At 35.7% G+C, this 129888-nt stretch overlaps 3 protein-coding genes, 1 non-coding gene and 1 pseudogene across 8 annotated transcripts; 2 read left to right on the top strand and 3 right to left on the bottom strand.

The window, feature by feature from the left end:
* Positions 1 to 19527: 19527 nt before the first annotated feature.
* On the bottom strand, positions 19528 to 88530 carry LOC146133013 (WD repeat-containing protein 48-like). Of its 4 annotated transcripts, none has more exons than XM_083397347.1 (17): positions 88388 to 88530; positions 82019 to 82081; positions 68081 to 68246; positions 63698 to 63910; positions 60884 to 61074; positions 58482 to 58721; positions 53956 to 54154; positions 52612 to 52709; positions 49174 to 49281; positions 48774 to 48870; positions 46723 to 46809; positions 39256 to 39400; positions 31076 to 31163; positions 24527 to 24606; positions 24274 to 24411; positions 23570 to 23666; positions 19528 to 20622 (listed from the first exon to the last, which is right to left on the bottom strand). In XM_083397347.1, exons 1-17 carry the CDS (start codon positions 88430 to 88432, stop codon positions 20530 to 20532), a joined length of 2148 nt encoding a protein of 715 aa, XP_083253473.1. In that variant the 5' UTR covers positions 88433 to 88530; the 3' UTR covers positions 19528 to 20529. The 4 variants fall into 4 exon arrangements, with proteins under 4 accessions (XP_083253473.1, XP_083253474.1, XP_083253475.1 ...); XM_083397348.1 differs by having other exon boundaries at positions 39256 to 39397; XM_083397349.1 differs by having other exon boundaries at positions 68081 to 68242; positions 88388 to 88453.
* Trnaq-uug (transfer RNA glutamine (anticodon UUG)) lies at positions 52947 to 53021 on the bottom strand. The gene has a single exon. It is a non-coding gene; the product is annotated as a tRNA-Gln (tRNA).
* Positions 88531 to 90714: 2184 nt separating the features above from the next.
* On the top strand, positions 90715 to 107230 carry LOC146133012 (peptidyl-prolyl cis-trans isomerase FKBP14-like). 2 transcript variants are annotated; one of them, XM_083397964.1, is made up of 5 exons: positions 90716 to 92590; positions 93969 to 94005; positions 100915 to 101057; positions 103514 to 103644; positions 105649 to 107230. In XM_083397964.1, the coding sequence occupies exons 2-5, from the start codon at positions 93977 to 93979 to the stop codon at positions 105811 to 105813; spliced, it is 468 nt and encodes a 155-aa protein (XP_083254090.1). In that variant the 5' UTR covers positions 90716 to 92590; positions 93969 to 93976; the 3' UTR covers positions 105814 to 107230. The 2 variants fall into 2 exon arrangements, with proteins under 2 accessions (XP_083254089.1, XP_083254090.1); XM_083397963.1 differs by having other exon boundaries at positions 90715 to 94005.
* Positions 107231 to 115697: 8467 nt separating this feature from the next.
* Positions 115698 to 116535, bottom strand: LOC146133011 (uncharacterized). The gene is made up of 4 exons (XM_083397628.1): positions 116464 to 116535; positions 116119 to 116313; positions 115858 to 115946; positions 115698 to 115800 (listed from the first exon to the last, which is right to left on the bottom strand). Exons 1-4 carry the CDS (start codon positions 116533 to 116535, stop codon positions 115698 to 115700), a joined length of 459 nt encoding a protein of 152 aa, XP_083253754.1.
* A 4924-nt stretch (positions 116536 to 121459) lies between these two features.
* LOC146133010 (uncharacterized) lies at positions 121460 to 123635 on the top strand (annotated as a pseudogene).
* Positions 123636 to 129888: the final 6253 nt, after the last annotated feature.

Raw genomic sequence — 129888 nt, 5'->3', positions numbered from 1 at the left:
CTTCCTGCTAGTTCGTCGCTTTCTGACATGTGTTTTATCTCGCCTCTTTTTTTTCTTTCGCACTCGCTTTATTGTGTCGCTATATAATAATAAAACTTGTCAAGGCAAAAAAATATCTTTTACAATGGTTATCCGTGGTTTTCAATTACGTGTTTTCGCGCTTTGTTTTTGTAGAATCTATCGTGAAGCTAATTATTCGTTTTAAATTAACTTTAATTAATATCTATAATCACTTTTTATTCGCAATTTCTCCAAATACTGGTAGCGAGAAGTTGTTAAACATGTATTGTTACAACTTTAATTTTGTACTTAAAATAGGGTTTCGGTTAATACCAGGAAGCATTTGCGTCAACTTTAAATTATAAATAAAATGTAATTAGAATACTTAAGGTCAGCTAGTTCCAAACAAAGCTGAAATAAGCATTTTTATGAGGGAATATTGTAGTTTTTTGTGGTACTGCTATTTTTTAACCTATAACTTTGCATTTTGCAAGTTGTTCCATTCACACTTTTTAACAGACATTTTTAATTCAAAAATATATCTTCTGTATAGTATTCTAAAGGACATTGTATTGCTTGTGCATTAACTTAAAATTTTCACCAGATATTTCTTTTGTACTCAACATTAATTTATCACCTTTTAATACAAGATATCTCATATCTTAGGAAAATATTCGAGCGATCCACATCCTTATAAAACACAACTAACTATTTATACTGTTATACTGTTTTGAAATAGGTGTAATTTTGTAAATGTTATCTTACTATAACCTTTCTTACAAGTGACCCCATGTGGTTTTACAAAAGTTGAATAAATATAGCCTGGAGCCCTAGAGCAGACACTATCATGCAAGCTTGTGCATTTGGCTGAAAAATCCTACTTGCTGAATTCCAAAGAATATTTTGGCTACAGAACTGAAATCTTACATCTTGACAAAGAAACCGTATATTTGTGGAAGAACGCCAGGACAATGAAATAAGTTTGTCAGTTTCCAATGCTACAAACAAGTCACAACTACAATGAATCTTATCATTCTTCAAATAGTAGTCAAATCTCTAGAATAATATTGTACTGATTTTAATATGAAATTTAGTAGAATGATTTTTACTTGTGGTTTTGCAAGCATCAATTTAATTTGCAGCGTTTAGATCAACTGTAAAATTTTGTTTCATTTCGTATCATACAAAAAATAAATGCATATTATGAAGTTTAATAAAACAAGCAAAACTGTTGACTTTTTGTTAGTAAACCCTTTCACTTGGTAAATGCATGGTAGTTTAATGCACTTTCTGGATCAATAACTAGAAGCTTACCCCAAAACATACCACAGCCACCTTGCCAAACAAATTTCTTGTGAAAGATTTTTTGAGTGTGACAACAAGCTAAAATCGTGAACTAACTTAAATAACAATCCAGTCTTTGATTTGGGGAATGGAAAAGGCGTAGATTACAACAACTTATTGCCAGGACAGTTTAATGACTGGAAAAATCAATACTCACATACTTGTCTTTGCGATAAAAATAAAAAGATGGCCTGACAGTGACTGCAGGGATAAACTTATCAGTTAAACCGGTCAAAATGTCACAAACGGCCCTAATAACTGAATTATCGACCAAATAGTGCCAGTCTCAGACCTATCGCCATTGTCGATTGTTGAATTGTAGAGGTTGCGGTAAATTTTCTCCCATGGCAGACGTGCACTCCCGCAATTTAAGGTCCAGTGCCATTTTAATTGAGCTTTTGGAGGAAAGAGAATTGTAGTTTGTATTTTTTCGTAAACCGATTTGGTGGAGTTATACTGCTGGATAAATAATTTTAATGTTGGGCTTCTATACGAATGGAACGTTGCTGCGCTACCCGAATCCCATTCTTCTGGGAGACTCGATATTAATTTTATGAATTGGACAAAATCTGTGTTGTTAGGTGTAAAGTTAAATTTATTTACTAATGTGTCATATTGTAAATACTCGCCGTTTCTATTCAATAAATCCTGGTGAAAAATTATATTGGAATCTATAAGTGATGGCATAAAAAAAACATTTGAGCGGAATTTTACTTTTTTGTTTAGCCAAAGCGAACGGCTGTTTGACTTTGGATCTATAATTTCCAAGAGTTGTTTGCACGCCGTTATTGCGCAACATAACGTTCGCATAGGAAGTATACGCCTTGTGATTGCATTGTTTGTTCCTATGTTCTCATTAAGAAGCGCTTCTAATCTGTTACCTTGGATATGTTTCCAATCAGCTTCCGCGTTTTCGTCAAGTAGTTTAATGATCCATTTCGTATGTAAGGCTAACAAGTAATTATCTATATTTATCATTCCTGCCCCCCCATTTGCAATACTCACACTCAAAGTCTCTCTTTTCACCCTCTCCCATTTTGACCCCCATAAGAATGTAAAGAGGATTCGTTTAACTTTTGAGATAAAGCATTTGGGTATATTAACCGGGACAACACTCATTTTAAAGGTTAAGATTGGAATCATGAGGGTCTTGATAACTGTTATTTTTCCGAGAAGAGAGAGACCCCTCGCGGACCAAATATTTGATACTATTTTAATTTTTGGTGTGAAGTTTTTTTCAATTAGATCGGCGTCGTTACTAGAGCTAGTGGGAATTTCAACGCCTGTATTTGATAGTACCTGATGGCCATAGAAGTCCACTTTGTTCCATGGGTTTGTAACAGTTTTCACGATTTGTTCCGATAAAAAAGGCGTTTGATTTGGACATGTTGACCTTGCAGCCTGACATTTCGCCGAAGTCGTCGATAATCCGAAAGACTTCTGTAAAATCCTAATCACTACCCTATACGAATATTGTAGTGTCGTCAGCAAATAGGGACACTTTAAATTCTTTGCCATTTATTGTGATGCCGTTTTGGCGGCCCTGTTTTAACGCAGCGACAAGGCATTCAATGCACAGGACAAATAAAGTTGGAGAGAGAGGGTCTCCCTGGCGTACGCCACGTTCAACGTTATACGATTTTGATAAAAAGTTGTTGTTAACAATTACGCACGAAGGATTTTGGTAAAAACATTCGATCAATTTAATAATCTTGTCCCCGAAAGTAGCTAAGGCTGTATATATGAAGTCCCAGTTTACCGTGTCAAAGGCCTTGAACATGTCTAAAGACAGTATTGCGCCAGGTATATCGTAATAGTCGGCGCAGTCAATGATATCGAACAAAAGACGAATATTAGTGACTATGTATCGTTTTGGAATAAAACCATTTTGCGCAGGCGAGATAATGTCGTTTAGCGTTGTTGACGCCTACGCTAGATTGGGGGGCAACTGCGTTATCGTTTGTCTCTCCGTGTGCTTTGGCCTGCTTGTGCTCTTCTTGTCTTTTTACTAGCCGAGGAAAATCTTTTTGACGTTTGGGACAGTTTGCTTGTTTGTGACCTTTCTCGTCACAATACTTGCAAGTGAACACTTGCCCATGATATGTTACGTAAAATTCACAGTCCGCCATCCTAATATAACTTGGTAAAGGGTTTTCTTCCACGCCCGTTGAATTCATTGTCAAGATTCTCATTCCGGTTAGCAACCCAATCTTGTCCTTTCTGTGTGTCACCTTTTCAACTTTTCCATATTTTGCCGATATTTCCTCTGCTATGAGTTCACTGGGGAAAGGGATAGGCACCCAGCCAACTGCGATGTTAATCTTGTCATTTTCGTATAGTTTAACAAATTTCACTGATTCTGCTGCGCATAGCTTTCTAATTTCCCAACTAATTTCTTCAGCGGATAGTCCATACTTTTTATAAGATTCAGAATTTTGTCTCTTTTCAATAAATTAACTGTCCTCATACTTAAGCAATTCGGCCTCTTAAAGCTGGTCGTATTTTTATTCACTGCCTGAGCGTAACTTGCTCTGCTTGCCATTTTTCGCTCCGCACTCCACGAGCGCCAGACTTGGAAAAAGACCTATCGCCATTGTAAAAAATGCGACTTCATCTGAGTCGGTCCGCGCGACCCCTAGTGGTGGAAACCATCCCATTAGAAAGCTCAGACGCCATCTTGAAAGGTTCCTAAAGTGCGCAAATTTTGCATTACAGCTTATGGGAAAGGTATCTTAAAATACTAATAAAACAGAATAACTAGATTTTAGCTCCTGCTGATAGAAATATACTTGGTTTTTACTGGCACCAAAAAATATTATTTTATATATATTATACACTCTTCGTCGTCGAAAGCACTGAACAACCTCCTGTTAAAATGGCTGCAAGCGAAATTTTTCTCAAGAGAAACAGAAGTCCTCGCAAGACTCCCGGAGAAGAAGTCCAGAGAGTACATTTACGCAGTGCTCGAATTTATTGCATTCGAAACAAGCAACCTCGAGGGAATTGTTGAAAGAAAAAACGGTTACGTCGACTTCACATGCCATACTGGAGCTCAAGCTCAAGAGCTAGTGTGCAAACTGAAGAAAATCCCCGAAGTTGAGTTCGCCAGAAGATACGAAGCCGAGTTCACCAGCGTGGAACTCGCCCACGTGCCTCCGCGCTTCAACATTGCCAGGATCATCGAAGTTATCCAAAGCAAGCATGGGTTTATAAAAGAAACCAAAAGAAACACAGATCGCCATGCAGGACTCCCCGACGGGAGAGTCACACTAGAAATACGAACAAAAGATCTTAAAGAGAATCCGATCCCGGGCACAATGTGGTGCCAGGGCCTCACCTTCCCGGTGAGACACCTGGGGCAACCACCACAGTGCTACAGATGTAAAGAATTCGGCCACATAAAGGAGAACTGCAAAACCTTCAACCAATCGGTAACACCCCAGTGAAGCTTCTACATCCTCCTACAGCAAACTCAACACCGCTTCATCAACTTACCACAAGAAAGGCACCACCAGCACAAAAAGCAGTCCAACACCATCAAAAACCGATCAACCAATCACAAGCAACTCTTCAACCAACCAATAGCAACAACCCAACGGATCTGATACACTTCGGCCCAGAGGAAACCATTGAACAACACGACGCTGCCTCCAAACCCAGCACCAAGAAACCAAAGTCTGAAAAAAGGAAAAGTAAGAAAACACCTCCCACAAGCAAATACCCCAAAGAAGACGAGCTAACAAGCACCTCAACCTTCTCAACCCAAGCTTCAACCCCAACGACCCCTCCCACAGTAGACCCTACATTGAATTGCATGTATTGCAGCCGACCCACCAAACACCGAGAAGGTGAAAGAACATACCACTGTCAAAAATACTACGCCTTGTTTGAAAGATGTATGGAGTGCGGTGATCTTTTTGAGCGCAACTCCATTTGTCGTTGCGACGGTTAATACCCCGCAACTCATTTAACCCCGATACCAAGAAAGCAACCCAAGTGTTCCAACAAAAGAATTTACATAATCCCACATTTTTTCCCTCTTTGGTATTTTTCCTTTTCATCATGTTTACAACTTTTCGCGTCCCCAAATAAACTGCCCCCCCCTCAGCATCCAAGGATGCTGCATAAAAAAGTCAAGTTAGGTTAAATCAACTTACAAATCTTTGGAATAGCCTTTTCGATCAGTCTAGTTAATGTATTTATTATGTACATTCAGTGACGTAGCCAGCCGAAAATTTTTGGGGGGGGCAAAAAGTTGGAATTTTTTGTTTAGCTATTGTCATTGTGTTAACTGCCGTAACGAACACAAATAACATTGTGAGCAAACCGTTTCGGGCAGCAACTGACTGAGTGTTAACGCAATACTCAAAAAACAGTCAAAGAGCAAAAACTGTCTAAAAGTAGTAAAACTTCATTATTGTAACGGTGATTGGCAGCTGAGAACACTCGTTCAACCCCAACATATGGTTTACAGCAATTAGCTGAGCGTTGTTCAACAGGCGTGCGCTGGATGACGTTCTTTTCGTCCCTGGAGGACAGCAGCGCGTTGCGACCAACTTCATCCGGGCTAAGCCACTGCTTAATGAGCTAGCAGTTCGTTGTTCGAATTTACAGACGCTGATCTCTTCCATGAGAATGCGACAGGAATACTTGAAAAAACTTAAAGTTCCCAACTTTTCCGGATGGAGCAACGACTGTCATTGTTTTTGTCCTGGAGCTGCTAAGAATGGTGACGAGCTGCTAAGAATGGTGACACTTTCGTTTCACTGCAATTTCGCATATTACTGCGGCATGCCTATTATACATCAATGCGTTGGGGAAAGTCGGTTTTATGAATTAACCAGTTATCGGTCATTTGCCATTAAATCAACTCTCAGAGTTCTGTAAATTATAAATAATCACGAACATTTAATTAGGGCCTAGGGGTGCGCGAACAACGCTTTGGTGTCTCAAGAGTCAATTTCAATTTTCCTTTACGTATTGCATGATGTTTATTTTGCATCAACTTCGAACCCGGTTACTTGATATTATTGCTCCAAACAATCAATTTCTCAGCGCGGAAAATTAATACTTAAAAAGTATCTTTTTGGGTGGACGAATGTTGAGTCATTGTTACGTCACTGTTACGTCATGTACGCAACATGTAATTAACTTACATGTGGTTCTATCAATCAAATTAATATCTCGCCTCACCTGCGTCTAGCTAAATCTTGCGAAACAATTCCTTTGGGATTGCCAGGCATGTAATGGTCTCCACGCCAGTCAGACAGACGCAAACTGAAAGTCTCGAATATGGCTGCTCTAATCAGCAGCGGCGCTTTGTACTTTGTGTGAGTTTACTTTAGACATATGTAGCGACACGTCATAACATTGTTATTTATCACAGGGAATTCTTTGTTTTATCGCTGTTATCGCCGTTTATGTTTCGTCATGGAAAATAACTGTTAAAAAGCCATTGCAGCAAAAATTTGCAGCGAAAGCCGTTTGACACCAATTTTATGCGTCAGAGCTGTATCTGATGTCACGCTCATCCGTTTTATATAAATAACATATGTTTTTCAAGCGCCGTCCAGCGTCGTCGTGTAAACAAAACTTATATTTTCGCAGTTATGTGATATATACATTGTTGTTATTTGTGCGAAGCCAGAAATGATGTTGCAATCGCATTTCGACGTAGAAATTGTATTTTTAGCGTCAGAAATAAGTTTTTAGGTAATGCCCTTTGTCACGTGATGCCTACGTATTATATTGTAACAAACAACTATTTTATTGCGTATGTACGTCTTGCCTTCTTTATGCAGATCTCTTCTAAACCTCTTTATAAGCTGAGCGTTATATGATTTGAGAGCTTTTATGATTACCATATTATGAAGATCATGTTTGAATAAAGTCTTGTCTGTTAACCAGGAACCAAAGGAGTGGTCGTTTGTGAGAAAAGAGATAATGAACAATTCCATTTGAAGAAGTCTCTGCCTTGCAGGAGTATGGTCGATTCATCGGGCAAAATACAATTAATGATTCTCATAATTAACCTACTTCTACAAATAAGCGCCACCCGAGATGAGGAAGAAATTTCTTATGGACAAGAGAACTCGTCGAACGAACTCTGAAAACTATGTTTGAAACCTGCAAGAAGCCAGCTTTTGGAAGAATTGAAAGATACGTCAAGAGACGGTCAATAGCGTCATCAAAGCATTTGCTTGTGATACGCAACACTAAATATAAACAAGCTTTGCCGATGAACGACATCACCGCTCGGAATTATGGAAACCGCAATTGCACATGGATTTCACAATAACCGATTCTGCCTAGTTTATCAGGTGAAAAATCTATTATACTTTTAAAATATTAAAAAAATATTTTATATATATAATAAGTAAAACACCGGCCGAAAGGTCTGTAAATTGTTTATGAGACTTTTTTTAAGTCATTTAAATGTGTCGAATTTTTGCAAATCTTGCAGAATGTCCAAATTGTTTTAAACATTTGGCGCATTTGAGTTTCAGCTCAGGAAACTCTGAGTCATATACGCAGCACGCGTTAAGGCACGCGAGTCGGAAATACTTCGTAAAAGCCATAGTGATTTATTCACGCGAAAACTATATGCTTCTATTCGTGTAAGTTTTTAAACACGACTTTAGGGATAAACCCCACTCACGTTTTTAACGTGGTAAATAAATATTTTATGTAAATAACTTAAATGCATCGCTTACCTCAGTTCTTCCCGAATGCAACCCCAATTAAAAAAAAAAAAGCGATTTTGTTAACGGCGCTCTACGATTGTGTTCTAACCGCGTTTTCGCTCCCTTAAACACACAGCGTTTCTAGAAACGGATTCGCAGATACTTTTAAAACGCAAGCCAGTCAAATTGACTAATCGAGTGTACACTTATACTTTTAATATATTAGATCTCATGAACCATTCTGTGAAAATCACTCGCAGAAACTTTCTAAATCCCAGGATTGCAAAGTACTGTAAGGACTCTATCTAAAAAATACCTTGTTCATCTGTAATCTTACGCCGAAGGCGTGCCTGGCTTACAAGGCTTAGTCGCCACTCGATCGCTTTTGAAAAAGTCTGAAAGTCGACATCCGGCCAACCCCATTAGCGGTGTTTCACTGTAAACCAGCGCTTTTCGATGCTAGTACTAAATCTGACCCCTCGAAACGTAAAGCAGAATTCTACGTTTCAAGATAAATTTTCCTTATCTTTTCAAACGATACATAACACACGCATTAGCTTTCACCGAGTGCCCAAAAATGCATTCCGCACGTTACTAATGATTCTCGGTAACGTCAAATATCCTATTGCTTGCTTGTCACGAGTTTCATCGCTAACGTGATGTTGCTACGTTGACCCTAATCTATTATGGTGGTTAATTCTACCATTTCCATGATAAGAAATTCCTCTTATCCGCCTAGAGTCCTAGACCTATATGCGGTCGCAATTACAAAATAGTTGGATAAAATTTTCCAACAACGCTTGCCTCTACTTAACAGAAACCACAAACCGTAGAGTTTCCACACCCAAATCAAGTTATGATAAACCTCGACGAGCCAGTCGAATAAAAATGTACGTTGCTCGAGCACTGTCCCACAAATGTTCACTTGTTGTAAATTGTAATAACCTTAAATCATTGTATGTATCGTCAATACAGTAAAAAGTGTAACCGCTATAAATATGTCGTTATATATGTAATGGCTATAAAATATATATGTCATTTTATTGAATCGCAAAAGATGTGTAACGTGAGTAATTATATATTGCTGTTGTTAATTGTCTCAAAATTTGAATATAAACTAATGCGCTTATATATATAAATATATGTATCTATACACAGATTTCCTGATAAACAAAAGCCACAGCAATGCTCTGGCGTGTCGAGGACACAACAGTTTAAACTTTAAAGTAATCAGCGAACGCTGACATCAAAATCCTCATTGCCAGTTCAGGCATCAAAGAGAAAACTTTCTCGAGGTATCAGGAATCGAATAAAAAACAATAGCGCAAATGCGTTAAGTGATCGAACAATTTCGCGTCCAACGTTCGACAAACATTTCACAAACAGCTAAACATAACTCACAGAAACAATTTGGCAAAGAAAAGTTGTTCCTTTTCATTCGGAACGACGAAAAAAAGATTTGCAAAGGGAGTAATTTGTAGCGACACGTCATAACATTGGTATTTATCACAGAGAATTCTTTGTTTTATCGCTGTTATCGCCGTTTATGTTTCGTCATGGAAAATAACTGTTAAAAAGCCATTGCAGCGAAAGCCGTTTGACACAATTTTATGCGTCAGAGCTGAGCTGTATCTGATGTCACGCTCATCCGTTTGATATAAATAACATATGTTTTTTAAGCGCCATCCAGCGCCGTCGCGTAAACAAAACTTATATTTTCGCAGTTACGTGATATATACATTGTTGTTATTTGTGCGAAGCCAGAAATGATGTTGCAATCGCATTTCGACGTAGAAATTGTATTTTTCGCGTCAGAAATAAGTGTAGAAGAAGGTTTTAGGTAACGCCCTTTGTCACGTGATGCCTACGTATTATATTGTAACAAACAACTATTTTATTGCGTATGTACGTCTTGCCTTCTTTATGCAGATCTTTTCTAAACCTCTTCATAAGCTTGAGCGTTATATGATTTGAGAGCTTTTATGATTATCATAATATGAAGATCATGTTTGACTAAATCTTGTCTGTTAACCAGGAACCAAAGGAGTGGTCGTTTGTAAAAAACAGAGACAATGAACAATTCTATTTGAAGAAGTCTCTGCGTTGTAGGAGTATGGTCGATTCATCGGACAAAAGACAATTAATGATTCTCATAATTAACCTACTTCTACAAAAAAAATTCAAGTATTATCAATTGCCAGTTAATGTTTGTCAATCGTAATATGTGAGAATAATCGGAAATATCAGACCATGGTGTTTTGTGTAGATTAATCGATTCGTTTGGCAATAATTATAACTACTAACTTTAATGCATTTAATATATCTTATCAATTGGAATCGAGTGGTGTGTGTTTTGTTACAAGCTTCAAACAAGATTAATCTAGGAAAACAGCACGAACTCACGGCGGTCGTTGTCCTTAAATAAATAGGCAGAATTAGCTAGTAAAGCTTATTAATAAAACTAATATAGGACATAAGGCCGCTACAACTGGTATAGACGGAAATGTGCACACATTTTAAGACGGGTAATGTGGCCATGTTCCCAACTAATTCTTCATCTGTAACTCATCTCATTTAACTATTTCTCCACGAATATCGAATCCTAGTAGATTTTAGTTACTGTATTTACGGTACATTTTATAGGGGGTTGAATCATTCACGTCATAGGGGAAGGTTGCCCGATCCGTTAGAAATCAGTGCATATCTAAGCAAAAAGGTCTACGACAATCAGGGCATCCAATGGCAGAAAAGTCTAGACTTTTAGACCTTGAGGTCCTGGCAATGCACTGATTTGGACCTTTAGGTAAACTGCCGGCGTAGATAAATTAAAAATATTCATTAAAAGTTCAGAAAAGATAACAAAAAATATGAGATAGGATTAATAACACTTGACCCACTTAAACCCTAACGCTAACCCGAATCCTAACCCAAATAATGTGCGTTATTTTAATAATTCTTTAAATGCTGGGGAAAAAAGCCCAAACTCGGATGGGCATAAGATGGTTTCTCGTCCATTGTATTTAGGATTATTACGTCACAAATTGAGGTATTGCGGCCTGAAGCGTTATAATTGTTAAATTATCGCACATTATTTGGGTTAGGGCGCTGGTTAGCGTTTGGGTTTGGTTGGGTCAAGTATTGTTAAACTTAATCTTCTTATGCACATTTGTTAATGCAAATTAGTGCATTGTCCAAGACCTCAACGTCTAAAAGTCGGACTTTTTGATCCTTTGAAGGCTCTGATTGTCGTAGACCTTTTTGCTTAGAACTGCACTGATTTCTGACGGATGGGGTGGACGTTGCCTGGTCGGGACTCGGCGATTACATCGACGTGCCATTAGGTAGCGCCAGTTCTTATAATTATTTTTTGAAGCACACAATGGTAGCCATCATTTTAACACAAGAACATTCAAGTAGGCGGAGGGCGTTTTTACAACATATCAATCTAAATTATTTTTATATCTATGTTATTTTATATTTGTTGAAGTTATAAAAATTATATAAAATTCATTTTTAACTGATATATGGGTAACTTACGAGGCTTACTTATGCAAGTAAGTTTTTTTTATATTATCTTGTACCTATGTTGCAGCCAGTATATCTTCTTTATATGATGATGTAGGCTGCGTAAGATGGGACAACAGGCCGTCCCATCAGTGGAACTATTTGTTGTAACCTTCATTTTGGGTTATTGTGACAAAAAATGAACTAGTCTAGTCATTACCTCTTTTTAAGACGCTACCATTTTGTTTAAAGTTAGTTTTAAATTTTTGATGTATGACGTAAAACCTTTTATACGGTTTTCCTGTCCATAAAATACGTTAAGAAATGCACCTGGTTAAAATGGATCAACGTATCACCATGTTTGTAAAAAATATTGCAAATGCAGGTTCACTAAACAAAAACCATACCTATTCGAATTTAAACAAAATTGTTAAAAAGTTCACTATTGTATATTTCAACAGGTGTTACATGACCACCGTGCTATCTTAACTCCACTATATCGAAACTAAAACGAACTGTCATTGCATTTCAAAGAGCATACTGTCAGGTCGCTGATAGATTTATTGTAAATTCACATAATTTAGCATATTTCGCTTTCAATAAAAGAGCTTACAGCACAGTAAAAACACGTGTTGCCGGTAAGGCGTGCATTGTTGACTGTAGTGTTTAATCCAGTAGAAGCGTGACACTATATAGCACAAGAGCGACTGCGATGGGGATTAATTGAGTCGAAATGCCGGCTGGATTTGCCAGAACGGCCACGAAAGGAAATGAGTATCGAGGTGAAATATTTAACACTTTACCAGGCGAACACGCTATAATTACAAGCACAAACAGACATGCGTCGTTCCTCTACACTATAATGCAAAAGAGCAAACAGACAAGATTTGGCCTGTCCTGTGTTTTGAGAGCTATTAACACAGGCAGAATATTTGTTTAATGTATTCAATGTAAAAATATAGACACAACACAACTAATATTCCAAGACAGTCACTATTTACCACGCACTTGTCCTGTTAATTTAAAAATACTAATTTTCGCTTATCACAACAAATTCGTTGTGAGATTCTGTAAAATTGTTCTAAACAGGTTAGTTTTAAACTTAAAGTTTAGCAGGTGGAGTTAAAGTTGTTTTTAATGTTTGTGGTACAAATTGATCAATTTAAAACAACGGATTCTTTCTGTACCATCATATGAAACTCTGGTTTCTAAAGATGGGACACAACAACGTTTTTCTATGATGATTTAATAAAAAAAGTTATGAAGCTCGAGGCAAAGTTCTAAGTGATAAAAATACCTCATTGTTTTATCTTTGCCCTACTTTCGCCTTGCGGGTGTACTTTTTCCGTTACAGTTCTTGTCACTAATACTTCGCGACTTCCTTTTTTCTGTTTATATAGCGTTCTAAAACGTCGGAGCGTCTATATAGTGACTCGTTTTTATTTTAGCCTCACTTACCGCACTGATGATGGCAAAAGCACTTGCCAAAACGTTTGCTAATAAAAGAATGAATCTTTTATCTATTATTTGGGCCACTCTCTTTCTACTGAAGATTATGAACAGAACCGTGTTTAGTGTTCCTTAGAACTACAATCATTTGAAAAAACGTGTCTCGATCACGGGCAACCTTTCCCTGCCCTTTCACGAAACAGCAATTAATCGCAAAATTAAAAGCAATTGATTAACATTCTTAACTGATATTTAATGTAGGCCTACGTGCATAAATTTACAAATCACAAAACATACCATGATAGAAAGACCAGGGTGTTAAAGACTTAAGTCAATGACTTTGCGTAAGTGCACTTCGGTCCCCGAGAAAAATGACTTGACTTGGACTGAAGTAAGTAAGTTTTTGCCACGCGCAAGGATAAGAATAAACAAGCAACTGTCGAACGAAAAAACTAATGTTCACCCTAAACATGGCCGGCAAAAATTGAGGCGCACAAGAAGACGTGCAAGTCAGCTGTGCCGTTAGGGTTTTATTAATAATTATGGCAGAAATAAAACGAAGTCATTTTGGCAAATGATTTATTTTAATCATAGCCTAATTGTTTTAATTGAAAATATTTGCTTGTAAAAATGGTAGGCTACCGTACTTCAAACCTTATTGTTTAAACGCAAAACGTTTCTTGCTATTTGTTTAGTTTTTTTATGTTTGCTATACGGCATATTACTGGGACTGAAACAATTTGTTTTCCTTTCACATAAAACCTGTCTTTTTGACGTAATGGAATGCTGCTTGCAAGAATTGCAAGAAACCGTTTCAAACCAACATCCTCCGTCCAGCGAAATTCTTCGTTATGTGATGACACATCACCAGTTTCCGTCATTCGAGATTTACTGTAAATATTTTTCAATGAAGTGGCGCTTCTAGGCTATATAGGCGGGAGTTTCTTATCAATAAACAGAACAATTTTCGGCTTAATAGCCCAGAAACAAACTCGAGTGAACAATTGTCAGAAATAGGGTGAGGCTATTCTCCTGTCAGAACTACTGTTACGCCCTGCCGCGCCCTAGTATATTAGAATCTAATGCCTAACCTATACTTGTCCGACAGGACGCAACCGCAGTGAGCTCTTTAAGAATAATCGGGTGTTAATTTACCTCAATACTTAAGTTCATTCTACAGATCACACGACTAACCCAAGCAACCAAAATGTATTAGATGAGCAAAATGTCAGACACCACATCAACGCTTATAACACTTGAGCAAAAGTTACTTACAAGACAAAACACTACACAACCGTGCTGACCGCTAAACGCAATGGCCCATTTCCCAACTTCTGGACGAAAAGACGTTTAAACGCCGATTAATATAGACACCTTCTAAACAGCAGTTAGGTAACACCCGGAATGCCGAAAAGGGCGTCGACGACAGAAACCCAGTTATTGGAAATTACGCGGTTTGAAAAGAATAGTAAAAAATAGCGATAGCACGCGATGCGGAAAAACAAATTAACTCTTCGGTCCGAGGACGACTGGCACCAGCCAACAGATTAGATCAGAACGAGGCGGCCATTATTTGCGAGATTGGCGGTCATTATTGCGAGATTGACCGAAAGTTTACAAGTCCAGTGGAGAATCGTCAGAGGTCAGATTAAGAAAATAACTTCACGAAAAATAAGCCTCATTAAATGTCCCGTGTGCAGAGAATGATAAAAGCTGGCTTAAAAGTGCCGTGTGCACATACAGGTAACTCTTAAAAACACATACCAACCGAAATTCAAAAATAAAGCGTTATGCAATAAAATACATTTCGAAATGCAAAACCCAAAATCCCTAAACCCTAATCTAAAGTAAGGCGCAAATTAATAATTAAAGTTAGAATTCGCAGTCGACAAAATGACAACAAAAATACGCTACAACTACCCAACTACAGCGAAGTAATAGGAAAGGGAAACAGCAAGCGATCGGAACGGCCAGTTCACGATCTTCACTATTTTATTCACCAACTTATTCTTCAAGCTCTTATTCATTCCCGGATTCTTGAGCCGAAGAAATACCGAAACCTTTTGTCATCCGTACTAGTGAGAATTTACCTTCGACATCATCTGTTCCTATGAGTACAGCTTTCAGACAAGCAAGACAGCTGACACCTGGACCGCGAACACCACCAATTGTAGGCGATCTACCAGATCAAGATCTGATACTAGAAGACGACCATTAGAAAGAAGAAGCCGTCACGAAAGAGACAGTTGTGAACATTATCCGGAAAGTCTAGAATCTTACCGTCTAGATTACTCTTTAGGTCCAAGACCTCCGTTGGGAAGGAGCGTGCTTCTTGGTGTAGGATTTTCAAGAGAGCATCAGTTTACGACAGACCAACTGACAACAGAGACTTGTACCCGGTAATTGATGCATAGCCTATAATATAATTCGTGCACCCACCACTTAACATATCAGATTGCGAAACGGATCCACGGAAACTACAGTAATAAGAACCACTTTTGACCATTTCTCCACGCCATCATTAAGTGAATTTCGCCACGTCAGTGAGATAGATGGCCTGGGAATTGCCACAGTACACACTCTACAGCTCAACAACACAATTGGAGACGTCTTTGTTCACCGAACAACAGCCATTCCTATAGGCTACTTGTTGGAGGCAAGAACTACATCGAGACATATCTAGCGCTGTGCGTCTTTGTCAACGTACCATTGGGACCTATTAGAACTCTTGTTATAAACAAAACTATAACAGTTCTGCCAATGAGCCAGTGGTTGTCGAAACATTATTTTTGGCGAAAGCCTTTTCATCCTAGCAAAGCACAAAAATCCATATTTGCCCGAAACATTATGGAAACGAGTTATTAAATGAATGCCTCTTCTATTTTTCTCCGTTTAAGCTTAACATATGAATATTTAAACAAATTAAAATTAGCGTTGCCTCGAGTTTAAAGTGACTACAGAATTTACCTATCCGAGTGTTTATAACTGCAATTCATAAAAAAAAAAACGAGTTGAAGACCTTTCTTTATCACTTAGGCAGGGCATAAACATAACGATGATGACCTTTCTAATACTCAATTTACAGTATCATACCACTCAATGAGGATTCCTTTTTACTGATATCACAGGGAACCTTTGGAGTTAAGACATTTTTTAAGTGTTGATCGTTCCTCATATGAATTGTTGTTAAACTTACTTTGATTTAATTTAACGGTATGATTGTAGTAACTGCTTTTACATATTTTTGCATAGCTTCAGTAAAAGTCGTCTACATTTTTTCAAAAGTTATAGTGTTAAATGTTTCCTTTTAAACCCCGGTTAGATGTTTTTATTTGATACTGTGGTAAAAAATGTCATTAAAACTGGTACGCTACATATATGTTTCTATTTGGTAAACCAAGCTTAGTAATAAAAACATCTCAGCCAATTAATCTGTTAATCTTTACCGGTATTTTCAACACAAAAGCATATGTTTTTCAAAGTCGTGTAATTTGCGTGATGAAACTTACTTTTCTGACATGTTTATTTTTGTTTTTGCTTTTTTTTTAGCCAAACAATAAGTTATTTGAACTTTTGATATAAAGAGTCTAAGTTTAACCCTGATTAAAATAGTGTTGCCGTCATGTTAACTAGTTCTTTATTGTTGCGTTTTTTTGTATATTTACCGTGTTGGTCAATGCTGTAAAAAGTGGATATTGATTTTGGTATTACATGTGTGTTTATACAATTGGTGGATTGGTAAATCATTCTTAAATCTATATCAGCCACTTCGTTAATTGTTGTTTTGCTACAGAGAATTTTTGTTTTTATCGCTGTGTCGTAACGGAAAGTTTTCGGTAAAATTCCGTTGCCTAGATTTATTGCAACCGCATTTCAATGTTTGCGAAATCCTTGCAGCGAATGTGCAAGATTCATTTTTTTGACACCAATTTTTATGCGTCAATGCTTTTTCTATAACGTACATCCGTTTTAGCATATGTTTTCAAAACGCCGATCCACGCCGCGGTGTAAACATAGATTAGTTTCCCCGGTCGTGTGATATTCAGTTGTTGTCATTTGACTGAAGTCAGAGGACGTTTCGCAATCGCATTTTTGACGTAAAAATTGTATGTTTCGTGGCAGAAATAAGTGTAAAAAAGGTCTGAGGGAGCCGCCCTTGTCACGTGACCTTTTGTTAGATGTTGCAAGAATTAATGACGTAAATCCTTTTTTGTTCACAGAAATTTTGTGAACTGATTCTCGTCTATAAATAGCATGTTCAATCAATATACAATGGCTTTTACTCAGACAGCAAACTCGAGTGCTTTTGTGACTGAAGCAGATAGGGAATATTCAACTCGTTATTATGAAGATCAGTATCGAATAAAATGTTGTCTGTTAATCAAGGAACCAATTGTAGTGCTCGTATGTTAGAAGCAGTCGACAATGAACAATTCAATTTGAATGCAGTATCTACATTGCAGTTGTGAGTTTGGTACATCGGGGAAAAGACTATTAAATGAGTACTCATTATCAACCAAATCTATAAATCTGTAGCGACTGGGGTCATTTAAGATGTTTTATTGAGTATTTAAGACGTTTATTTGAGTTGTGTTCTTTTCAAAATGTAATGTACGATTTTGTAAATCGTGCATCCCTTTACCAAAACATCCCGTCGCTTGCGAACCAACCGCTTGGCATTTTCACACATGACAAATGCGAAGCTTGACACATACTCCGCTACAGATAAAAGTATTTCACCTGTGCGAACACGTTACTGTCACAGTTACCGGCTGCCAGAAAGGCTCCGGGTTTTGAATCATTTCCGCTTTTCCATATCGCCTTTTTGTTGTTCATGCAAAATTCTTACTTGTGTAAGCCGAAGCGTTATGTGAATATACACCAGTCTTGTCTAGTTAATACAGTGAACCGTTGCTGCTGCCGGCTAGCCCAGTAGGTCTGTTATTGTTTCTGAGCTAAGGCTGTTATGCCAACTAATCAGTTCGGAAGCATATCACAAGTATGAAGCAAAAGATGAACAATTCTATATGAATAAGTTTCTACCTTGAACAAGTGAAGTTAATTCATAAGGCAAAGACACTTATGATTCTCATAATTAACCCGCTTGCTTGAAATCCATCCGGGTAGAATGCCAAAAATCTACCATACTCGGTGGACGATGGTGTTTTACGATGGGATATTATCAAACTAGGTTTCACTGCAGGAATTTTTCCTCATATAACGTTTACAACGCCGGGAGTATAGAACGATATTTTTTTAGAAAAAATATAACTATGAGGTAAGAATGCTATTTGTCAAGCGGGAACACTTATCTTAATATTAAACTTTGTCTATAATTCTAAAGGCTTTTTTGTATCTCGACCAGCGCCCAGGAATTTTTTTAGGCGCACCAACTTCGGGTGGAGGGCTCCCAAGGCTAGCAGTCTTTAGCCGTATCGATTGCTCTACTAAACTACTGTAAATGTGAAAAAAAACTAGAAAACAGAAGATTCGTGCATAGCCCGTTAAACTTTGCAGTTTTAATGTTAAAGTTGGCAAAAAACAAAGTTTGCACAGGCGTAGAAATGGTGCCCAACCCAATTGCACCACTAAGATCGCATGTGAACAACTTACAAATCTACCATCTTGTTTTGAGTATAAATAGCTCAATCGGTCGAAAAAAGTAGAAATTACAGTAAAACAACAAGAAACCATTATAAATTAGTAGCGAAGCTCGCAAATCGCAAATTTTTTTAGTTACTAATTAACTACACATAGGTAATTTTAATGTAAAGCATATACCCCTATATGACTTGACTTGGATTTTAAAAGGACTGGTTTATAACACTAGATCGTAAGTCGAAACATTACTTTTTTGTTACAAATTAAATTGTCACAATCATTTTTTTGAAATTATTCCCTATAACGGTGATTATCAAACTCTTTCAGCTTGTGGTACTTTCTAAACAATTCGCGGCACACTTTCTACAAAACAATAAATTTGCAAGTTGCCCAAATGGGGGCATTAGATTTTTACAAATGTGACGTTAAAAAGAAGTAACGAACAAAGTTTGTTTACTTTATTAAGGTTTAAGAGGTGTTACTTAGACATTTGGGCTTGAATCTAAATCTATTTTACAAAGTAGGCTTAGACATAATAGTAGCATAATACACAGATTGCCTAGGTAAATTAGGCAAAAAAATAGTTAGGGGGGAGGGGAGCAGGGGCGCCCGCAGAAAATTTCCACGAAAATCAAACAGGGGGTCCTGAATTTTCAACTTAGGGAATTCCCCTATGTTTCGTCTGACGTTAATGAATAATGACGTCATAAAACAGTGACAGTATGAAATCATAGAATGGTGATTGCAAGACGTGATAAAAAAACTAATCAGAAACAGCCAAATACGTCCAGCAAAAGCGAGCACGTGCGTCGTCGACAATCCTGTCAGGCGCCAGCTGCGAAATCACGGTGTGCAATCGTTAACTTCAGGCAAAAAAAAACAAACCAAGACTGTAAAATATGTGTGTTTAATTGTGATAGAATCACACATAATTCGACTATCAGCAGCGCAGTTTTCAAGTTCCATGAACGGAACGAGCGCTAAATTACAAGCAGATCGTTTTTTTCCGGGTGTTATTATGCCACGATTAGCGCAACATCTGCGCCGAGCTGTGTGCCAAGTCAGCTAAATTACAAGCTGCGGTTGAGGGGAAATAAGTTGTGTCCATTGCACACTCAGCACATGGTCTTAGACTTAGAGCATGCTTAAAGAGCATAATTTTGCGTTAATTATCATTATTTAAAAATGGAGACTTTGAAACGCGCACAACAGTCACCATTATAACTCCTTTTAAGAAACTGCTTCAGTTAAACAAATGTCGATGTTACACCAACATTGGATATTAGCGCAGAGACCGAACAATTGTCGAATACACACTTGCTAATCAGTCAACCTAAACAAATAACAAAAGAGAAAAACTTTCAGCGTTTACTGTCCACCAAATAAAAGACGAAAAACGGCGTTTTGCACTCGAATTTGGTTTCGCATTAGATTAATACGCGTGACCCAATTACTTATAAAGGACGCCGCTTCGAACAGTTTGTTAAACCATGACAAAAACGATAAAAAAACGATAATATCACTTACAAAAAGGGGGTAAGAACTCCCGCCCCCTGGATACGCCACTCGGGGCAATGGATAATGTATAATATTTTTAACAAATTACACTTATAAATAATACTAATAATCGCATTTTGAAATTCCGGGGGGGGGGGGGGACAAGTGCCCCCCTTTTCCCCCCGTGCGGTCGCTCATGGAGGTGGGCATTGCAACTTTGCAATCCCCGTTGATTACTATAATCTAGAGACCTAGTCTAACTAAAACCTCTAACCATTATTCTTGGAAATTTGTTTTGTCATTATTAATTATGTTTTACTTTGAATCCTTTATTTCCTTTTATGGGTAACAAATGAGAAAAAACGTTCATAAAAGACAATGACTGAAGTATACTAAATTTACTTTAATGAAATGATAAAAAATATGTATCACTAAAAACATCGAATCGACTTTAAGTTTTCAGGCGATAGTGTAACACCATGTCGTTTCCATTTTTCCAAATTAGGTGCTTCACTGTTCGAAGATTCCACTGTGGTTCCAGGATCTAAAAAACAACAGTTTTAAGCAGACTTATAGCTAAACAATTGTTCAATTTAAAATGCCACATTTTATTTACGCATTGACGACCTTTAAAATTAACCAGCCAGCGGCATGTTATACGTTCCTTACTAACTTTTACAACAAACAGTTTCGTTAAAACATGCTGCGAAAGCGTCGCAGATGTGTCATCACAAGGTAAAAGAAAAAATTTATGTAGTAAATTAGCCGCATATTGCCTAAGTCTGATATAGAGTGTAAACTGTAAACAATTTAGGAAACGAGAAAAAAAATTATAGTCGACTTAATTTTAGCGGACCAAAATTATACAAATATTATAATTATGTCTTTATCCATTTTGACTAGAATAAATTAGCAGACATGTACCAACGTAAACCGCCTAATAGTTTATGACGAATCGTGCGAATATGTTCGGTCTTTCCTGAAGTCATTGGGTACGCATAACACCTAAACTCTTATCAGATTGGTGAGGTAATATTTTTTTTAAATAAACGTAACTGGAAAATCTGCAGAATAAATGTTTAATGAGTACAGCACTGAACGATTGTTTTATCATAAAATGTATTTAGAAATGTTAATGGACATTCATTGTACAAGAGATAGAGAATAACTACTCCTTTAATGAAAAATCAGTTGTTCAACATTCCGTTTTAAATATTTGATGATAACTAATATGGATTCAAATCGTAAATCATACTAGGTGACACTCATAATGTCACTCGGTGATACCTAGGCTTAGACAGGGTAGAGTTACAGTGAGTAGTGGCATCAAGTTGCAACCAACAACTATTTCCGTTCTATACTTTCACAATTGAATTTGAAAATCATCCCAAACCTATAAAATTCTCCCTGCAGGCCAAATTTGGTAAGCGGGCAATGTTACTGTTGGCCTCTAAATCAGCGTTTTTCAACCGGTGCGCCGCGGACGGTTCACCAGGTGCGCCACGAGAAAATGGGAAAAAATGTTACAAAAATTCTGTATTTTTTTTTAATTTGCGACTAAAAGTGGATTCCAGCAATAAGACCAAAATTAGAATAACATTAACATCGGAATAAAACACAGTTCGAAATAAGATAAAAAAAGGACCAATAGATAACATACCCAAACCCCTAGCGGACGAACAGTCGAGTTTCAAAACAGCGTCTATAAACACCGCCGTTTAAAAAAACATGGCCCTTATAAGGCTGTGGCGGTGCTGTTACGACTTTACTAGTAATTCTAGAAAATTACCTAGGCCTCCTGTAAAGTCGCTGTGAGTTCTTAATTTTCGGGCAATAAATAACCTACCAAAGAGAACTTATATTAAAGACCACAACAAGAAAACCCAATGTACAGATGTATTGGTTGCAAGAGTAGAATATTACCACACCACAAACAATAATGACACTTAGACACACACAATTACTTACAAAGGCGACAGACAGAGCATAACGAAACTTAAAGTTTTACTCGCTAATTTCACAAGGCTACACCCAGACGTCTCTCTTCACTGTAGGCGGTGAGCCGCTAGTAATATACGCTAAAACAAAACTCCTTTTCACGGGAACCGACGCGCTCCCGGAAACCCCAGGCCTGCCTTACAGGGCGGCCGTTTCGTGGAAAGATAACATTGGGCGGACCTTTTAGTGAGAAGTTAAACCGCGCCGGAAAACAAGCGATAAATAATCGTGAGATTTGCAGAAATGTTTGGAGACAGGAAAAAACATGTCTAAAGTCCAATTAACGGCGAACACCACAGCGCGCAAGAATATTACGTTAATATACAATTATACATGTCTCGAAATGTGAAAACCTAATTCCTAGCCCTACATTTAAAAACAAAGGCGCAAAATTAATAATGAATGTTAGAATTTACAGTCGGCGTAATCAGCAACCGGTGATAATTTTGTAGTGCTAATTAAGCACGTAACAGGTGCCTAATCGTTTTATATCTATTTCCTGCGGATGAGGATGTTATTTAGGCTACTTGGATCTTATACCAAAAATGTATTGGGTTTTATTATGGCGTTGGTCAATTCTGGAATTTATAGTTAAAAATTTAAATGACATATTCCAACATTTGAATAGTTTAAAATTGTCAATGCAGAATCAAATTGAAAACACTCATCCACAGATAAAATTAAAGCTTTTCTTAAAAAAATAGGGATTTGGAGAGGGAAAGTTAAATTAGGCTATTTGGAGATGATTCTTTAATTAAAGATGACCATTCAGATTTATCTTTTTTAATAAAGGACTATGTTTGTAAATAAACTCTAGTCACTATTTTATGTGAATAAACACTGAGCAATATGACTGGATTCGTAGCCCCTATTGAGGTTCCAATGGTTGAAGTTGGCTTTTCGCTAACAAAGAAAGAGGAACTATTGCAACATGTATCTAGCGGGCCTTTCGCCATAAGACCGCAATTAAAAGAACATCAACTTCGGCATACAAAATAGTTCGGAATAAGACCAAAATAGGACTAATACCTAATACTCGTAATAACCTTAAATCAAAATAAGACCTAAATTCGTCCGAATAAGGCCTTTATAACCTTTTACTTAACCCCAAACTCCACCCATAACTTCAACACTAACTCCCTTAATAATTTGAACCATAAACCAAATTCTTATTCTACCCATTACTCGCGCCTAACCCCAAACAGAGGCAACCAATGCAGTACCAAAACAGCGGCGCCCTAACGGCATTTTAACTGGATTCGGGTTATTTTTAACCGACTTCTTTATATATAATAAAATTACAGGCTTCTTTATACATAATAAAATTAGGAGCCTGATGTAATAAAAACTGCCAGCATAAAACAAAATATCCAAACAAAGTTAGCAGTCGACTCGCTCGTCAGGTGCGCCGCAGCGTTTTGAAAGGTGTACGAGTGCGCCCTAGGGTGAAAAAGGTTGAGAAACACTGCTCTAGATTATAGATGATTGCATACCTGGTCACAGCACAACAGTTCGACCTTGTTTTCGGGGTTTGTGTTGTTGTCCTTGTTGAAATCTGAATAGTCTGAAACTGAAGGTTGGTATTCCGGCCTAAAGTTAAAAATATGTTTGTATGTACGTACCATATAGATGTATCTGTGGTTTATAAGTTTACATATTAACGCATATAGCTTTGTGTATTTTTAAGAAATTAAATCAAAGCTAATATGAGTAAAAAAAAACATTTGAAAAAATGATTAGAAAAAATGCAACAAAACCAAAAATTAAAAACTTCAAATCTATAAAAATTTATCAAACCGCAAAATCAACGCGACAAGAAGGGTCATTTTTGACTTCATAGTTTTTTTAAACAAAGATACTAACTGTATTTGATTAGTAGGAATTACTATTATTCAAACGCTCCAAATCACAATTATAAAACTGGCCACATTTAAACGTGTATTTCGGGTTTGGTGTAATTTTGTTTTCATGATGAATCAAATTTGAAAGCTATCAACATTCAGATTAAGTTCCATTTATATTTTTTAATTCAGATATTATTAACTCTTTTTTTTGTTTATTTTGCTTCAATTTTTTTTAATGATGAAGGTGAAATATGCGATAATTAATATCTTATAAAATTACTGACTTCATACCAGAACATTCATAAGATTAACAGGGCCAATGATATATTATCTACTAACTATTTACTACTAACTTGTCAGTTGTGTTTCCGCTACTTGTGTTGACAGATACTGTTGAAATATCATCATCTATACTAATAATTTTTTCATGAACATGTTCCATAACCTTTGCGATTGTCAGCATATCATTTGCAAGTAGCTTGTTGTTTGAACTACATTGGTTTAAAATTCTCATTATTAACGACCAAAAAAATACATTTTTAGACTGAAAATGTCATATTGAAATAAACAATAAATAAATTCAGGCAAAAATATTAAATCCCTTACTTTTTAGCTGGCTTTACTAATGAAGATGGATGGGGTTGAAGAAAAAAAGAAAGTTTTATGAAAGGAGCCGGAATGCGGTTCTAAACATAGGGGTAATTTTTAATTTCTTATTTAACTCTGGTAAAATTCACTTCTCTCTATAGCAGTGGTTCTCAACATTTTCTGGCCTTCCAAACGACAACATTAATTTGTAAATTTTCGTTGAGCCCCAATTTTTTGCTACATCACATAAACATTAAGCAACAACATTTAACTGTATTACCTCAGTTAAATCAAAATTTTTGTACCTAGCAATCTTTCCATGCGACCTGGTGAGGCCCACAACGTAATATTTTTTTAATAGTTAATATTTAAAATAAGTGTGCACGTGATAAAACAGAATTGTTGTGATGTTTAGCTCGCATTATTTAGGTATGTATATAATAGTTGAAGTGACTGTAAGGCGTATAATAATTTAGTGAAAGACCTATCCCTGGTTGGCAATTTTTCAGCTCGCGAGTCACACTTTAAACTCAGTAGGCCACACTGTAAAAAAAGTGTAAATTTTAAAAGCGTTTTACTCTAAAATATTGTAAAAATGTCTAATAAGTTGTGCGGGAACTTTAGGCTGACCAATCAAAACGCTTGTCTTAAACAATAGAAAAAAGTCAGGAGACGCAATAGTGAAATGAAAATATTTCTTTTAGCATCAAAAACGTGGTTGGTAGAACCGGGAAAGGTAAAACAGTTTGTTGAGAGTTCATATCTGGAGAAACGCGAAAAAATAATTAAATTAGTTAATACCTGTCATTAAAGGATAGAAAAAGAGGTTTAGTTTAAATTTAATGAGTTAATATAATAAATACAAAAGGAGTTAAGTTAATTAAATAGTCCTAGAGGCATTTTTATTAAAAGAATACATATATCGAACTAAAATATAAGTTTTGTATTTAAAAGTAAAGTTTGTGTATAGTCCAGGGTTAGTGCAACAGTTTTTAAGAATAGTCAGTGTAAAAGAAGATATTTAATTTTATTGGCAATGCTTTTTAGGTTGTGGTTTCCTGAGAAATCAGAGAGATTTTTCAAATTTAAAAGATGAAATGGTTTTTAAAAACATTAAACTTTTTAAAAAGTGTGGTCATCATGCTCAATTGTTCTTTACCAAGATAAATTTTAAGTATGCAATTCATTAAGTTCAGCTAAAACCAAACACAAAATTCTGGCCGTTTACTTTACTCTAGGAAATTAAAATCCAGCTTTTCGATCTAAAGTTAAAACATTGCAACTTGTACTGTTATGTAAACCCTAACAAATGTACCATGCATATGCTGTTCCACCCTCTTTTGTGTAATCGTAAAATTCTAGAAAGTTATGGGTTTGGTATTAGACATCTCTGATCAGTGCATTTTGTGTTTTTTTTTGTTTTGTAGGTAACACTGGTCCAGGATGCCTTCAATTATGTTCATTGTCTGATGTTGGAGTAGTGGCAATGTATAGCCACATTAGTCGATTAATAGTTTGGAGTGAACTTTTTCTACTGACAGAGATGGTGGCTGGTTATATAAATTTAAGATACCCTCGGATGCTTTTCCAACAAACCTAATACTTGCATACAGAGAGGAGTCCATTCCAGATGCCTTCTTATGATTAAAAATGGTTAGAATTGCGACTAAGGAAATATTCGACTCAGAAAAAAAAATGTGGACAATGTAGCTTTTAGCATGGTGTTAAAATACCCGAAATCATTTTTGGACTGTATAAATGGTATCAACATTGGAAGTGTTTTTTCAGTTCTTTTTAATTAAATAATGGATAGGGTAAGTTACTGTCAAAAAGGGGATTTCTTTCAACAAAACGTAATTGTGCCGAAAAAATTGCGTGGGGAGGAAAGCAGTATCTGGCTGCTTGATGAGTTCAAAAAGACAGACTTGCCCAAAACAAGAAGGAAGCAAGAAAACTGGAGAAAATTACAAAAAAACATCTACCATAAACTAGATTGATGTATTTGTTGAATTTTCCTGACGTGTGTTTAGACTTACATTTTGCAAATTGTATTAGTATGTTACCACTTTCTTTTAAATGTAATTAGACCGAATTTCAATCCTAGTTTTTGCTAGTATTTATGGAAGCTGTGACTCTTGCAAGATCCAATAACAATTTTTTTTTATAGAGTGGTTGTTGAATGAAGATGTATTTTACCAGAAAATATTTAGTAAGTTAAGTTATGCTATTGTTATGTTGATTAGGTATGACTCCTGTTGATGCCACAGAATTTGTTGTCTTTGGTGAAAAAAATGGACTTTTTTAAGCATTCGTTTACCAATTTTGCTCCTTCTATGTGTTTAACATGGTCTATCCAAAAAAACTGTGAAATATTGCTGGAGTTTCTATTTTTAACCATTTAAAACAGTGTTTCCACTAGATCATAATACTGATTTAACACATAATATCACTTTAGGAAGTTTAACAGAAATAGCTGGACTAGCTCAGACTTTTGAGCCTGTAACTTTTTCACTTTTATAGCCTGCTGTTTAACTTGCAATAATGTTCAAGATACAAAAGCGGACGCGGAAATACGTTTACCCAAGGGTTTTACGTCTTTGAAATTTGATTTCAAAAGGATATTAATCCCAAAAAAAAGAAAAAAAGAAAAATGTCAAACAAAGTTTTCAGTATCGTGTTTGTTTGCATGTGTAAAACTAAAATACCAAAAATAAAAGTGGGGTACTAAATGAAACATTAGTGGTTACAGTAAAAATACAATTACAGAAAAAATCCTTAAAAACTTCAACTATAAATTCTGTGAAAATTACAAGATTTTCCTGTGGAGCAGTTTTAGCTGAAAATCCAATAATGGTTACCCGTAGAAATATTGTGAAAATTACACTAAAACACTTTAAATATTACAGACAGAAAACAAGATTTACAAAACATAATTAGTAATTTTCAACAGTCATTCAACAGTAAAACTTTTACAGTGTTTCCATGTAAAACTGCTGCACAGGAATATCCTGTAATTTTACCTTACATAATAAAGCCAATTACTACGAAACAATGGTGGGGAATCTACTAGTTTGCACTACAGAAGTTGCCATTTAAGCTTAAATGTTACATATTACACTACTGTTTTTATGTGAAAGTTGTGAACTGTTGATATAATTTTGCAAAAAGTACTTTTACGAGACCTAGATAAACAAAACCACACTTCAGTATGAAATGTAAGCAAGTGTGTTGCGGTTCCATATTTTAACAGATTTTCTCAAAAATACAAGCTTTTACTGGCCTAGTCTCAATGCAATTCATAATTTTCACAATTTGATAAAAAACTGTCTTTACCTCCGTCCTAAGCGGTTTTGCCATAAGTATGTCCCTATGCAAGAAACGAGTCACAATGCCTTGGAACGATGCAAGGACTTTGATAGAACCCACCATTGCTGACAGGCCATTAGTACTAATCCCTCCACATGATTCCCACTTCATAAAGTACTTATTTGAAATATCTTCACCTTCTACACTGTAAGACGGAGTTTAAGAGTACCGCTGTAAGCCAAGTAAAGTTAGTTCAAAACTTTATATACCGCCACCAAAGTTAGCAAATTTGGAAACAAAAAACAGTAGTGCTTTTAAGTCTCGCTAATTGAAGTTTTTGTCTGCCCTTCCGCAATGCTTACCGGTAAACAGGTTATTTTAGATGTTGTCAGTTTCTGAATGGCCTGCATCTTGCCTTTAGGCCAACAGATATTTCTAAAGCATGTCAAAGTTTTAACATTGCATGCATAACCCGTTTGGTGACTATGTAAAAACAGCTATACAAACATTTTCATGAGATGCTATCATTTCATAAAAGTTTGTGGTTACTTACAATTACCTAATCCAACTATAAGAGTCCAAAATAAAGTAATGTTTTGGTACAGTTATGTGGCTTTAAAGCATGTTGCATATGCAACAACATTCAAACAAACAGTAGATAAATCAAAAATATGACATCGCGAAGGCCATTTAGTTTAAATAGCCAGATCAGACAACATACCTACATGAATGATTTTTCCTTGTTATAAAGTGTTAAACCATTATAAGATGCTATTTTTACACCATGATGTTAGCAAAACAAAAAGTAGGATTTGATTTGGTTTGATTTTGTGTTTTGCTTTGAGCGAATGTCAAGATAAAGCAAAATGGTATGGAAAAGAAGTGGTTTCATTGACAGAAAAAAACATTCTGTATCATTTTTAATTGTCAGGACTAGGGATGTTAATGGTAGAATATTGATTCGTTAGATTCAAATCCAATTCTGCCATTTATATCAAGCAATTGAAATTGCTATAACCACGGTGAAAGCCAGACAGAGACCAAAAGCCCATTTTTTTATATTTTTAATGTTGTTATGCATCACAGTGTATACAATGGCTTCAAATAGCAGTTTTTTAGAATGTTAACCATTTGGAAGATTTTTTATAACATAAGTATGGTAGCAAAGGGTTTTTCAATTAATTGGTGTCACTGTGCGGTATAATATGATTAATACACCATACCCCAAAATAGAGTTTAAATATTAGTTAATAAAAAATTAACTAGGGTTTGGTATTTTGGATTTATTATTCTAGATTCAAAACCTAATATTCTAAAATCCCCTGGGATTCTCCTTTAAACATCCCTATTCAGGATCTGTTACAGACCCCTGACAAACTACCTTCCTTATGAAGCAGCACCATGCCTTCTAATGGCACGCAACTTAGCGCTAGATGACCTTTTGACTGCTAAAGCACCGAAATGTAAAATCACATTGGGAGTATATGGATAGAAATAAAAAACATGTTTTTATGGGTGATGAAAATAAAATTTGAATGTCGCCCAAAAAGTATTTACTTGGGGTGTCAAAATGTTCAAAACTGTCATTAAGTTCAATAATACAGAAAACGTAGAATGTATAACAAAAAAAAAAAGGAAAAAAAAGCCAAAAATCCACATCTGCGTTTGCCTGGTAAAGCACCGGAACAGAAAAAAACATTAAGGAATAATGGACACTGACAAATAGTCGAAAAAAATAAAGTATAACTATCTTATACTACTCTGGTAAAATATAGCAGTAAATGTTGTAGAGTCACGTTATACCCACCTGGTAATATACATCAACCGAACACCCAGTTTAGTTTTTTTCTCTAGTCAATTTTTTGTAGCACATTTTTGACAGGGAAGAAAACGGAGTTACATCATGAACTTTTCTAAGCCGCCAAGAGACCCTTTAGAGGTCTGGTGTATAACTAATGTTGTTTACTTGTTATAAACTGTTCTCCTGTTTCTAGTTCACAAAAAACTTTTACAATATTGTTTGCCATCACTTTATTATAGTAGAGCCAAATTAGCAAGTTTTTATATTGAGTCAATTCTTGAGTTAAAATTTTTGCAAAACTTTTGAGTGTGTTCAGCATAGCAAAGTCATTAATCAATACAAATATTTGTCTTACCCTATATTTAATGAGCAAACCATGAAAAAATTCAAAAGTTGACCAACCTAAAGTAATATATTGCTATAACCAGGGATTTTAGTGACAAGCATATATTGTGTTCAAGAATGACACTAGCTGCCATGTGGTTGAAATGCGAACATATAAACACACGATAAATACATTTTCAAACATGCACATCAAAATGAAGAAGAGATTCTCCTTCTTCATTAAAAAAAGTATAACATTCCATCTCTAAAATTAAAACCTAATATGTCATGGTGCTTAAAGGCCACAGCTTGATGATTCTTACATTCGTTTATAAATGCAAAACTTGGGTAAAGTTTGCCAATTATCATGGTTAATACTCTCAAATATTCTAAAATAAAATTGGGTGATTATCATTTGGGCTATGTATACTATATGGTATGGTTGTTGCAGTGAACACAGTATATTTTATTAACAAAAGGAGCATTTTGGTTGCCAACCCTGGTCTAGTAGATATGCAAATTTATGAATGATGTTTAATGTGCGATTTACAATTAAATTATTGTTTAAAATTTAAAGTGTATATGATCACCAGATCCATTAGAAGTTGATTGCCTGATCTGTTAGAAGTGCATTTCTAAGCAAAAAGGTCTGCAACAATTAGGGCATCAAAGGGCAGAAAAGTCTTGATTTTAGACCCTGAGGTCATGGCAATGCAATAATTTAGACCTTTAGGCAAACTCCCGGCGTAGATAAATTGCAAATATTCGCTAAAAATTCAAGAAAGATAACAAAAATTGTGGGATGGAATTAATAACACTTGACCCAACTGAACCCAAGCACTAATCCGAATACTAGTGGGCATAAGAACAGATTGAGGTATTGGGACCTAAAGCGTTTATGTAATTATTAAATCAATGCACATTATTTGGGTTAGGGTGCTGGTTAGCATTTGGGTTTGGGTGGGACAAGAAAAATTATCACAATTGTTAAGTCAACTTAGTGCATTGTCAAAGACCTTAAAGTCTAAAAGTCAGACTTTTTGATCCTTTGGATGCACTAATTGTCATAGACCTTTTTGCTTTAAACTGCACTAATTTCTGAAGGATCGGGTGATATGATTCTTATGAAACCATACCTCAACAGCAGTTTGAAGGACCCATTGTGGAACGGTCTCCCTCAGTGAAACACACTCAGCTTTTCCTGCTGCATCCTCACAAAGCAACCTATTTATTGCAAAAAGCTAATGAATGTAATGTAACAAGTCACTTCCCTGAATTAAAGCAAGAGTACCATGTTCAATATTATCGGATTGGAGCTGATCATACCAGATGACAAGAGGTAGTATGAGTACCAAAGCAATACTGCGGGGAAATCAGTAATGATCCAACACCAAACAGATATGGCAATTTCCGCCATAATTTGTGTGTGCAACACCAATTTCTACCCAGTACTATCAATTGATATCAGATTAAACCACGTATAGGAAAAAAAGTCTTTAGACAACCCTATTACCAACAGTATAAAAAGTTCTTTCGTTAAAATTTTAACCAAATTTTTAACTTGCTAAAGATTTCGTTACAATCACAAGAGCACAATGTGAATAATTTCAACAAATAGAAACTGTTTGAGTTAGCACACCACAAAACTGAATATAACTTATGAATTTGAAGTACAGCATCTGTCAACTAAACCGGCTTTATATAGTTTGTAGAGTTGTTTATATGTAGTAGTGTATTGTATAGGATTGTTTTTTGCAATCTGTTGCGGTGCATTAACACTTTAAACACCTAAATCGATCAACTACCAACAGCCAAATCTCAGAGTTTGTATTATCATTAGTTTATTTTACGAATAGATAAATATTGTTAGATTAACACGTTCCAGCCTCCGTTTGCCTAATTTTATTTGTTGTGTCCGCTCGCTCTGTTGTGTGTGTAAATACTTGGTTGTCCTTTTAAGTTACAGACGCTTAAAATTACCGTTAGTTATAGACGTTTCAAATAACTGTTAGTTACAGACGTTTGAAGTGACCATTGTTAACTGATGCTTGAAGTGACCGTTATGTATGGACGCTATTAGAGACCGTTTTTGTTTCTAAAATTACTATGGAGAAGCCGTTTGATTCTGTGTATATATGCATGAAATTTTTGTACGTAACTCAGTTGATTTTGGTAGAGTTCTCGGTTCGATGCTATGATTATCACTTAGATCGACTGTAGTTAACTTTGTTTAATAATTCGTAACCATTGTCCAAGGTCTGGTAATACCTAATAAAATGTAGACTACATTTAGCAGAGTCCAGGTGTTTCTCTTTAAAACCCGAATTAAAAACTCAAATACGGCTTTAGTTAAGTAATTTGTGTGACAAACTAAATTAGATACGAGAAGGCGGTAACAAACCTTTATGAAGCATTCCTGTCTCATGTAAGCACTAGTCTCACAGAAGTGGGTGTTTGCTCAGTGCCAGTGCAGAGAACAAATACAGAATATGTGTACCTTGCACTAATTATTCATTACATGCGGAAGGTGCAGGCACTGGCATGTAATGGTTCGCAAGTGAACACTCTGTGAAGTGCACCAGAAGCCTTCAACAAACTAACTGAATCAATCATTATTATGACGCAAGAAAGAAATGCTAGAAAAACCTAGTCTGCTGTGAGGTTCAAATTCACAATATCCTTGCTCTACCAACTGAGATACACAGGCTCAGAGGGGGGCACATCACAAAACAACTAAGACACCATTGCTTGCTGCATCCTGTTAGTACAAACTGGGCTGTGGTGTTGGAGACCCTCGGGAGTCAGGTAAGACCACATAAAACTACCAGAGGCCTGCGCCCGATGTGCTAAGTACCAAAGTTCCAAACTTATAACGCTGCACACTGTAAATTTACTGGTGGAATAACAAATGGTAGATATTTTCCAACCATGGATTGTGAGTGGATAAATTATACATGATACTTTTATGATAAAAAAACTCAGACTCGACAAAACCGTACATTTAGCTGGAGTCGGCCTCCGGACTGGGGAGTTGGACTCCGGTTATTTTTAACTGACTCTGCAGCCCTGGTACAAACAACTTCATATTGAAAGGGATCTACATTATCACATCTGTTAATGAAAAAACATACACCCCGTATATAACAGATGTAATCTAGCTCATCTGATTGCGCTTTTTGACCATTTACAATGGCTTACGTATCATAGAACGCTGGAAGTCTTCGGCAGTTAAGTGGTGTGAAAAATATGGATTCTTTATTTGCCTATTGTCGAGGAGAACTGGGAAAGTCCCATAGCTTTGATTTTGTGTAATGTGGTATGATTATATTGGCATTGGCGCCTACGGGCGACCTATGTCAAACAATAGACAAACGATAGCATTTTGCTGTTAATTTTGTTTTCGCATTAGCTTTGGACGCCTGTCCCAAATACATTAAAAAATAGTGCAGTTTCTAACAGGACGTTGAAACCTTTTAAAAAAAAAACAATATAAGCACCTACAAAAAGGGGTCCCGACCAATGTTTTTCAATGAGTTTCGGACAGTCGTCTATACCAAAATTAAACACACAATTCTGTCTTTTGTTTGCCCCGAGTTAACTGTGTATTTAACACATAAGCAAATAGAATAGTTTATTTCATACAGAGAAAAAAATTTGCAATGAAACAGGAGTTCATGTACACACCAAAAAAATAGACAAAACACAAGTTTGATGCAGTTAATGTTCTTGGCTGTGCACTGCTAATATCTGGTTTTGGTGTAACAACGGCCTTTTTATTTGTAGATAATGCTCTTAAAAAGTGGTCTAACTTTGACTGTTGTGTGCGTTTGAAGTCTCAATTTAATGAAATAATACTTACCACAAATTTTATAAAGCATATTCTAATAACATGTGATTAGTAAGCAATTGACACAATTATTTTTCCCTCAACCATAGCTTGAATTTTAGATGATAGGGTGTATATCGAGACATAATAACCCTCATGAAAAAAATATCTTCTTTTTAGCTAAATTGTGTTTCGGATAGAGGGTTTTGTTCAGGAGATATAAAAGTTTTAGACATTACATCAAAAAGTTTATGTTTTAATTATAACTGAAGCCATAAGCAAAAATCAAAAGAAACGTCCTGTTCTTAAGCAAACTTACTCAAAATTATTCTACTGAAGTACAGTCTAAAACTGTGTTTATTTGGTTTAAATTGGCCAAAATTTAAATTTAGAAGGAGACTGTTGCGATTTTTCAGCATGTTTTAGCGCTACATTGTAAAATAGGAAATCAGTTAAAATACAGGCCATTTCTCAGCCATTTTAAAACATCATAAAGTGCTGTGCGCGTTGACACATTCTAATCTCCCCAGCCACTTTTCGCGATTTCTGCGATTCCAATGAAGTGCCACAAAAAAAAGCCTGGTAATTGTACTGTGCCATACATACTATCATAGCATTACTTCGAAACGATAGTCTCTACTCTACTGTACTGCACTAAATGGTACGTCCTAAGCTTTGTCTTAGTGTTGTTGCTTTATGCAAATGTAATTATGATTGAAGTCTTGTTTCAATCTACATAGGCTATGTTGTCTGCAAGATTATCCACTTACTCGTTTGGTTGGCGGTAAAATATATAGATTTACTAGACGAAATACCCGGCGCTGCCCAGTTGCCCAGGTTAAATAGAATATTTACCATCATAATGTACGAAGTCTACCTGAATTTTATCTGGTTAAACAAAATGAAACAATCCATCATACTGTGGCTCTTTATTACTATTACACATTACGTTGTAACATGTTAAACTAATAGCCTCATGTTATAGCCCATAATTATGGAAGCTAAGTTAGGTAATCAGCATTCAACCCGAAAGTAATGTTACGGATAGCGTAAGACAGGGGTCGGCAACCTTTCGTACGCAGTATGCCAGTTTATGAATAATGTCAAAATATAACAACTCACGTGCCAAACATTTTTCTATGTTTGGTTTCGCACTGGCAATCAGGGCTGCGGACTTGGTTAAAAACAAACCCGACTTTGGCCGAATATGAGAGTTCATCGCGTCCGAGTCCGACTTCGACTCTACAGCCTGTATTTCATCAATTTACAAAACTAAATTAAGGTGGATATTCCGCAATCCACTCATAGGGTCATGGAAAATATGCCACGAGCATATGCTATTTTACCTTAACAATTTACAGTTTGCTGCCTTATCAGTTTCGAAATTTGGTACTGCGCATGCCGCACTCGTCGGACTTGGGTAGTTTTACCTGGTCTTACTCGAGTTCCGAGTCCGACTCAGCAGCCCTGCTGTGATCTGGCATCTAATTTAGGTATCTTTTTTAAAATACACTTCGATGCGTTTAAGCCGATACCTAGGTGTTAAACCTAAGTGTTAACTATCAGTTTCGCTTTTTGTTGGTTTCTCAGTCGTACAAAAGCACACGTGCTTACTTTCATTGTAAAACAGTGGTTCTCAACCTTTTTAACTTATGGACCGGTAGAATTTTAAAACATTTTTTGCGGACCGGTGGACCTTAAAAAATTAAAATCAACCCAAAATGTAATTATGACAAGTATGCAACTTAAAAGCAAATAACGAAAACTTTAATGTAATGAGAAATTTGCTGCTGTCTTTTTGATATCATACGTGTTTCCCTTTTTTCACGTGTAACTTGTCTTAAAGTTTAAGACTTCAACAAGTTGTAGCCTACTTTTAAACAGTTGGGCACAACACTTGCAGCATTGTGACGTACGATAAAGTCCGAAATAGATTAACTCTATGTTACGTCACAATGATGCAAATTACGGAACTGGCTAAGCTCTAATTTGATGGACAAGCCTTCAACATCTTGCTTTTTACAATTGAGATATAAATTTGTAATATATTTGGCGGACCGGCAGGAAAGTTGACGCAGACCGGCGGTTGAGAACCACTAAGCCTGTTTATATGCACCTTTCTCAGGCAGATTAGATTAAGGTTCAAGCCGGCTTGAAAAGTAATCCGTTCCAGCGTCGTAATTACATGGCGCGAAACTCAAGCCAGCTTGAGTGTACAAACTGCACTGATATGCATTATTACGTAATATTCCAGTAAACCTCTAACGCACAATCAATTTTTCGGCTTAGGCTACTCCTTGCGGTAGCAATTTATTGCTGCTTGTTCGTTTTTATTAACCTAACATTGAAAAAAACCCAAGAATTACTTGAGTTAGGTTTGCCAATTAAGTACGTTTTTGACTGTCTGTATTGTGCTTCAGTTTACCTGGCACACAGAATGCAAGTGCAGGAAAGTTAAGCTTGTTTGTGCTGGCCAACGCTAAATACAAGGCAAAGTGGACAAAAGAAGGTGATAAGATGTACCAAACATTAATGAAAACTGTATTTGGCGCTGGCCTAGAATCCTACCACAGCGTTGAGACAATTATTAAAGCAAAGTACAATATTTGGGTGAGGGTGGGCCAACTATTACTATTTAAACCTACCCAAACCCGCATCCTAACCCAAATAATGTTATATGTTGTGGATTCTAGCCCAGCGCCTATGTCACAAATTAGTATCTGATTCTAACGAGTGTATGTAATGTGTTCTTTCCTTATGCGCTAAACTTGGTTTGTTTACGACTAGCCGTTCGTGTTACGTCATAATGCCCCAAAAGTGGCGTGATGTTTACTGCGTTAAAGCAGATCATTCAACATCAAACAATTCCGGCCGTCAGCGAAACGAACAGATTAAGCGGAGAACGGATTGAAAACCACTCCTTTTGTCAGATTAGGAAACGAGAGAACTTAATTCATTCCAGCGCCAAAACGAGAGAGAATGAATTAACGAATCAGATTCGAATCCGGCTTAAACATGCATATAAACGGGCTTACTGATGTATGCCCTGCTTTAACGTAGTAAACGTTATGCCAAATTTGGGGCATTGTGGCGTAATACGAACGGTTAATAGTAAACAACAAGTATAACGCCCACAAAAAAATAATATTAAATACAACACAGTTAAGACACTTATTTGTGACACGAACTGGCAATGTGTGCAACCATTTAGTTAGCCCTAGTGTTAGTAATGTAATGGTTGCACTTTCTTAAGGTGATTTAACGTGCGCGTTAAATCAATTGGCGTGCCATGCAAAATCAGCTTGCTGGGGTTGCCGACCCCTGGAGTAAGATCTTCGTAAGTGGCATAAATAATGCAAACATATTTTTTAAATGTCATAACAAATTTGCTTATGCTCAAACGTTTCTACTGCGTGTCACTAAATAAAAATATCAAATCATGTCATATCGTGGGTCAAATATCGTTAACTTATGCTTCCCCACAATCAGAGTAACACCCCACAGCCTATGTAAAAGCGGCATTAATGTGAAAGCGGAATGGCGTGTTTAATTCTTTGACTTATCTGTGTGGCTCTAAAGATCTAATTCTTTGTCTCTGTAATTTCCCAGTACTTTTTTCATTTGGTTAAACAATCTAAAGATAAAAAATTAACGTATAACCTAAAAAGCAGTTTTGTGACGGAAATAGGTCACTAAAGGAAAGTCGCGAACGCGCTGTGACCATTTAATTACTAATTCATGTGCTACCAGCATTGTATAAGCTTGCTGAAGCCGCATGATATAGCCGATGATTTAAAAAAAAACATGAGGTATTTAACATCAAACCAAATTGCAACGTTGTGTGCTTTTTAAAATGGAGCTACTAAACACACAACCTTGGCTAAAGACGTCTCGCATAATTTAAAAAACCCGCACAACGAAAACCCGTGACACTGACATATGTCGTGTAAAAATTACTAACAAACGAAAAAAGTCTGAGCAGCAATTGTTTAAATTCCGCGAAATTCAAGCAAATAAGTCATCACGGTAAATACCATTCTGCATCCAACGAAAAAAAATCCCGTTTGAAAAGTAAATTTGCTTAGTGTTTAGCCCGCTGCAACAAACGCGATATTTTGCTAACTCAGTCCAAATGTTGCGTAGTTTAAACTCGGTTAGGGTTGTTGTAAGTTTTCTGTGTAAGTGACTTTTTAAAAGAATGTTAAGGAAAACGCTGCAATTACCGCAATATTTTGCGAACTTATACTATCTTTTATGTGGTTAAACAAACTGCAAAAATCTATCAAACATAAAAGTATAAACTTTGCCACATGAAACTTTTTTTACCAAGGCAATGCACTTTACGCAGGTTATTGCCTTATAAATGTGTGAAAACGCTTTACCCTTTTCGTCAAGAGGTTTTGCGAGAAGTCGCACGCACGACTAAATAATCGACTATAGCACACAACACTGTCATACATCTTTTACGCATGTCATACATCTTTTAAGTAACGAAAACCCTTGACATTTTTCAATTGACAGTAACTCTTAAACGTAAAACTTCAGGTTGTAGCAGCAATTTGTTTAGACTTGCTTGATAGCGTGTTGTTTAAGCAAATATGTAATCTCGGTGCTAAACTGCGTCAAACGTAAGAAATCCTCACTGCAAAAACAAATGCTTTCACTTAAACTGCTGCAATGAACGCAATATTTCGCGACCTCTGCCAAGTATTGCGTGGTTAAACCCATTGTAAGAAGTCATTAGACTTTGGCCTCAATCAACATCACAACATTGCTGGGAAGGCTTGTTGTACGATATACGTGTAGGTTTCCTGATGTTTGTTCAAAGTATGTTTAGTATACGACCCGTGTGGTAGCGGTATTTGACGTCCAACGAAAGAAAACCTCGTTTGAAAAGTAAATCTGCTTAGTGTTCAAAATGCGACAACAAATGCGATGTTTTGCGAACTCTGTCTAAATTTTGCGTAGTTGAATATACTGCTAAAAGTTTTAAATTTAAGTCTTTACTTGGAACGTTGCACACGTTCGGTTACAATAAATTTCATATCATGTTATGTTTTTTTTTGCCTTGAGCCTATTGTTTAAACCAAGACGCTGGTCGACCCTAGACTTATAAGGATTGAGAAAAGCAAGTAACTTTTTTGCTTTTATCTAGTTAAGGTTTGCAATAAAATTTGGTATATCATCGAGGTGCCATGTTTAAAATCCGATACTTTTATGCACATTTTAGAGTTTCTATATACAAAAGCTTTTTAATACTAAATTTATTTACATGTTAGAGAAAATTCTGACACACGGAGATCCTAATAAAGATACCTTCATTTATGTCATGCCATGACCTTTTAGCCTAATAATTACAGTTTTAAAGTTGTTATACCTGTAAATGCTTTGTCTTATCATCTGAGTATAACTTTACAGCAAGCAAATACAATAATAAAAAACAATATACTACGTAACTGGTAAAGCGAGTATCTAAACATAGAAATATACCTAAATAATGTTCTTCCGCCAGCTTCACTAAATATTACCGGAGTATGAGGGGGGACTTTAAAATACGGGTTTCCTCCAGTGCTAGGTTGATTAGACAAAGACGAAGTGACAATGGCAGATTGGTTGTTTTCTTTACCCAGTTCTTCTAAACAAAAAACATAATTATACACATAAATATAAACATAATTATACATAATCTTTCTACATTCGTCCGGTTTGTTTACGTTTTGATGCAGTCTTTTAAACTATATGAGCGCTTCGTCATGTAACAAAAACTTCAATGTAATAAAAACTTAAAAATCCTATTATACCAAAAAAAAAAGCCTCGCTTGCTTCGCTTGCCAGGTGCGCCCTAACTTAAAAGGTTAACAAACACTAAACTAGATTACCTATTAAAGTTATCGCGTTTCTTCAAAGTAGTTTAATTACACTTTTTATTAGTAATAGTAGTACTAGACGAAATACCCGACGTTGCCCAGGTTAAATAAAATATTTACCAGTTGTTCTAACTGGTTAAAAATTAATTATATCTACAATAACCAAGATAATGTACGAAGTCTACCTGTATTTTGTCTGGTTAAACAAAATAAACACAATCTGTAGGGGTAATCTTACTATTTGTTCTCACAAACAACTTTATGACGTGAAGCAAACGCAGATAAACATTTGACCGTGTCTATAAACAAGTAACACGGATACGTTACCCGTTAACACGCCTCTGCTAAATGCCTTCATGGCCAGGCGATGTGTACCAAAGCCTAACGAGACGGGATCTTAACTGAATCAGTAAGTCGTAACTGAAATAATGTAACGGACAGACTTTATTATGCTGTACCGTTACTAGCGTATGGACCCTTTCGCCACCAGTTTAGCCCTGCAAATGGTGACCACCGCGTTAAGGAACGTCAATCAGCGTCTGGAATTAAGCGCCGCCATAAAACGTTACATCTGAAGCAACAAGTTTTCAAGAAGAAAATTTTTCATCGTTGGATCAGGCAAATCGTTCGAACCTTTCAACTTCACAACTAAGCCGCAACGTTCATCCGAATAAAACCAACAACCAGAAGAAGAAGACAGCCTACGAGGAACGGACTTTCCTCATCATTTGTTGAACAAATGTCAACGAGCGCACCTAACTATATGTTCATAAGAGAACAAGCGCCGCCATTCAACATTGAGGAAATGGCACCGCAGCGATGCCAATCGCAATTTGCCGCTGGATGTCTTTGAAACTTTTGCTTAAACTGCTAAGCAAACAAGGTGAATGTCGATCTATATTACAAAATATATATTCATAATCTAAGTTTACCGTCGATCGACAGATCTGTTCATTTATATTGTGAAACACGATTAATACGCTAAGCGTAAAGCTATGAATGTTAAAAATGTGCATATAGTTTAAAGTTTTGATAACAGCGCTAAAACTTGTAAATATTGATTTTATTTTGTTGTGCTTATTTTTATTATTTGTTCTCACAAACAACTTTATGACGTGACGCAAACGCAGATAAACATTTGACAGTGTCTATAAACAAGTAACACGGAGACGTTACCCGTTAACACGCCTCTGCTAAATGCCTTTATGGCCAGGCGATGTGTACTAAAGCCTAACGAGACGGGATCTTAACTTATTCAGTAAATCGTAACTGGAACTGATCTGGACAATTTAACCAACTGAAATAATGTAACGGACAGACTTTATTATGCTGGACTGTGTTAATACTGTACCATGGACTTTAAGCTATTCCTGTAAGTTGATTGCCGTTCTGATGTTCTAAATAAACTCAGATCCGTTTAATACCTTGCTGTGGCTAAACTGTTAGAACACGCAACCTTTCAAGCAACCTTCAATCAACCTTTAACCAACGAACTCGGATTCAAATCATAGCAGAAACCAGTATCAGCTTCAAACTCAATCAGCTTTAGCCCTGCAAATCCACCACAGTGTGGGCTCTTAATCATTATTGCACATTACGTTGTAACATGTTAAACTGCTAGCCTCATGTTATAGCCAATGCTTATGGAAGATAAATGTGGTAATCAGTATGAACCCAAAAAGTAATGTTACGGATGGCGTGAGATCGTCGTAATTGGCATTAAATGCAAACATATTCTTTTAAACGGCATAATATTTTACTTATGCCTAAACGTTTGCGCTGCGTGTCATTAAATTAAAATTTTAAATCATGTGATGTGTTTCAAATCAAGTCATATCGTGTGTCTAAATTGGTTCCCAATGACACCCAACAGCCTATGTAAAAGCGGAAATAATGGAATGGCGAGTTTAATTATGTGACTTATCTGCGTGGCTCAAAAAATCTAATTCTTGGTCTCCGTAAATTCTCATTAAATTTTGCATTTGGTTAAAACAGTGTAAAAATGAAAAGTTAACGTATAACCTAAAAAACAGTTTTGTGTCCGAAATAGGTCACTAAAGGAAAGGCGCGAACATACTGTGACCATTTAATCACTAATCAGGTGTTAACAGCTTTGTATAACCTTCCTTGCATATTTTACGTAACGAACACCAGTGACATATGTCGATCGAAAATCACTAACAAACGTAAAAAAGTCGTAGCATCAATTGTTTAAAATGCGCGAAATTCAAGCAAATACGTAATTCCGGTAGGTAATGAAAAAAAAACGAATGAAAATCCCGTTTGAAAAGACAATTTGCTTAGTGTTCAAACCAGGGCTGCGGAGTCGGAGTCGGAGTCGGTTTGTTTTGCTGGAGTCGGACTCGGGACTCGGGTAAGACCACGTAAAACTACCCGAGTCCCGAGTCCGACATGCGCATGCGTAGTACCAAATTTTAAGACTGCTATCGCCGCCAAATGGAAATTGTAAAGGTGAAATAGCATATGGTGTACCACTTTCCAACCAGGTATTGTGAGTGAATAAATTATACGACACCCATATAAGTTGATACTGAATATCCACGTTATTTAGTTACGTAGATTTGCGGAATGCATGCTGTAGAGTCAGGGCTGGACTCGGGACTCGACGAAATTGCACATTTGACCGCAGTCGGACTCGGGAGTCGGACTCGGGTTATTTTTAACCGACTCCGCAGCCCTGGTTCAAAACGCTTCACACGATATTTTGCAAACTAATTCCAAATGTTGCGAAGTTTATACTCGGTTAGGGTTTCTGTATGTTGTCTGTGTGTCTTAAGGTGTCTTAATGCCTCATGAAAGAATGTTAAGGAAAACGCTGCAATAAACGCAATATTATGCGAACTTAGGCTCTATTTACGTGGGTAAAAAACTGCATAAAGCTATTAAACATAAAAGTAGAAATTTTGCCACATGAAATTTTATTTTTACCAAGGCAATGTACTTTTATTGGTTATTGCCCTATAAATGTTTGCAAACGTTTTACCCTTATACGTCAAGAGGTTTTGCGAGAAGTTGCGCGCACTTTAGATTTAACATGCAAACAAAGTACAATCCTGCTTGATGTTTCTAAAATAGCACGACTAAATATTCGACTATACCACACGTAACTTTGGTAAGCATGTCACACATCTTTTAAGTAACGAAACCCCGTAACATTTGCCAATTGGGAATACCTCTCAGACGTAAAACTTTAGGATATAGCAGCAATTGTTTAGAACTGCTTGATAGCGTGATATTTAAGCAAATACGTAATCCCGGTGCTAAACTGCATCAAATGCGAGAAAAATCCCCATTGAAAATAAAAAAATTAAACTGCTGCAAAAAACGTTTTTTTTGCGAACTCTGCCAGGTATTGTGTGGATAAACACATTGTAAGAAGACATTAGGCTTTGACCTTAATTACTGTCACAATATTGTTGGGAAGGTTTGTTGTACGACATCCGTGTAGATTTCCTGATGTTTATTCAAAGTATGTTTAAAAAAAGTGAAAATTGCTAAACCCTGGTAATAAACGCCAAATTAGGCTGCGTCCAAAATCAGGCAAACCCGTAACCCGTTGAAAAATATAAATTGCTTACTGTTAAAAACTGCGACAACAAACGCGATATTTTGCGAACTCTGCCTAAATTTGGCATTGTTCAACTTAAGTCTTTACTTGGGATGTTGCGCACGTTCGTTAACATGAATGCGTGATGTGCTTTTTACGTAATCCCGGTACCATACTTCTTCGAACGTAAGTAAAATCTAGCTTGAAACTTAAAATTGGTCACTATTAAAATGCGCGCCCCCCAGGAGAGGCGAGCACACGACAGGAAGTCGCCGGTCCTTTTGTTAGTCGACGACGTCGTTGCTCTGCCAGCGACAGACCGGGCGAACATATTACACATACACAGACATTTCACAAATTTTCTTTTTTATATATATTATTAAGATGGATCACGACGTGTGGACTGGATTTAAAACCAAACAAACGCCTTTTTTCGCGCTTTGTGCCAACACTTACTGCCTCCTTAAATGTAATTAAAAACGTTTTTTTAAGTGGAAAAAAGATCCGAGATCCGCCTGATTAAAAAATGTCCTAACATTTTAATAACACAATTCTTAGTTATCATTTTGTGCTGCCCACAAAGACCTTTCTGAGTTTGGTGTAGGCCCGCGACTAGAAAAAGGTTGCCGACCCCTGGTCTAAACCAATTCATCGTTTTTCTCACTGAAAAAATCTTGCTGCTGCAGCACACTTCACTTTTGACTTTTCCAAATTATTTATATGTTGTAGGGTATATTTACATAAATAAAGCACCATAAAAATAAAGCTTGTCCAATAGGTTTATTATTAGTATTTAGTGGATCATCATGTTGTCAGGTTTGGCTGTGGTGGATCATAAGAGGAATCATTTGAACACCCCTGCACTATAAGTTGCGTTGCCTGTTTTCATACGATAACAAGTTGCCTGGATTCATTTATATTTCTTTTTTCCCCTCTGTTAAGTAACACCACAGAAATTTAAATTTCCTATAAGCTTACAATGTAAAAGGCAACTGAATTTTCAGTTTATTGATAACATCTACAAATATATTTTGCTTGATTTGTCCGCCATTCATGGGCATATGTTTCACAGCAAGAGAGAAACAGAGCAATACTCCTATCAAAAGAGTGACATCGCAATACTTGCAAACAAGAAGAAAGTAGTTTTCCACCAGACAGAATAAAAAAGTGATTCTCTTCAAATGAGAGAGAGAGCCGGAGAAATGAGCCCACATCTCAAGGAGCGTCATCTTTTCAAACTTTAAAACAGGGGTTATATCTTAATGAATATGTAGTACAGTTAAGATGTTGTCAGAGGCAATTCAAAACTAAAATTTGATGAAATTTCACACTGTACAGCAATTATAATTCACACTGTAAAGCAATCAAAGTCTTTAAATCTGGCCCGCGATGATCAGGTATTAAAAGCTATATGGCCCTTTAAGAAAAAAGTTGGGTGACCCCTGTTTTGAACAGTCAAAGGTTAAATTTTCTTTTATAGTATGTTTTCCTAAGCAGGTATCAGGATTCTGTGTTTATTTAGATATCACATATATCAGTCAAACAATTACTGCTACCACACAGGTCAGTATCATAATGCAATTTCATTATACATAACACAATTTACAGGGATATTATATAACAAACCTTCCAAGAGTAATTTGATAGTAATTTAGGCCAAAGCTTAATTGCATAGTGTGTTTAACAACTCAAAAGTGAGGCAGAGTTTGCATATGGCATTATTGCAGCAGTTTGATAGTGGGATTACATATTGATGTCATCAGCCTTTCATTAGTTAGAATTAAATGGGTAAATACACTATTTAACCTGGGCAACAATTGGTATTTCAATTAATATTTAAATAAAATAGCTTTTTAATTAAAAATTACAATCATGTGGGAAAAATAGGTGTGTCACCAATGTATAGATATATTTAAAAAAATGTTGTTGTGTAGTTTAATTAATTGATCTGGATTTCTAATCAGCAGTGAAGAATGATAGGTGTATTTGATAACAATTAACAATGTACATGTCCTTATATGACAACCAATGCACAAAATGTAATTAAAGAGTTAAATTGACCATTTTCCTGAGAACAAAAACAGCCACTTTCAAAATTATTGAAAACACTTTTAAATTAAGAAAAAAATGCATTTATTTTAAATATTATTCATTTGACTGGAGTTAGAAGTTGTAATTTCTCTGTCTTAGGGATGCTTACAAAATATTAATGCTTGAAAGTCATGAATGCTACAGGGCAACAGACTGCACAGCATGGCAACAAAATGCAGGGTGCAAAATTAGTACAACCAGCTCTACCATTTGTCTTAAAATCTACCTTGTTGTCATCCCTCACCCCCTTTAGTCTTTTTACTTTATCAACATAGCTGGTTGCTTTTTCCAAGAACTTGCGCATTAGAATGATCCAGTTTTCCATACATATAACTTTTAACCAATGATTTTTGACCTACATTTACTCATGTCACATATATTGCTTTTAGTTCTACTGTCATTTTACGTTCCACTTTTAATTGCTACCAACCGGTTTATGTCTTTGCATTGATAAATGACTAGAACTTATAAATGACTAAAGAAAAAAGTCTAAAAAATATTTGCTCCCATTCAAAGTCATTGTCATCATTTAAAATTTATGTGTTAACACATTAAACACCCTAAATCAATTAATAATTCTTTCTACATAAAGGCTATAACATGGTATGAATTAACAGCAATTTTGCTCAGTCATTAGCCGATGGTCGCCATAGTAGGCAGTGGCTGACTTGTCTCACATCAACTTTGAAAAAAATATGGTACATTGATGCGTTTTTAAAACGTTTCATTTCACATTCCAAACAATATTATTTTTGATTAATATTTTAGATGTAGTTAAGACAGGTATTTAAAATAGACAAACTAAACCACCACCAACAGAACTTGTGTGGTTACACTTTACTAAATCTACATTACACAAGTCGCGGTAAGTCGTAACGCATGTGTAATTTAGTTACTGTTGTTTATTAACACACTAACAAACTAAAAGTTGAAGGAGACTAGCATTTTGCACTATGTGAAATTAGCCTCGCTTTTTTAAGAAAAGGAAGCAGTTACCCACTTGATAAGTAATCAAAAATTTACAAAACAAAAAGCTATGGGTATGCAACCTATATAAAAAACAAAAGCACAGACTATTACAAAAAAATACTTAATTAAACTTTAAAACTTCCTTTTTATCTAGGGCAATGCTAAACGTTTCATTTGGTAGATCTCTAAAGTAATAAAAATTGCATATATTTAAGCCTACTAAACAAATTGGTTCTTAATACCAAGTAATATTTTGTTTAATAATCTACCTTTACTGTATTTTTCAAGTTCTGTTTGTTTTGTTTGCCTTAGGTTTTATTTATTTATTTTTTGATTACTTAAATACCTTTGTTTTTAGTTGATGCTTTCACTATGTGTGTTTGTGGTGACAAATAATAACACTCCAGCGAGGTCTAATTAATATATTTAGAGGTGAAAGATAAAATAATCAACAAAACTTACCAGATTCATTAGACTTTTCTCCAATAACTTGATGGGTTTCTGGCCAGTACTCCAATAGAGCACGTAGCATTAAACCTCCATAGTTAACTATTAAAAAACATAATAAACTATTTTAAAAAATATAAAGAACTACAAAAAAAAATATTTGGCAGTATTTTTTTAGAATAGATTCATTATTGGATTGCAATTTTTTTTTGTAAATTATTAATAATTTAGGATTTTGCAATGATAAACGCTATGCGGAATTACTTCTGTGATTAATTTTAGGTTTGCTAAACCTATTTTGTCTGTCACTAAGGTTTGGGAACAATACCTGTAATTTATTGTATTATCAATTAGTCGAATAAACCAAAGGCATGACCCATAAAAAAGGCAATCTGGATGTACAACAATACACATTAATAAGAGTTAACATTTCATTAAATTATACAAGGAAAAATTTTGCCAAAGAACAACTTGTAGAAATGCAATCTAGGAGAAATTGGAAAAAAAGTATTTCTCAATGGATTTATTTTATTTGAGGTCTGTATATTATCCCAAAAAGTTTGTCTAGACTTTGGAAAGTCTTCATTTTTTTTTCGATTTAAAAAATGGCTAACCGGTAATTTTATGTCAATTCACCAGGCCATATATCCCATGGTTATAGTTGTCAAAATTGTTAGTAAATTTCATCAACCAAATCCTTTTAAGAAAATTGACTTATTCATTTTACACAAATACTTTATATATCTGCATATATGGCATTTTCTTTTTTTAACTGTTTTCTGATTAAAGCGTAAGTAATGAAGTTAGCTAGTTGTGTCAGTTTCTTGCTTTTTCTGATGTGACTTCCAATAAGGTTTAAATTATTGGTCAACAAACACTAAGGATTGTTCATTTAAAGTTACAGTAAAATTTGATGTTTTTTTAATTTAAATAATTGTTTTTAAATGTTTTTAGCATAGTTTAGACCAGGGTTTCTTAAAAGTGGTCTTCGGCCCCCGGTGGGGTCACGGAGCGGTCATTGGGTGGCCACAGGCAATTCTCTAGCTAGGTAGGATTGCAAAACTAAACTGTCACTTTTTTAAGTGCCAGTTAACTCAAATTTGTGTTTTTTTTTATTATAACTGCAACCTTTCTTGCGTTTTGTAACACTGTTTTTAGATGGTTCTTTGACTCATCAGTAAAAATGTTTAAAGTAGAATGTTACATCTTTTTTTGATTCGTTTTATAGCGGAAAGTAACGCCTAAAAGTATGTAAACGAGTGGCAAGTTTGGATAAAGGTCTGTCGCTGTGGCAAAACAATTACTGTGCTGCTTTATATGCTGCCAAATAGTGCGGGTTCAACGTTTCTTTGGGCGGCCAATTACTTGGCGCTGAATCATCAAGTTTCTGTCAAATTCTGCTAGGCAAACAACAAGGACTTCAGGATTTTCTTGAAAGGCATTAAGTTGCAAAAGAAACATTCCATAATATAATGCATAAAGTACGCTGCAGGGTTACTCAAGGTAAATTTTAGGTCAATATTCTGTGAGGTTATGCACAGCGCATTTGTCAAGTAAAAGTAACACATTCACGAAAAATAAAACGAAAATCAATCCAAGAACAAGCTTTGTACTGACTAACTAATTCAGCTAATTTAAATTTAAAGGACTGATTTATTAAACGTTTAGAAAGCAAGTGTATTTATCCTTTGATTATTGGCTATGTGTTGTTAACGTAAAGAAGCAAAACAAGTAAAAACAGTTAAACAACAATAATAGGTATTTTTACAAACAGGAGGCCACGAGGATTGTGAACCTTATAAAGGGGACAATGAAGCATAAAAGGTTGAGAACCACTTGTTTAGACAATTATTTCAAGTGCATCAATAATTTAATAATCTTTTATTAGAATACCTATATTTTTTGTTGCATATTGTCTTGTTTAGAAAAAAAAATTAACACTACATATATGGTTTTAAACTAGGTATGTTGTTTTTGGTTAAGCATCTTATGAGGTTAAATTATAGCCTGAGAAAGATGGTATATATTCTAATTTATTTTAAAGAAGAAAACAAATTTGTGCTGACTTTTTGTAATAGCATCTGTTTCTTCAACACCCAAGATTTCCTGAGCAGTCATCCATGCTAAAAAGCAGTCTCTTTCATCCAGATGGATGCTCAACATCTAAGAATTTATTTAACTTTACTTAATTTAAAAATATGAAAAGTTAAGGCACAAATATTTCTTTAAACTTCAGCATTATGGCAATTTATATTTTCCCACTTAACGTTTTATTGATAGCAAACTTACTTTAAAAATGGCAACCCATACAACAGATGTAATATTTGTAACCTAACATGTGGTAAATTATACATAATTTGTTCCTAATTATATGGCCAACAAGACCAAAGGTTATGCAATTCATGCATAATTTCCAGTATCAAAAGTAAGCTGAAGGACCAGTATGGTTTAAATTAATACTGATACCCCAAGTTTCAAATCAACGCTGAACCAATTTGGAACATAGAGCATCCTCTCTCTCTTCTTTATTTCCATATCAAAATCTGACATTCCCAAATCTTCAATAAGTTTGGCCTGCAAAATAAGTTATTTATTTATGTTTTTACAGAGATAAGCAGAAAGTTTGTGAAAAGAATTATCAAATAAATCTAAATTTGTAACAATTGTTATTGGAAACTGTGGAAGCCCGAAATCCTGATAGATTAGTAAAGAATAGATAACCTAATTGTTTGTCTGTTGACGTGTAATAAACATTTTGAATGCAAAACAAAAATAAATGGAACATATTTATCAAAAAGTAACTTCATAAGGGCTAGATCAAAGTTGTTGTACATGCATGTGTGCAGTACGTCGTATATGTACTAACAGGTTGCAGCAAGCAATAGTGTTATAATTGTTTGTTGAGTCGCTCCCTTCAGAGCCTGTGCATCTCAGTTGGTTGAGTGATGGTCATGAGTTTAAACCTCACAACAGTCTAGTTGTTTCATGGCCTACCTCGCTTGTATCACAATAAAGACTGATTTTGTTGGTCACTTAAAGGTTTGTAGTGCAACTTTTTTAGATTTGAAACATAACATAACCAAAACAACTTTAAAAAGAATGATATTTTGTGACCATTTTGAATTAATAAGAACAACTATTTAACTCTTGAAAAAAAAACACTTTACATCCATCTTTAGTTTAAAAAACACTATAATTTATAAAATTATTGTTTTGGTTGTATTTTGATAAATGTGCCTGTTGGGCAAACAATGTTTCGGAAAGGGTAAACATTTGAAATCTGTAGTGGCCCAGCTCTGACTGATTTTCAATTTTATTTAGTCTAACACAATGGCTTCCAACCTTTTTAGTGTAATGCAGTGGTTCTTAACCTGGCGTCCAACGCCCCTTTGGGGGCTTTGTTAACTTTTAGAATGTCCGAAATACTCAGGTGGCGGTATATTCAGAAGGTGTAACAATATTTCCTTACTGGATATTTGCTTAAGTAGTTCTGCTAGATCAAGATTATTGTATATTTGTACTCTGTATAGGCCTATTAACCCTATGGTAACTGCATAGACCTAGCTAGTTAATTTAGAACAGGGGTACACAGCTTGTGGCTGTTGACGGTACCTTGCACATAATTGAGAAAACACAAGTGTTGGCAGCCCTACGTTAATAAGATTACTCCAATTTGATTTGATATCAATCAATGATAATACCAAGGGCGGATGGAGGCCACAAAGTGATGCCCCACAAACTATATGTTTATGCTTCAACAAGAAATATAAATGAAATTCAAACATCAAAAGCATGTTGAACCAAAATTTTGTTTACTGATCAAAATAAACTTACCAGTTATCTGTTAAAAAAACTTTGGGTGTTGAAAAAAATATTTGTTTTTATATTTTGTTTGACTTTTCATACTTAATCAATGATATTTGCCGAAGACCTGGGGCAAAATCTCACCGTTGTGCACACTTTCTGGTCAGTTAAAAGATTTTGAAATATGTTTTGCCCAGTTTACGCTTTTTTCCTTTTCTATGTGTCCACAGCTCAGTGCTGCGTGGAATCCCTACAAAATGCAAGTTTAGTCAAAATATCTAGTTAACACAACGTTGCTGTTGGTGCAAATGTATATCGTTTTTCCTATGTGACTATTGTTTAACAGTAACATCTATACAAATTCTCAAACAAGATAAACCCACTGTGTGCCTTTTTCAATTTGTGCGAACTTTTATGTCATTTTGGTGCAGCCATTTAGTTGTGTCAATGTAGTTTTAAACTTTCCCTGTGCCTAATGCATTAAAAAAAGAAACCTCTTGCTATCTTAAACCAATTTTTTGGCGCTTTGGGTGATTGATTAGCTTTACATTCGTTACAATTGCAAACTGCAAACTAACCCTTTCAAAAACAGCACCCTGGTAAAGATTATATAGTAAAGATTAAAAAGTTTGTAGGGTTGGGGCATGTGCATGTTGTAGTTATGAACTGAGTAAATTACTGCCCCTATTTTCTTAATGTAATATTAAATGTGATATATTTATTAGATTTCCAATATACTCTGAATTTAAGTTTTGAATTTCATTATTGAACATTGCTAAAATACAGAATTCGATATAACTTCACAGTATCAATCATAATCTAGTAAAGCCCTTTTGTATTGGTGGCGCCAAACAACGGAAGTCTCAAGGCGCGCTGTGGAAAAAAGGATAGGAACTACTGGTGAAGTGGAACCTTTGTTATTGTTTGGTTGAAAGCTGTTGACCCTAATGAAGCAAGTTATGAAGCAAAAACTGTGAATCAGAATGTTTTAGAGATTGAAAACAGGCTGTTATACTGATTTGGTTAATATTTGTATGATGAAATACATTTGTTTGTAGCACAAAAATGCATTTACTTTTATTTAAAAGAGTGCCCTAGTATACAGAGGACATCTTTTGTCGGTAAGAATGCTCCACAAATGCATGATACGTCTGAGAAAGACAGAGATTCATGAGGAGCATCTAAACAATTCCCATTTTGGTATTTGAAAGAGGCAAAAAATGTAAGTTTGGTGGTGTCATATGTTACAACCAAACTTACAAAAAGTCGCGCTTGTTATTTCTTATGTGCCCTATTGGCTTCATATTAAAAATTTTCTTTAAAAAACAGGCTAGGATAGATTTTCAAATTTGTTGTCAAATTATTACACAAAAAATATTTGACCAGGTCTGGTATACATAAAGCCTGCAAAACCTAATTAGAAAATACAAAGCAAAATATGATTGCTGATTAAGAAAGCATAAGTTTTCTTGTAGGCAAAGAATCAATTATATATTATAAAAATATATTTTAAATCCAAGTCAGGTCATCTGCAAAATAACTAAAAAACTAAAAAACTAAGTCAAATTATTTTTTAACAAATAACAAGTTGATGAATCCCAGTGCAAGTAAAGTCAATGCCATCAAACATAAAACAAATTCCCAAAGATACCATTTTTGTTCCTTTGCAAGACAAGCATGAATCAACCAAACAGATAAACAAAGGAAACTTTTATTGTGTGGGAAGTTAGGAGAAATGGGACATCTTGGCAAAACTTATTCAGCAAAGTCATTTCCCTAACTCAAAGTCAGTGCTTCTTAACCTTTTTTTGCAGCCACCCACATGCTAATCTTTAGTATAACAGCGAAGCTTGGGTGACCAAATTCTCCTAACTAAAAGTGTCCAAGAGAACAAAACAAAACACATTATGCCAGGATTATTCCAGACTTGATTTAAAGGGCCGGAACTGGCGGTTCCAGAATTTTTCATACTTGAAACTTGTAAAGATCAACAAAAAAGTAAAATTGTACAAAATTTTAGCATTTTTTAAGAGAAGTTCGTAAGATATGACGTTTTCAAACAACTTGTGACGTCATTTCTGAAAATTTTCAACTACTTACTTTTAACACATCCCAAATCCTCACTCTATTATTTGTATCCTGAGTTATAATGTGACGCTTGTCTGCAAGAACTTTGTATCGCACAATGCTGGAATAACCTGTTATATGTTTAAAATAATGAGATTAAAATAAAGCATTTTATAAATTTGATATAACATACCAATGTTAAATGAAACATGCACCTATATGTGTGTTAACAACTGAGATCTAGCCCTTCTGAAGTTGCTTTTTGACCAACGATTACGGCTTATGTATAATTAGTACACCAAAAGCCATTGCAGACCCACCGAATCTGTTGAACTATGATGCAAGCAGGGCAGGCTAGAAAAACAACTAGCCTGCAGTGAGGTTTGAACTCACGACCTCCGGTCAAGCCGGTACCGTCGCTCTACCAACTGAGCTATGCAGGCTCAGAGAGGAGCGAGTCGAGAAACAACCATACGCCAATGCTTGCTCAATCAATTAGTAGAAGCAATTCGTACGTAACATACCAATGTATATAACAGAGTGTTGCTCTTCCAGCAAAATATATAATAGATCGACGTTTTGACGTGCTATACAGAACGTCTTCATCAGGATACTGACGTTACATGTAAAACACATCAAACATCGATCTATTATATATTCTGCTGGAAGAGCAACACTCCGTTATATATTATGCCTGGCAACAATAGCGTATTTCATACTAATGTATGATAAAATAAATATGACAGTCATCTAATTTTGTTACTAAAAAAACATAAATGTGGGTTCAACTTTGTAAATGCCAATAAACACTCTAATTGGACATATAGTTTAATTATTTAATATTATAACACTACTTTAGGTTTACCTCTGTACAAAATGACAAAATATAAACTAGTTGCAAGTAAGTTAGTCATGTGCAGACTAAATGCTGCCAGGCGCCAGCTTTTTTATTTTTTTATGAAAGTAGGAAAAGGATGGTGTTTGTTTTTTATAATGGAAAAGGTATTGAATTAAAATATTCACAAAACTGTCATGCTGAGAAAACGCTAACTTATTTGAAAAACAAATAACAGCACTTTGTAATTGAAAAACTTTTGTTTATTAACTAGATTGGTTAGTTAGTTGTTGTTAATTACATGTGGTGAATAAATAAACAAGTTGCAGGTCAGACAGCCTAGTGTGTGGCAGGGGTCACACAATAAAAATCACACAATATTGTATTTTCTACCTTGTTACAATTGTACAATTTAGAAATTGAAAAACAAGTTAAAAATGTATATTTTTTGTCAAGTATTTTTAGCCTTCTTGTTTGGCAACTTTAAACGAATTTAAACAATGTACACTTGTAGCTTAAATAAGGTACTTTATATTATTCACCTGGTAAGACAAAACAAGGCTTTTCAGAATATGGATGATCTTGATCACATTTAAAAATAGTATTCTCACTTTTTTCCTCTTCTATAACAGAATCACTGTTTTCATCAAGTAAGTTAAGTTTTATAGGCCACGCATTAACAGTCGAATTTGTAGTGGCACAATATATTACCTCTGGATTAGTTTTGCCATCCAACTGTAACTGAATAAAACATTGCAAACATTAGCGGTAATGGATTCATGTAATGTATTAGTGTTAAAATCCAGAAGTACAGTAGAGTTACCTAAATAAAACATACAACTAGAATGTGAAAAGTAGTACATAAAAATTGGAAGGTAAAAGTGAGAATCAAGGAATGCTTGAATACAACTACTTTAGGCAAATTAAGTAAACCATGTCACTTTGAAATCAAATGAATAAAACTATATTTTTTTCTTCTTTTGCATTTACCACAATTATCATAAATTTAATGTTAATCAGCAGACCATCCAACAACAACACTACCCAATATATCAGGGGTGGGCAAATGTTTTCAATGGAAGATCCATTTGCCGAAAATACAAGTACCAGAGAGCCTAAAAATTATTTCAATACAAAATCGGTAAATAATGTAAGTTCAGCAATAATAAGACAATTGAGATATAACAAAACGGTAATAATTAACACAATAATAATTATAACAAACTAACCCGCACAATGTTTTTCAATATCAGTCTTTTGTTTGATTTGCTAATCTTTGAAACCTTAGCAACAAAATGGCTTTGACTTGCTGTTATAACTCCTAGGAATCTATGTCTAGTGTTACGTCAAAAACAAAATGCTGGCCTAAATAAAAAATAAATAAAGAGAAACGTTCATAACGGTACTCTTGTTAGCCTTCACATTTTTTTTAGAATTTTTTTATTCGACTAGAAGAGCCACAAAAAACATGCCAGCAAGCCGCATGTGGCACGCGAGCTGCAGTTTGCCCACCCCTGCGATATATATTAAGCCTGTATATTACCTACATTGAAATTATGTTAAGCAAAAGAAAATGTCAAAATAATTTATAGCTGCATAGTTTTATTTTAGTTTTGTTGTTTGTTATTACTCCTATAATTTCAGGTAAAAAAAAGCAATGACGTATGTCTACAAACTGCCAACACTGGAAGGTTTTATGAAAGTGGCTGTCATTGACAGGGTGATAATTTTTTTTACCTAAAACCAAGAAATTTAGATCTATATAGAAATAAAGTTTGACAAATTATGACCTAAAATATTTTATTTTGAATAAATTTTGACCTAGTAGGAATACTTTAATTAAAAACTGACCTAATGCAATAAAGCAGGCCTGCATGGTTAATTCTATTAGCTTGCAAATAGCATACATTACTCTAAATCACTGCTCCGCAACAGGTGTAAGGCCATGTCAGGTGTGCGTTCCCGGCGATGTGCTACTTTCGTTTTTAAGGCTACTTCAATCAGTTGAATTAACGTAAAAAATGTATATCTCATCACGGCAAGTATTTTGATCTTATGCAATAATCCAGGTGTAATTTCATGTACCAATATTTAAAGCTTTTTTAATACCTATATTTCCTTCTATCACCGAAAACCAAATATTAAAATATTTTTTACTGACTCAATTACCAGGAGTACAAACATACAACTCTACACCAAAGTGAAAAGGGAGATTAACCATATGCTCGAAACCCATAAAACATCAATGTAAATATATCATTTCCGTTGTGAGACTATAAATCAGCTGTTACCAAAGATAAATTTAGCAAAGAAGAACACAGCACCAACGTCAGGTTTCAATTTTAGAATTCTATTAAAAGTACTCTGTTCTCAAATCATCTATTGCATGGGGTACAATTTCCAGGACTTTGACCGGCTTAAGAAATTTTAGGAAGTCTGCAAAACCGTAAATCAGAAGACAAAGGAATGTAATACAAAGCAACAGTATATAAAGCAGAATAATCAACAATACCATATTATTAAAACCAACAACAAATTAAAGCCAAAGGTGCAGTAAAATATCCATGGGAGAGTAAGATGTAAAAATGTCTAAAAATAGTTAAACCTGTCAGAATAAGTCTCGAGTTCATGGGAATAAGGCCTAAATGTAAAAAATAATGTCTGAACTGAAGGGAGAGTGTAATCGGATGTTTTGTGTGAATGCTTCGCCTCCTCTAGTTTGAACAGCGTTTACTCCGCCGCTGTTTTGGCATTGGGTTGTTTGCTCCTGTTTGGGATTAGTGGTTGGGTAAAGGTGGGGTTAGAAATAAAGTTTGAGTTGGAATTAGGGAGAGTTAGTGATGTTCGTAAGGTTGAATTTTGGGTTAAGTAAAAGCTTGTATAGGCTTTCGGATTTAGACGTTATTACGACTATTAGGTATTATTCTGGTCTTATTCTGAACTGTGTTTATCTTTATGTTGATGTTGTTCTACAAAACTGTAACATATGGAGGGAACACTGCTTTACAAGCAGAAAGTGAAATAAAATTCTAACCAATTTTTTGACAATTTACTTTATGAAAGCCATTCAATAATTTAAGTCCAATAGAAGTAATATTGCTCAAAACACTTAAGTAAAGTTAACTATTCAATGAAACATATGTACAGTGTACACACATATGTGTGCTAACAACTGAAATCTAGCCCTTCTGAAGTTGCTTTTTGACCAACGACTACAGCTTTCATATCATTAGTACACTGAAAGCCATTGCAGACTTACCGAATCAGTCAATCAATGATGCAAGCAGAGCAGGCTAGAAAAACAACTAGCCTGCAGTGAGGTTCGAACACACGACCTCCGGTGAAGCCGGGGCCGTCGCTCTACCAACTGAGCTATGCAGGCTCAGAGAGGAGCGAGTCGAGAAACAACCATACGCCAATGCTTGCTCAATCTGTTAGTAAAAGCAACTTCATATTGAAGGGGATTCACAGTACCATATCATTTATTCAATGAAACACATGTACACACACAGTATGGCAGAATGCTGACGACTTGGCGACCATGTTGGCCGAAGAATCAGCCAGAAAACCGAAGAAATTGGTGCAATAAAAAATTTAAGAAAAAAAAACAAAAATTTCATCACATATATTTTTGAAAAGCAGAAATATGTAATCAGTAATAACGTTATACACTACAATTGGCAGAAATTAATTTTATTGTGTCATTTTGAAAAAAGTTAAGGTAGTGTGAAGCACGTTCTTTAGTGAGAAAAAGCCAGTGTAAGGCATGTAGATTGTTTATTATTTTAAAAAGTACACACTTTTGATCATACAATTGTTACATGTTGGCAGTTTTACTTTGAATTGGAAAGTACTTCTATATTGAATTGATTTCCTGTATATTGAGTTGAATTCCCCATTCATGTTAAATGTACAGGTATAACATTCACATCGGCATATTACGGATGTACCAGGCTATGCTTCTCCCCCTAAGGCCTAAAGTATATTTTTGTTTGTTTATATACGCAAATGCAAAAAAATTTCGCGCTTCACGTGAATTTTGGCATGGTTTTGCTAGGTTTATGTGTCTTTGTTTTCAACAAATCTATCCCAAAGGTAATATGCATACTATGGGGCATGTTGCACTGTGATTGTGACTGTGACAATTTCTAATAAATTTTATTATAAATATCATTATTTTGAGCAATATAAATTGGAAATTTATCCAAAGAATATTTTTTCGTGCTTTTCAATCTGGTTTTGACCGGCACGTTTTCACACAAGTTTGCCTGAAAACAGCTTATCTATGTAACACTTTTAAAGCAAAAAAAGTAGACATGTACGTACACCCCCATGCCCCAGGTTGTACCTTCACTTGTATGTATTTGTTAATGACTTAATCTCACAAAAATTTTGCGCCTTCGGCGATACGTTTTGTCGTTTCATTTATTATTAATAGCCTTGTTTATTGCCAAAACATGGCAAGGTTCATACATTCCTTAGGCTATCACATCATTTAAGTTTAGGGGCGTGACTAAAAACCGAAAAATTTTCGCCAAAAATGCTTGTCACCAGAAGGCTGGCAAGATTCTGCCAGCCTGTACACACATATGTGTGCTAACAATGTAGTAAAGTTACCTACTAATAGGCTTGAGCAACGAAGAACAAAGCTGTTCTAAACTAACATTATTCTGGTGGCGTTTTTCGCTGTTCATCAGTTATTTAAAGCTAACTGCTTTCTATATTTGTATGGCAAGGTTATTTTCTGAAATGCCATTAGGCGTGTCCTCTGATTCATGTTCTTTTTCGTTTCCTATTTGTAGTCATCTCATAAAGATGGAACTACAGAGACAGAGACAAACCATTTGAAATAAAGACATGCAAACAATAGCCAAAAATATTTCATAGGCGGTAAACTCAGTTTGGCCTAAAAATGAGGGTTCAACCGTCTTTTTTTAGTCAAGCATACTTTTGACTTGAGCCAATTTTGAATGATTAAATGTAAAATGGTAATGATCGGCCTTGTCAACAAACATCCTTGAAAGACTAATTACATAAATTATCCCAAACAAACCAATATATTACATACCTTAAGTATTGGGGCAGATTCTCTGCAAACAAAGTATCTACTTAAATCTGGATCATGAAAATCTGTACACACAACACGCCCATCTCGACCAGAAGAATAAACGAAGCCAAATGATGACGGAGAGTCTGAGGCAGTAGCTAAGGTCCAAACACCTTCTCTATGGCCTTGCAGGGTTGCAATGCAACGTTGCTGACCCAAAGACCATAATTTAATCGTTCCATCCGAGCTTCCTGATAAAACCTGCACAGTGTATATATAATTTGAAAAACCTTTTTATTATTTTGTTAATAAGTTGAAGCTAAAAAAATATATAATATTTATGTTAAGTTCCTGTTAGAAACATTGTAACATTTAAAAGAAAAAAAAGTAAGCATTGCCGTTGGGAAAGAATAATAAAAAATATTTTTGTTCCATTGTTTGTCATTTTTCATGACAAGAAAAAAAAAAAAAAAAAGCAAAAAAAAAATTAAGTTATATTTTTTACTAAAATTCAACCTCCAGGCATCTCCTAAAGCCCACATTATTACTATTTTGCAAAGAATGTTACATAATACTATAGGTACACCATATTTATTTCACGAAAGTTTCAATAAAGTGCCCAAATTAGTTTTATTTTAGCTACTTACAGACAAAAAGGTGCCGAAATTAGTTTTATACAAGTTACGAACGGAAAAAAAGTGCCCAAATTAGTTTATTTGATCTACGTACAGACAAAAAGGTGTCCAAATTAGTTTTATCCGAGCTATGTACAACAAAAAAAGTGCCCAAATTAGTTTTATGGAGGTACATACAAAACGAAAAGTGTTCAAATTAGTTCTATTCGAGCTACGTACGGACAAAAAAGTGACCAAATTAGTTTTATTTGAGCTACATATGGACAAAAAGGTGTTCAAATTAGTTTTATTTTAGCTATGTACATGTCTTGATATATACACTCGAAAAAAAGTGGTTCTTAACCAAAAAGGCGGTCTACCCTAAATTCTTAGGGCGTTGCAAGTACTGCTATAAATATTTTATATTTATATTTTGTGCAGTAATTTTTAAGATTACATGTTACGACTGGTGTGATTTTTGCAGATATATTGTATCTTATGCTTTACTTTGAAATTACATGCATGTGTAGTTTCACCCGATCCGTCAGAAATTAGTGCATTTCTTTAGAAGCAAAAAGGTCTACGACAATTAGGGCATCAAAGGGCAAGAGAATCTGACTTTTAGATTTTGAGGTCACGGCAATGCACTAAATTGGAACTTTAAGTAAACTCCCGACAGAGATAAATAGAAAATATTGGCTAAACACTCACAAAAAAAATATGAAATAGAATTAATAATACTTGACCCACCCGTACGTTAATTTAATAATTATTTGAAAGCTGGTGAAAATGTATAACCTTGGGTGGCATAAGATAATTTCTCGTCCAGGGTATATAGGATTGTTATGTCACAAATTGGTGACACCAGGCCAAGGTTCTTATTAACTGGAATTTTTTTTGCGATGTGCACGAATCTTTCGTTTTACAACTTTATTTTGTCCTAATTTGGAGATATATTTTAGGTCAAAGTATCTGTGTTTAGCACTATATGTTTTGTGTTTAGGAAAGTACTGGCTTTATATGAAAAGCCTGGCGTCGTTGCTTAAACGTTAAAAATACTTATTGCTAAAACCGCTGCACTATGTGCAATAATTTGCTTCGACCAGTGTATCAGTTCTACTTTACTAAAAATGTGATCTCAAAAAATATATTGTGCTGCAAAGGATACAAAGTTCTACCAGTAATGCATACCCAATAACTACTTTCCAGTAATACGTGTATCTCACTGAATAGTGGCTTAAAGTTGACTTTGAGTAACCCCATAGTGCATTTTGTCCATGGCCTGGACTTTTTACAAACACAGTTTTGCAACAAGTTTTTTAGGAAATTGTGAACTCTGCATCAGCATTACATGTTAGTCGCCAACCAAATAACACTTGGTTGACACTTAATGATTAGTTAAAAGTTACTCTAAAAAGTAATTTAAAAATCACTGACGCCACATGACAAGGCTACATTTAAAGCAAGCACTATAAATGTGCCGCCATAGCGACATGCCTTTATTCACACTTGCCACTTGCAAGTACAATTAGTGAATTACCGCAAAACAACAAATAACTTATATCCGTTTCCAATTTGGATTCAAATCCAAGGTTTCAATATTCTACTTTGAACATCCCCACTGTGCACCAAAAGTTACACTAGGGGTGCTCTGAGAACCCGGAACCCACACAAACTCTGGGTCTATGATTGTGAGAAACAGCAAAAAAAAAACACAATCACAATTTCTAACTAAGTTATAACTGCAGCTCTAATTTGACCAGTTTATTTGATATGAAAAATAAAGATAAATAAAGTCACAATTCTTACTTGTGTACCATCCTTGTTGACAAGTAATGATCTAACATTATCCATATGACCCTTTAACTTCATGCGCTTTTCGCAAGTTCTGGGATCCCAAACTCTTATCACTCTTTCTGTTGAGCCAGCAGCTAACACTGTACCAGATTCATTCATGGCAATACTGTAAATGGAGTTTTTGCAACCATTCACATTTGATGCTGCAAAACAATCAATGGATAACAATTTTTTCAAGCTAGACACAAAAACCAAACTATATGAACATTTTCTTGTGGGGTCATGAGTTATTTTTAGAAACCTAAAAAATGTTTGGTAAATTCCAACGACAATTTACAGGCAAAACAAGTGGGCCTAGAAGGAAGTCTTTAAAAAAAACTTTTTAATACTAAATGAAGCTAGCATGCTGCTGTGTATTTACAATATGGATTACCACCACATAACATTACCAGAACATTATAATAGGTAATTACAACAGAAGAAAAATATTACCCAATTGGTTAAAACATTAGTGCATCTCATGGGAATATGTCATTTTATATGTTTTAAAACTTTTACTTGCTATTGTGAACTGGTTAACAGAAAGTAAATTCTTCACTAATTAACAATAAAAGGCTGTACAACTTTCAAAAATAGGTTCACCCTTTAATTGTTAAAATGTGTTAAAGCACAAAGAGATAGTTATCCCTTTTTTAACTGCTAAAAGCATACAATTGCGCTTTAGTAAATGTATTTCTGCTAAACTCATGTTTATGTATTCAATTTAATGTTACTTATGATATTAAAGGTATACAAATCTATAAGCCCTTAATTTTTTTACTAGTAGTAAATACAACTACTAAATTACTGTTTTATTCGTCAAAATTTTGTAGGAAAAACAAGATATTTTTGTTAAGTGGGTTTTAACAAACATTTTTAACTCGAGTTAATTTAGCTATTTATGAGGTAGTTAAAACCACATAAAATTGGTGCACCAAGTGTTTTGATACTATTTGTTCTGCTCATGATTAATTTCTGTCAGAGAAATAAGACTTTTAGGTTAAAATGATGCACTCAGCAAAAAATTATTGGCTAACTGTCCTATAAAAAAGTAATCTAACTGAATAACCATAGCGAAGTTAGTGGTTCAAAATTCAAATACTAAAAAATATTAAAATTGTGTTTGTCCAATACTCAACATCTAAATGCTTTACTTTTTTAATGACATTACAATGCTCTGCTACAAGAACAACTTCATATAGATCACCATACACACTCATTAGCGTTAAAACAAAATAAACTGATGTAAAAACTTTTAGAGAAAATGATTGAACATGACAAGCGTGTTTGATCAGTGGCACTTATACTACTTGCAGAATAAACTGCCACCAATGTAGCCTCTTGAATTTTCAGAAACTGTCAAATGAACCCTGATCTACCTTCCAGCAGCTTCCATAAATCCATATTAAATGTCATAAATAACTGTCACTAATCATTTTTCCAAAACACCCTTCACCAGTAAAAAAACTTTTTGTCATCCTTTAGTTGCATACCCCTTCTACCAACTATCCCTTTTCTTCCCATCAAGCCCTAAGTTGCGAGGCTGGTTTACTCGAGGTAACAAAATTCAGACTTTGACGTTAGATAAATAATTTGGCTACAAGTTGATTGATTTGGCACAATTGGTGCACTGATCAGACAGGAAAAGATTCGGGCTGATTTAAATACTTATAATTTGTCAAAATATGGCTTGACGACAAAACTATACAATAACAACTTTACTGGCTACAATGAATTTACAGGCATAACAAAGAAATAATTCAAAAGCATCCTTGATAAATGCTAATATGATGACTAAACAGCAGCTTCATGTCATAAGGAATACATAAAAAGATACTTACACTAAAACTAAATTGGCTACAATGCAGTGACTGAGTAAACAACTTAAAGTATAAAACAATATAATTACTTTATTTCCCCTTCAAACCCTATCTTGACCAATTTTGCGCAAAATTTGGTGGGTGGTTGATTAACAACTTAAGGACCCCAAATATTGCAAGTTTAGAAAATTATGCTGCGAAAAAAGTCGCTTGTTGGAAACCCCTGATGTAAACTGCTTGAGGGTTCTTAGGTTTAACTTACATAGTGAGTTAGTGCTTTAGAAATAATTCAATTTTTCTGCAGGGTTTCTTTAACAAGGGTTCAAGGACTACATTGCGTTTAACCATATTGGACCTATTAATGCACAACTCCAACATAAATGTATTGTAAGCTTCTTGTTCATTCAGAAATAATTCAATTTTTCTGCAGGGTTTCTTTAACAAGGGTTCAAGGACTACATTTCGTTTAACCATATTGGAACTATTAATGCGCAACTCCAACATATATGTAGTGTGAGCTTCTTGTTCATTCAGTATCTAACCAAAGATGACCTTTCAAAACGATTACAGTTTAAAGTTAATTAACAAGAATGTTTACCGTTTTAACTGAATAACGAAAGTGTCTGACCCTAAAATTCATGTTATCACACTGAAACATGATTTCCTAATAAACAGGACAATGTGTGTCATTTCTTGTCCAATGATATTACCATACATACTGTATAACTCTAAAGGGAGGACAAACTTTATCATTTTACCAAATTTAAAAGAAAAAAGAATTTCACACAAAAAAAGCACATGGTTAAAACAAGAGAGCAAAAAATGGTTTTACTTTTACTTGAAAAACGGTACAACATTATCCAAATCTGTAGACACCTTCTCCCACCTTCGCATTTAATAAAGCACAACTATTGAAAGAAATCACTACTTATATAAGAACTTTAATACATAAATTTTTACAATATACTTGTTACAGTGTTGTGGGTTGTGGTGAGAGATGTTAATGTATTGACATCCCAAATAAAGATTTGTCTATCAAGTCCGGCACTGGCTACATGCTCCTTGTACTTTGCATATGCCAACGCACGTACATAATCCTTGTGTGTTCGTAAGGTTGACATGCAAAACTTTCGATGCGCATTCCACACCTTTACAGTTGTATCTGATGAAGCTGAAATCACTAGAAACACAAAAATTGTAATTAAATACCACTGTAGAAATATTAAAGCCAATTTAGATCAAATTAAACTATTTTGGCCACTCCTTTATCAGCACAACGCCATTTAACGATGTTTTTGTCAAGCTTAAAACAGAAAGACTTTTACGACTTTAAAGCTTACCGTTTGGTAAAATTAGTGTAGATTGAAAAATCATCATTTACCAAAAAACAAATGTTGTGTGTTGTGTCTGAAATGGAGTGACTTTTCGTGTTAAAATAAAACTTAACACTAAATTGGCCTGCCACACACAATGTGAAGACTCAAGTGTAAACGATCTGATAAGCGATAAAGCTGGAGTCTCTAAATCGCTATAAGATACGGCTCATGTGGAAGCAGATTTAATTAATTGTAGTTTGACGCTTTTTCGTCAAGTTTTAAACGTTACAATTTGCAAAGTTATAACTTTTAAGGTCAAAGTAATGTTTAAACCAAAATTCTATATTTCAGGTTGTTTTCTGAAATGGATTGATGCTTTGCTAAGTACGACTTAGGCTCACTGTTTTGTTGATATGTTGTTAAAATATAACAAATCAGTCATATTGGGTAGAGTGTTATCATGGATTGAAGTAAGACTTTCCTATAATGTGACAAGGATTTAATGAATATTGGTGCCCAGTAAGGCAGACTGCTGGCAGCTTTGCGACTATATCAGCCAAAGAATCAGCCACAAAAATAAAAAATTTACGAAACTTACTAAAAATACATTTTTTATTAAATAGTTTATTTTACATCACATGCAAAACAAGTTATAAACCTTGTGATTGTTTATACACATAGACAACCTTATATATTTTTGAAAATATGGCTATATGTGAACATTCTGCTCTACAATTGGCAGGAATTTAAATTTATTTTGCTATGTCTTTCTGTAAAAGTTAAGTTAGAGCGAAGTGCATTGTTTTGTGGGAAAAAATGCAGTGCTATACATATAATAATATTTTTTAAAATACTCCATCATAGAATTGTTGTGTGTTTGTATATTTACTTTTGACTAGTATTAAATTGAATATGAGCTGTATATTTGTGCACTATTTCATTCAAGAACAACTTGTCTATGTAAACGTGTGAGTAAGATAAGCAGACATCATTTGCACCTGCAGGTTGTTCTTTCCACAAAATTTTATTTTCAAAATTCACAAAAAATTAGCTTCCAATAAATTTTTCCCCTGCTCGAGTTGCTGTCTTGTGATACGCGAACACACTGGTATATGTAAGAACAAATAAAAAACACACACAAGGAAAAAATGTGATTTCAAATGCGCATGAAACACTTGAATTTGCGGTGTCACAACAGCCAATGTGACTTTAAATCACTTTAAAGGTCATTATATTGTTACATTTTGCTCAGTGAAATGAATGTTTGAACGAATCGCCGATTGTATGGAGCGTAACTAAATGGCCCATTTTTATAGAGACATCTTTAGAGATGGTATACTAAAAATAAATGTCCTGCTAGAAATGAATTGTATATCTCAACAAAATGAAACAAATAGTGCGTGGTAGTTCAAGATTAGCTCGAATTAAACTTTGCTAAGTTTAAGCAATTTGGCGCGCATCAGGTAGGTTATGCGTAAATTTCGTAGTGTGCTTGACGCTAATAAAAGTGCACCGGTAAATATTCTGTGGATAAGATTATACTAAAAAATTGAAGAACGATATATTATTTTAGCATATAATTTCAATGTTGGTTTCTACATTGTTGACAGGTCACCAAATAAATTTTTTCGTCATCATGCTTGTTTGAGATTACTTTGCTCGATGACAAGCGATCATCTTAAGCAACGATAACAAGGGGTGAATGGGTTGTGACAGCGACAAACACGGACAGGTTTTCAATGCCAAGTGCTATGTTGCTGGTGTAACCTCACAGCATTTACGGTTTTAGTTTTGGCGATCATCATTTACTGTTCATCAAGTGCCTAAAAATTGCATGACTGTTCAAAAAATGGGCTGAGCTAGAACAAAGGTGCAGCGCCAGCATTTTTTTTGGCAACCAATTTTCTCTACGTAAACCGCACTAGTCTCCCAACAGAATATCCTTTTTGGTTACCCGAAGTAAACTTAAGGTCAATATTTAGCAAGGATACTCACTAGCAGTGGCGGATCCAGGGGGGGTTGGGGGTTCGGACCCCCCCCCCCTTTTCGTAAGTGACATTACCGTTTTTGTTCGTTTTTGTCAGGGTTTACCACACCGTCCGAAGCTGCGTGTTTTTTTTCAGTGTAATTGGGTTACACGTCTTGCTAATGCGAAACCAAAATCAAACGCAAAACGCCTTTTTCGTTTCTTGTTTGGTCGACCGTAAACGCAGGATTTTTTTTCTTTCGCCTTTCGTTATTCGTTCGGGTTGGCTGATCAACAAGTGTGTGTTCGACAATTACTAACAGTCAATTAAGCGGTCTCTGTAATTCATCGGGCCCGCTGCCTCTTCGACAAACTATACACGAGTCCATTTTAAATACTTTTTGAGTATTTTAACTACGTAAGTGCGAAAAATTTTCAAAGCCAAAGTGTGTCGCGGACAAAGTGTGTCGCGGACAAACGGAAAATTTATTCAAAAATATTGGACACATATTTTTTAACATTTCTTTTATTTTCATTTTCGGCAATGTAATAAAAACTTGCAAGAAATTTTAAAAAATGCCGTTTTCCCCCCAAATAAATTGCGCTCGCTTCGCTCACCAAGTGTACACCTAGTTAAAAAGGTTAAAAAATTGAACTAGATTAACTATTGAAGTGGCGTTTTGATGTTGTGCTAATCAAATAACACCGGGGAAAAGCGATCTTCGTTTACGAAAGACGTGCTTTTAATTTAGCGTAGTCCCGTAAATGGATTTACCAAAATCGATCACATATATTTCTCGTGAAGTTAACGATTGCACACTAAGCGGTTGCGCAGCTGGCGCCTGGCAGGATTGTCGGCGACGCACCGTTTGTTTTGCGTCTAAACATTTGCGTTAATTGGCTGTTTCTGATGATTTTTTTTATTATTTATGACGTCATTACAATCGCTAATTTATGACGTCATATCTGTCACTATTTTATGACGTCATTAACGTCAGACGGAATACGCCCCTGCTCACTAGGTTATTGTAAAGTTTTTTTAATACATTTGAATGTTAAAAAATTGTTTTGCAATAAATTGCAATATTTATCAACATTCTGGATTAGATTCTTAAGTCTAAAAACCACTAGGATCTCCTGTGATTGTACTATGAACATCCCTACCTACAACAAAATATTCCTTTGACCATATTATTTCCTTCGCAGGAATTTAGACATAAAATATTGACATACATGAAATAACAAATTGTTAAACAGCTCTACACATCATGACAGCAAAATATCTCCATAAAAAAGTTAGCCACATGATGATCGCACAATATGGTATGAAAAAGATATTTAGGCTTTAGCTTAAAACAATCAAGAGCTATATATATGTAAATTATTGAAATGTAGCTCAGCGTAGTTAGTAAATATAATTAAAATATCAAGTGTCTACTATTTCATATCATCACAAATAGGGGAAAAGTAGGTAAATATGTCAAATATCCTGGACTCACTCTATTTATGGTAAAATGCTGGCCACATGTACTACTTTATTTACTGTGTATTGAATGTTTTTATTACATATCTATACAAGTAAAAATCACAGTGGAACACAAGAAACACCTTACATGACTCTGAACAATACTAGAGTGTATCTTGCAACTACAAATTGCCTAAAGTTTTACATAATAGTTGTGTACACTATGCAAATGTAGCTTGCTAATAATATTAAGACGTTTTAAAACGGGCTTGTACACCTTCAGTTAACGTGACTGAGAAGCATTTCAAGCATCACTTATAAAAGGTGGGACACAATTGTTATCAGTCGGAGTTTCTACAGTTGAAGCATTATTTGGCACCTTCAGGTTTGGTACAGTGGTGTTGATAAGGTGTCAACATTAAGTTTGGGGCTGCATTCTTGGATAGATAACGAATCGAGTAGCTGCAATTGTGATTGCGAAAGCAGGGTAGTTTGCGTAATATTAATATATACTTGGGATTCATTTTGTATCATAAACCCACTGTTATAAAAAACTAAACATTATGGATCTGATTATCTCAAATGGAAATGAAGGTACTTAACATGTTCTTCCACCGCAGCAAAGTATTATGTCATTAACCCAATCTGTATGATGCTCCATTGATGCAATATAAGGGTCATTCATCTTGTTTTGTTGGGAATTAACATCCCATACTCTTATGATTGAGTCCCTTCCTCCAGTGTATAATGTGTTGGTAGAAGTATCTAGCTTTAATATAACAAATTTAATTGTGTATTGCAAACCTCACAAAATAAAACAATTTAACCATGCTAAAAATATATTCTTGAATTGATTTGGATAATAGGTGACAATTTCAAGCCAAATGACTCACAAAATGGGAAAAAAATATATATTAGTCATAAATACAATAAATATATTTACAGTTTTCATCTGAGTGCATATTTAAAACTTTTTTAATAATTGTGTAACCAAGCGTGGTCGAACTACATTTTGTTGTGTGTCACCAGAATCCGATTGTTTCATAATTACATGAATTTATTTTTTTAGAATGGGACAAAAAATCTTACTTATGACGTCACAAGTTACATGACAACGTGACATATGATTCAAATATTATTAAGAACATGTTTTTCCCGACATACTAACTTAGTTTCAGTTATGTATGGCAGAATGGTGGCGCCTCAGCGACTATGTTGGCTGACGCATTAGCCAAAAAAACAGAAATCGGTTCCATACAAAAATTTATAAAAATTAATTTTTCTTTTTTGGTTATTTGTTTTTTAAAGATTCATTTCACATAAAAGGCATATAGATTGTTCATTATTATAAAAAAAATGTGTGTTTGCAGTCTTAGTTTGATCAGACTTATTTAAAAAGCAATCCTGATAGTTGTAATTGCAGTTAAATAGACAAAAAAAGTATGACATTTGGATGGGTAGACCCAGGGGTGAAAGACCCAGTTAAATTAACTAATATTTTTTGTCCAGCTAATTACGTAAATGCAAAAAAATTGGGTTTTGCTATGTTCCTGCCAAATGTTAGGCAAATCTAATCAGCGCAAAAACGCGAAGCATACTATGGCTTATTACGTTGTTTGACTCAGAACTTTGGCATCAATTTCCATTAACTTGGACAATAAATTCAATTGTTTCAAGCATTATGCAAATCTCTGTGAGCCCAAAGTGTCACAATTTTTGTATATTTTATCAAACAAATGCTATATTTGGGATTAGTCAATTTAAACTGGTTTTGAGCTGCATGTTTACACAGAAGTTCGCTTGAAAACAGTTTATCTATGAAAAAGTGAGTAAGAAAAGCATACATATGTCGCCAGAAGGCCTGCAAGCATTTCAATCGCCAGATCCCAGTATGTCAACACTTACAGCCGAAACAGAATCATCTTTCATGCCATTGCTGTTATATTTTATGAATCTGTTTAACATGTTTTTTTGTAAGCCTTAAGATTTGTGTTATTTTAATGTTATTATTAATGTATTAGGCAGGCAGCAGTATAATCAATTCATTGAAATGAATCATGTCACTGAAAGTGTGTGCGCGATCTAATTTTATGTTCTAATAGAAACACGAACTATGGTATGTAACACCGTATGGATTCTTCACTAAAAGTTAATCTTGTATAACCATGTTATTCATTTGCTAAACAGTGACTATCACCCTAAAAAACGTTTGTGGAAAAACTTAGGCAGATTAGATTTTGCACAAACCAGGGAGAGGAGGAAATATGTTTAGGTAAGTTGATATAAGGATAGTACAGTGAAATTATGTATTTGTTACTAAAGTTTAGGTAAAGGCAAATTTACTTTTTGCTGATCAGTTTGTAGAAAAGGGCCTGTTTATTAACCCGAAACAATTGGATGTTTTAGGTTTAAAGATTTAAGAAATCAGGGTTTCATACAATGCATAGTGATTGGGCAAAACAGACCCCTCACAAGGTCACTAGAATTTCAAAGCTTACTGTTTTGTTAAAACAGTGTTAACATTTTTTTGTTAAAACAGTTGTTAACATTCTTTAGAATGGGGGAATTAATCAAACTACACCAAAGTGACAGCAATTAAACGCAAAAACACTCTGCAAACAGATGTAAAAATACCACTGGTCAACACAATTTAAATTTTTTTTAAAACAAGAGTGTGAGTATTTTATCTTAGGTGTACTTTTTGTGCTGATTTCAAATATACCTTTAGTTTATCTCCGCCACAACACATTTTTAACATATCGTCAAATTTCTATTTTCTGAAAACATTCATTGAAAACAAAGCACAAACTATGATCCATGGCCTTAAAAACATCTGACATACAACTTTTTTTTACACATAACTCAAGTTATCACCATCTGTATTTTCAATTATTCCCCCTTTCTAAAATGCTGGTAGACAGGATTTCATAGCTTAAAATGTTGTTTTTGTTCATCAGGAACTGAACTAAGGTTCTCTGGAAAGAAGTTCAAGAAAGCAGAAAATGCATTTTACGTTACATGCATAACCCATCAACATATAAACCTAAGTCGATTATCAACACCTACCACGAAAAAATGCAATTTTCATTTGTAAAAAATTAGCACACAGTCACTAAATGCCAACCAAGCGCGTAATTCAACCTTTTTACAATGTGCATATTTTGGAATTTTACTAATATTTTGGCCCATTGAGATTCTTTTCAGTTTGCTCAGCTTGGTAGTGAAAAATTTTTGTAGAGAAATGCTAAAGATAGAACCCCACTTTCCCATTCCTCGGGCAAGAAAATGGTCTAAGGGACGTCAGTCTATTGATATTCATTGATGGAGAGATTTAATTACATGCTTCATCAATACGAGTCTGAGGTGCAATGGTGGGACTGGTGGGAAAGTGATGTTTTCGTGGTTAACTAGTGGTTCGTTAATGACGTTCTTGTCCCTGGGTATGAAATATTGGTCTTTCCATTCTTTTTTCACACAGTGCTCCTTCTAGACTCTACTATCCCAGGAAAATTAAGTATAAGTATTTGAAAAGTCTCCTTATTGGCCAAAAATAAAATTAACCATTTTTGGTCTACAAAATCAACCATTTGTGATTACTTAGTGATCCACAGAAATGAGACACTTGTGCCACATTGCAGAGGACTTTTTCTTGCGCAGTCTGAAAACCAACCATTCAGCAGTCTGTTTGGGCAAATTTAAGTAGTATACAAGATCATTAACTTCAGATTGACTAAACAGAGAAAGTTAAAAGTATTCAGCCCCTGGTGTACATGTCCTTCTTTATCAGCATTAGTATATAAGCCTGTTACTAGGAAAAATCTCTCATTAATCTCAGCAAATACTGGGATTGGTATATCATCGCAATGAGGAATGATTCAGTTGGTTGAATGTATGCTCGAGTATGAGGGAATGTTTGCTCTCCTTGTTTGACATTAACAAGGTAAAAGTAGCAGTCATCCAACTGATTTCTAGGTTCTCTCAAAACCGTTGGGACACCCTCACTTGAGCTTGGTATTATTTTCCTTTTGAGCGCAAACAAGGCGTTTCAACTGAGTTTGTGCAAACCTTGTGAGGACCACAGTTGTCGTCTTTGTGCCCAAGAGAGACTTTGGAAGTTTGCTAGATACCCACTCTGGATGAAGGTGACGATGTTGCGTCTTTAAGGTGCTTGAATGATAACCCCCCCCCCCCTCCTCCCCCACTGTGTTTTAACCACATGCATTTCTTTTAGTTTCTTGGGCTCTATCATAGGGTAGACCTATTATATTCAATTTATAACGTCTTGCCAGAGTAAAGGCTTGTATTGCAGTGGAAATATAGCTCATTGGCCATTGCATTGCCAAACAAATTGCCATGCTAGAAGTCTAGGAAGGTCAAGTATGTGACTGTTTTGAAAAATTGTACAACAGATTTAAAATCAGCCCGCCAAACTTACTAAGAACACTTCTTAAAGTTTATGCAATGACAAAAAATATTTTTTTGTTGACAACTGTAATTAGTTTGGTTACTCAAATCGACAGATAAACGTAATATTTCCGAACATACACCAAACACATATAAAAATCCTTGTTCAATAACGTCGACTCCTCTCGCACAACTCTCTTGAATGTTAAATATCGCTATAGCCCCCAAAAAATCCGCCCTCGCTTCGCTCCCTCCTTCCGCACGTATGCTATGGCTGATAATAAGTTACGAACACTGCTCAAAGTAGATTAACACTAACCTTCGTCCTTCATCATTTTAATGAAGGACAAATCACGCATTAGCTTTAAGTACAATTAATTCTGACAAAATTACAGGAGATATAACTCTTGTTTTAAACATAATATACAAAATCGGAAAATGTGTTTGCGAGACCTGCTACGTTTTGTTGGTAATGAGTAGTGGTGTAATCCAGGACCGGGTTCGGCAAAAACGCCGTTTTTCGTTTCTTGTTTGGTCGACCATCAATGCAGGATTTTTTTTCTCTTTCGCCTTTTGTTATTCGTTCAGGTTAGCTGATTAGCGAGGGTGTATTTAACAAATGACATCGCTAAGGTGCACCTTTTTTTTCTCTCTAAAAACGTTGAGTAAGACTACTGTTTTTCGCTATCCGCTGTCCGCGCTAGTATCCGATGTGGGTATAACAACGGAATTTTTGTAACTAACGCAGATCTCTTCAAAGATGGTCTAACTGTGGCTGTTTAAAGTCGCCCTTTTTATGTAATGATAGTCACCGCAAATTTATTTTCATATCAAAAGACCACGTGTTTGGTTTGTAAATGACAACTTATTTTCTCTCACCCGCATCTTGTATTTTAGCTGACCTGGCACATAACTCGGCACAGATGTTGCGCTAATCGTGGCATAATAACACCCGAGGAAAACGATCTTTGTGTAGTTTTGCAGGTGGAGAAAGGCGTGCTTGTAATTAAGCAAAGTCCTGTACATGAAACTTGGGAAACTGCGCGGCTAATGGTCGAAACATGATTCTACCAAATCAATCACACATACTTCACCGTCTTTGTTTAGTTTTCCGCCTGAAGTTAATGATTGCACACTGAACGGTTTCGACGCACATGTTCGCTCTGCGTTTTTTTTATGACGTTATTTCAATCACTATTTTATGACGTCATTATTCATTTACGTCAGGCGGAAAACAGGGGAATTCCCCAAGTTAAAATTTCGGGACCCCCCTTTTAAAGAACTGGTTCAAAAAACGCCCTGGAATTTTGAAAGTTCGGCGCCTATGAACACACTACACCTAAAGCAAGCATTATAAGTGTGTTGCCATGGCGAAAGGCCTCAAACTTGCCACTCCGTATGTAACTTTTCATTGAAAAAACAAAAAAATTATATTGGTTCCACTTACCGGTGATATAAAAGGCATTTCGGCACTTTTACAACAATGTTTTATAAAATAGACTGAATTGCTTCATTGTACTCACTTTATGTGGTTTTGGCAACTACTTGGCATTTGCATCGTGGTTTTCTTTTGTTTTTATTGTAATTATGCATTACAGCAGTGGTTAGCAAACTGTTTTATCATATGTAGTTGTGAGCAGTGTTCCCACTAAGCGCACTTTTTTTGTTTGCAAGCAAAAAAATAAAATAAAAGTTGTTTTTTTACTTAAATTCGACCTCCAGTCCGTCTCCTGAAGCCCACATTATTACTATTTTGCAAAGATTACTACATATAATACCTTATGTACCCCATTTTGGCACGAAAGTTTCGAAAAAGTGCCCAAATTAGTTTTATTCGAGCTACGACTGGACAACAAAGTTCCCAAATTAATTTTATTCGAGCTACGTACAGAACAAAAAGTGTCCAAATCAGTTTTATTTAAGCTAGGTATGGACAAAAAAGTGCCCAAATTAATTCAATTCGAGCTACAAACAAAAAGGGCCCAAATCAGTTTTATTTAAGCTAGGTATGGACAAAAAGGTGCCCAAATTAGTTTTATTTAAGCTAGGTATGGACAAAAAAGTGCCCAAATTAGTTTTATTCGAGCTACGTACGGCACAAAAAAGTGCCCAAATTAGTTTAATTTAAGCTACGTACGACCAAACAAGTGCCCAAATTTATTTTATTTGAGCTACTTACGGACAAAAAAGTGCCCAAATTAGTTTATTTGAGCGACGTACGGAACAAAAAGTGCCCAACATAGTTTTATTTGAGCTACGTACGACAAAAAAAGTGCCCAAATTAGTTTTATTTGAGCTACGTACGAGCGACGTACGGAACAAAAAGTGCCCAAAATAGTTTTATTTGAGCTATGTACTACCACAAAAGTGCCCAAATTAGTTTTATTTGAGCTACGTACGACCAAAAAAGTGCCCAAATTAGTTTTACTTAAGCTACGTACGGAACAAAAAGTGCCCAAAATAGTTTTATTTGAGGTACGTACGACCAAAAAAGTGACTAAATTAATTTTACTTGAGCGACGTAGGGAACAAAAAGTGCTCAAATCGGTTTTATTTGAGCTACGTATGGACAAAAAAGTGCTCAAATTAGTTTTATTTAAGCTATGTACCGTTAAAAAAGTGCACAAATTAGTTTTGTTCGAGCTACGTACGGACATAAAGGTGTCCAAATTAGTTTTATCCTAGCTACGTACGGACAAAAAAATGCCCAAATTAGTTTTATTTGAGCTACGTACGACCAAAAAAGTGACTAAATTAATTTTACTTGAGCGAAGCAGGGAACAAAAAGTGCTCAAATCAGTTTTATTTAAGCTACGTATGGACAAAAAAGTGCTCAAATTAGTTTTATTTAAGCTATGTACCGTTAAAAAAGTGCACAAATTAGTTTTGTTCGAGCTACGTACGGACATAAAGGTGTCCAAATTAGTTTTATCCTAGCTACGTACGGACAAAAAAATGCCCAAATTAGTTTTATTTGAGCTACGTACAACCAAAAAAGTGTCCTAATTAGTTTGCTTTGAGATATACGTGCGAAAAAAGTGTTTCTTAACTAGGGAAGGCGCTCACACCCAAATAAAGCGCCAGAAAATTCTCAGGGCGTCGCAAGTTCTGCCATTAATTTTTTATATTTTGTGCAGTAATTTTTATGGTTACATGTTACGCCTGGTATGATATCTGCCTATATTCGGTGTTTTATGTTTTACTTTGAAATTACACGCATGTGTAGTTTCTGCCGATCTGTCAAAAATTAGCCGATCTGTTCAGAAATTAAAAAGGTCTACGACAGGCATCCAAAGGATGGAAAAGTCTGACTTTTAGACTTTGAAGTCTTGGTACAATAACTAATTTGACTTAACAAATATGCTTAAGAAGATTAAATTTAATAATACCTGCCAGCCGAGCCCAAACGCTAACGAGCACACCCTAACCCAAGTAATGTGCTTTGATTTAGTAATAATATAAACACTTTTGGTCCGAATCCATCAATGTGTGACGTAACAATCCTATATAACCTGGACTAGAAATTATCTTATGCCCACCCGGGTTTGGGCTTTTTCCCAGCGTTTAAATAATTATTAAATTAACTCACATTATTTGAGTTAAGGAACTGGTTATCGTTTGGGTTTGGGTGGGTCAAGTATTATTAAATCTATCTCATAGTTTTTTGTAAGTTTTTATCCAATATTTTTTATTTATATCTGCCGGAAGTTTACCTAAAGATCCAATTAGTGCAAATTGCCGCTACCTCAAGATCTAAAAGTCAGACTCTCCTGCCTTTGGATGCCCTAATTGCTGTATACCTTTACTTAAAACTGCACCAATTTCTGACTGATCGGGTGGTAGTTTAGTAACTGTAAAATTTGGTTCGTGGTTTTTGAACTACTAATTTTGATTAGTTCTCGGAATAGGCTTACTTAACTCATATTTTAATCTTTTACGACGGATTTGGGCTTACTTTGTCTAAACAAGGTAGTGCTGTTGACTGGAATCTAAGTTTTGCATAGAGGTTAGAGTAGACACCAGGCCATGGTTCTCAGTAACTGGAATTTTTTGCGATGCGCGCGAAGCTTTCGTTTTACAACTTCATTTTATTCCTAATTTTGAGATATTTTTAGTTCAAGGTATCTGTATTTTGCACTGTGTGTTTTGTCTTATAGGAAAGTACTTGCTTTATATAAAAAACCTCGCGTCGGAATAGCTTTAAACTTTTTTAAACATATATAATTATTACAATTACCTGCGATATGCTTTTATTTGCGAAAATGAACTTTTCATGCTGTTTTTTAATTCTTAAAAGGTTGGGACTTTCCAAAGATAAAACTTTTAAGCTCATTTTTTTAGTAAAACAGTGTACAATGCAAATTACAATATACCACGAAAAAGCAAAGTTGCGTGTTGTGTCAACTAAAGGAGTAGGTTAAATTTATGTCAATATGAACAGGAAAGACAGGAAGGCCAAATTTGTTTCTAATTAAAGTTATCACTTTAAAAAAATGCGTAACCCGTTTAAAAGTTAAAAATACTACTCCTAAAACCGCTGCACTACGAGCGATAATTACCTCGACCATTAGGTGGTTACACCGCGCTACGCTTCACTAAGTCCAAGCGAAATCACGTCTCAAGCGAGAGCAATTCTCCAAATAAAGAGACTTTATTAATTATTTTATGTCTGGGAGAAATTAATTAGGATTACTGCGATGCCTCCTGTGCTCTCCCGCGCATATTGCTCATCTCCATTGCAACGAAAGCATCCGTTTGACAAAGCTAGCAAAAAATAATTACAGATTACCGAACTAATTATTGTTAAGGACTTACGGTAAATTGGCAACCTCGCGGATATTAACAGACGGAAAAAGTGAAGACCAAAAAAAAAAGGTCTCCCGCTCCAGCGTATCCAATTGGGGGCTTTTTTTGTTGAAAAGTGCGCAAAAATTTTGGGCACCTGCGCACATGGTAAAAAATTAGCGGGAACACTGGTTGTGAGCCACATGATAGCCTAACATTTATTGACCTGTATACCTGTATTTAAAGGGTAGTTTGGCTTAGATTTTCTTATTTGGGCAGATTGTTGCAATGTAGGGCCAACAGGCTATGACCTCGAAAAATATAATTTCCACCATACATTTTTTTAAGTTTCACACAAACTTATTTTGGTTTAAAAGTCTTTTCAATCCAAAGGCACTCTGCATACTATGGCATGTTGCTCCGTGTGACTAATTAACTACAAATTCCATCAATGCCATTATTTAGAACAAAATCCAAACCTGTTTTATGTGCTTTATGCTTCAAATGTACTTTTAAATAACGTAAATTGCAAATTTAAAACAAATATATTTTTGCGCTATACACCATTAAACTGGCTTGAGAACAATAATGGTTAAGGATTATTTTATGACTTCTTTTAAAATGTTGAGGCCACTTAAACAAAAATCGCATGAGGCCTTCTAAAACTATTGGAGGAGCATTACGGCCGTGACACAAAGTTTGCCGAAACACTGCATAACAGTTTACACAACTGCTTCAAATACCAGTTATTTAGAATGTTAATTTGGAATATTATTTTTATTACCATTTACATACAATGGCAAAGTGGGGCAATTAATTGCTGTCAATATATGGTATACAATGATTTACTAGAATTCTGTATTCTGGATTTGTTAATCTAGATCAGCCCTGGGCAACATACGGCCGGCAAAGCGATTTAATCCAGCCCTCCGCTGATTTTTTTATAAAAAAACATAATCTAAGTGAAAACAAGGGCGAGTTTCTACATGTTTGTTGAAACATAAACATTTTTTCCAGGGATGGATCTAGTCATGACCCTACCAAACTCTATTTTTAACCTCTGAACAGTCACCTTCTCTCTAATAAAAATTTACGAAACCTAGCCTATTATTGAAGTATGAACGAAAAACCTGCCGTTTCCTAAACTCTGAAACATACTGATTCACATTTTGTCAACCTAGTTTTTTTAAATCCATGGCGAGTGTTTCTCCAGATTTATATACCGCCTTTGCAACATGGCCATTGTACTGTAAGTATAATACATCGGTAACTTAAAACATTAAAGTTTTTTGTGCAAAATATATACGTATTGTAACTTTTGAGTTGAAGTACCTCATAACTTGATAAATGCCAATAAATAAATGAATGTACATTTTTCATCTTTGCTCACATTATATTAGAGAGAATATATCTAAATTAGTTTGTATTTTTTTTAAGTTTTAAAACAAATAGCCTATCGCGAATTTTTTTTATTTTAAATTCGACCTAAATTGCACATTTGTGCACAACTCCTAACGTGATAACAAGTTCGTTAGCTCATTTTTCTTTTATGGCATCAGGGTATGACATTATATTGAGTGTATATGAGTTCCTATTTTGCGACCCGGCCCTTCACAAAGTTTCTCATGCGGCCACGTTAAAAATAATTGCCCACCCCTGATCTAGATTCCAAACCTTATATTATAGAATCTCAGGGAATTCTACATTGAACATCCCTAGCCACCATGCATTGTTTCATGGTAATAATGCAGATTCACAAAATTGGTTTTCTAAGAGCTGTTCCATTTGGTGGTCATTATTAGGCTTGTACTGGGCCTAAAAAATGCCCTGGAACTCCATGAACCTTTTTAGTGTTTTAATTGTATGCTAATTTTAGGTTGTTTTTTACAATCATTGTATAATTGTTCATGCAAATAGTTTGTTAAATAATTAGCATATTTGGATTTGAACAACATCATATTTAACCAGGGGCGTATCCAGAAATTCAACAAGGGGGGGGGGGTCCGAATTTTCAACTTAGGGAATTCCCCGTTGTTCTTTCGTCTGAAGTTATTGACGTCATAAAATAGTGACGGATATGACGTCATTAAGTAGCAATGGTAATAACGTCATAAAATAACGATGGTAATGATGTCATAAACAAGAAAAAAATCATCCGAAACAGCCTATTAACGTCCAGCAAAAGGGCCATTCCGTGTCAATTCACACAGTCAAGAAATTCAACCTTTCCGATTTTTCTTAAATTTTACACACCTTTTCACTATCCTATATAATGAACACCTGCAAAATTTGAGCATAATTTGTTGAGAAATGCGAGAGTTATGAAGCTTTTAGTTTGGGAGGGTCTGCTGAGGGGGCGCAATTTTTCTATTTTGGACCATGTTTGACACCCTATTACTGCTAAACTAAATAAGATAACAACCCAATTTTTATACAGGTGATAGTACTTCTACCAAATATTAAAAAAAAAACATAATTTACATTGTCACTCTAAAAGGTCAAAGGACATAGATATCCAAAGTTGGCCATTCCAAGCACTCGGCTAAAATTTTCCCTAATTTTAAGACCTCGCCAAGTCCCCAGTTTTGATTGGATTTGGCTAAAAATGGGTTGAAATGTTGTTTATGGAATTCTCTCTGAACTGCAAAAATTTCAGTACAAAATATTCAAGGGGTTGGGAGATATTTATTGTGAAACATGGGTTGAAATGAAAAAAAGCAAAAAGTGGGTTCCTTTTAATATCCCGGTTACCCATGACCCCAGTGAAAATTTGCACTGAAATTTTGTCCACATATTTACTAAGATATGACAAGTCTACCATGCAAAATTAATTCATGGTTCTCAATGTTTTCTGATAGAAATTCTGTGTCAAATTTGGACAAAAACACGAAAAATTACAAATGAAAAAAAATTCAAATGTATTTGTAATTGTGTTTTTAACAATTGTTACCTCACAAAACACAATTGTGACTGTAATGTACAACTTGCTAACTGAGTATTTTTCTATTTTTTGGCCAGATTACTGTATAATTTACAAAAAAGTCATGCATTTCTTGCCATGCACACTGCCCCATTTGTTGTGCTATCTAAAACCTGAAATGGCAATGAATTTAAACCTAGCAGCAAACTATAACTCAATTTTATACAATTCAAAATTGTGAAATAATAACTTGACTGTGACATAAATGCTAACATAATTACATTTGGCAAGAGTTTCGCCAAATTAAGCCAATGGGGTTGCGGACCAAAAGTTTGAGAAACCCTAAAATAGAGGTGGTCAATTTTTTAGTTTAAATACAATATATTGTTAAATGTTATAAACAGTTAGACGGTCACACCAGTTTTTTATCTTTTATAATAAGTTTAAGCAATAGGCTCATATTAATAGAACAAAATTAACTGAGCAACTAAAAGCCTGAATGACTTTATTAAATCAGTGTGTGACCCCTTTCTTGCTTTGAAGACCCATTGCTTCATTAGCAATTCATAAAAAATATACTTGAAACAAAATAAACAGAAGTTAGCTGATGATGAAGTTGTAATATTACTTGATTTTTTTGAGTTGTCCAAGATGCCGTGTAGGGGTTCCATTTGAACACCAGTAAATGTGATGAGATTGGTGGAACTACTAAAAGATTTTTTTGCATGTGCAAGTCTTCAAGCAGCAACCAACAACCAAATTTTTACACCACAAGATCTTTTCCAATGGGCACAAGATCTCAGTTCTGGGATTTAATACATTTGGCTTTCCTCAACTAAAATTAAAGACCTCAACACAAAATTTGAATTGGAAAAGTGATATGCATGGTGTAAAACAACAACAAGCAAAAGATCACATCATGGCTTCATTCCACAATTATGTCAGTCTTTAAAAATGCGTTGACTGTCAGATGATATTTCATTTGCCCTTGTGGATGTGAAACAAGGTCAAATACAACTGCCGAAAAATGATACAAATATAGGCTAATATATGGCTTGCAGATTTGATTCTGATTGGTACAATTTGGTTGTTGGTTGCTGTTTGAAGACTTACACATGCAGCTAATCTTTTGGTGGTTCCACCAATTCTATTACATGGACTTTTGCCATGAGAATTAGCAAATAAATACCACCCAGTTTCAGTTCCAAAATCCATTGAATGATTGCAAAAATACTTTTTTGTGGGTTTTGTATTGTAAAGCAGCACCATCATTGAAAAAGATCTTTTTTTGGAGAACCAAGTGATTTGATAATAATTGGAATTATTTGGTCAATGAATGCATGCACTGTGCTTGTTAAATGTTCCAAATAATCTGATATTGCAAGCGCAAGCTTTTTGACATTAAAGCTCCATATTTTTTGTAGTATATTACAAAAGGGCGAAGGATTGTTAGTGATTACTATTGAACTGCTCCACGACATCTTGGACAATAAATGAGTAGTTCTCAGCAAAATCTAGTAATATTACGACTTCATCAACAGCTAAATTACGTTTAATTTGTTTCAAGTAACTTGATTGTGATTAACTAATGAAGTGATGAGTCTTCGAAGAAAAAGGTGTCACACAATGATTCAATAAAGTCATCTAGACTTTTCAGATGCTCAGTTAAGTTCGTTCGATCACTATGAGGCTATTGCTTGAACCTTATTATGAAAGGTATAACTCTGATGTCTTCATCTAACTGTTTATAACATTAAACAATATATTGCATTTAAACTAAAAATTTGATAACCTATATTCGTGTATAGTTTGTCAAAGAGGCGACGGGCCCGATGACTTACAGTAGGTTGCCGACCCCAGTCTTACACCAACATCTGATATTAACGCAGACAACAAACAGCGAGAAACATCAGCACCGTCTAACTCAAAGTTTTCAGAGAGAAAAAAGCGGAAACCGCTTGATTTATATTATTAATTGTCGAACACACACTTGCTGATTAGCCAACCCGAACGAATAACGAAAGGCGAAAGAGAAAAACTATCTAGCGTTTATGGTTGACCAAACAAAAGACGAAAAACGGCGTTTTGCGTTTGATTTTGGTGTCGCATTAGCTTAAGACGCATAACCCAATTACATTTAAAAACACGCAGCTTCGGAGGGTGAGTAAAACTCTGACAAAAACGAACAAAAAACGATAATGTCTCTTAAGAAAGGGGGGGGTCCGAACCCCCAACCCCCCCCCTTGGATACGCCACTGTATTTAACATGTATGATTGATGTATGGTACATTACAAATTAAAGTGGTAAAATTGCTAAAAAGTAAAGCAAAACTTTATGAAGATTTTAGAAAGCTGTCACATAGTATGACAGCTGTTTATGAAGAAAATTAAAACATTATTTCAGTAAGGAGTATATAAACAAAATTACTTACTTGAAGTGCATTAACTCCAGAACGATTGTGTTTCTCAACAACATCTCGAATAACAAAAGAAACCTAAAATGAAAAATAACACAATAAATAAATTATTAGAAATAAATCTTTACATATCTTACTAGGTTCAGCCTATCTGGGGAGACAACTCTACCAATTAAGTAGGGATGTTTAAAGTAGAATCCCAAGGTATTCTAGAATAATAGGTTTAGAATCTAGAATAACGAATCCAGAATAGCGAATCCTAGTATATATATTTTTATTACATTATTTAACCTCGATTTTGTGTGGGGAAGGGATTAATCTTAATCTCCCTACAGGGCACACAATCACAGCAATAAATCACCAAAACAATTTGCTAACATGGGCACATTAGAATAAAAAAATCTCCCATATGTTCAATATTATGAACAACTGTCATTTGAAGCAGTTGTGTAAACTGTATTATGTCTACTGTCCAGGTTGTTACCAAAACTTATATTTTTGCCAATAGTGAGTACAATACAACATTGCACACAGAACTCTTTAGCAATTCGGTTGTGTTCTAAAAAGCATTGTGGGGTCTTAGTGCTTCTTTTTTGACTAAAATGATCTGTTATGCAGTCAATTAATGTACTGCAAAGAATACAAAGTTACTATTGACATAACGAATACTTGACAATTAAGCTGTGCATAACTGCAGAACCTCGCTAAATATTGGCCAAAAGTTGACCTTAAGTAACCCTATAGCGCATTTTCTCGTCGGCCAGCAAGTTTTATAATGTAATGTTACTTTTGTAACTTAACGCATTTAGGGAAATTGCGAACTCCGCACCTGACATTACACATTAGTCGCTTGCCCAATAACGCTTGATTGACACTTGATCATTAGACGACCGTTATCCCAAGACTCAAAGTAGTTAATTGGTGTGATTAGATTTGAGTGATTAGATTGAATCACCAGATAATACACCACTGTGTTGTGTGCTTTAGTAGGTTTATACTTCAACATTTATTTAAAAGTAAATATGTAGGTTTAAGCAACAATAACAGTTTAGCTGATTGAGGCCCACTAACCGTTTGGTGAGTGTCTAAAGCAAAATTCAGTTATTGTAGTTAGACCTGCTGGACTAAATTTGCGACAATTTATGTTAACGTCACAGATGGAGAGCCAAGTTCCGATTTTTCAACTTGGGAATTCCCCTATTTTCGTCTGATGTTAGTTGATAATGATGTCATAAATAAGCGATGGTTACATAACAGTGATTTGTAATTACGTAATTCATTAGGAAAAAAAAAACTAAATAGAAATCACCAATAAAGGTCTAGCAAAAGCGACCATTAGATGCAAAGCAAACACGTGCGCCGCTGACGCTCCTGCCAGGCGCCAACTGCGAAACCGCTAAGCGTGAAATAGGTGACTTCAGGCGATAAACTATACCAAGACTGTGAAATATGTGTGATTGATTTTGATAGAATCATGTTTTGATTGTCAACAGCGTAGTTACCCAAGTTCCTTGTACGAGACTAATAGCGCTAAATTACATGCACATATTTCGACACCTGCAATACTGAATGAAAATTGTTTTTGCAGGGTGTTAATATGCCATGATTAGTGTAACATCTGCGCGGACTGTGTGCCAGGTCAACTAAAATACTAGATGCCGTTGAGGGAAAAATAAGTTGTGTCACACTAAACATGTTGTCTTAGAATATGATTATTTTTTATTAAAAACAATACTGCTTCGGACAGCGAGTTAAACCATGACATAAACAAACAAAAAACATATTCTCACTTACAAAAGGGGGGTCCGCACACCAAAAATTTTAAGTAAGGAATTAGATTTAATGCAAGGGTATAAAAAGGTGATTTAAGACGCAATAAAGTTTAACTTCAATCCCATTGGGTTTAACTCAATATAGATTAGGTTTGTCTTAAAATCAATTTCTTGGTATGAATAAAATGCCTGTAAGTCAGAAAGATGGCGACTTGGCAACTATGTCGCCTGAAATATCATCCATAAAACTGATGAAATTGGTTTTAAAAGATATATATATATATAAAAATAATTTTTATTTTTTTATTTTTTTTAAAGATTAATTTCACAAAAAAATAGTAGTTGGTTCCACGTATATTCAATTTAACATATTTTTTAACACAAATAGCAAGGAACACTCTTCAATACAAAAATTTTGTTATAGATCAGGGGTGTGCAGTGCAACCTTTCACACTGCCGGGCTAAATATGTGTATTCGGATTAGACCACGGGCCACTTGCACAGATCTCGCCGATCACCTGTTAGTGCAGTGTTTCTCAAACTCTTTTTAATAAATTGCGCAACGGTACCCTAGCAATTTTTTTCAATGCTCATGGTCCCTTAAAAATATACACAAATAAACAAAAAATAACACGTTGATTTTAATGGTATCAAGGGGGGATGGGTGCACATTAGGGTTGTTCAAAAAAAACACTTTTTTGTCAAATTTCAGTGGGGACCCTGAAATCTGGAATTGTTAGGTTGCTTCTAAAAACCCCACAAACCAAATATTAGCACGTTTGGTTCAGTATTGACCATGCTACGTCAATTTGAAAATTCAGATTTAAGCAAAAATTTTTGAAAAAAATAAATTATCCTTCCCCTGAAAAAAATTTTTTTCTTCTTTTTTTGCATTGCTTTGGAATTATATAGCTATAAATAAACCTGAAAACTGGCTTTTTAGCACGTTTTTTTAAAGTTTAGATAAGTAATTGATATAATTGTGTGAAGACTAAAAATGCACTATTTTATTGATTTGATGTTATGTGTGCTGCATGTACTTTATTTTAAAATTTTAAGCCATTTTTCGTACAAAACAGCCTAATAAATGTTGTTGAAATGTGACATTTGTACCATGACTACTCGCCTACAGTGGCAGCGCAGCAAGCTGTAAAAACGTAGTATTTTTATTAGCACAACGCAACACTATGAGATCACAATGGACAATTTAACTTGAAGTGTGCAATGACGTGAATTAACAATAATCAACTTGGTTTGGAAATTTTGGTTCCGCGGGCCGCAGGTTGCACGCCCCTGATATAGATTGTTCATTATTTAAAAAATTACTCTTTTTTAATCATAGAATTGTTTTGTGTTTGCAGTTTTACTTTGATTGGCAGCATACTCTCCTATATTGACTGAAAACAGCAATCACCAGGCCATGTTTCTCCACCTGAATAAACTATTTTTTTTGTCTGTTTTAATAACCCAAACAATTTCAATTAAATTTGACTATAAATGACATTAGTGCGAGCAATATCGGAATATCTATTTTGTGTCTAAAGTGTAACTTTATTATTTTTTTTTTTAATTTTTGCCAATTTTACCAAATATATAAATGCTATTTTTTCGTGCTTCGCACATATAAACTGGTTTCAGCTGCATCTATGCACACAAGTTCGCTAAAAAACAGCTTCTCTATGATGCACCTTTTTCACATTTTACACTTCCTTAAACTTTAGTTAAATTGAAGTAGCGATGGCAACTTTTACAAATTTCACAGCAAAAAAAGAGAAAGTAAGAGAAAAGAATTTTCCAAGAAAGTTGGACCTTGTTTGAAAAATCGGATCATAAACCCATGTGTGTTATTTGCAATAAAATTGTTAGTGCTACAAAAGAGTGCAATGTTAAACAACACTACAAGACAAACAGTAGCGTATCCAGGGCTGATAATAGCGTTTTTTTCAGGGTTTACCACATCTTCCAATGCAGTAATGTTTTTAAAGTAATTGGGTCACGCGTCTCAAGCTCTGAAACCAAAATCTAATGCACAATGCCATTTTTTGTCTTTTGTTTGGTTGAGGGTGTATTCAACAAATGACAACACTATGCTTTGTTCCTTTTTTATCTCGCTAAAAACCTCGAGTTCAACCGCATCCTGTAATTTAGCTGACTTGGCACACTGCTCGGCGCAGATGTTGCTTTAATCGTGGCATAATAACACAGGGGAAAAACGATCTTCGTTTAGTATTGCAGGTAGCGAAAGACATGCTTGTAATTTAGTGTGATCCCATACATTGAATTTAGGAAACTGAGTTGCTGATAGCCAAAACACGATTCTACCAAAATTAATTGCACATATTTCACGGTCTTGCTTTCGTTTTCGCCTCAAGGTAACGATCGCACACTAAGCGGTTATGACACATGTGTGATTGTCTGACATAATTGCGTGTGTCTGATTATTTTTTATGATGTCATTACAATCACTATTTATGACGAAATTACAATCACTATTTATTAAAGTTGAAAAAACAGTACCCCCGATTTTGATTTTTTGGATACACCCCTGAGGACAAACCATTCTGTTTTTTTTACGGAAAAATGGATGGAAATAATAAAACACACAACGCAAACAATTGCTGAAACAAGTCAATAGCCAGGGTTGCACAAAAAATAAAACCGTATATCAATGGTGATTTCATGAAAAAATGCCTGATCGATGTCAAACAGGAAATTCGAACACAAATGGTGCCAAAAATCTGTGTGCAAAGATGTTGAAGTTTAAACAATTTCTTGGTCCCATCACTAATGCAGCAAACTGAGCAGAAGGACATAATCATCACCAGTTAACTCTGAGCCTGTTGTAGTTATTTAAGACCTGTTGTATTTCACAGTACTTAACCAAAGTGCGTTGGTTGAGCAAGGGCCACATGCTTAGATAATTGTATGATCTGAGAGAAGTAGTAAATTTTTGGAAAACGAAAGTGGGTTGTGTGATCTAGCTTTCTTGGTAAATATAACTACTAACCTAAATGACCTCTGCAGCAAAATGGCTAGTATGCGAATGACATGTATGAGCACATAGAAGCGTTTCAAAACAAGCTAGAACTTTGGAAAGCTCACTTACAAAAAGGAGATTTAAGCCGCTTTCAATTTCTTAAAGAAGCTGGACTGCTTCCTGAGAAGAAGACAGAATTCGTAGACCAAATTCAAAATCTACTGGGTGAATTTTTGAATTGCTTCAAAGACTTTAAACTTAGGGATGTTCAAAGTAGAATATTGAATCCTTCTGGATTCAAATCCAATTCTGTCGTTTATTTCGGGTAATTGGAACCGATATAATTTAATGTTTTACCGCCGATTGTTGCGCCTAATTGTACAAACGCGTGCGGTAAGTTGGCATGTTGCTGGGCGACCAAGTGCTTGCTTTAAATGTAACCTGGTAGTGCAAGGTCAGCGTTTTTTCGGGCGACCAATTACTTCGCGTCTGGCGATATTCGTCTAATAATTAAGTGTCAATCAAGCGTTATTGGGCGAGCGACTTACGTGTAATGTCAGGAGCGGAGTTCGCAGTTTCCCTAAATGCGTTAAGTTGCAAAAGTAACACGTGCTGGCCATCAAGAAAATGTGCTATAGGGTTACTTGAGGTCAACTTTAGGCCAATATTCAGCGAGGTTATGCAGTTATGCGCAGCGTAAATTGTCAAGTATTCGTTATGTCAATAGTTACTTTGTATTCTTTGCAGTACATTATTTGACTGCATAACAGATCAATTAATGAAAAAAGAAGCATTAAGACCCAACAATGCCTTTAAAAACTGGACCGAATTGCTAAAGAGTTTTGTGTGCAGTGTTGCATTGTACTCACTATTGGCAAAAATATGAGTTTTGGCAACAACCTGGACAGTGGACATGTATTACAGTTTACACAACTGCGTCAAATGACAGTTGTTAAGAATGTAAAACATTTTTTATTATAATGAACACATGTTAGCAAATTGTTTGGGCAATTTATTGCAGTGAATGTGGGCCCTGTAGGGTAGAAAAAGGTTAATCCATTCCAAACCAAATCGAGGTTAAATAATTTAATAAAAATATACTAGGATTCGCTATTCTGGATTCGTTATTCTAGATTCAAAACCTATTATTCTAGAATACCTTGGTATTCTACTTTGAACATCCCTATTTAAACTCCACGAACATTTGTTTGAAATATCTTCCGCGCCACTTCAAACGGAAGTTGACAAAGCAACAACTGATATCCACCTGGAACAGATAAACTCCAAGAGAGATTTAAAGGCAAAAGTACTTGGAAATGAGTCTTGGCAATTTTTACCACCAAAATCTCGATCAAGATAAGTTTCCAGAGCTGAGAAAATTTGTCGGTTTAAAGATTCCATTGTTTATAAATTTTGCGCATTCACCACCACTATTGGTTCAATATTTTCCTTGTTAATTGTCTTGATTATCACTTAAACATGACAAGGTTTATCGTCAAGTGAACAGAGCATTTAACTTTAGAGAAGAGACCAAAAAGCTCAAAATGCTTGTTAACAGAAGGCGGGCAACATTCTGCCAGCCAGTAAATTGCCTTCTAAATGGCCAGATAAATAATAATTTAAACAATACTACACCTGGATTTTTTTCCTAGATGCTGAAATATCTCTCCTGCCATGCATGATATGGTGTTAGCATCAAGATGTTACACAAAGCTTCACAGCAAAACACATTTCAAAATACATACATACATTTTTTTTTAACTTTGGAAGAATACAAACTTTCTGCAATACAATTTAGAAAAATTAGTATATATATTACAGTTTACATAATGCTTCTGGTAAAGGCATAATAATACTTTACCAAGGGAAAAACAATAAAAATTAAGTGACTATTTGTCAGGCTTGATATTCGCTGTGCTGTCAAGTAGGAGTTTTTATATTTGACCGCTATTTATAACAAATTGCAAACCCAAAAAAGAAGCTGTTCGTTGGTTAGAATATTTAGTATTGTTTCTTGCATATGCTAAATCTATTTTATGAAAGCACAACACATTTTATACCAAAAGGAATTTACATTGCTATAATGTTATTTTAGTGCCTTCTTCTGTACCTTATTTGGGTTATAGACTATAGTGCAGGAGTGCTTGGGTGAGGTCTGGACAAGTTTTAATATTTAGGAATATTGCTTTACCTACCCTAACCTAAATAATGTTCCTTGTGGTATGATTCTAGACCAGCGCCGAAGTTTCCCAACTCGTTTAACTTCGTAATTCGCACTACTTTAATCGCCTGCAAAGTTACAATACGATTTATTGATAAAGCTGTTTACCAAACTTTAAAAACAAGATATTTGTAGAGTGCTTGACCGGCCTGAATCAGCAACAGGTTATCAATCAACTATTTTGTGGATGAAATTTCTGGGATTTATTGTCAAAACATTAAAAAAGGTAAATTAATTTTGTTTTGGGGCTACATGCATGTTTTGCTATGTTGTTGTCAATGTAGCAGTAGAGAGTAATAGTGCATATCTAAGCAAAAAGTCTACGTGAATTAGGGCATCCAATTCCAAGGGCAAAAAAGTCTGACTTTTACACCTTGAGGTCATGGCAATGCACTAATTTGTACCGTCAGGGAGTCGAACCGGAACGTTATGAACCAGTTTTGCATTAATTTTTTCCGAAACGTAACCGAACCTGAACCGTTTTTTGAACTAGAGCCGAACCGTTTTTTGTACGGAGCCGAACCGGAACTGAACCGAATAATTTAAAAGAACCTGAACCTTACCCGAACCTGTAAACAAAAGCGGCTCACTCCAGCATGACGTCACAACTTCTATTTTACAGAGTCAAGTTATGCCATGTTCGAAATTTCATATAATAAATATTTAACATTAAGTAAATAAACTGCTGATTTTTATTTTTTAGATATTTCAATAATAAGGAGCTGTTTTTGTAATACGCCACATAACTTGGATTAAATGACTAACAATTCAAAGATTATTGTTTGAATTACGTTTATTGACCGCCCGTTTAAACTAAATTTGCGCTGAGCAGAGATGGGCGTGAAATTGTTTTCACTCCAGCTGCGGTGAGTTAAGTTGAGCTGGGCGTAAAAATCGGTCCGAAGCGTATTTTTCTCCAGCTGCATGGGGCTTGGGCTTAGCAAAGCGTAAAAAGCTCGAAACAATAGAATTTAAATGCAAATTACGCTGTGCTGAGCAAGTGCAGTTGTAGTGTAAACATGCCTTGACCGGTGAGGCGTACCGACCGTGTCCATTGATGTGTGACCAACGCTAAAAATAAAGTAAACAAATCTAAATCTAAAATGAAGTAAACACATCAAAAACGATTGTTACGTATTACATGTTTCGTAGTAAATTACATTTGCCTTAGTGAAGCAATAAGGCAATCAAACTTTTCACTGAGTTAGTAGTCGATAAACATGCTCCAATTCCACGACCATTGGAACTCTTGCAGGTGGAATCTAGCAAGCACCCGATCCGTCAGAAATCAGTGCAGTTCTAAGCGAAAAGGTCTACGACAATCAGTGCATTCAAAGGATCAAAAAGTCCGACTTTTTAGCAAGTTACATTTGAGTTGTGAGGTAGTACTGCATTTTCTGGCGCTCTTTCACTATTGTACTATTGTACGTAAAAATTATTAAAATAAAAATTCTTTAAATGCCGCATACCACAACACATATTGTTTGGGTTAGGGTGCGGGTTAGCGTTTGGTTGAGGGTGGGTCAAGTTATTATTAATAATAAACATAATGTTACTTGACCCACCGTCACCCAAACGCTAACCCGCACCCTAACCCAAACAATATGCGTTGTGGTATGCGGTATTATTATTTTTTTTTTGTATAACTTTTCACGTACAATAGTGAAAGAGCGCCCATTTAGTTTGGTTAGTCCCATGCCACTCTGGAAAGTATTCAACCTTTTAAAAGTGCACCCCGAAAAAATCTGAACTGCACCTGAAATATGTAAAACACTTGTGCGGCATACGTTAACAGTGCAATACAGTATACATTGGAAATCATAAAGTGCACCCGAGGTGCACTTTTTTGCCCTTTGTTGCACCCGGTCACACGGATTTTTTCGGCCGTGCACCCGCGAGATCTTGTCGAGATCAGCCATACTTTCCAGCAGTGGTCCCATGTATCGAATACATGGGATGTCTTCTTTAGATGACATACTGTGTTACTTTTACTTTAAGTTGACTCTAACATCTGGTGACTCAGGAAAAGTAATCGAAAATTCTATGGTAGAATATTTATTAGTCTTTATTCTGTTCTCGGAAAGTAAATGAATAGCATGAACTTTTTCCGCTTACAAAAATGCAACAGAAGATTGAGGAAATGGTTGGTGGACAATTTGTCCACAGAAAATTGCAGCACCACAACAGGCAAACTTCAAAGAGTGGGGCGCTGGTCTAGAATCCTACCACAATGCACCTTATTTGGCTTAGGGTGAGGGTTTGTTTTGGTTTAGGTAGGTCAAGCATTATCGTAAAATAATAATACCTGATCCACCCACACCCAGACGCTAACCCACACCTTAAAATTTTCAAATTTTGTGCATTAATTTAATAATTGTTTGAATGCTTTGGTAGGATTCTAGACTAGTGCCAAACATCGATACCAGATGCGGATTCAATGATTATAATTTAATTACGATATGTCCCTAACTTTACATAAAAAAATTGTTACATAGTGTATGCTTTAGTATATGAAGTGATTTTATATCTGAAACGATAGCGATTGTCTTTGGCCCCAAATATATGAAAAAACAAATCATGATTGCTCTTGTAAATTCTTGACGTAAAGACAGAATAGCAATCAACAAAATCTGGCTCGCTTTTTATTGAACATTATAAGTAACAACAATACTTTAAAGCACTGCTTTGCAATCCGTGGGATGGTACGCACTTATGCTGATGAAAAAAATTGTAATGCGGATGACTAATGTTGTGAGGATGAAAATGGTGCATTTAAATGCGTAAATAAGCTGGTGCGATCCGTTATGCAGGTGCAGTAAGAAAGTCTCTTAGTGGTTTATTGCAGCTTATGCTCTCTATTTTATATCGGTTAAGACTCATGGTTTCAATACACATACCCTTTCATTGGTATTTCACAAATAGGGAAAACGTTATATTGCAGATTGGAATCTGCTTATATATTAAATATATACCAAAGCATTCAACTAATTAAAATGCAAATATCTCAAAAGCCTTATGTGTCATTTTGCATTACTTATGATGCAAAATCCATATTCTAGTCGAGATTCTTGGATTGTATTTAGCAATTAGGCATCCTGGCCTTGGACGAAACACCTTTGAGGCTAGGTTACCGCTAGGCATATATCGAATTACACATAATATAACTATCAAGCAATAGTACTCTGGCTGTAGTAATGTTGAATTCTTTATGAATTGTTTGAGTGCCTAATCATTCATCTTAGTAATCAACACAGCTTAAACACAATGATCTTTTATACTGTTTTTTATTTAAATTTTATTTTGTTATAATAGCAAAAATGTAAAAATAAAAAACATTAGTAGTTTGCAAGGTTTAATGCATTGAAATAATATGTAAATAACTTGTTGTGGTGCATGTCACTCATTAGCCACTAAAAATCAAATGTGCATCTATTTTATTTTTTGTTAAAGTTTTTGTTTTGTAGTTATGTGTTACAATTAGGGATGTTCAAAGTAGAATATCGAATCCTTAGATTCAAATCCAGATGGGATTCGAATCCAATTCTGCCGTTTATTTCGGGTATTTGGAACCGATATCATTTATTGTTTTACCGCTGATGGTTGTACAAACGCAAGTGGTAAGTTGGCCAAGTAAGTTGTCGCTGCGGCGGCACATTTATAGTACTTCCTTCCAATGTAGCCAGTGCAGTGTCAGCGTTTTTTCGGGCGACCAATTACCTCCTGTCTTGCGATAACCATCGCCTAATAATTAAGTGTCAATCAAGCATTATTGGGTGATAGACTAACATGAAATGACAGGTGCTGAGTTCGCAATAAAACATGCTGGCCGTCAAAAAAATATTTAGCGAGGTTATGCAGTCATGCATTGTCAAGTATTCGTTATGTCAATAGTAACTTTGAATTCTTTGCAGTACAATTTTTCATTGCATGACAGATCATGTTAGTCAAAAAAGAAGCACTAATACCCAATAGTGTTTTGAAAAACAGGACCGAATTGCTAAAGTTCATTGTGCAGTGTTATATTGGCATAATACAGTGCTTTTCAACCCGTGGGTTGGTACGCACTTGTGCGGATAAAATAAATTGTAATGCGGATGACAAACGTCGTCCGGATGAAAGTGGTGCATGTTATTACTTTTTATTATGTGTAATACAGTAATTAAATAGGCTGGTGCGCCACTTATGCGTTACTGGTGCAGTAATATAGTCTTGAATAGTGGTTCGTTGAAGCTTAATTAAAGCTATCTATTTCATATCGGTCAAGACGTAGGTAGGCCTACACGTTTTTAATACACAACCCATTTCATTGTTATTTCACAAATAAAACTAAAGGTTGCAAACTTACTGAGCTTGTTTCGTGCGGATGGAAATTGTAAAGGTTGAAAAGCACTGGCATGATATAAAGTTTTAATAACAACCTGGACATGTAATACAGATTACACAACTGCTTTAAATGACAGTTTTTAAGAATGTTAAACATATGGGAGATTATTTTTTATTATAATAACCACATGTTAGCAAGTTGTTTGGAGGATTTATTGCTGTGATTGTAGGCCCTGTAGGGTATATTAGGATCAATCCCTCCCCCAAACAAAATCAGGGTTAAGTAATAGAACTATATATACTAGGTTGCTATTCTGGATTCGTTATTCTAGATTCGAAACCTATTATTCTAGAATACCTTGGGATTCTACTTTGAACATATAGGGATTCTACTTTGAACGTATATTGTTATTTTTATTTGTATGACAGGAATTTAGCAAGTTAATCTTTTGTGTCTGTACCTGCATGTATCTTGATTTTATTGAAACTATTCCTACATAGATTGTTCCCGTCCAAATTATTTTAGCAATATTATGTTTAATCACTTAATATTATTACTTTGTTTTGTTGTTGTTTCAACAATTCCTCACTTCAAAATTGAAGTTTTGCATAAGCCCATGGATTGTAAAAGATTAAGTCAATATGGTGATCAAATGTTTGTCCATTTTATAGGATGGAAAATGAAAAACTTAGAAGAGTTTGACCGAAGGTAAACTACCATACATTACAGGGTTGAAACTGAATTAAAAGTTGGATAATACTAATAATATTTAAATACAAGTGAGTAAAATATCATAGGTCATTACTTCTAAAGGTAAGCATTAGAGTTACACCCTTAAAAATGATTATTTAACATCAATTGTGAAATATTCTCAAGTTTAATAAACAATATAGGACTGCTACTGTATACAGCATACACTTATGTGCAGCGGCATTGACTTTATAAAGTAAGTTTTGGCCGTTTGCTTTATTTTGGGATTTTTTGTTCAACCACTCGTAACATGTTTGGAAATTTTACTTCTTCTCTGGATGCTCTTATGAGGTCAATAATCGACTTGATGCAGCGTTTTCTTAACTACTAATGTTTTTTATTTTTATAATCCAACATATCAACACCAGGTCTACACAACTTAAAATTGTGTGTTAATATGTTGGATTGGAGTAACATACGAAACAGGTGCAAATAGCAAATATTCTCCAAATACGATTTTTTCAAATATTCTCCAAATCGTATTTCATTGTACTGTCGCGTTAATACACAAAGAGGTAAGGCCGTGAATAAAGTTTCACCCACCGTACAATTAACGCAGGGAAGCATTGTGCGTAGGAATGTTTAAAGCAGAATATCGTCGACTCATTTATAATGCTTGCTTTAAATGCGGCGTCAGCATTTTTTCGGGCGACCAATTACTTCATGATAAGCTTCGCCTAATAATCAAGTGTCAATAGGGTGTTATTGGGCGAGCGAGCGTCTAGCGCAGGGGTGGGCACGTAGTTCCTTTGTCGTATTTTAAATTATTATCGCGGTATTACATGAAGAGGCAAGGCCAGTAAAAAATAAAGTTTTACCCATCGTAAAGCAGGGAGGCATTGCTAGAATCTTCATTTATATGACGTACGTGAACTCGCATGCCAGATTGAATCATAAGTTGAAAAAGCCTGAAAATTTTCTTTGTCACTGTCTCTGGAAATGGAATTTATTTTTGAAGCGGCAAAAATAAAAAAAATAAATGAATAAAATATTTTGATGGCAAAACGATTCTAAAATTAATTTTGCATAGTCGTTACCAAACTAACGTATAAGAAAATTAAACCCTGGCAACTACCACTTTCGTATCTAAGACATAAGCTAAGGCGGGTGATTTTTGGCCCATATCTGTTTTTGCTTGCAGAAACAAGTTAAGGAAATAAAAGAACAGGCAACGTTTATACTAAACCACAAACCAAAGTCAAGTTAATAATATTTAAACGCAACCCTGATAGGTAACGCTATTTATAACGGTCCCCAATCCCCCCACTGAAAAAAAAATTGAAAAAAAAAATTAAATTTATAAATATACACTTAACCCTGAAAATATACCCCCCGATAAAATATACAACAACCGCACCCCCGTCTAGTTCTTATCGCTTTTTACTCATGCTTGTGCTTCTACTTTGTGCATTTTGAAGCATGGTTGCATAAATGTTATAGTATTATAACGTAATTATCATTTTTTAAGCTTGATTTAATGCATGCTACACAGGATACAAAACCTAACGTCCTATTGTTTAATGTAAGTCAATAATAACTTACTTAGACCAACTGACATGATTTCCTTCCCACAAATCCCTTTAAAGTTGTACTTCATATATTAGACCATTCCTGCCATATTTATATATTGTTTAATAAGGTAAATATTATATCACTGCAGTTTGTCTGTGAAGTAACTGGCAGAAGCTGTACAATGTAATGGCCTAAACTTAATAGTGAAAAACCATTATCTACAGAATAGTAACTTGTGTCATGAAGTGTTTGTAAATAAGATTCTGAAAGTTTCAGATTTTTCATCTCTGGTTTTACTTCTTTCCACTTCTGACTTGCTGTTCTTCAGTTCTATGAACTATGTTCTGTAAAGTATCATTATTTTTGGTTTTCGAATTTCCTGTCTTTTTTTATAAAAGAACTTTCGATTGACCTCAACTTATTTTTATAGTTATCTAACTTAAATTTAATGACTGTCGTGGGTTGGGGGCAAATGGTAAACTTGACGAAAGAAATCACTTAAAATGGTTGCACCCGAATGCCATAAAGTAGTAACAAACTTTAGTAGACATGTAGAAATAAGTAAATATGCTGAAGTGTATTTCAAAAAAATTTTGCTAATTTTTTTTTACATGCTTAAAGAAACAAAGTGAATTCCTGGTAAGTACTTATATTCAACACTTATTCTTATTTTTATCAGAAAATGTTACATGAAGCAATTTATTCAAAAACACATGAAATGGCTCCTATAACTCAGGTGTAGCCAACTTATATTTGATTGCAATAAACTGACATTTTTTTTTATTTGGTTTACTAAAAAAGTCACAATTGAACATTTATTAAACATTTTGAGCATCACATTCCAGGCCAGCGATGGAGATTAATTATATAAAGTGGTTTTCAAACAACAAATGTGTGGTTCATGATTTAAACTTTTTGTGTTAGCTGGTTGCAAAAATATATATATTACTTGTTACTTGTGTAATATCCCCAATCCATGTCTTATTCATGATACCTTTCTTTGGCTTATTTTTTTGTCGTTTAAGCCAGGGGTCGGCAACATTTTTTGCACTGCGGACCGGTTAAAAACTAAAATTTTGTCGCGGACCGGCCTTAAAAAACAACCAATGTTTAGCAAAGAAAATTTATCACAACTTTTTTAATGCGAACTTTAAGCTTGTAGACTTTAAGTACGACAGATAAAAGTTTTCTAGGGAACATTCAATAAGACCTAAAAGGCAACAATACCTAAAGTAGAAAATTCTATAAAACCATAGTATTAAGACCAACGACTTAGAACAGCAATACGCAGTAATATACGGGCAGAAAAAGATCGAAATTGTCTGAACAAGACCTAAATCTGCCGGAATACGTCCAAAATTATTCCGAAAAAGGCCTAAATTGCTAAAATAACACCTGAAACTGTAGGTAGTTGGCATGTTGGGGGTAGTGAGTCTTGCATCGGCCGCTTCGGTGTCTACGTTGGAGTCTACGTTCCCGCCTAGTTTCACCGGCCGCCGTAAGGGTGCCGCTGTTTAGCCACCGGATTTGTGGTCCTGTTTGGGGTTATTGGTGGGTAGCTAATGGGTGGGGTTAGACCAGGGGTCGGCAACCTTTTCTAGTCGCAGGCCAAAACCAAACTCAGAAAGGTCTCTGCGGGCCACACAAAATGTTAACTAATAATTGTGTTATTAACATGTTAGAAATGTGAATCAGGCAGGCCTCGGATCGTTTTTGCACTTAAAAACGTGTTTAATTACATTTAAGGAGGCAGTAAAGTGTTGACGCAAAGCGCGAAAAAAAGCGTTTGTTTGGTTTAAAATTAGAGTTCACACGTCGTCATCCGTGCAACAAATGAAAAGTGTAATAAAACTACTTTGATGGAACGCGATAACATTCACAGGGAATTTATAGCTCAGTGTTTGTTAACCTTTTGAGGTCAAAGTTGACCTGGCGAGCGAAGCAAGCACGATTTTTTTTGTTGTATACAGGCATTTCTTTTAAATTTCTTGCAAGTTTTCATACATTGCCGAAAATGAAAAATAAATAAAATGTTAAAAAATATATGTCCAATATTTTAGAATGAGTATGTTTTCCGTTTTTCCGCGGTGCACTTGGCAACCTTCCACGGTGCAACGGAAATAAAGAGCTAATCTAGTTGAAAAGATAGCATCAAAAAGAAAATTTTTCGCTCTTACGTAGTTAAAATAGTCAAAAAGTATGTGAAATAGACTCGTTTCTAATTTATCAAAGAGGCGGCGGGCCGGATCAATTTCATCGGTGGGCCGTAGGTTGCCGACCCCTGGGTTGAAATTGTTAGGGAAGTTAGGAATGGTGTTTGGGGTGAAGTAAAGTGTTGTTTAGGCCTGATTCTGAGTTTTTTTAGGTCTTATTCCGCCGGATTTGATTTAGACGGTACATTTTTTTCGATATACTGTACGTACATGAAGGTAGATTTTACAATAAAAAATACAATTTTTTTATGGCGTGAAAGTGCTATGTAACTCATATGGCCAGAGCACACTTGTTTCGTTTTGCCGTATTATTAATATGGGCATATTGCACACTGACATAATCCACTAATTATGTGATTGCAGTATTCCAGTTTGTCATATCTTTGATAAAACGGTAGGAATGATATTTTTCAATCGTTTTTTGTTAAATTATTGTATTTGAGTTGTTATTTTCATATTATGTGTATACAGCTTTATAGTTTAATATTATTGTTGTTTGAACCAGTATCCCATATAGCACTGCGGGAATAAAAATCAAATTAAAAAATATTTTTAATGTTTGATTTGTTCAATATTACTTTTACATAAACATGCTGTTCTACAGATTAATTGTGCCATATTTTTATTGACTGCTGTTATTTCTTTATTTCAATAAAGTGCAAAAGCACTCAAGTTCTGTTTTGTTATATTTTTTGGGACCAGAGAGCAGCAACTAAGTATCACTTAACATATCAATAAGAAATTGTACTTAGGCTGCCCATTAAGACTGGAAGACTAAACATGTAATATGTGCACTTGTTCTACTGGTTTGCAAGGTTAAACAAGCATACACCATCCATGCCTTTTGGTGTTTAGATTCAGAATCAATTTAGTTTTTGTTCCCTGTGTTACACCTAGATTACCACATTCAGGACCATTTTTTTTTATGTGAAAGGCTTTTCATAAAACCTTTAAAGTAAAGTTGTATATTCCAACCTAGATTTGTACTTGAAGATGTGTTGAATTGTCCCTGATGAAGTGGAAGATGTTGGTGAAGCAAAAGTTCAAAACCACTACTGTTTCCCAGAAAGGTTTAACAACCTGTGTCTCTTTGCAAAAAAGTCAAAACTGCTTGCGTTAAGATTAAAATAATATGACTTGCTTGAGAAGGATGTAGTATTAAGACAACAAAATATAACTTGGACCTACAGTGAATGATCCTTTTTGGTACACTCATAACCATAATTTTTGGGAAAGCAAGTAGGCTGCTTTGTATAGCATAACTTTGGAATAAATCGCCATTTAAAAAATTATAAGTGACTGACATTAAAAACTTTAGATGATACCTCACAGATTATCTCTTGCTCCAGGAAATGTAAGGTCTAAAAGATTAGCTTTTCACTACAAAAAGTTAATACTAACAAGGAATTTTGGCGGGCCAACATTATACAGAAGTCCTAAGGATGCAAATTTAAAAATGTTTAAATTATGTCCTAGGCTGTTTGATGGCTTTTCAAAGTTGCTTTCCTTTCAGGTAGGAGTTAATGATTTTAGGTTTACATAGATTGGATACTGCATGTCACTTGAAATGCATTTCACTCCCACTTAAATTTCTTTCCAGAAAAACTTGGTGCAGATATTCATAAACAAAAACATATTTCAGCAAGGAATTGCGTAACCAATGCTTTACAACAGGAAATAATTGCAGACACTTAAGAGCTAAGTTATTTGGTCATGTGAACAATGTTGTGTGTACAAAAAAGTATGCCAAACATTTTAAGGGCCACATATCATAACTGTGTATTGTTTTAAATATGTTTTTTCTTAACACAAACTTGGTGATATCTTGAAAATGTGTTGTGCTGAAGAAAAACTTGAGGCAGATTTGGAAAAATTGTAAAAAATACATCTAAAGTGAACTTTTGTTGGCCAGTTAAATTAGAATTACTTACTACTTGTTTAACTAAATAAAGTAAGGTTGCAACACTGGGTTAACATTGTAATAAAATAGAAAGACTCTGATCTCACCTGTTTAGTCCTAAATATACGGAATAACAGGTCTGACTGTTTATGGGAGGGGTGGGGTAACATGGGGCCGGGTATGGCCTGATATCTCCTCGACATGCCTTTGGTGATGAAATAGTATAGTTTACCACTCATGTTTCTTCAATACATAATTTTATTACATTTAAAAATTGGGATCCAACACAGTTTTAAATAATTACTTTATGTGGGCCTTCTTATGCTTATAATTAAGACATATAGTTCCTCTAAAGAAGAAATTAGCTTGCAAGAAACAAAGAGGTCAGTTCGATTTCATATCATAAGCAAATTAATTTTCATATTTCATGACCAAACTTGCTTATGCTTATTCTCTTAATTATTTTTAGTGCATGCCTAAAATCTGGAACTAACCCTGACATGAACATGCAAACCAACAATGTCATCCTTTGCTGAAATTGACTTTGACGCTGCAATGTACAATTTATAGAGAATAATTAATCCATTGTTGTTACATGATAGGATACAACGCATTGTTAATTTTGTGAAAAAGACAATAAATGAATGAACGATAGATTATGTTTCCTGGTTTAAAAAGTAAATGCAAACTAAACGCATTAGTGTTTTGTAAGACAAGCACAAATCTTACAAATAAGCTTATAATGGTAAAACCCTGACTATATAGATGCAATCAATATGTAAATATTTTTATGTTACTAATTAAACTGGATTTAAACATCAACTTCAGTATGCTGCCCAGTAATTTTTTTCTTGCTCGTTGTGCAACCCTTGAACCATTTTGAGTTGTGCAGGCCTGCTCTAGTCTTTGCCTAAACTATATCACCATTAGCCGTAAAAGTAGTGTTTGCAAGACTTTTTGAAAATCATTTTTAGGTAAATGTCAAATTTTTTGCAACATTTGAAAATCATTTTTAGGTCTGTCTAATGTTTTACAATTTATTTGAAAATCATTTTTAGGCCTGTCTAATGTTTTACAATTCATTCAGCTTACATTGCTAAACAGGTTGCTGATTCCTGGTATATAATTTAGATATGTTATTGTGATAGATTTGGTATTTCTTCTATGTTAATTTATGTCTATTTCTGAGATACCAAAGCTGTTTTAGAAATTAGTATTCCTAATTGTTGATATATTATGTAGCCACAAAGACAAGCCGTACCGATTTCAGCTGGGAACTGGTGAAGTTATAGAAGGGTTTGATGAAGGTTTATTGGGTATGTGTTCAGGTGAAAAACGCAAACTGACTGTCCCGGCTAATATGGCATATGGTCAGAAAGGAGGACGTAAGTATTTGTATTTTGTAATGGATATTTCATGCAACAATTTCAGAATAATAGAATTTATCTCCAGGATTACCATATTCAGGTATATTATGTTTAATTTTTGTAATGACAATATTTCATAGATTTCAGTTGTTAATGCACATATGTTTCATTGACAATAGCTCAGTTGGTAGAGCAACAGTCTCGGCTTTACCAGAGGTTGTGAGTTCGAACCTCACTGCAGGCTAGTTGTTTTTTCTAGCCTGCCATGCTAGCATGATTGATCGACAGATTCGGTGAGTCTGCAATGGCTTTCAGTGTATTAATTATACGTAAGCCGTAGTCGTTGGTAGGGATGCTCAAAGTAGAATATCGAATCCTATTCTGTCGTTTATTTCGGATAATTGGAACCGATATAATTTAATGTTTTGTACAAACGCGTGCAGTAATTTACAGTGCTTGCTTTAATGTAACCTGGTAGTGCAGTGTCAGCGTTTTTTCGGGCGACCAATTACTTCGCGTCTGGCGATAACGTTGGTCTAATAATTAAGTGTCAATCAAGCGTTATTGGGTGAGCGACTAACGTGTAATGCCAGGTGCGTAGTTCGCAAATTTCCCTAAATGCGTTAAGTTGCAAAAGTAATATTACGTTGTAACACGTGCTGGCCATCGAGAAAATGCGCTATAGGGTTACTTAAGGTCAACTTTAGGCCAATATTCAGCGAGGTTGTGCAGTTATGCCCAGCGTAAATTGTCAAGTATTTGTTATGTCAATAGTAACTTTGTATTCTTTGCAGTACATTATTTGACTGCATAACAGATTAATTAGTCAAAAAAGAAGCACTAAGAACCAACAATGCTTTTAAAAACTGTACCGAATTGCTAAAGAGTTCTGTGTGTAGTGTTGCATTGTACTCACTATTGGCAAAAATATAAGTTTTGGCAACAACCTGAACAGTGGACATGTATTACAGTTTACACAACTGCTTTAAAACATTTTTTATTATAATGTACACATGTTAGCAATTTGTTTGGGCGATTTATTGCTGTGATTGTGGGCCCTGTAGGGTAGAAAAAGATTAATCCATTCCCCAAACAAAATCGAGGTTAAATAATTTAATAAAAATATACTAGGATTCGCTATTCTGAATTCGTTATTCTACATTCGAAACCTATTATTCTAGAATACCTTGGTATTCTATTTTGAACATCCCTAGTCGTTGGTCAAAAAGCAACTTCAGAAGGGCTAGATTTCAGTTGTTAACACACATATGTGTGTACATATGTTTCATTCAATAAATGATATGTTACTGTGAATCCCCTTTAATATGAAGTTGCTTGTACTAACAGATTGAGCGGCGTATGGTTGTTTCTCGACTCGCTCCTCTCTGAGCCTGCATAGCTCAGTTGGTAGAGCGACGGTCCCGGCTTGACCGAAGGTCGTGAGTTCGAACCTCACTGCAGGCTAGTTGTTTTTTTAGCCAGCTCTGCTTGCATCATTGATCGACAGATTCAGTGAGTCTGCAATGGCTTTCAGTGTACTTATTGACAATATTCATATGTCAAAAAAACAAATGTAAGATCTATTTACATAAAACTACATTATAATTAAAAACAATGGTTGGTAAATCATTTTTAGAGGAATAACTCTTTCAAAGTTTTGTTTTATTTCTTAAAATCAATTTATTGGAAAGTTGCTTTTGAAATTCTTTTTCATTTAAATATGAGTAGAAACTTACTGTATATACAAAGTAGTAGTATTATTTTTTACCCAGAGTAATGCTGACGTTAGGGTGTTTACACTGTTGTGTTTATATTTGTAAACCATCAAATTGATTAATGGCCTCACATGTCTTAGTTTAACAGTCCACTCTATTCAAACCAAGTTAGTTGACATATACTTTGACACACCACAAAATAGATCCATTCTAAATGGGAGAACAGTAATGAGCAACTGTTGCCCTGTGTGGCATATAGCACACTGTTGCTTTCGACATGCCACTTATAATTAATTCTTGAAAAATTAGGGATTATTGACTAGGCAATGCTGCAATATAGGCGTTAAATGCATTTGTTAACTGTCAAATGTGTTGGCTATTTTAGGTGGATGGGAAAAAGTAAATTAGTAAAATCAAAACTTCTACGACCATTCTGAGTTTACACATTGAAATTAGTAAATTGAAACTTTCTATCAATGCAACTTTTAGGCCTAGCATCGTAAATAGACCAAAGGTATAAAAAAAACTGTATATTATAGTTTTATTGTGGGCAGGGTTTTTTTAAGGTTTGGTTTGGGTGACCTTTAAGTAGTTTTAAGAGACCGCAAGTGTTTCATTTAAATACCAAAAAGTTGCAAGTCCAAAATTTGGGAAACCGCTGAAGAAATTTGGGGGACCATTTCGATTCCTCAAAACACCTTAAAAAAACACTGATTGTGGGTATTATCATTTCTTTTAAAGTAATATGAATATGTATAGATTTGCCTCAAATGCCTGCAGGAATGCTAATATTTGAGGTTGAGCTGATTCATGCCGAGGAAGGCCCACGACATCCTAAAGTTTTTAAAAAAATGGACTTAGATGGGGATACATATTTATCTAAATTTGAGGTATACAAAATTTATTTTTATTACCTATAAATATGTAAAGACCCAGTGATTCTTAACACTTTTTCTAATGCCCCCCTTTTGTAGTTGTCTGTGCCTTGCTCCCCTTAATAAGAAGCTAGATGAAATACCCAGCGTTGCCCAGGTTAAATAGGGTATTTACTTGTAACAATGATTTGTAGCCTTTTACAATAAACGCGATATATTACATGCATTCGAGCAGTGTCCCATTTTGGGTGGGGTAAACTTGTATGAAGCCATTAAGCTTTATAACCAAGCTTTTTTTTCATCTCAAGCTTTTTATCTCGCTTTATAACCGATGATTTAAAATTGCAATTTAGCATGTAACCGACAGGTAATGTTACGCATTGTGTCTAACATAGGTCGCCAAAATTCACATTCAAAATAAAACCTTTTATTGATACGGAGAGTGTTGTAGTGGCAATTCCATTACAATTTGGCGAAGGCGACGTGCGGCCTTAACAAATACGTTTACCAGGGCCACATTATTCTAGAGATGGTTTAGTAAATAAGCGCTGACCCAACCGGCTCTATCATAACAAAATTTTGTGATATACATACATAGATCAGTAATCACCAACATACCTAAATGTTTGTTTTTTTCCTAAACATTGCACTACCTGGCGCTACACATTCGGTAAATAGGCATTTTTAAAACATTTGTTGTGTTTTTTTACATTGCGCCGATCATAGGAAACATGTAGCCATAACCGCATCTTGTTTTCTCTGGCATTACATACTTAGGCCATAATTAATTTGTAAAATTTTAATTATATAGGTCAAAATTTATCATTTTTGTTTGGTCAAAAATAATGGTTTATTCTTATAGTTATCATAATGCAAAAACATAATGAACTGGATGGAATTGCGGTTGTTTTATATTTTGTTGAGGGGTATTTTTGAGGCCTTATTTATTTAATGGTGGTTTGTCAAAGTAATTGGGTCATTATAAATAGGGTTATCAATCGGTTAATTCTTGTAATATTATATATTACACTTAGATTTGTTGATTTTAAGGTATATATTAAGTTGTACTGATATGGTCCGGAAATTTCCAGCCTTTTTACCATAACTTAACAGATATGTAGGGGGCAGTTTGCTAACGGATAAAATTTAAGTACTGGTCTTTAGGGTAAAAATCAAGCATAAATATGGAATACAAACCCACTACACTACTACAAAATTGCCAGAACAAGTCCTGTTTACCAGATATTGCTACCACTTGATAAGGGTATAGAGCTTAAAGCTGTTATACGATAAAGCCACACTTGCAGTGATTTTTGTTTTCTAATTTAGGCCCAAAGGGGAACACCAAACAAAATCTCCCGAATCCAAGTAAAAATAATCCGTCTTAAAAAACTTTTCTGTCCCTTCAGAAAATTTAAAAGGAAATTGTACTTCCTTTTAAAAATATATCTTCTAGCACCTGGCGGATAATATCTTTTTAAAAATCCCCCCTACACACACACACAAACTAAACCATAGCCACCCCACCTCCCAGAAAAGTAAATATTAACACCCAGTGGAAATATGTTAAACAAATTGTTTAAAAATACTTCAAACCAAAAATGGAAACCCTTAAGTTGCAATTACATCATTGCCCTGAAGAAGATTCCCGAATAGGTGAATGAAAAGTTAGAACTTCAATAAAAATTTTTTGGAAACACAACTATGCAATTGAAACAATGCCTGACAGCAACAGCATATACATTAAAAAGTATTACTAGCAGATTTAGATATCTTACTAAATATAGCTGTTTACTTATTAAACTATTTTTACCTGATTTATTAAGACAAAGTGGTGTTATTTTTTATTCAAACTAAGAAAACAAAATCGGTATCTATTGATGCATTAAGATAAATACTTTCAAAATATAACTTATTTCTGCACTCAATTATCAATAAATTAGAAACAAGCTGCCGCGGAATTACTTTTGTTTAGTTTGGTCGTCTGTTGAATTCAAGCACATTTACTTGTTTGTGTAGTTAAAGGAATTCCTTCAAGGTGAGGTAAGAAAGGCGGAGGGTGAACAAATGTCCCCAGCAGATGAAATTGAAATTGTGAGAAACATAATGAACCAAGAGGATGTAAACAAAGATGGTTACATATCGCTTCATGAGTTCAGCGGAAAAAAACATGACGAATTTTGAGGGACTTTTCTACTATTTTTATCGAAGAGATTATAACCATGAGGACAAACTCTTACTTTTGCCTTTTTTCTTTTGCCTTTAAGCAATGCATTCTACTTTCGACAGCCGTCACAATAAGAAAAACATCATCTTTCCCATTTAAGCCTGTTATAAAAATGTACGCTTTTGGTGTAATTTGTTGTTTAATGACCCCTAGTCCTAATTTAAACCGTTTTCTGTTTACAAAATTGACTTGGTAGGACAGGCAAGGTTATCACAAGTTGCGTGACACTTTCTTAGGACCCTACTGTACTTTTTTGAACGGCGTGTTACTGTTAAAATGTACGCGATTGAGCTATGTCGTTGATTTCGGGGCTCTTTCCATTTGGTACGTAGAAAGTAACGCAAAAAACGGTCTACAAATGCCGCATAACAAAACGCACATCATTATTTTATTATTATTAATAATGCTCTACCAACCTAAACTCAAACCCGCACCGTAACCCGTTGCGGTATTTGTTGACAGTTTTTTGCGTTACTTTCTACGTTAATATTTATGTGAGGAATTGGCGTATAAATTAAATTAATATCACTTAGTTTGTTGTTAATCTCAAGGTGCCGAACTCATTAAACTTAACTGTATGGCGGTGTTAATTGTTAGCTTCCTAATGTAAATGATAAAGGTATTTTGCATTGTACACTGTACACTACAGAGCGTATTGCAGAAAAAGAAACTTTTGGTAAACCAAACCCATAAATGAATTGGCTTTAGTGTACAAATTTTAGTAAAAATTGTAGAATTCCAAATTTGATAAGTGTGCCGCAAATCAAAATTCTTTTTTGAGGGCGTCGCAAAAAAAGTTTGTGAACCACTGCCTTACATTACTATTGGAATACAAATGTATCTATTTCTATACTACTGTTTAAGATCCCAAATTTAGCGGTGGGGCGCAGTAGTGCTTTGCAGCTTACAAACAATTTTTTGAAGTGCAAATTTTGTCTGCCCCTTGGTGGTAATTCCAGCTTTTCTTACATAAAGTAAGTTGGAGTAATATTTGGTTGTATATCAATTTAATTTAAATAAAAAAATTTGCTGTGCTTGGTAAATGGTAACAGCCATTGCTCATTTAGGAAATGTTCTTTACGCAAATATATCCTTATCCTAAAGAATACTTTCCATACAGTAATTTTTCTTTAGTATGCCAGTGTGCAGTGCGCAAAATAAATTTATGCTGTACTGCTGCTCTAAATAGTCTTATATATACTTGTTCCAGTGTTACAAATTAGGACGCATTGAAATTGATACCATAAACTGAAAATTAATACCAAATTATTTGAAAACATTGTTCAAACAAAAAGTTTTTGCACCTCAGTTTGCTGTGTGTAATATTTAACTAGCAAATATTATTGGTGGTGTGCTGTTTGTGCGAGTGAAGCAAGCAATTAGCATTTGTAGTTACATTTGAAAAAGGTAGTTACATTTGAAATCAGTAGTTACCAAATGTCACTGAATTCAGTTAATAATTTTGCAAATTATATTCTATTTGATTGCTCAGTATTGGAGTATGTTATTATAATGTTAAACTTCTCCACTTGGTTTATTTCTATAGAACTTGCTCGTATTTACTAGTTAAACTATAATAAGAACACATATTCGTCTATAACTGTAATTCAGCCATTCTGGGATTATGTTGGACATTGCTTAAAGACATATCAGCAGTACACTGGGAAAATAAAAAAATAGTCAGTCTATTCCTCAAAGATACAACAAATCTCTGGTAAGATCATTGTGACAATGAGATAATAGTGTAATGCAAACCATTATAGAGTATTTATTTTACTTGCCATCTGTCCATGGGTAAAGTTTAGGCCTATCTAGTTTAGGGCTACCCAATTGACCCACTAGGTTTAACATTTTAAAACATAACATTTCTCGATGTCTGCTTTGGCATGTATTTATTGAAGTAATGTGCATTACATAATTTGCCATTAACATACCAAACAAAAAAAATAACAATTGGATAAATTTAGCACTTTGTCTAAAATTTAACTCCATGAGCAACCCCCAGTTTGGACACCCGATCCGTTAGAAATCAGTGCATTTCTAAGCAAAAAGGTCTACGACAATCAGGGCATCCAATGGCAGAAAAGTCTAGACTTTTAGACCTTGAGGTCCTGGCAATGCACTGATTTGGACCTTAAGGTAAACTCCCGGCGTAGATAAATTAAAAATATTCATTAAAAGTTCAGAAAAGATAACAAAAAATATGAGATAGGATTAATAACACTTGACCCACCCTAACCCAAATAATGTGCGTTATTTTAATAATTCTTTAAATGCTGGGGGAAAGGCCCAAACTCGGATGGTCATAAGATGGTTTCTCGTCCATTGTATTTAAGATTATTACGTCACAAATTGAGGTATTGGGGCCTGAAGCGTTATAATTATTAAATTATCGCACATTATTTGAGTTAGGGCGCTGGTTAGCGTTTGGGTTTGGCTGGGTCAAGTATTGTTAAACTTAATCTTCTTATGCATATTTGTTAATGCAAATTAGGGCATCGTCCAAGACCTCTAAGTCTAAAAGTTCGGCTTTTTGATCCTTTGAATGCACTGATTGTCGTAGACCTTTTTGCTTTGAACTGCACTGATTTCTGACGGATGGGGTGTTTGTTTGTGACTTACTGGCATATTTTAAGTATTTATTTATTTAAAATCTTTTTTTAATTTAGTATGTTACACTATTTTTCTTATTAAACAGGTTGGAAAACTGATTGGGAACCTCCACTTGAAAAGTTCTGGTGACAGAATGAGCAGATTATTTAAAGAGTAAAACATAATAAATTCCTTCAAATTTTCCACCCTTTTACCATTTGTTGTGCTGCAAGAAGCCTATTAATTAATGTGAAACTTTATTCTCTTGTGGATAACATATGACACTGCTTTACACAAATTTCTACTGGCAATTGTTTTGGGCTTTTGATTTTGATTTCTTAAGTCAGGGTGGTCTAAGGTTGCACAACATTTCTTATATATTATTTACGGGCCACAAAGCAGGCTACATGCATGCCAGGAGCGGATAAACGATTTTCGTTAGGTCGGAGCATGAAGGGGTTTACAGATGACGGCACAAAGCATTGTCAAAAAGTAACTGTCGAAAGATATATAAACTGCACAATCTTTCTGCTATCACCAAATTGTGCACAAATCAAATCGAGCGATATTAATCAGACTGGCAGAATGTTGCGCTCCAAACACGCAAAATTGCATATTTGACAACACTTAATTTCGAAAAAGACTGCATTTATAAGTCAACACAAATATAACTTGCATTGCAAAACAGCCATTTTAGAAAGTTCCATATAGGACGCACTGCGACTTTCAAACCTGTCTGACACATACAAAAAATTAGGCTTTTTTTGCCAAGTTATAGTAAACTGGTTTATTTAATAGTGTAATCGGAAAAATGTAACCCTAACCAAACCATTGCAGTATGCTCACTGATTGTTGGTCACTTATATTTCTTTAAAATAAACCCTGTACGCATTACAATAATTCAACAGTGCTTCGCGGGCCACAAACAATGATATCGGGCCTGGGTTTTGGACCACCCTGTCTTAAGTAATCAATTCTTAAAAGTGTCATTATTTTCCTACTTCTTGGTATACCTAACACGCAAACTCAGGCAAGCAAAACAAAATAATGTTTATTTAAAATTTATTTAGTTAAACATGATGGCAGGAATCAATCAATTTAAGGAATGAATAAAGTTCTTTATTGACACCAGATTCCAGAGGCCATTTCAGTATTGTACTCTTTTGTGTAGTACCTGGTCAACAGCGTCTGTAAGAACACAATTTATCGACCAATATATTACAAATGTTTTTTATAATTTTATTAAATTATCTCTCTTTGCACTGATTTATTATATTTATATTTCCAAGTGTGTATTACATAGTAAACGTTTTGTTTTATATGAATAAAATATTTATAAATTTTTACTTTGTCGTCAAAAGAGTTGTTGAGTTATTACTTATTCTGAATAAATTTCATGAAATAAATTATAGACTGTAAAAGTATAGTGGCTTAATTTAGAGTAAATAAAATAATCCACACAGAACTAGGTAACATATTGTACAGGTTTAAAATCAGGACTGCGGAGTCTGCCTCGAGGAGTCGGTTTGTTTTGCTGGAGTCAGGCTCGGGACTCGAGTAAGACCATGTAAAACTACCCGACTCCCAAGTCTGACATGCGCAGTAAACTGATATGATCGCCAACTGAAAATTGTAAAGGTGGAATATAGCATGTGGTGGAATATTTTCCAACCATGTATTATGAGTGAATGAATTATATGACACCCCTATAAGTGTATAGCTGAATATCCATTGTTAAACAGGCTGTTTAGTCAGGGCCAGACTCGGGACTCAATGAAATGCCACATTTAACCGGAGTCGGACTCGGGTTGTTTTTAACCGACTCTGCAGCCCTGTTTGAAATAGATATTTTTTGTCATTTTCAATGTAAGTTTGCGAAAAGTATTTTTTACCTTGAGTGCTTCTCATTTCTTTTCTCCCTAATAGCTGATAACAAAAGTTTGGAGCTTAACTGCTGGAGGATGTAGTTGAATGAATATCAAAGCCCATGTATAGAAGTAGGTGACATCTTGTAAACAGCTTAAATATATATATCTTTATTCAGTTTAAACTTGATTGGATAACTGATAGTAAAAGAATAAAGGTTATTGTTACATTTAATTTCAACAGATTACAAAGCTGCATAATCTGGTGCTTTCCTTTTTCAAATGAACAATATTACACACTAAGTTTGTGTTCACCGAACCCTATCCAGTACCAAAATGTGTAATGGTAATATTCCTTAACACCAAAAATAAAGAATAATTGAATATATTACAAGATCCCTACTCTTAATTTTCTTCAAGTTTTTTACTGTAATGCTAAAATAAACGAAACTGGGGCAATAAAAATAACTTTAAACAATATTGTAATATTTTGTTTATTGTAAGCAAACACAAAAAGTTGTACCAAAAGGCTTACTAGTAATAATAAAAAATGTAAATTCTTCTCCGGCACCCCGGTTTGGAACCACTGGTCTACTTTACAGCAACGCGTTGTACGCTTCCGCAGTCATTAATTGGACGACGTTGGCGCGCCAACGAGTGTGTTAACCATATTATATAGTACTTATGGTCAACTGATATTGTATGCCCTACAGGCATTTTTAAGTGTGTTTACACGAAACTCGGCAATGAAAGTTTGACACCTAATTAAAACATAACTTTTAACCTGTCAGAAATGTCGAACCTCAATATATATAAGCCGGTTGCTCCAAAATTTTAGCTCACCAACATACAAGTCAAGCCCAGTTGTTTACGTTTTACTATTATGCACTAGAGCGGAACGCTGTCGAAACTAGAACAATGGGCTACGTCACAGTTTGTCCTCATGGTTATAATCTCTTTGATTTTTATGATCAACAACAGCTTTATTTTTCAAATAGGATCAAATATTTTATTACAATAGAAATTAGAAAAAACGACCGTATCTGTTAGAAATTAGTGCAGTTCTATACAAAAAGATCTACGACAATTAGGGCATCCAAGATCCAAGGGCAGAATAGTCTGACTTCTAGACCACGAGATCGCGACAATGCACTAATTGGACCTTTACGTAAACTCACGACATATAAATTGAAAATATTCGCTGAAAGTTCACAAAAGATAAAAAAAATGTGAGCAAGAATTAATAATACTTGATCTACCTGAACCCGAACCCAAATAATGTGCGTTAATTTCATAATTTATTTGAACGCTGGGGAAAAAGCCCAAACTCTGGTGGGCATAAGATAATTTCTCGTCCAGGGTATAAAGATCGTTACGTCGGAAATTAATGTATTGGGACCTCGAGCGTTTATAGTTATTAAATCAACGCACATTTTTTGGGTTGGGGTAATTGTTTGGGTTTGGGTGGGTCAAGTATTAGTAAACTTGATCTTTTTATGCAGATTTATTAAGTCAAAGTAGTGAATTGTTCAAGAACTCAAAGTCTACAAGTCATACTTTTTGATCCTTTGGATGCCCTAATTGTCGTAGACCTTTTTGCTTTAAACTGCAGTAATTTCTTAAAGGTCGTGTGGAAAAATATCACCTAACAAAATACACGTATATGCCTTCATGTAGCCAACCAATGGCCTTCTGTATATATAATGTGAAAAAAACTAATTTTGCAAAAAAAGTGACCTCTGTGGGGCAAGGATTAAGTTGTTGAACTTTTTTCGGGGGCATTGTATTGGTTTATTCTACAGAAGAGCGTTCTAAATGACGCTTTCGTTTTGACACCAACTTTAAGGTGCGTATCTAACTCGCGAGCAGCCACAAGAAGTTCTGGTGTTTAGAATTGTATTAGTTGATGAACAAACAACCAGTTTCAAACTATAGATCGGCGATACAAGTTAGCATATAGCAGATGCCACTTGCAAATATCAACTCTGTTAGCAGCACCAGTCGATAGCTAAAAAGACAAGCGGATTGCGGTAAGTAGGCTTCCCTACAGACAATCCAAATGCTGACCGCAGAGATAATGGCGTGTAGGCTATATTTCAACAGGTGAGACATGACCAACGTACTATCTAAACTCCACTATATCGAAACTAAAACAAACTGTCATAGCGTTCCAGTCAGGTCGCTTATAGAGATTTATTGTACATTCACATAATTCAGCATAGTTCGCTTTCAATAAAATAGCTTACAGCGCAGGAAAAACACGTGTTGCCAGTAAGGAGTGCATCGTTGACTGATTTTAAGTAGAATTCGGATACAACTAACGTAGCAGGAAAAGCGAATTCGTTGGGGATTAAGTTAACGAGCAGGATACACGGGAAAGCAAATATCCTATATCAGTACGTCTTTAGCAGACTCTTAGCACACGCAAAACGAACACATTAAATACGGTACCAAAATCAGATGCTCGCACTCTACAGGCGGAACAAGCCATTTAGCATGTCACACTTTGAGCGAGTTAGTGCTGCTTCGCAAAGGCAATAATTCTGCCACATAAGCAGAAACATCATAAAACATACGGTAAATACAAAAGCCATAGGTTGGTAATAATAAATCATGCCCTCTACATCTTTACAAATTACTGGTTCCCAAATATGGAGATACTTATACCCTGCGGCCTAAATATAACAAATCCTTTTGAAATAAAATATGTCCCAGTTAAGTCATTTGCAAAAATAACTTAAGTTTAAGTCACGCATTCCCAAGAAACAACCTGTCAAGTCACGGTCTGAACTCATTGCTCTGCAGAACGTTAGTTCCAAACCAAGTCCTGATCATCAAAATTAAATGTTTTACACTAAAAACTTATTATCCAGTATTATTTCACTTAGGAACTCCAAAACACAACAAATATCAAGCGAACTATGTTTTGTAAAAAATGAAGTAGGTAACTTAAGTTATTAAAACACAAACATTAGACTTTAAGGCATTACAACACTGCTTATACCTACTTCGATGGGTAGATCATGGTGGCCGTTAAAACATCCCAATAAATAGGTTTACAAAACAAGATTTTACTTGACAATTTGACGTGGTTTTCTTTTTAATATAGGCCTAATGCTAAATGAATATTGTGTTTATTCTTATTTTGTATTAATAAAAAGGCGTGGCAATTTCTTAATGTTGCCATTGTTGGCAGAAATATTGAAGCATTGAATGGGAAAAAATCGTTTTTTTATCCAGTTAAGTTGTGTATCGAACTTTTAAATAGAGACAAAATTAAAGTTAGAAAATAAAGTTGTAGGCCTACAACTGTCCTAAACCTTTCAAAATAATTTTCAAGCAAAACCTTGTTCTGCCCTAACAAGGTGTGTTTTAATAGGGCTTATCTATCTTTATACTAAGTATATTGTATATTTCAACAGGTGGGACATGACCACCGTGCTATCTGAACTCCACTAAATCGAAACTAAAACAAACTGCCATGGTATTTCAAAGTGCATACTGTCAGGTCGCTGATAGATTTATTGTACATTCACATAATTTAGCATAGCTCGCTTTCAATAAAAGAGCTTACAGCGCAGTAAAAACGGGTCTCGCAAGTAAGGCATGCATCAGTTGACTGTAGTGTTTAATCCAACAGCAGCGTGACACTATATAGCACAAGAGCGACTGCGATGGGATTAGCTGAGTCGAATGTCGGCTAGATTTGCCAGAACGGCCACGAAAGGAAATGAGTATCTAGGTGAAATATTTAACACTTTACCAGGCGAACACGCTATAATTACAAGCACAAACAGACATGCGTCGTTTCTCTACAATATCAAACAAATAAGCTAAGGGATTTTGGGTTAAAATTGTAGTTTGAATGTTTTATAGGGCTTATTGGTTTTGAACTATTAAAGAATAGAAAAGGTATCGGCAACTTTTTTCTAATCTCGGGCCTGCACCAAATTTAGAAAGGTCCCGGTGGGCCATGACCTACTAAATTAAAACTGAACGGTAATTTAGTTTAAAGCATTAAAACAACTATTATTTGGACCTATTTTTTTGCATTTGAAAATTAGCTAGTTTGCCTACATTAACAGAGAAGACTGTGATAAGGCGTTTTGTTTGGATCAAAATCGAGCCAGCACAGCGTCATCCATGATTACATTAAAAACGTGTAGGCTAAATAAAAACATCCAATAAATGTAATCGTTAACGTAGTTACTGGTGTAGTTTGAAAAACTGTTGGTATCTATAAATTATATTGTTTGTATTGAAAAAACGCAATGAATTAGTGCGAAGCACAATAAATTGAAATCCGATTTACTAAGTTGGCAAAACTTCTATTGATACTTCCAGGTTATCTACGGCCTTTGAGCTGAAAAGATTTTCTCAATAGGCAAACATATTACCAAAAGACTAACTAAAACTTTAACATTCCACTATTTACAATATAGGCTAGCTTACAGCCTCTCTTGTCTCGTTTGTAGGCTAAAAGAGTTGGCGGGGCGGATGGTTTACACTGGCGGGCCGGATCAAACTAGATATAAACACGCCCAAAATAAACTTCTGAAATACTTTTATGTATATTTTCAGATTAGCTGATTATTATTGGTCAACAGCACATTTTTTACGGAGATTTTACTTCTGTTTAAAGCTAATTCGTAAGAGTATTTCGAGGCTGATTTTGAAACTGTCCTTCTTATTCTTTTAACATATCATATTTTTGAGATATTTGCATTTTATTTTTTTATTACTATTATTGATATATGTTAGGCAGATTTTGCGCTCTGCAATATTTACCAATAGTGATAAAAAGTCACGCAGCCTTCCATCTATGTATGACTGTCATCTCAGGTAGGAGCAGATCATAGCTTTATAGCTGAGTATGAACGTTGCTTGAACATAGTATCTTATTAAGGGGTAAAAAGCCAAAATGGCTAGCCTAGAGTGCGGTAATGCCAGATTTTACTCAGTTAAATTTGGCCACATTTTGATTTGACTGGTATTGTTTCTTTATGCCAAGAAAGTGCGATAGCAATCGTAATCTTTGTTGTGTCCAAAGACAAGCAATGCAGTATCACTTCAAAAGTTGTACAAATCGTAGCTGACTGCCCAATAAAACCCCAAGATATGTAAACTTAGAGTGTGTTTAGGTGTTTTTTTCAATAGGCTGGGCAAACGGATACCATCCATGCCTTTTGCTGTTCCTCGTATTCGGCCAATATCGAGTAGGCTACACCATTTTTAGGATTTTCATATTTGCCTTGTCAATGTAAAAGGGTTTTCCTTGAAACGCTGCTAAAAGTGTGTATCCTATCTTAAATTTAGCATGGAGACCTATCCACATAACTGTACCAGTGCATGTTCCACTTCCTCCTCGTGAAGTTTTTGAAAAGTCATTGATATGTGCGGAACCGACGTTTCTCGGGGAGTGCGTCATCGGTCGACGAAGACAAGGAATGAGGAACCGCCGGTGGAGGTTCACCGGGGTCTTCATCTCTGATCGTGGCATAACGTCGGCGTAATTGCTCCACACAGCGTCGCCATACAATTTACCGTGGAACCACTCTTACGTTGACACTGCGTTTTCTCCCGTTCTTACGATTTAGTACCCCATCTGGCTTGTTTGCCCTGTGCCACGTGAGCTGGAAAAGGAAGTAGCATACGATTTTCGTGCGTATTTGCCGATTGTTTAGTAGTTCACTGGGAGAGTATCTGCTTGTAGTGTGTGTCCGCCTGTACTGCATAAGAAACTCGAGCAGGGCACTCACTCGGAGGCTTGGACGACTTGCGCAAAGCCTGTATAAAAGTTTGTACCAGGCTCTCTGCAGCTCCATTCGTTGCAGGATGATATGGGGCTCCTGTCAGGTGAACTTTACCGCGCGTCTTGCAGTAGTTCCTGAATTCTTTCGAACAAAATGTCGGGGCATTGTCCGACACAATAGTGTTGAGGTTAGCCAAAATGGGAAAAGTCTCATTCCAGGAGATCCATCGTGGTCTTCGCTGACACGACTGTGTAAAATGTATACAAGGGTACTTGGAGTAACCAAGGGGTACTTGAAGTAAGTCAAACTAATCAATTGTGACCCATGAAATTGATTGCATGCCAACATATAAGCGACTCCACGGTTTCTCGAGTATCATCCAAAGATGGACAGCCACCTTTGAAGAAGCGTTTTGGTTCTCGGCACAGGTGTGACATTTCCTGCACAGGTCGACTATATCGCTATCCATGCTGGGCCAATAAACGGATGTTCTGGCTAACTGCTTTATTTGATACATGCCGAAATGATCTTCGTGTATAGGGCCGGGACGATTGTGCAGAGACTTGTTGGCACCACTATTCGCGAGCCAGTAGGCATCCATGTGATGTGCTTAGGGAGTCTTCGACTTTTCGACTATTTAGCTGGCCAGCCTTCGCGAGTAAAACGCATTGCTTTAGCCAGAACTGGATCATACGCATTTTCCGAAAGTAATTCAAAAGTCTGGGAAGGTTTGTTATACCCTGGCCTGTCGAGGCTATTTCTGTTTCTGAATTTTTCGAGGCCATTTTACGTTTTGGCAAAAAATATGCGTTTATTTTATTACCTCGCTTCATTTTAACAATAGTAGCCTACGTTGATTCTATCTCGACACAGTTGTTTATAACAGTGGTTACCTCTTAATCATATTGTGAATTATCTATACTTGTATGAGTGTGAAATGACAAAGCTAGGATCAGTGCTGTTCAACCGGTGTACACGGTGCACCCTGGGGTGCACCAAAATATGCATAGGTGCACCAGTAAACCAAAAAAGGTAAAAGAGCACTGACCTAGATTGATTGGCATGCATTTTTTATTGAGATGTGTGACAAACATTAATTCACATCACTTGTGGCACGCGAGATTATTTTTTCAGGGAACGCCAAATGATTTAACGCGCACGTTATATCACCTTAAGAAAGTGCAACCATTAAATCACTACCACATCATTAACAATAATATTACTAAACATTAATGTACTTTTACTACTTTTAGTCAGTTTTTGCTCTTCGAATGGTTTTTGAGTATTGCGTTAACACTCAGTCAGTTGCTGCTCGAAACGGTTTGCCATCATTTTTATTTGTGTTCGTTACAGCAGTTAATGCAATGACAAAAGTTAAATAAAAAAGTTCAAACTTTTTGCCCCCCCCAAAAAAATAATTTTTTTTCGGCTGGCTACGCCACTGGTCGTTACTGTTGTATTTAACCTTATTTTCAGTGGGCGTTAAACTTGGTGTTTACGACTAACCGTTCGTATTACGTCATAATGCCACAAGAGTGACGTGATGTTTACCTGGACTCCTGCCATAAGACCAAGATAAGAACAAAATCAACGTCGGAATAAAACACGGTTCGGAATAAGACCAAAATACGAATAATACCTAATTGTCGTAGTAGCCTACCGTCTAAATCGGAATAAGTCCTAAATCCGTCGGAATAAGACCTAATTTGTGGGAATCAGGCCTAAACAACATTTTTTATAGGCTTATTTGCATGAGTTTAGGACGAATTCCGGCAGATTGAGGTCTTATTCAGACGATTTCGATCTTATTCTGTACTGGATATTACTGCGTTTTTGGCTATATTATGTCGTTGATTTTAATACTAGGGTTTTGCTTTAGGTGTTGTTGCTTTTTAGGTCTTATTGTGTGTTCCCTGATAGTTAATACTTCTAAGTATCTGCTTAAAAGCGTCGAAGTATATTCCAATAAGTAGCGGGTATAGTGAAGCATGTGGTTTGATTATGAGTTCTCATTAATTGTCTTTGCCCGATGAATCTTCTCTACTTCTCCAATGGGAATTGCAGAGTCTGATTACAAGTCCACACAGTTTTGTTGGCTGGTGTTAAGCAAGCCAGCATGAAAGCCAACAAGCAACAACCGTTCTGTTTATTGACTAGACATGACTGGGTATGATTGGGTATGACTGGGTATGACTGGGGTATATTCATATAACGCTCTCGCTTATACAAGTTGAGAATTTGCATGAAAAAAAGGCGACAAAGAAATATAATATTATACAGCGGCCTACTTCTCAAAAGGTGCGGATGTTTGACCTGGCGATTACTCATATCGTTTCATGTGAACTGTTTGTGGTGGTTGGCTCACAGGTGAAACCAGAAGCTTTGGTAAGCGATGTCGTTAAAAGGTTTGTCTCACCACATGGCAAGAATATTAGTTGAGTCACGGCGGAAATATATGTCGAAAACAACACATCCATTATGTGAACCGTGCCGTGGCTCATTTCACAGGCGAAAACGGAAAAGCCCAAAGGTTTAGATTTTTCGTGACAAGGGCAGTAGAACACTAAAAGCTGTCCATGTACAATAAATATTCCATTACACGTGATTATACATTAATTATTGCTTGTGATGCTACAGAATACTTCGACGCAAAATCTTTTCTCGTCGTTCTGCATATATAAGAACGACTCTCTTTGCCAAATTGTTTCTGTTTGTTGTGTTTTGTTGTTGTGAAATGTTTGTGGAACGTTGGACGCGAAATGCGAGAATTATCCGATCACTTGCGCAATATGCTTTGTTTTTATTCCTGTTTCTTGAGAAATGTTCTCTTGTGTGCCCTGTTGATCCAAGTTCTTGGGAGACGCTGATTTGATGTTAGCTTTCGCTGGTTGGCGATCTCGTTGTTTCTTCAACGCGCCGACAGAGCTTTTCTTTTGCTTCAGGGATTTTGAATCGGTTGGGGAATCCCCTGTTCGGTGCTCAACAATGCTGTAGTCACCGGAAGTCATTGCTTGCACTGCGCGATCGCCCGCCGTCTAGCGTTTTGTTGTCAAATTTTCTGAAATGTAAAATTGTATTTCGGCAGCTATGTGTTCAAAATTATTGGCGGGAGTATATTGTTACATTTCTCGCCATTCAGGCATTTTATACATCAATTATAAACATATACTTTACTCTAAATTTTATTATTATTATTTTTTTTTGCTTTTATAAATATAGGCGCTTTAGGTTATATTTAAAATTCGAGACAATTAATTACTGCAATATATAAGTTCTTACGTTGCACATATCTTGCGATTCAATACAATAACACATATATTTTATAGCGATTACATATTAATTCAATCTCCGTTATATACGATTAATATATAGCGACATATTCATAGCGGTTACACTTCTTCAAAATTCGCTTCATTGGCGATACATACAATGATTAAAGTTGTTACAATTTACACAAGTGAAACATTTGTTATTAGTGCTCCCACAACATGCATTTTCATTGAAATTGGTTTCATAATTTGATCTTTGCACGGCAACTCTACGGTTTGTTGGTTTCTGAAGTAGAGGAAAGCGTTGTTGGAGGTAAGTTCTCCAACCATTTTCTAAGTAGGGGAAAGCGTTGTTGGAGATAAGTTCTCCGACCATTTTGTAATTGTGGCAGCATATATGCCTAGGCCAGGGATGTCCAACCTTTTAGCAGAATGGGCCGCATTGCCACTTTAAAAATTTCGATGGGCCGCAAAATCTCTCAAATTAAAGGGGTGACGTCATAAGTTGCGTCATATTGTGACGTCATAAAACAACCTAACTTATAAACACCCGTTCTTCGAGAGTGAACTTATGCGCAAATATGCGAAAATTTAAGTTTTCACGTGTTTGGGCTGACATATTTCCTTAAAACGGTCAGGAAAAACACACATTCAGAAAAACAAACATCTTACTTAGCAATGATGGGTGCACAAAGTGCTCGATGGATGTTGAAATGCGACATTAGACTCGATTATAAAAAACACAAGATTATGCCTACATCAAATACTACGCGATCTTCACGTTTTGATGATATTCGAAACAACTGTTTTTAATAAAGGTTACTGAAAGTGAGAATTAGTGGTGGGCCGCACGTAAATATCAGGCGGGCCGCAATGCGGCCCGCGGGCCGCAGGTTGGACATCCCTGGCCTAGGCGGATAAGAGGAATTTTCTTATCATGGAAATGGTAGAATTAACCAGGGCTGGGGAGCCGGAGCCCGGAGCTGGAGCTGGAGTCATTTTTATTATTTTTGTGGAGCTGGAGCCGGAGCCAGTTTTATTATTTTATGTGGAGCTGGAGCCGGAGCCGGAGCCGGAGCCGGAGCCGGAGCCATTTTTCAATTTGAGGGGATAAAGCTACGAAATTACATTTTGTTCCATCTACAATATTAGTTAGCCAAAGGCAATTTTTAAAAACTGGCTTTGGTTTGAAATAAAGCAAGTTTACTGTAAGCTGATATAATATATAAAGGGGGGAGGGGGGATTTTGTAACTCGTATGGAAGAATTTGTGTCACAATATTAATCTCTTCTGGTTGTCTGTCATGATATATATTACAAAGAGGTACAAAAGGGAATTATAGAGGCTATAGAGCTTATAATCGAGAGTTAAATTTCTGTTCTAAGAATTAAATTAAAATATTAATGTTAACTTCAGTACAGACAATGCACAAGACAAATAGGATATAATGCGAAAAAAGGGCTCACTGCAGTGAACTTACACAGGGCGTCACACAATTAATTCGTTTTAAACTCTATTGTGGTAATAAAATCCTTGCAGATATTATTATTCCATGATATCTGTATTTGAAATTATTGCTCCGAAAAATCTGCAGCAATTGATTATAATTTTTAAAAACAATAAATAAAATGGGCTTTGTTGGCACAAAAAGACCATTGTTAGTGACAATCAAGTCCAACAGATTGTTATTCCAAAGGCGTTGACTTGTTCCAAAGAAAAACAGTTTGATAACCACTGTGTTAAGGCAACTTGATTTCTGTATCTGTTTTATCCTAGTGTAGCTAATTTTACGTTTTATTTTTCAGAAATCTAGACATAGTAGCGTATATGTAAAATGGCTAAAAGAAAGAAGTCTGCAGTCTTAAAATATTTTTTAAAATGTGATATGTCAGGATGTTTCATTTGTCAAGTCAAGGTGAGTGAAACCATTTGCAGTGCCAAATTAGTAGGAAAAACTTTCAACTCGAAAAAACATCTAGAAATAAATCATCCAGAGGTTTACCAGAAAATGGATGGCCAAGACTCTGAAAATAGCTGTGCAGGGTCTGGAAATCAACCCATAAAAGATAAAGGAATGTTTTGTCTCTGCCAGGAATGTAGGATTATTCGAAAACAGCTCATATGCGTTGTGTAGTTCACACACTGCAGTTAGCTGTGAGAGACGGCCTTAAGGATAAATATATGGATAGATTTATCAGCAAAGTTCGTCAAATTGCTATAACAGCCAGAACACCCAAGATAGATGCAATTCTAAAGCGAAAATTGAAAAAAGGTGCAATTATAGACCAAGCAACAAGGTGGGACAGTACCTATCTCATGATTCAACGTTTATTAGAATTAAAGGACAGTTTACTGGATCTGGCACACCCTAATCTCACTTTAACAGAAAATCAATGGAATGAAATCAAACAGCTGGAAGAATTGCTACGACACCCTTTCCTTGCAACAAAACGAATGCAATCTGCACATTCAACACCAGGCTCTTTCTACAAAGAGTGGAAGACACTCATTTTTAAGCTTTCCCAAATTGGTGGAAAGTTAGCTGATGCAATCAGGACCTCAATGCAACACCGGGAGACAAAACTTGAAACAACAATGTGAACAATGATGTGCTTTTGTCGGCGATATATGTTGATCCTATATACAGAATAACCTTAAACAGGAAACAAGCACTAAGAGTTGATATAGCCTTTCGTATGCATCAATTCTCAAGAACAAACGAAACATGTGAAAATGCCACATCTTCATTGAGTGAACATGAAACATCCTCAACAGCTTCTCTATCTGACGATTCGCTTGATTTAGAAAAGCATCTGGATAAACAGACTAAAAGGCAGCGCCTTGCAAATGAAAGAGAAGAACCAAATCCAGATGCTGCATTTAAAGCAGTGTTTCCCAACCTTTTTTACACTAGTGCCCCCTTGGGCTCAGTATTGTTTCATATCGCCCCCCCCCCCTCATCTTGCTTTACAGTAAAGTATTATATTAATCGTTGTCTAACATCATATTGTCTTCACTTTCGTTTCGATAAGCTGTCAGTGATGTTTTAGGTTGCCTAACATACATTCACTATTGGAATTTATACATACATTATTTTACCAGGTTATGTCATTACCAGGAAAAATTCATATCTTTCTGCACCAAGACTTTAAATCCCTTTCTAGTCGCGGGCCGCAACCAAACTCTAAATGTCTCTGTGAGCCGCACAAAATGTTAACTAAGAAAAATGTAAGAACAACTGTGAATCAGGCGGGCCTCGGATTTTTTTATCCATACTAATAATGAAAAGTGTAATAGTGTTTGTTAATGTTTTGAAGTCCGGGCGCACCTGGCGAGCGAAGCGAGCGCGATTTTTGGGAGGTATAACGACATTTCTTTTAAATTTCCTGCTAGTTTTTATTACATTGGCGAAAAAAATAAAAAAATGTTAAAAAAGTTATGTCTAATATTTTTGAATACGTTTTCCGTTTGTCCGCGACACACTTGGCAGCCTTCCACGTCCAAACGGTAAAGAAGCGCTGATCTAGTCCAAAGAAAGCATCAAAACGTAAACAAACTGGACGTAGAAAGATCATTTGCGCAGCGCGAAAATTTTTCGCCCGTACTAAGTTAAAATAGTCAAAAAGTATTTAAAATGGACTGGTGTCTAGTTGTCAAAGAGGCGATGGGTAGAGGGCCGTAGATTGGCGACCCCTGCTTTAAATATACAAACATTTTGCAGCGTATAAAACGGTGAAACGCAACAACAACCAACAGCTTTACATAAGAAAGCCAATTATTACGTAACAATGGTCGGGAAACTACTACAAGTTCGCAGTACGGAAGTTGCCATTTAAGGTTAAAAGTTACCTACGTCCTACAGTGCTGTTTGTTACTATTTTTATGTGAACTTTTTATAAAATTTTGATATAAGTACTTTCATGTAACGCCCCCTTATGTGCGTTCAGCGCCCCCCAAATAATGAAAAGACTCAAAGCGCCCCCTTGGAATTCGCCAACGCCCACAAGGGGGCGGTACCGCCCACGTTGGGAACCTCTGATTTAAAGCATGCTTTGAAAAGTCATTAATTGAATTGGAAAAGATTGACCGGTCCTCTAAACTTAGTGTTCTTTAAGCAATAGAGCACTATCCAGAAAATGTTAAGAAGGTTGCCTACACTGTAACTGCTTTTCCTCCTACTCAAGTTAGTGTGGAACGGTTGTTTTCACCTCTGCGTATTATTCTGTCTGACCTTAGAGCTTCAACGAGGGAGGATTTGCTGGAAGCCATTTTGTTTCTGAGATCAAATTTAGTGCGATAAACCTTGTTTTAACTGAAACAATTATTAGCGGTATGTTTAACAGTACGAGCACTATAAAGCCTACATTTTATTCGTTTTTAAACTTTCATTGCTCTTGTTTAATTTTTTTATTACATTTTCGTTAGTGTTGGAATTAGTGATTCATTTTTTGATATTGAGTAACAAAGCTTTTAAAGAGTAGGATTTTTTCCTAATTTAATGTAAACTGCTTCTTTTTTAAACAGAATTTGAAATAGATACAAAGCAAACTACTAAACTGATGTATTTTATTGTGTAAAATCCTACAAAACATTTAATATAGTCAGGACAAAAGCAGCTTTCAAAAATGTATGCCTATAGATCTGAATCCATTGGATAAGTGACTGGTGGCTCCGGAGCTGGAGCCGGAGTCATTGGGTGTGTGTTTGATGGCTCCGGAGCCGGAGCTAAAGGATATGAGTTTGACGACTCCGGAGCCGGAGCCATTGGATAAGTGCCTGATGGCTCCGGAGCTGGAACCGGAGCCAATGCTATTTTATGGTGGCTCCCCAGCCCTGGAATTAACCACCATAATAGTTTATTATGGTCAACGTTGCAAGAACATCACGTTAGCGATGGAGCCTGTGACAAGCAAGCAATTAGTAACGTGAAAATACATTTATGGGTGAAAGTTAGTTTACATCGGTTGATGCTATGCCATGTATCGTTTTGAAAAGATAAAATATTTATAGCGAAACATAGAACTCTGCTTTACGTTTCGAGGAGTCGGATTATAGTATGGACGTCGAAAAGCGCTGGTTTACTGAAACATCGCTAATGGGGTTGGTCGGCTGCATGCTTTCCGACTTTTTCCAAAAGAGATCGAGTTGGCAACTAAGCCTTGTAAGCCAGGCACGACTTCGGCGTAAGATTACAGATAATCAAGCTATTTTTTAGATAGTGCCCAGATGTCCTTAACGCGTACTTTTGCAATCCTGGGATTTAGAAAGTTTCTGCGCGGACTTTACGCAGAATTGGTTCATGAGATCTAATATAGTAGACGTAGGAGTGTTCACTTGAGATTATTCAATTTGACTTGCTTGCGTTTTAAAAGTATCTGCGAATCCGTTTCCAGAAACGCTGTTTGTTTAAGGGAGGGAAAATATGGTTCGAAACGCGGTTAGAACACAATCGTAGAGCGCCGTTAAAGAAATCGCTTGACCGCTTTTTTTAATTTTTAATTTTTAATTGGAGTTGCATTCGGGAAGCACTAAGGTAAGCGATGCATTGAAATAATTTACATAAAACATTACATTACGAACATGAGTAGGGTTTTCATTGTAGCGTTAATAGCTAGTATTGGAGCATACATCGCCAAAAAGGACACGTTTTCTGATTTGCGCACATGGTTTGCAAAAAAATGATTTTTTTTTTTTTTACTGATTTATTTTTAATATTTTCGTATAGTAGATTTTCACCTGATAAACTAGGCAGAATCAGTTATTGTGAAATCCATGTGCAATTGCGGTTTCCATAATTCCGAGCGGTGATGTCGTTCATCGGCAAAGCTTGTTTATATTTAGTGTTCCCTATCACAAGCAAATGCTTTGATGACGCTATTGACCGTCTCTTAACGTATCTTTCAACGAGATCAATTCTTCCAAAAGCTGGCAGGTTCCAAACATGATAGTTTTCAGAGTTCGACGACTTTTCTTGTTCATAAGATATGCAGGAAATTAGAATTCTTCCTCATCTCGGGTCGCACCATTTGAAGCATGTGGGCTGATTATGAGTTCTCATTAATTGTCTTTGCCCGATGAATCTTCCCTACTTCTTCACTGGGAATTGCAGAGTCTGATTACAAGTCCACACAGTTTTGTTGGCTGGTGTTAAGCAAGCCAGCATGAAAGCCAACAAGCAACAACCGTTCTGTTTATTGACTAGACATGACTGGGTATGACTGGGGTATATTCATATAACGCTCTCGCTTATACAAGTTGGGAATTTGCATGAAAAAAAGGCGACAAGGAAATATAATATTATACAGCTGCCTACTTCTCAAAAGGTGCGGATGTTTGACCTGGCGATTACTCATATCGTTTCATGTGAACTGTTTGTGGTGGTTGGTTCACAGGTGAAACCAGAAGCTTTGGTAAGCGATGTCGTTAAAAGGTTTGTCTCACCACATGGCAAGAATATTATTTGAGTCACGGCGGAAATATATGTCGAAAACAACACATCCATTGTGTGAACCGTGCCGTGGCTCATTTTACAGGCGAAAACGGAAAAGCCCAAAGGTTTAGATTTTTCGTGACAAGGGCAGTAGAGCGCTAAAACTTGTCCATGTACAATAAATATTCCATTAGACGTGATTATACATTAATTATTGCTTGTGATGCTACAATAGTATTGTGTTCCTGACAGTTCGTTATATTTTCCATGAACCCTATGAGTGGATCGCTAAATATCCATATTTTTTAGTTACGTAAATGGGTCAAATTCAGGCTGTAGAGTCGGAGTCAGATTAAGGACTCGACAAAATCGCACATTTGGCCGAACTCGGTTGTTTTTAGCCGACTCCGGAGTCCTGGTTGCCAGTGCAAAACTAAAAATAGAAAGATGTTTAGCGCGCGAGTTGTTGATATTTTGACATTTGTCATAAACTGACACACTGCATGCGAAAGGTTTCCGATCCCTGTCTTACGCTAACCGAACTATTACGTAATTTTGAGTCATAATTAGACTTCAATAATATGTTTAGTTTGAAAATGGTTAAACAGTGATGTTAAAGACATATGTCATGTTGTTAAGGGTTGATTTAAGTTGTATCACAGCGATTTTCATCATATTCTAAATTATAGATATTTCCCAGAACTTTGTGTTACGCTAACCGAACTGTTACATAGTTTTTGAGTCATAATTAGGCTTAGAAAATATTGTTTGGTTTCAAAACGGTTAAAGAGATGGTGTTAGAGACCTATGCCATGTTTTTAAAGGGTTGTTTGAAGTGGCATCACTGCGATTTTTAGAACATTCTACATTATAGAGAGTTGTTAGATATTGCCCAGAACTTTGTCTCGTGTATACCAAGTGACTTCAGTCGCGTTGCCTGCGCACTGCCTGAAATTTTTCTGTGCAGTAGATGGTCAGGGCACAAGAGTGCCTTGCGCGATTGAGCAAAGGTTGCTCCCTCTCGCCTTATGTTAGTTGGCTCTATCCCTGCTAGCACTGGGAGGTTGTTTACTGGGGTCGCTGTTAGACAGCCAGTGATGGTCCGTAAGCAGTTTTTTATTGGCACATCCAGTAGTTTGGTGTGTGTACTCCTGGACCATGCGGGCGCACAGTATTCTGCTGGCGCGTATACAAGCGCAAGTGCCGTGTAGATCGCAAAACTTTAGTGTTGGAACCCCACGTTGTGCCAGAGAGTCTCCTAATTAGAGCAGCTCGGGATGAGACCTTGTTCCTCAAACCCTCAAGGTGTTTTCGAAACGTGAGGGAACGGTCCAGTTTTACTCCAAGGTAGGTGGGCGCGGGTCAAAGGAAGGTTGGAACCGTTACATCTGATGCGTATCTCCCTGGAGGCTTCCCTGTTGTTTAAGTGGAAGGCGGAGGCGACAGACTTTGTTTCGCTCAGCACCAGTCTCCATTGTTCAAGCTGTGTTGAGAGTGTACCGACATCCTTGTTGAGAGTACTTTCGACAGTTTCCCAACACCGGCTTGACGTAAATATTGCGATGTCATCTGCGTATGAGTATTTGCGGGCAGTGGTTTGGGGAAGGCCATACATGTATATGTTGAAGAGCATCGGTGAAAGCACAGAACCCTGTGGGACCCCATTTCTTAACAGCCTCAATCGACTTTGTTGGCCGTCGCTGGTATGGAGAATAAAACTCCTGTTAGATACCAGTTCCATAATAAACTGTACCATGCATTTGTCAGGGACGGTTTTCAGAAGCTTGTAGGCTAGGCCCTGGTGTCATAGGCAGCTGTCAGGTCTAAGAATACAGCGCCTGTTTTGTTGTTGGCTTGGTAACCACCTTCAATATCTTGCGTCAGGAGGGTGACTTGGTCTGATGTGCACCTACCCCGCCTGAAGCATGCTTGCTCTGGTGGTAATTGGGGATCAACGACAGGTTCTAATCGTAAGTGTATGATTCGCTCAAGGATCTTGAAAGAGATGCTTAGCAGGGATATTGGGTGGCAGCACTTCGAATCGTCGAATGGCTTGTTTAGCTTGGGTATGGCTATCACTAGAGCTCTTCTCCAAATCCTTAGAATTTTTAGCCGGTTCATGCACGACGAGAGGAACTTTGCAAGCCAATGGATTGCACAGTCCCCCATGTGTATGAGGAATTCTGGATGGAGGCGATCGGGGCCTGGTGCTTTACCGGATTTTAGCTTATGAAGGGCATTGCGGACTTCTTCGGGTGTGAACTCGCTAGAGAGGTTTGCATCTGTAGTCGGTGACTTCCAAAGCTCTGATAGTTTCTTTGCCAGACTTGACTTGGATTGCCGATGGATTTTGGCATTACGACCATTTTTAACCAGACGCGAAGTTATAGCGTTTGCTGTGACAAGACACTTGCCCGGAGAAGATTTGCCAAGGCACGTGAGTCGATTAATGGTGAGCCGCGCCTTTCTGCTAGAGTGCGTGAAGTCGATGGACTCTACTGTCTCAATCCAGCGAGCTTGGCGCTTTCGGTCTAGGTGGTTTACCAGTTCACCGGCTGCTAATTTGGTTTCTTGCATATTGCTGGAGCGTTTAAACTTGCTATACAGGTCCTGGCAGTCCTGGTCCCAGCATGGGATGTAGTTATTGCGGAATCCCCGCGGGATTGCCTGTTTTGCCGCGTGTGTCAGCATTCCTGCGAAAGCGTGATAGGCCTTATTTTGGTCTTGCTAATCTGGGCTTGGCAAAGTTTGTTCCATGTGGTGAGTTGCCTTGTTGTACAGCAACCAACGTGTCTTTCGGAAATTCCACCGTCTCACAGGTTTGCTTGGGGTGGGTTTTAAATGACCGGCCATTGATGTTATTGAACTCTGTGCTGTGACCGAGGGAACCGACTGATGACGTGTCGTTCAGGATGGGCTTGTCCAGAAGGCACTCTAGCAAACGCAAGGTCTGGATTGCTTCCAGTGCTCCAGCGTCCCGAGGTAAAACTCTCGGGGTCTTTTGGGTCATACAAGAGCGACAGGTTGTTAGTTGATGTCCAGTTGGAAAGGATTTCTCCATCGCGATTGCTGGTCTGGTACCCCCAGTCCGTGTGGTGACAATTGAAGTCACCTACATACAGGCAAGGGGCAGAGAGAATGGGTAGCGAAATTATCTCGAGTGCTACAGGTGGCGGCTTGTAGACGTTAAGGTAAGTGGTTCCTTGTACTTCAACAGCATGCCATTCAATGTCGCTTTCTTTAGGGCATCTGTTGCAGTTAAAGCAATTTTTAACGAATGTGGCAATTCCATGTTTCCGGCTAGTGGTATGAGCCGCGAGGCGATATTGTTGGATCTTTAGCCTAGCATCTGTGTCGCAGTGGGTTTCTTGGAGTAAAATCAAGGCTGCGTCATGTTCTTCGGCCAGTCTTGCGATTACTTCCACCTTAGCGTTGGTGAGGCCCTCTACATTCAATTAAAGAACCGACATCCTCTGATCTTTGACAATTGTCCGCCCTGAAAAGGGCGCAATGTGGGATTCGTGGATGTGGTTCTACGTTGAAGCACTTGACGTTTTCATATCTTCGCATAAGTAGCAAGTTTCGCTTCTCAGGACTGTATCTCAGATTAACTCGCGTTTCTCTGACAGGCTCTGATACTTGGACGACCACGTGAAGGTACTTGCTTTCATCCCCAGCGACGGTATGACGTCATAGAATGGTGATTGCAAGACGCCATAAAAAAGTAATCACAAACAGACAAATAACGTCCAGCAAAAGCGAATGTTTAAACGCAAAACGAACACGTACGTCGTGGACAATCCTGCGAGGGGCCAGCTTACCACAGTGTGCAATCCTTAACTTCAGGCGAAAATATAAACGAAGACCGTGAAATATGTGTAAAAAATTGTGATAGAATCATACATAATTCGACTATCAGCAGCGCAGTTTTCTAAATTCCATGAACGAAACTAGCGCTAAATTACAAGCACGCATTTCGCCACCTGCAATACTAAACAAAGAACGGTTTTACAGGATGTTATTATGCCACGATTAGCGCAACATCTGCGCCGAGCTGTGTGCCAAGTCAGCTAAATTACAAGAGGCGGTTGAGAAAAAATAAGTTGTGTCAGTTGCACACTTA

This window comes from Ascidiella aspersa, chromosome 9 (assembly GCF_963924565.1).
Source record: "Ascidiella aspersa chromosome 9, kaAscAspe10.2, whole genome shotgun sequence".
Classification (NCBI taxonomy): domain Eukaryota; kingdom Metazoa; phylum Chordata; class Ascidiacea; order Phlebobranchia; family Ascidiidae; genus Ascidiella; species Ascidiella aspersa.
Note: the sequence above shows the minus strand (reverse complement) of the source record. Positions and strands in the feature narration are given on the sequence as shown.

Coding starts and splice junctions, on each gene's coding strand:
- LOC146133013 (XM_083397347.1), bottom strand. CDS start 88,432: ATGCATGGCAGGAGAGATATTTCAGCATCTAGGAAAAAAATCCAG. Junction 52,710..53,955: donor GCCTTGTTTTGTCTTACCAG/GTGAATAATATA, acceptor AACATATAACAG/GTTATTCCAGCATTGTGCGA. Junction 48,871..49,173: donor GCGTTGATTTGAAACTTGGG/GTATCAGTATTA, acceptor ATAAATTCTTAG/ATGTTGAGCATCCATCTGGA.
- LOC146133012 (XM_083397963.1), top strand. CDS start 93,830: ATGTTTAATCACTTAATATTATTACTTTGTTTTGTTGTTGTTTCAACA. Junction 94,006..100,914: donor TTAGAAGAGTTTGACCGAAG/GTAAACTACCAT, acceptor TATATTATGTAG/CCACAAAGACAAGCCGTACC. Junction 101,058..103,513: donor ATATGGTCAGAAAGGAGGAC/GTAAGTATTTGT, acceptor GAATATGTATAG/ATTTGCCTCAAATGCCTGCA.
- LOC146133011 (XM_083397628.1), bottom strand. CDS start 116,535: ATGGATAGCGATATAGTCGACCTGTGCAGGAAATGTCACACCTGTGCC. Junction 115,947..116,118: donor ATGGAGCTGCAGAGAGCCTG/GTACAAACTTTT, acceptor TTCCTTTTCCAG/CTCACGTGGCACAGGGCAAA. Junction 115,801..115,857: donor AACGTAAGAGTGGTTCCACG/GTAAATTGTATG, acceptor TGCCACGATCAG/AGATGAAGACCCCGGTGAAC.